Here is a 104220-nt window from a genome sequence, read left to right on the forward strand (position 1 = left end):
AATCCGCCGGATCGGCTAGAAAAGCAGCTCGATCAGCAGCCTCTCTCATTGTCACGCCTTGCTGGGCCCGACTTTCTACGATTCACGAGACACCAGGACCGTTACTCCTCCGCGCGCGTCACCCCTGAAGAAGGTGTCCCGCGGCGACGATCGCGCCGAAGCGACGAACAGACGCGCACACACGCATATATCGAGCGATTAACTAAACGAGACAGCGGTCTCCCCGTATCGAACATTATCTGGCCCATGTCGAAACACCGGTGAGCGATTTCGTCCGTCTTGTTCGTTCCCTCACTCCTTCCATCTCCCTCGCACCCTCGTCACACCTTCTAACCCCGTCCTGCTCGCTCGCTCACGCGCGCGCGCGCGCGCGCACCTCGGCGCAATGCCCACCGGTCGTCCTTGTCGCACACTTCCCCTCTTCCTCCAACCCCGCCCCCCTCTTCGCCGCACCTTCTATCACTCGGTCTTCCTCTCTGTGGTTCCCTCCCCCGTCGGTGTCCTTTCCTCTTTCATTCACTCTCTCGCTCCGCCGCGAGCCCACACGGGCCTTTTCTCTCTCTCTCTCTCTCTCTCTCTCTCTCTCTCTCCCTCTCTCCCTACATTCCCTCTCTCCTTCTCGCTCGCGCTCCGGCGTCGCGCATGGCTTGTATAATTTTCATATAGTTCCCTCTCGCGCGCGCTCCCAGCCGTCGGCCGGCGAGCGAGCCGCCGGCTCTCTCTCGCGCCCGTGGCGGTGCGGATGAAGGAGAGCGGCGCCCTTTGAAGTCCAGTTGGGAGCCAATTACACGAGTCACACAGGGCCGCACGCACCGCGCGGCACGGCGCGGCCGCGCGGCACCAAAAATATTATCGCGCCCTCGCGCGCGCGCGCGCGCGCTCCGGGATCGATTAAAGCTGAGAATTATAGTCGTAGGCGCGCGGAACGCGCGCCGTGGGATGACGCGAGGGTGAAGGGAAGGTAGAGGGGGAAGGGATTAGACGGTGAAATTAATCTCGACGATCGAGCCGCGCGACGCGTCGAATTTCCCCGGCGCGATTCGCCGTTGCCGCCAGCAGGAAGCCCGCGGGAAATTGATCGGCGATTGTTTCAGCACGTGGTCTTCCGCGAGCGGCGCAGTGGCGTCATCTGACGGCAAGCTGCGCGCGCGCACGCGCGTTTTTCAATTGCACTCGACAGCGACGCGCGAACTCGTGTATCGTTAGTGCGCGGCAATAACGCGTGCAAATCGAGCTGGGTGAAAGGGCGGTGAGGGAGGGCAGGGAGAAAGAACCGCGAGATAGCGGCGGAAAAACGTGTTGCTACTTGCGTAATGAATCCAACTTATCGTTCGCGATCTGAGTAACTCGTTAACGCTTATTAGACACGTAAGTGCTTATTAATACGACGGTAATGCGAAGGCATCGAAAGCGCCGCCAGGAGGGCCGCGCAGCACCGTACGCATTTTGATACGAATCGTTAGCCGTGACTAAACGAGTAATTATCTTGTCCGACTTTTTACGCCGCGCGAATCGATCATACGCGCCGATATGGCGCGTCCGTCGTTCAGAAATCGCGCGCGCGCTCATATCGGCCCCGCGAGTGCATAATAATTCACTTGATTTATTCCGGTCTCCGGTAAATTGGAAATCTCCCCGGCGCTGCGAAATACGGGCTGGAGACGTGACGCACTTCTCTCTACCCCTTCCCTCCCCCTCGCTCTCTTCTCCTCGCCCGTTTAATAATCCGACACTGTCCACCGCGCGAACATGCACGGGGTGTGCCATTTTTCTCGCTGAAGAGAGGAACATGCACGGGCCGAGTTTTGCCTTCCTCCGCTGGAAGAGAGAAGACGGCGAGTTCTCCGTTGGCTCGCGTACTAAAATTGCGATCGTCGCGAATCGAAGAGCGACGGCTACCAATCAACGAGCGCGATCGATTCACGCCGATACGGACGTGACAGAGCGCCGAGGGCGATTAAAGTTCTTATAATAAGACAGTTCGCCGCCATTTATGGGCTAGTAATGTTGGCAACACAAATTTTATGAAAGATAGGTGAACCTATTGTGTTTTACATACCTCAATGTATTATAATGTATTATAATATATATATATATATATAATTATATGTCGCATATATCAAATTATATACATACTGTTACTACGGCGGATCTATTCTTTTTAAAAGAACTTTCTGCACTGGTGCACATTAGTGTAATTAAATATGATTCGCCACATGTAATAAGGCACCAATCAAAAATCATCATCACGATGTCACAACGCTTATTATAGGAACTCTAACACCCGATTTCTTCATACCTTCCAATAGCTATCTTCCAGATAAAGATGTCTGTCAAATAACTAAAAATTTGTTTTCCTCACTAAAATCTCTGGTTACGTATCTAACAGATAGTTATCCTTCATACTACTAACTTTCAACACAAAATGTACTAGAAATTTATCATAAATTACCATATTCTGCCAGCGACATATTCTTCTCCGGGACAGTTCTACGGCCAACTAACCAACATATTCTTTTCAAGTGAGGTTATATTTTGCAAAAATAATATTTTAAGCATATTTTCCCCGGATTAGCTGTTTTGAAAAATATCGAAAAACAATTATCCGGCTGAATGAAGAAGGAAAAAAGGGAAGCAAATTTTATAAAAATTGAAGCTGTTTTGTTAATCGACATTACATTAAAATATAAATATATTGTTAAAAATAAAAGAACCGATGCAACAATATGGAAAGATAAAAATGAAGCTTGGGAAAAAATGTGCGACGAAATTAACGCTGTTTCGGAAAATTTTCCTCGTCTTTTTTCTACAAATTCATCATCATCATCATCATCATCATCATCATCATCAGGTTTAAAAATATTAATATCCACGAGCAACAAATCCATTATTATGTTTATGTTCTCATAAAAACAGCAACGATTACATATTCTTGTAAATTTTAGGTTATGTCAGGGCACTGAAATCAATGTCTACCAGATATCCGCTTCAGGTAGAGAATAAATTTATCTGACACAAACTTCTTAAAGGTGAAGATAACCGATTCAGGGAAATATCTCATGGATAAAGTTACCGACAACTTATCTAGAGATGAAAAAATAGGGCATAAGGGCGACGAGCGGCCCGCGCCATTCCGGCTCCGCGGGATCCAAAATCAATCCCGCCGGTGAATCATGGCGCGTTGCGTTTGTCGCGTCGCTCCAACCATGCACGCGCCCCAGCCATGTCCGCGACGCGGTGCTTGGTACGGCGCACCATAGCAAACGGTGCCCACGAACACCCACATGTTCCCGTAGCCGCGCGGCAGCGAGCGAAGGAGAGACTTCGATGGGCAGCGGGGAAATGAGGCGAGCGGGGTGGCGGCGAGGCGGGCGGGCAGGCGGGCGAGGAGCGGGAACGAGGCAGGGTGTGCATAGTGTCGGTCGTAAAGTTGCAAAAGCTCGCGTGCTGAAACGCAACCTCGGCCAACGCGGGCAGACCGACGAGAGTGGCAAAGCCCGGGTTTCATCGTCGTTTCAAATAGCCGGCCGGCCTGTCACGAACGAGATCTCCTCGTGACGAAGTTCGCGGCTGTTTGACCCTCTGCCCGCACAGCGAGTGGCGTGCAGCGCGCGCGCGCGCTTAACGAGAAGTGGAATTTCCGCACGCGGAAAAGTCCGGCCAATTCGTGATTTAATGGCCGGCCGGTGATTTCGCGAGCAACGCGCGTTTCACGCGCGATGACCGATCGCTGGCTCCATTTGGCTCCCCCCTCCCTCCTTGCTCTGTTTCTCGCTAAACGGACACTTATTTTCCGCCACGCCTCATTCTACGTCGCGAATTAATTACTTCCGTCATGCGACGCTCGAACGTGTCTCTCTCTCTCTCTCTCTCTCTCTCTCTCTCTCTCTCTCTCTTTCTCTCTCGTCGCCTCGCACACGGCGAATATCTCATACTTTCATACTCGAAATAAGAACTCAGCGTAAACACATCGACGACTCGTTGGCGCTGTGGCACGAGACCACCCTGCGCGGCCGTTGGCCTGCGCCGGCCGTTGCGGATACCGCGAGTGCACCTCGAATCCTCCCTCTTCGGGTAGAGATCCGGCGGAAAGCGGGCGAGAGCAGGAGAGAGTGTAAGGAAGATAGGATTTGCGGTGGAAGAATGGGCCAGGTGGCGTAAGAAATTAGTGCTGGCCAACCACGGCCAGGCCGTTCTCGCCCTCGAGGTCCCTAATAGCCTCCCGCTATGGATGCTATTGACGACGCCCGGCTCTCTCTCTCTCTCTCTCTCTCTCTCTCTCTCTCTCTCTCTCTCTCTCTGCCACCCCTGCGCAGTTCCCCTGCCGCTCCCTCCTCGTTGCATTACCCTCGGCATCTATAGCTCAATTTGCCGACACCTCGCTAAGTATAGGTTGGGTGGGTGGTCCTTCCTCGGGCCCACGGGACCCACGAGCGGACGAGTGGGCCTGACCCGTTCGGGACGATAGGTGAGAGACAGAGCGCGAGAGGGTGAGAGGTCCGTGGAGAGGAAGCGCACTCGGGGGGATCGCGCCTCATATATCTATCGGCCATGAGACAATGGGGCCTTCGATCGCGCGAGCGCGCAGGAAACGGGCCCGTCCCACCCACCCATCGCTTCGACTTGCTCGCGCGCGAGCGTATTTACGCATCGGATGCGCCGAATCCAGTTGTTCGTTTTGCGCGCGATCGGAACCACCTACGCGCAGCGGCTCGCTCGCGGCCAGCTGACGACGGTCAGCCGAAAAAAGCCCGCGCAATGTCCTTGAGTCGCGGAACGCGCAAGAGAGGGAGAGAAAGAGAGAGGGAATCGCTGGCGCTGAAGGGGGTGAGTTTGCGCAAAGACAGATAATTTCGCCGTCACACGAGCGAGAGAGAAGACGAAGAGGCTGAGCGCTTGAGAAGACAAGCAAGTATGTCGCTGTATTCATTGCGGTAAAAAGGGAGAATACTGAGAGAGGGAGGGATACTGAAAGCCCAGCGGATGCTGGAAAGCTCGCTCCGGATAATTTATGACTCGGTAATTCGATCGCGCCGGGTTTCGCGTGCTGAAGAGACCACCACCACTCCGGTGGCCAGGACCACGTTAATTCATGGGAAGACATATACGTGCGCCATACGTGCGCGCCATGGTAGCGCTTTGAAAATCCCCGTGTACTTTCGCCGCAGCAGCAGCAGCGGGCCGGCCGTGTTTGACGCCCGTGATCGCTGTCGTAATGGCGCTCCAGATGGCGGATGGCATTGTCTGGCTGGTGCATTTCGTGAGCAGCGCGGGCCCGGGCTACTCTATGCATCTTTTGAGACGCCGCGCGAGAGGACGGCTCCCCGCAGAATGCGCTTCCGAATGGGGCGAGCGGACGCGAGGAGGACGCGGTGACGTCGAATGAAGACGCGGCAGGCCGACACGTTTAATTGACGCGCCGGCCATTTACATGAGACACGTCCCTGGCGCGTTAACTGTTATTACAAGACGTTAACGTCCCTTTGTCACCCCGTCGAGCCGGCGAGCGCGCCGGACGACGCAATGAATACGCGGATATTATCGGCCGCTGCATCGCAAACCGCCGAAAATCACCTTCGCCTTCCCTTTGTCATGGTAATGACGGCTGGAATAATTTATATAACGCGCGTGTAGAGCCGCTCGCTCGCCCGCGAGAGCCATGTAATCTCGCAGACCACATCGGAGTTATAAAAGTATACTGTATGTAGAACATTCTCTCTCTCTCTCTCTCTCTCTCTCTCTCTCTCTCTCTCTCTCTCTCTCTCTCTCTCTCTCTGTCTCTCTCTCTCTCTCTCTCTCTCTCTCTCTCTCTCTCTCTCTCTCTCTTTCTTTCTCTTTCTCTCTCTCTCTCTCTGCGTGCGGCTCCACGTTCGAGCGTGCAGGGAGTCGCGCGATAAAAGAAGGTAGGAAGATGCGCGTTTTACGAGTTTACGCAATGTAAGTAAAATGTCTTCCTCGCTGCCTCTCCCTCTGTTTAGCGTGCCTAAACAACCTGTCTCGCGGCGCGCGCAATGAACATCTCCTCTATCTTTTATCGCGTAGAACCAAAGAAGCAGAGCCGGCGCGCGATTAGCGAGGATAATGTTGCGGTCTCCCAACCGCAGTACTTTTCCGGCTCGTCATTAATGTTTGTATGATAATGGCGAAGGTGTGGAGAAATGAGAGATACTCGGGGTAATGGCGGGAAGGGGGGGGAGAGGAGAGGGAAGAGAGAAAGACAGAGAGAAGGAAAGAAAGAGCACCAGAACTCGGCGGTAAATCGGGAAGGGAGGACCAAGCGACGACGCGAAAGAGAGGAATACGGCGGAGAAGGAAAGGATCACGAGAGGAAAGAACGAGAAGAGAGAGAGAGAGAGAGAGAGAGAGAGAGAGAGAGGGAGAGAGAGGGTGGCGGCGGAAAAAGGACACGGAACGAGGCGCACGGAGGGGGAGGAAAGCGGTCCTTTTGATGGGGCCTTTGTCGGGTCTCGCGGCGCTTTGCGATTTGCAACTAAAATCGTCGCCCTCTCTCGCTCGCACTCCCTCTCGCTCTCTCCTCGCTCGAGTGATTTGCTGCGAATTTATTAATGCGATGCTCGCATGCGCGCGCGCACGCGAGACGATCGAACGCATTCTCATCGTTTCGGGCTCGATTCCAGCGGAATTCAGCACACGTGCTTATTCAATCGGCCGTCTGAATTTCAAGTCGCGCGCCTTCGCGGTGTCGGTCCTTTTATCGGCCGATTTACGACGCGGCCAGGCCAAATTTGTCGCACGACTATCGATGTGCGTCGCTCAAGCTCCCGCGATCCCCGCGGCTTCCGAGTCGGACGCTCGACATCGTACGTTTATTTGTTTCCGGCTGCAGCTCGCGATATTCCTCGTGACTTCTAGGGTCACTAGATGAGGTCCATATATATTTATTTATTTATTCACTCTGTACTTTTAAGTCCAAATTAATCTGTAACAATGCGTAACAAATGTGGCTCTGTAACTTATGTAAAGAAAAGGGGGAAGAGGGGGAGAAAAGGAGGAAGATAAAAGAAAGAAGATAAAAAAATGTTTTTTCTCCTTTTTTCTCACTTTTTTTCTTTCCTTTTTTCCCTCTTTCTTCCTTCCTTTTTTTCTCTTTTTATTGCATGAAAATCTTCTTATTCGATATACTATTGTCTCAATTATTGTACACCAAAGGGGTCAGACGCGTATATTATTAATAAATAAATAAATTAATTAATTAAATATATATAGTGAATTCGGCACACATGCTCTGTTTCCGGGGACTGGATTGATATGACTTACGTTGATGCAGCATTTAGGTTAGTACAGCACTGAGGCAATGCAATATTCATCCAGTGTAGAAAAAATATAGATTGAGTATTTATTTATCATATTTGCACAACCATTAATCTTTGGCTTTGATTCCTTCATTATACATAATATATCTCCTGTTTTATCGTCGCTACTACTTGTTGCTAATAATTCATTTTTTAACAATAGACTTCTCTTTCGTTATCTACACTTTGTGATACCCTGCCGCTTAAGAGGTCTTGCTTGTTTCTAATTAAACCAGGTTATACTTTACAGTTAAAATAAAATACACATATAACGACATTGAAGGAAAAAGGAACAAAGTTTTAGTGAAGCACTAATATAACTGCACTGCCAAAAAGTCAGTGCAACATTTCTCGCACTCGTTCAGTTCCTTTCGTGTGTCCGAACATAAATTCAGCACTCTACACCGGATCAGTTTTCATTTATTAAATATGAGAATTTGAATGTACTGGGGCAGTGCGCACAATTCGAATGTGCAGCATTGAAATAATTTGCATTTAGTACACACTAGTGCACGCAGCCGAATCGACTATAGGTCTATTCCAAAATTGGTTTCGAAATTTTGGTTTTAGTTGTAAGGTTGGTAAGCCTTAAACTAATTCAGATATGTTCTGTAATTGATCAACTGATCAATAATCAAGATAGTAAGTAATAAAAAATCCATCCATTTCTCTATCTAATATTGCAAAATTAATAGCTAAAATCAAAATTTCCGAAATCGATTTCGGAACAGGCCTTATGCCGTGCAAAATTCATCATTAATGTCGATGAAAAATTCAAAGTAAGGATTTTTGTCGAATCAAACGGTCCAAAAAATCGTCGATATAAATTCGACTTGCAAGAACTCTCTTTTCCTCCAAGGAAAAGTCGATCTAAAAAGATCGATTGTTTTCTATTCCATCTTTTTACAAACCGATTCTTTGTCAATCAATGAAATATCGAGTTTCGATCCATTGATATACTTATTCATTAACGTTGTTTCGTTTAATAAAGAATTCACACTGAAGTTTAGTCGACGTGTACGAAAATCGAGCAGACAGGAATCGACTTTTCGAGGAGAAAGATCGATTTTCCGGAAACCGAATCGAGATCATCTGTCGCTGCTCGCTAGGATTACCGGATGGGCTTCGTTGGAAAAGAGTGTATTAAGCATAGAAAAAGTATAAAAAAGTGTCATCTGAATTTCGAGGAGCAAGAAAAAAGTCACTAGCAAAGGCAAGGGCTCAATAATGTGGAAGAAATTTGTCGTATATGCTTCTTGTCAGCTCATTGCAACATCTTGATGTGACTCATATTTTGCGTTGCCCCGAACAATTTCTTATTTTCCACACAGTAGTCGTCAAATTGTTAGCAATCCAAGTTCCTAAAGTTATACTTTACCATCGATAAGCTTTTCACGGAATTAACAATTAGTCTATTTAAAGAAAAAAAGAGAGTTTAAGCAATATTTATAGTACGATAGTTATAGTACGATACAAATAAAAGACAGGGAGTGCTCCTTTTATCGCTTCAAGATTATATCTGGTAACCGTACTTGCGGATACCGTTGCGAACCGTACTCGATACTGAAACGCGAAAACCGAAGCGTATTCTCGATATCACCTCGAGTACCCGACAAGGCGGAAGGTTTCCGAAGGAACCGCAAAATTTTGCAGGCTCTACGCAGAATCCAGCGTGAAAATTCGCGAGGCGCACCTGGCTGGAAGGTCTCACAAGATTTCCGCAGTCCAGTCCGGAACGGCCGGAGTCCGCCGGAGTCGGCCGGCGGTGCAAGTTTCCTCGAACAATTTCGCGAGGCGTTGCGGCCTGTTGCGGGCCCCGGCCGTATGGTAACAGGCGCAGGAAGATCGGAGAGAACGTAGATCGTCGAACCACATAGTCGAAGAACATGAGCGTGGAAATATGAATAATATAAGCGCGAGAAGGATGGCCAGGCGAGCGAGCGAGCGACGCGGCCAGGAGGGAGAAAAAGAGAGGAGCTGAGAGAGAGAGAGAGAGAGAGAGAGAGAGAGAGAGAGAGAAAGCGAGAGCGAGAGCGAGAGCGAGCGAGAGAGAGAGAGAGCGAGGATGCTGGTAGGCAGCGGCGGCGGAGAAGGAAGAAACGCGAAGGAGCGCGGGTAGGGACCACCCCGTGGCTCGTCGGCTCGTTTGATCTTCTCCCACCCCGGCCGCGGTCCTTTGCCTCCCGCCCCCGGCCCCCGCCGCCGCTGAGCGGGCCCCGCGCGTCTCTCTCTCTCTCGCGCGCGTTCGCCGGCCGTGCTCGTCGTCCTCGCTCTACCCATCCTCTCTCGCTCCTCCTCGCCTCCTCTTCCTCTCCTGCTCGTCTCGTGATCTCTCACCTGCGGAGAAGAGGCGTCCGACACGTCAGAATCACACCTTCTACGACTACCCGCTCACTAATAATCCGAGGCTCCGTGCCGCGGTCCTTTTCTCGGGATCCGTGGAATCCTTCGAGAGCCGATGGACGCCTTTTGTCTCTTGCCGTGAGCGCCGCCGCGCGGCCGCGCGAGTCTTCTGGGTATCGGCGTGCGCAATAAAAGCGAGCGTCGCTAATTCGCCGAGCGCGAGTCTCGGTTCTTGCTCTCTTCTATTAATTTGACTCTCGCTTGTGACACAGCTGAGAATAATTACGAACGGGCGGAACGTCGTTCGCCGCTCGAACGTTAATATGCTTTTGTGAACCTTCATTGTCAGGGCGTGCAATGTTAAGGACGAGGAAAGTCGGACGATGAAATTACAATCGCCGTTGAGAGCGATCGTTCGGGACGGTCGATGCCACCATTCGAGCAGAGACTTGCTCGCCGGTAATTTTAATTTACCGAGGAAGAGTTAATTAATTAATCGCGATCGGTGTGCGAGAATTTCGACACCAGATGAATAATGTCTGCCTCCGCCTCGGCCTCGTCCCTCGACGACGACGACGACGACGACGACGACGACGATGACGACAACGACGAAGAAGATGTCACTGACGTCGAGCGGAAGGAGGGAGGCTGCGGGAGGAGAGCGAAATTTCTCGGAGGGATATCCGAGGCACGAATTCGTATCGGACATCGGCGTGTTGTGTAGCTGGGCGTTATTCGAAGGCGCTACTTAATTATCTCGCAGCCTCTAATCTACCTGAGCCGACATACACACGCCACGCAGCGCGTCTAGCGGACGTTACCTCGGCACCAGGCTGTGCCTAAATCTAAATCTCCCTTAACTGGAGGGCAGGCTGCATAACGATCGTATTCAAAATATTACGCGTTCTGACAGCGGGCCGTATCGACAGTCGCCTAAAGGAGTCCATTTCGAGTCGTTTCTTGCGGCAAGAAGACGTTGCTCATTAAGCGAGTGCGAGCGTACGCGGAGATTTCAGCACGCGACGTTCGCCACCGTTCGTTCGCTCTCACGAGCGAATATCGGCATGCGAGGCTTCGCGGACGCGCTCACACTTGATGATTTAATTAGACTGCGATTCAAGCGGGATTAGGGGACGCGAGGCCTCGGATAAACGGACTGGGGGGATCCAACGACACCCGGCCACTCTCTGCTTCTCTCATTGAGTGAAAATTCGCTCGGTAAGTGGAATGACAGTCGAGTCGCTCCCAAATTAATTTTTTTTCTTTCTCTTTTCTCTCTTTTCTCTCTTTTTTAGTGTATCTCTGTTTTAAGTCGTCGGGTGGACATTTTTATATTATTATATTCTTTTTTTATTATATATTATTTATATATGTTTTTTATATATATTATTTATTATATATTATTTATATATATTTTATTATATATTATATATTATATTATTTTTTAACGATGAGAACGGATATATATTATTCTCGCAGAGCAAACTGGCTCTAGGTCCTCTGATTCCTCAAATATCGTGCAATTGCGGCATTCAGATTTTCTGATAACAAAGTTTTTTGTATCATTTATCAGCCTACATAAAATGATAAAAATTTGCCAATATTGAAGAAAAATTTTCGAAATTGCAAGAAAAATCTAGTTTTTGTCGTAGCAAAGAAGCATTACCTTTAATAAAATTAAATTGTGTACAGGTTATTTTCTCGTTCGAAGTTGAAGAATAACCTAACATCTTTCATTACTTTGTCAAATTCGTTCTAATCAACGAGAACACCCACTCGTATGGATTACGAGTCCATTTCATAGTTTGAATAAAACGTAAACTTGCGACTTCAAACTGCAATATTTCCACCATCGAGAAAAATTCCCCACTCGTTACATGAAATTAGGCTTGTCCCGGAATCGGTTTCGAAGACTTTGGTTTTAGTTATAAGGTTGGTATAGACCTTAAACTAACTTACTATTTCTGTACCTACTAATTTTGTAATAGAGATAGAGAAATGGATAGATTTTTTATTACTTATTATTTTGATTATTGAATCTTTCGATCACAAAGTCGGTCGCATGGATTAACTGATCAATTACGGAACGTATCCAAGTTTAAGGCCTACTAACTTGTAACTAAAACCAAAGTTTTCGAAACCGATTTCAGAACAGACCATTAACGATAAGCGATATCTCGATTCGATTTTCAGAAAATCGATCTTTTAAATCGATTCTTTCTGTGACTTTCTTGACTTTCGTCTACAATTCTTTTATAATTATCTTTTATAATTATTCACAGTCATTCTGTTTACAAACTTAGTTTTAATTATTAATTTTATAACGTTAGATAGAAAAGTGGATAGATTTTTTATTACTTATTATTTTGATTACCGAATCTTTCGATCACAAAGTCGATCACATGGATCAACTGATCCATTATGGAACGTATCTAAGTTCAAAGCCTACCAACCTCATAAACTGAAACCAAAGTTCCGAAACCAATCTCGGAACAGGTCTATTGCATTCCCAGAAATTCGAAGAGAGCACCCAAAATACACAAGCACATCTCGAGAGTTCTCCGAGTCCTCATGAGTCGAGCACTCAGGTCGATCATCGAAATCGATCCGATGACCCGCTCGAGGAGCGCAAAATCGGGCAGGAGCGGCTTCAGAAGGTTCAGTGTCGTATCAAGGGAGAGCGCGATGAGGGGGCGGGAAGGCGCGGAACGCCACCGATAAATTTCTCGTGAAACTGGAATGCCGTGGACCACCTCTACGCTTACGAGTTACAACACCTCTCTCGGCGGCGGCGGCGGCGGCGGCGGCGGCGGCGGCGCGCCGATCGGACAAACTGCCGGACGGCCGGTGATCTATAGTGGTGTCCCGGCACCGCTCGGTACAATAACCGAAGTGAGAGCGAGAGTGTAGAGTATCCGGTGGTCTGTAATCAGGAGCCAAGCCGCTGGCAGACCCTACCTCGGTCCCGAGCCTCCTTACCATTAACCTATCCGGTACCCGTTCCGTTCCGTCAACCTGACGTCATCGTAATTCGTGATCATTCTATACGCACGCATAGCGCCTCGCGAACACCGCCGCGTTTCGCAGTGATCCGCGAAACAAGGTGGAATTAACGAACGAACGAATGCACGCGCGCGGCCCTTTTTGCGCCAAATCGGCCCTTATTAGATTACCGCTTGGGGAACACTCGCGAGCGAGCGAACGAGCGCGCGATCGTCTCGTTAGCAGGCCAGCGCGCCAGCCAGTCGTGATCTTCGACGTGATATCCCGCACGCGTAATTTCACGTGTCATGCGAGCATTTCGGCGTCATTAGTCGTGCGTGCGCTCGCGTTTGTTTCTCCCCGAGCGGCTTTTTCCTCGACAGATTTTTAATCCTTGTTGTTTGGTCGATAAATAACGCGCAACTCGTTGATATCTGAAGAATTCGAAAACACATAGTTTTGCGCGCTTTCGTTTATTTTGTTGGACTTTTCTTGTATATTATTGAAAATAAACTTTTATCCCTTCACGTGAACTGATAAATGACACGGACAATTAATATTGAAAGATCTGTAACATACAACTCGACGATGAACTTGGAAAATTCACTTTTCTCGCTTTGCGCCACTTGACTTCTCTTGAATACCGTCAAAGGCAGATTTTTGTCGCTAGCTGTGGACCAATAAATGACAAAAAATTGATGGAAGGTCTATAACCTACCTAATTCGATATTTGAAAAATTCAAAGACAAAATCTGCCGCGTTTCTGTCGGCCTCGTGTTGTTCGATTTTTCCTAGACATAGTCGCGAGTAGATTTTTCTCTCTTACCGTGGACCAACAAATGAGACGAAAAAATTATTAAAAAATTCGCAATATCGTGATGTTCGATGAGCCAGAGTCTCGGAGAAATCGGCCGCGGGAACAAGTTGCAGCTCGCGCCGAGAGCTCTCCGTCTCGCGTTCCTCCTGCGCGTTCTCCGGTCACCGCGCATTTCCAGCGCGGCTCATACGGTGCGCGGTAGAGTTCGTTAGCGTCCGGCTGTTGAATATCATGGCTTTTTAGCCTGCAGGTGTCATTAGGGCGCGGACGGACGAACGAACGCTGATTGGTCTCGGCCGATCGCCTTCGGGGACACCGGCCCATCAGCTGTCCCATTCGCGCCAACGATGCCGACGACGAACGGCTCTCGCGCGCACGCCTATGCTTCGCGCACCTTCATGCTTCCTTCCATCCATCGTGTTCCATCGCGGCTCTCTCGGCTCTCGCTCTCGCCGAGAGAGCCGCCGCCGTCGTTTCCCAGGCCGAGTTTCATCTGATAACGCGTGTGAAAGAATTAATCACTTAGCGCGCTTCGGTTTCTCGCACTCTCCGTCTGCTTAACCCCGCGTTAGCGGCGGCTATTAATAGCGCAGTAATTAGTCCAGCGCGAGGTAAGCCGCCGTCTCGTTCGCTCTCGGGCTTTTTTCTCTCCCCTGCTTGCTGCTGTTGCTGCTGCTGTTGCGAAACAGCGCTTTCGACAGAAAGACGCGAAGGGGAGAAGCCGTTCGACAAAGCGGCCGCCGCGCGGAGACAACGAACTCGCTCCGCGCGGGACGAGAGACGACGCGACGCACGCGGTCACGCTGTATTACTCTCATTACTGTTATCTCGTCTCATGATCTGATTACTGTTAAAATCATCAAGCACGAAAGAAAGACCGTTATGGCCCAGCCAGTCGGCCGGCCGGCCGGCCGGCCGTCGCCCGTTATCTAACCGAGGCAGCGCGTTTCGCGCAGGATCCCGACCGCGCGAATAATATATCGTCTCGATCCCCCCTCCCCTCCCCCACCTACTCTCTCCGCCAAACACTCCCACATATTAATCTTCCATCGTCGGAGCTACGAGCTCTCGTTAGCTACGCACTCTCGCGCAGCCTAGGTCCACCCAAAAGAAGTTCTCCTGCCGTGTAAATGGACCTCGTTGGCGAAGACGAGATGAAAGAGCGCGCGCAGGTAGAAATCAGCCACGTGAAAGAAGTCAGTCTATGAGGAATCGAAAAAAGGACGACGAGAGCGCGGAATAGAAACGCGCGGGCGGCCGGACTGATGGACGGCGGGCGAGAGAGCATCGTGCTAGGATCTCGCGCTCTCTCGCTCTCTCTCTCTCTCTCTCTCTCTCTCTCTCTTTCTCGGGGATATCGCATTAACGAGGCCCCGCTGATGGGTCGGGGCCTAGATCCGCGTCTAATTACATCGCGCAGAGCGACGGAAACTCGTTTCTCGCGTGCTGAAACGCTTCGAATCGAAATTATGGATCTGCGGCACTCCGAACAGAGCGCGGCTGGCCGGCCTGACTGACGCATGACTGGCTGCGGGTTAAGCGAGTCAACGAGTAAATGAGTCCGAATTACGTGGGCGTGTCAATGCCGGGAAAATGAGCCCTGCGAGCCGTTACGGAGAGAGGTATCTTCTGGCGGGTTATGCAAAACAACGGCCGGCTAATGCGCTCGCACGCGCGCCGGCTCACCTCGGCGATCGGTAGCACACTCGAGGACGCGCGCGCGCGCGCGAGAGAGAGAGAGAGAGAGAGAGAGAGAGAGCGAGCTGGACGACCGGAGGCTTGTTCTGAAATCAGTTTTCAGTAAAGCGAATCACACTCGCAGATTGTCAGTGAACGAATTGCAGATCTTCGGGGAGACGCTGTCGCTTCATCACTCCGTCCGACGTCTCACTGAGTTAAATCGGTAAGAGTAAAGATTCGATCTTCAGAAAAGTCTCGAGCTTTTCCGTAAAAAATTAATTTTTCTCCGCTAGATTTTGGGTCGTACACCCCAGTTGAATTCTTCATTGAATAAAGCAGCATTGGTAAAAAATGTATTAACGGATCAGAAATTGATGATTTTCTATTAGGAAGAATCGGCTTATGCAAGAATCGATTTTTCGAGGAAAAAGGATCGGACTTTCTAGAAATCGAATTGAGGAATCGCTCGTCATTGGTACAAATTCGTTTTTTGCTGCACTGAATTTGACTTTCTGCGTTTGTAAGCAAGGAAGAATTGACGCCTTGCACTCGATGACATTTTCTATGTTCACGCAAGCTGCGTGAACAAAACATTTCGGCGAGATTTTAACCGATCGCAGGCACAATTTATAATAGTGCTGTACTTTGTAACTGAACCACCAGATACAAGTGTACAAATTTTGTGAAAAGTACATTGATTGATTGTAGTAGAGAGAAATTTCCCAAGCGTTTTCATATGGAAACGCATCGATTAGCCACTGCGAGTGGCTTAGAAACTGAACGTCACCGTAGAAAAATTGCGATTTCCGTGCAAAAATCCAGAGACCTCAAGATCGCAATTGTTATTAATCAGCAGACTGTTATCTCAAATTGAAGCGGTATATCGACAAGTACATTACGAATCGATATTTTCGGGCGATTGCCGTTATCTCGTCCCGCGATATCGCGAGCGAACGCTCGTACGGAGAAAGGAAGCAGAGGAGGGAGAGGGAGAGATACTCATGGCGGGATTCAATTAAACGAAATGAAGAGACGAGTTTTTTAATCGGACCGATTGAAAGCTCTCGCTTGCCGAGCCGCGGTGAGTGAAGGGGGGCGGTTTGCCGGCTACCGAGCCCGATAATTAGCTGGAAATTAATATTTCGACAATTCGACGCAATAACATTCATTTCGCGTACAATCTGTCGGTGCGCCGGCGGGCGAGCCCGATTCTGAGCCCGGCCTGTGCCTCGGACGCTTTAAGCGAACGCCGACCCGCGCTGCCGTTTAACAGCGGCCAATATATATCGAAAATAATTAGGATACGATCCCGCGACATTAAACGAACCGTAAATTAATTGGCCACGCCGAGATGCGGCGCGGGGCCACGGGTGCACGATCGCGATAATGGAACTCCACCGGCGAAGAGAGGCCGCCGGCCGCCGGTCAGATCGTCGCGATTAAACGATAATTCGTTAATGTCGCGGCAGGATCTTGTAGAGCCGCGCATGCGCATGAGGAGGCGCTACGCGGACAATGAGCGATATCGCACGCTTCTATAGTCCGGTCGCCTGAATTATCGGCGTATCGGATATATCGAGGAAATTGCCGCTGGTCATCATCGCCATTATGAATTCTTTATTTGGATGCTGCGGCGTCTGAATTACAGGCCGGTGCGGGCTACCTTGCTTACCGCTTCATATATATGGGCCCCATCGATAGCAGCGATGGCTATGAGCCGCCTCGCGTTCGCGTTCAAGCTTGTCGGCGCGTGACTTTGCGAACGTTCGCGATGTCGCCTGTCGATCGCGCGATCTTCCCGTCCGAATCCGCCCCTCTTCGCGAAATCTCGCCGCTTTCGGTGTTTCCCCGACGTCGCGCGACCTCTTTAGGCGCTCCGTCGCTTCGTCCCGCCCTCCTTCCGCGGCCTCTCGAGCCCTTCGCTCGAGCCTTCGATGCGAGCTCGTATCGATCAGACCGAACGTAATGAGCGCGATAAACACTCGATTTCTCCAAGTAGCGGACATTTCGGAAATTTCGCACAAATCCCCGATACGGATCTCGCGGTCGGAGGGCCTCGGAGGGGCCCAAAGGTTTGCGCTTGAGACCTGAGGCGGCATAAATAAAGCAGCCAATCGCATATCAGCGCAACGAGTCTCTGTCTCTCTCCTTCTCTTTCTCTCGCGGCTCGCGATACATCGGCAGATAGCGCGACGTTAGCACTCCGCTTCCGGTCGCTGGAGTGCCTGATGCTAAACGGAACCGTTTGATAGCGTGGCCCCGTTAATGAGTCTATCATTAGCCTGTCGTCATTATCTCTGATATAAAACGCGTGCGAGCTATAGATTAATCGAGTGGAATCTAGGATGTTTATAGTGGATGCGATTACGGCCGATAACTGTATGCTGATTACACGTCTCTTTTCCCTCCCTCCCTCCCCCCTTTCTCTCGGGTATGCCTCGCGCTTTCAACGTTTCTAATGAGACCCCGCCGGCTTCCGTGGCACGTGTAATCGCGTGTGTAGGTAGGTGTCTTTCCCGGCGAGCCCCCAGAAGGCTCGCGAGTGCCGATCCGTCGGCCGTTCTCGCGCCGGCAGAAGCGCGCTTATGTCCGCGCGGTTATGACGAGTGCCAGACTAGGCGTGCGCAAACGGATACAACGGGGGAAAAGGCGAAATGACTTCATCTTAATAAATTACGTCGCCGGGTAAACGACTCGCGCGCGAGTGCGGCTTCAAAAAGGTTCCCAGAAGGGCCGCGCGGTGAGCGCGCTATTTTTGGAGAATAATTCCTTTTCATCTCTACGCGCGCGCGCCGCCGCCGCCGTCACCGCCGACGCAGCTCGAGGCTTCTTCCGCCGCACGCGGGATTACGCAAGGCGCTGTAAAATGTAAATCCGCCACACCGTCGAACGTCGGCCGAGCCCCTCGTCGTTGACTTTTCTAGCGCGCTGCGATGTTTGGCGCGCGTGCGCGACCAAGACTGTCGTCTTCCTTCTGATAAACGACGTGTGAACTGCGGAGTCGGATCTGATCGTGAGAATATCGAGGTGAGAAAGAGAATCGAAACGTAACGCCAAATGCGAAGAGATGGAAGACTCGAAAGAGGATCGTAAACATGTGTTCGCTCTTATCTCGATGGAAGATTACGTAGATGGTCAACCAGATACCACTTCTGGCATCGACTTACTTTTACACGAATTTATATCATCTTCATCTTAAAGTGAACAAGTTTCCTTTTGACTGAAATTCAACAAGTTAACAATCTTTACGACGTTTCTCGAAATGACGTTCACGGGGAATTTAGTCTGCATTATTGCAAATGTAAGATATTGAAATATCTGTTTCAACATCCTTTGCGTTAATATTGCGCGTATCAGCCGCCACTGAGACACAAGGTCCTTTTTCGAAAAACTTTTCGCACTAGTGTGCACTATTGCAACGAGTGTACGCTAAAATGTTCTTTTTGTCAGAAATGAAAAAAAATATAGTTGTTTCATTTTAACTTATTGCGCTAGTTCAGCAGTGCAGCTGTAAATAACAGACCCAAAGTCTTGAGATAGTACTTATGTAAGAGAGAGAGAGAGATCCACGATCTTTTGTGCAGCTTGGTTAAGCAGTGATTCTCAAATTCACAATTGCACGGATTACCCTCACTAGAAAAAAAAACTGTCACTAGAAGAAAAACTGTCGAAACCGTTTTGCTTTCCAGTGTACAGCCACTTCAGTACAGTTTTACACCAAAACCTAACCTAACCTAACCGTAAAAGTAAACATATAACACACAGTCCTACGTAATGCGCCAAGTTGCCTACTGCACTATGGCGTTCTTTTGTCCTTAGGACCATCGCATACAAAATGATATAGATGCATATGCATAGCGTAAGATCATATGGATCTAGGAATCAGTTATGTTATGCTCTGTAAATCAACGTGACAACTTTTTCCTAGATGTTGATTGGTCGAAGTGAGCTTACGCCACGCATATGCATCTATGTCATTGTGTGCCATGGGCCTTACTTGCACTTCTGCACTTCAGTTCAGTACTAGTGCATTTTTCGTACTTCAAAAGAGAACAAACCTTGAGATCGCACTTGGATTCATCCATAATCAGCACAAAGTGCGAAGAATAGAATTTATTGCCAGATGTCCTCCTTTGAGAAGGATTGTTCTTCTTTCTACCCAAAACTTTCATACCTTGTCGAGGACGTTATTTGTCTTTCCTTATCGTATCGAAGGAGTTTTTCTCCTTGTCAGATTCTCACTATAGTGACTTGTCATAGTCACGATCTAGTAACATTTTTGTCAATATACTTTTATCAATGATATGTATATAATATATGTAGTTAAAAATTGACGTTCGGAAAAACAACAGGCATTCCACCTGACGACCTTTCTCTTTTTTGCTCATCAAAATTTTCGACCGTCCTTTTCCATCAACTTACAAATCTGGCAGCCTTAGCCAAGAGGAATTGGCGTATCTCGTGCTATCTTTGTCTGGCAAGACTCATCCAAGCGCAATACCAATCGTGGGAAAATTGAAAGGAGAGATGACGAGACGAAGAAGTCGCTTGTGACAGTTGCTTCGTTTCAATAATGTTTCCATTTATTTAGCTTCGCTATACACTGTATACTAAGTCGGTTTACACACGCGCCTCGCTATCACTTTACGAACCGCCATTACGTAGATGTACATCTTATAATCGCTCTCCCTAAATTCACTAATTAAACTCATAATCAGGTATATTGCAGTGTCCCATCTATCGTTTACGAGATTTCATTGTTTTTTTTCTTTTTTCTTTTCCTTTAATTCTAATCTTGTATAACGGCTCTATATCATGTCTATGCGTAATATTATCGAGGAAACGGTATATATATATACATTGTATATACACGACGGCGACGAGGACGCGTCGCCGTTTATAATTTATCAGGGATAATGTTCGCTTAATAATTTATTATCGACGGTTTTTCAATCGGCCCTCTTCATGGTCCGCGCGCTCCTTCTCTCTCGCGCGTCCGCGATTTTATATAATAAATACATTATGATACAATGTTGCGCTGCGCGCAGACTACGATGCGCTTTCGTTCCCACCTAAAGCCGCGACTGCACCACACACGAAAATGCCACTTTCGGGTCTGACAAGTGCGACGAAAATTTCCCTCCGAATGCGATCGCGTTCCACCTTTCGTTACTCGGTACTTGAGAAAGTCAGTTCGATTTTTAGCCGAATTTTTTTTTAGTTGATAATAACGTCACCGTCATATCCGATCAAAGTTTCGCCGTTTCTCGGGTAATTGTTCGACTACACGTGGGATGTACGATAAATCTTCGCAAGCCTTCGATAAATCTTACAGATCCGTGCTCATAGAACCGTGCTCATTGAACCAACAAGTTCGAATGAGACAACTTTGCAGGTAGAATCCTCGACGTGAGGCTGCGGATATTGCGATAGGCAATAAAATATTAACACATCTCGCGGTCGAGATTAACACGTCCTAATGGTAAACAACTGGTGAATGAAAACTCGCGAAAACGTTTGACACGCAGAAAGACCGCGAAGAACCAAGATTTAAATCAGCAGCGGATCAGTGGGTAAAGTTATCGAGCGACTGCCGAAGGATATCGAGCGATCAACGAAAGAAGAAAAAGGGACTCTTGATCGGAGAATGTTCCTTGCGCCTTTCCTATGGAAGAGCAGGAAATGCGTGGAAATGCGTCGGAAAGAGTACCGAGCGACGCATCGAAAGAAACATATCGCGCGAGCCAGTGTTTCGGCCATTTTCGGCTTGCGGCAATTGACCTTCGCGTGTGGCTCCCGCACGAGGAAAATCGTTGCTTGCAAAAATTCGTCGGGCTTTTAGATGTACTTATTTAATTAGCAGTGAGTAAAACCACACACATATTCATTTTCTTTCAGATATAACTGTCTGATCCCATTTCCAAAAACGATACATCTTTTGAGACAATTATCGATCCATTTTCGCACTTTCTCGACATTAACAAATCGTATACCGGAAAAGTCGCGTTGCATCGATCTGAATAAATGAAATCAAATATGGCGAATAAGCATTTTCTTTCCGCAGCAGTCTTTTTTGGTTAAAACAAAAAAGCCTATAATGGCGTAGGTACACATTTTATCAGGTTTTTACCGTTTTTACCTATAATGAAAATGAGGTTATGTCGTTGCTTTAGACGCCGTGGATAAATTTTAAAATCATGAGCCAGTACCTTCTTGAATTGATAAAGCTCCGTGAAAACACAAAACTGTCAACCCGCAGTAACCTCCACTTATCCGCAATCCGACGAACTTTTGCAAGCACCTAACAACACACATGTGACACATCCGTTACATCCGATTGCTCCGCCACCGTCGAGCCTCGATTGCACGCAGAAAGAAAGTCTTAAGGCTAAGTCGCTCTCGGGCGTCCTACGACTTCTCGTCCATGGAGTTTGGCAATGGTCGTTTCTTCAGGATCCCCAGATCCTGCACATTCTCCAGGAAGGTCTTGTGATGCTGCGCGACCAGCAGCGGGTTTACAGTTTGCACGTCTTTCTTCAGCTCCTCCATGTCCCTTTTGAGCTTCGCCCTCCTGTTCTGGAACCACGTGATCACCTGGGCATTGCTCAGGCCGAGCTGCGCAGCGATCTCGTCCCTGTCGGCCGGGCTCAAGTACTTCTGGTAGAGGAATCGTTTCTCCAGCTCGAAGATCTGCTGATTCGTGAACGCGGTCCGGCTTTTGCGTTTCTTCTTCGGCTGTTGCCGGTTGTTGAACAGGTTCAAATGGTTGGCTTGTTCTGCAACAGAAAATGCACGGTTACCGGTTAATCGTACGTTCGACTTTTCTTTCTCTTTCTCCTAGAGAGGGGGGGGGAGGAAGCGCGCGTGAAGTCGATCAATATTGCGCACGGGATGAAATTTGTCGTATGCCAAATCACTCCCAAAGCCTCCTCGGCCATTGTTCCTTGGCCAGCCAAGGCCGAAGGACCTCGGCGGATTCGCGCGGCTCTGCAGAATTAATTTTATTTAACTGCACGCGTGTCACACGTGCGCGCACAGTCGCGAGGAAAGCTCCACTGGGTTAATACAGGAAACAATAACCCGCGCAACGCTAAGAAGAAGCGAGAGAGAAACGATGCGTAATGACAGCAATCGTTAAGAGAGCGCTTTACGACGGAGAGCAATCTTATCGGCGATCCCGTTTCTCGCGAAAGATCCGACCGCGATTCGGCTTTCGCGGTAGCGTGGCACCGCATCGCCGGTTATTACGCACGCCCGCTAATGAATGAGCGAAGACGCGTGCAAGAGAGATAGAAACAGAGACAGAGGCAGACAGAGAGTGTGAGAGAGAGAGAGAGAGGGGCCGCAAACGGATCGTCGATATGGTGGCAATTAAATCCCCCCGATAACAAGACCGTCGTCCGGTGAGCGTGTCTCTCTCCCTCCTCCCTCCCTCCCTCCCTCCCTTTCTCTTTCTTTCTTTCGGAAGCACGATGCGGTAATTAGCCGCCGATATACGAATAACTTACATATTAAGATTTTATCGTCCACGTCGCTCTCTCGTGTAATTTCGCTCGCGCGAGCTCACGCAGCGGAAAAGGCTCTCTCGCGGAAATGCGTCGAGAGAGGAGAGGGAATCGAAAGACGAAACGAAGCCATTCTTATCGGCTTCGCCACTCACTTAACGCGCGTTACGCGCAGTTAATCCCAGGGATAAACAGCGACAGCGCGATAAGAATGGATATCACCAGAGGTTCTATCGTCCCCCTTTCCTCGCGTTTCTCCCATTGCTCCATAGTGTAGATTCGCAGAGCCACGAGACTAAACGCAAGGGGGAAGGTGGGTGATATGCGTGCAGCGGTAATTGGAACAAGGTAATCTCTGATCAATTTCGCGAAATTGCCGATAACCGCAGAATGCGGAGAGAGAGAAGTGCGCGCGGCTGTGCAGCATTTAACGGCGTGTACGGTTGTCTCTTCAAGGCGCAGACGTGTTAGACTTTACTGGAGAGATCTTCTAGTCAAAGTCCCGACATTACCGACTTTTTCCTAAAGTCACTAAAGTGATAAAAAATGGCGTCTACTCGCTGTATCCAGATAACCTCCACGATAAGAGATCTTTACCGAAGGTGCGCCCCGAAATCAGTTTCGAAAACTTTGATTTTGATTGTAAGGTTGGTAGACCTTAAACTAACCTATATACGTTCCGTAATTGATCAGCTGATCCATGCGATCAACTGTACGATCAGGAGATTCGATAATCAAGATAGTAAATAACAAAAATACTCATCCATTTCTCTCTATCTAATATTACAAAATTAGTAGTTAAAACCAAAGTTGTAAACAGAAATAGTATATGGCTGTGAACGTTCAAGTATAATCAGCCGAATTAATTGCGGAACGTATGCAGGTTAGTTCAAGACCTATTAACTTTATAACTAAAATTGAAATTTCCGAAACCGATTTCAGAACGCAAGGCGAGTCGATACATTCCTTCGCTCAACAGACTTGGGAAAAGTGGATTCGTAGTCGAGGTACACAACTTCTGAGACACCGTGTACACGGGGGCATCTCGCAGCACAGCGAGGTTTCATAATCTCGAGGGACGACTAGCTGGGACATGCAAAACGAATCGAAGCTTTCTCAGGTGACCGCCGGAATTGTGAGACTCTGGAGAGCCCCTCCAAAAGGGCTACAAATTAAACGTATTTTCGAGACACGGAAGGACTCTCTCTTTCTCTCTCTCTCTCTCTCTCTCTCTCTCTCTCTCTCTATCTCCTCTCCATAAAAGTATTACGCATTCGTTACGGTGCCCCGACCACGGGATTCCGAGAGCCATAATCACGATAGGTCCCGCTGATCTAGCCAGGGCTGTATTTCAAAACGCTTCTAGCGGATGCGTCGTGTTCGGAGAGTTAAATCCCGGAGCGAGCCGTGCTTGGAATAAAAAAAAAAAACGTGCGTAAATATAAATAATCCGTGTTCGCGCGAGACTGCCACACCGCCACGCGCTGAGGAATGAGACGCGAAATAAACATGTCGATCGATCGATCAATATTTTCCGAGCGTAACGCACGTAGCCGGATCGAGAAAGCCGGCGCTCCCTCAATCAAGCGATACCGCCCAACGGAGATTTGAATTTTAGATCGCCGGGAGATAGCGCGAGTTGCGGGCGCATTTCAGTGCGTTGTTATTAATTTCCTCGTGCGCGGCGCTGCGGTCTGCGCGAGAACGGATCGCAGCCTTAAAGAGACCTGACTCGCGCCGTATCTTATCATGCTCGTTGCGAGCGCCCATTAATGCGGCAATTTTCTTAAATCGGCCTGTTATTATAAATTAATTGCCGGTTTAAGAAACAGCCGGTTAAAGCAATCACCTGCGTCGCGTCGCGTCGCGTCTTATCGGCCGCTGTTCAATGAAAGTGCCTCATGACAGCCGAGCTTTTTTTTTTCCTTTTATGCTCGCCGCGCCATTTATTTGTCGAGTCCCGAGAACATGCCGGAGGAGGACTCATTTATTTAAATCGCGTCTCGCGTAATATGCCTCCGAAGGCGCACGTGGTTCTTTTATCATCGGACATGTCGGGAGAAATTCTCTCGCGCTAGAGGCGTATCTTGTAAAGCTTCAAGATTATACAAAATGACAGGGATCGAGGTTAGAAATTAGAAATTGGATCAGCCCTGGAATCACGGAGCAGAGCCAAACCGAGAAGCATCAGGATGAAGAATCTCGTGAAGAAACTTGCAATACCACCATGTGTCTCCGAGATCGTCGAATCGCGGAGATCTTGCAGGACTTATCCCGCCGATGCGAGGCTCGAAGACGAGAAGGATGTTGTAAAAATTATTATACGTATTACGTTAACATCAAAATTAATTCTCTCAATTTTGATTCGACGCTAACCTCAATCCCTGTAATTTTGTATAATCTTGAAGCTTTACAAGATACGCCTCTAGCGCGAGAGAACTGAGAATTTTAGGCACTATGTTTATAAGAATTTTCTTTGTTTTAATAAGAAGAATGTAACTGCATATAATGAACCCAACCTTCCCAAAAACTAAAAAATCCAACCAAAACATTTTTGTCTCAATATTGAAAATTCTTTCAACTCCTTTATGTAAAAAATGTTTCAATTTTTTTTATATTAACATTAAATTGCAGCTTCAGTTATATGAACATAAAAATCATCTATTCTGAATAGATTTAAATATTCAACTACGCAAACGCATATGAATATGCGAACATTTTATCGAGAAGGACAAATACTAACATTTGTCGCATCGATTCTACCGACTAATGCATCGAACCATCATTCGATCCGCTCAAAGTAGCCGAAAATCATCGCCGCGCGTCGTATCTCATTAGCGGGCCGTAATGCCGGATACCGTTTTACAATTTTCGTGACGAGGGAAATCTCATGAATTAACGTCGTTAGCCGACAACCGGGGCGCTTCTGTGCGTCCTCCTTCTCCTTTATCGCGCATCGTGTTCACCGGGCCGGCATACGCGCGATGGCCGTTTTCGCAATGGCGTTAGCCATTAGGAAATAATCGAACCGAATGACGAAAAAGAGAGGCGGGCGCGATGAGTCGTGGACAAAGTAGCCGAGGAGTCGCCGCAGGATCAAAGGCCGCCGCCATCGGTCACACCTGCGCAACTCGACGGTACAGTCCGCTTTGAAAAGTCCCGCCGACCGATGCGAGCGACTCGTGTACTTATAAGGCGATCGGACATCGGACGTCCCGCTTTTGGCGGGACAGTCCGGTTTTAAAACAATAGCTCGCGTGCGCACGAGCGTGTGCCTCTCTCGTGATCCCAAAGACGGTGACTTAACATTTTATTCGCGCGCGACGGACAAACGCACGCTCGCCATTTGTCGGACGGCCACGATGATTGGACACGTGCATTTAGCGCTAAATATACGCCGAAAATGCGCTGTCGCGTCCCATGACTCGCGACTCGCGGATTGTCCCACTTTTCTAACGATAAGTCGGGCATTCGTGGGTCAGAATTCCGGATAGCCCCCACCACGCATTTCATGAAATTTATAGATTATATAGATGAGAAACCTCGTAAGAATTTCGTGCGAAACCCTTTCCCCTACCGCAGAAATTAAAAAGCTCAATATTTGGAAAAAATAGAAAATATTAGAGAAGCTGAACAAAATGTTACGATAACGAATAGGGTCTACTCCGAAACTTGTAACGCGACAAAAGAATAGAAGTTCAAAACAAGCCTAACCTAACTTAACTTAACCTCATCTTTTTTCTTTAATTATTTTTACTCGACAATTTTTTTTATTTTTCCAAAAGGAATAGAACCTTCAGATGATACCATTTCGCTTAACCTAACCCCTAACCTAACATAACCTAATTTAAATAAACCTAATTTAATATCACAAGAAACTAGAATTTAGATAAATTAAAATCGGTTCACATTGCAATATAGTTTAAATTCAAGTTAGGAAAATCATATGAATCTTTAATTATTATTGTTGCTTCAAATGCTGGTTACATCTAAAATCTAAAAAAATAAATTTTTCGATTTCTTGTTTTGTCTTTGTTGATAATATTTTAACAAATTAATGTTTACGTTGCTCAAATACACTAATAAAATAAAAAGGAACGTACTTCAGGAAAGTACTGTTGAATTTTATCTGTTTTTCACACATGAAAATCTCAATAAGCGTTTATTTAGCCACATGACAAAAATATAAATATTTAAAAAACTATTCGTTTCCGCATATTCGCACTTATAACATTCGACTATATTTAGTACGTATCACATGCCTGCAAAAGTTGATCAAATTCGTAAAAAATAGGAGCTATTCGGAATTTGAGCCCATTCGTGTTTACACAGGCGAGCGCCGATTAATCCGGCCGTCGGGAAACGTCGAGGCACCTGTCGAGAGGAGACTCGTCGCTCAGGGCTCGGATTTGACTCGCGCACTCATCGCTTTACGAGATACGCTCTCGCGGACTGTTTCTCTTGCCGTATCGGAAACATCCGGCCGAGTTGACGAGAGCGCATAGTCGTTAGCCGTCAGGAACGCTAAAAACGCAAGCAAGACGAGTGAGAAGTGAACGTGGCATCATAATTGCGCGACTCACTGAGATTCTATTTGTCGGCCGATCAATTTCATCGTGTTTACGAACTGAGATCAATGTTACATCGAGAGAAACGATTATCGAGATTAATAAGGAGCTTACGAGGAAATGAATTTCAGACCGACGCGGCCTTCGGAGAAGAAAACGGTAATTGAACGCTCGGAGACCAATCAAAATCACATGCGCGATACGCGTCGCGCTTCGCGTAATAACGTACCGCAGCTTGTAATGATGATTTTAATCTAGCAGTTTCCAATCGGTTAGCAATCGATATATGAGGTACTAATTAGAATTTTCTCTTATTTACGGTCGATTCGTCGAATGCTGTCGTTTGGATTTATTGCGCGGCTCGTGTTATCTCGCATCGAGCCGCCGACGGAGATTGTCTCGCGTTTCGAAACGTGCGTATTTGCGATACGCATCGTGTTTTACACAATAACGGCTCGATGATGTTAATCTACTAGTTTTTATTCGTTATCGATCGGTATTTAAGTCTCTGGGCGAATTCGTCGCTCACAGATTCACGACTCGCTTCGTTTTCATCCGTCATCTCGTTACTCGCGACGCGACCCAACTGCTATGCGATCCTCCCCTTCGACGAAACGAGATCCGAGAACACGTTGACAGGTAAAATCGTAGACGCGAACGACTTCTGTACGACAAGGACATGGAGAGAGGGACGACGACGAAACGGTACACGAACGAACGAACGAACGAACGAGCGGACGAATGGACGGACGGAAGAAGCGGTGCGCGCCGAGATATTAGTTTCTGCGGTCGACTCTCCGCAGAGATTTAATTCGTTTGATGTTCACGAATTCGCCGCTTCGGCAACCCTTTCGCAACTGGCGTCTGTCCGCGGCGAGACGGCTCCGCCGGCTCTTTACTTCCCCGCAACTTTCCAACGTTCGGTCTCTCCGCGAATCCGCGTCCGCGATGTCCATCTTTTCCCAATGTATCTTCTCCACCAACACATTTTCGCCAACCCTCTCGACCGAGCACGGTAAGGTTCGTCCTCCGAAGTCCAGTTCCACTTAAATGATCTCGACTCGATCTTCAGAAAATCAATCTTTCCATGTCGACTTTTCTCTGCTCGATTTTTCTATAAATCGACTCTTCCAATAGAGAATCGATTCTTGATCTGATGATAGTCCTCGCATTCCGAAATCGGCTTTAGAAACTTTGGTTTTTTTCGTGGCGTTAGGGAATTCGCCTTAACAGGCGCCTGGAGTCAATATTGAGAGAGAGAGAGAGGGAACTTTGGTTTTAGTTATAAAGTTGGTAGACCTTAAACTAACTTAGGTATGTTCGTAATTGATCAGCTGATCACGTTTGGACGTTCATAGTCATCTACTATTTCTGTTTAGAAACTGACTTCAGAAAATAACTTTAGCTACTAATTTTGTAATATCAGATAGAGAAGTGGATAGATTTTTTATTACTTATTATCTTGATTACCAATCTCCCGATTGTAAAATCGATCGCATAAATCAGCTGATTAATCACGGAACGTATCTAAGGCCGTATTCATAATCGGCATATTTATAATCAGGTCTTATAATTAATGCCGTCTGAAGTTCACCTTCAGATACTACGTAGATAATAAAATAATTTGTACAACATTTGAAGTTGAACTTAAGATGGATCTTAAATATAAGATCCGACTATGAATACCGATCTAAGTTAGTTTAAGGTCTACCAACCTTATAACTACCTTATAACCTGAAATTTCCAAAACCGATTTTGGAACGAAATCAAATCGACATCGCCTATCAACACTTTTATTCGGACCAAAATATTCGTCGCATGCGCCGGCGGAGGGAGATCAGTGTAACGAGCCGTTACTCGTCGAGTTTTGCTTTGTTCCGTTCGAGGTAACCGCGTGATTTCCTCAATTATGAACTACTCTTGAGATGCAAGTCGAGCTCGCTGCCGTACGCATTGTTGTAAGGTTGCCAGATCTGTAAGTTGATAGAGAAAGACGGCCGAAAATTTTGATGAGCAAAACAATAAAAATGTAATGCGTCTGTCACCTTTTCGAACGTCGATTTTCAACTGCATGTATTATATATTTCATCTAGGTATTGTATATGTATATATTATTTATAAAAGTATATTAATAAAAATGTTACTAGATAGTAACTGTGACAAGTCGGCATATCTAACGAGGGAAAAACTCCTTCAATGCAGTGGAGAAGGGCAAATAGCGTCTTTACCAAGATACAACAATTTTGGCAAATTTTGGCTAGAAAAAAGGACGATCCTTCCCAGAGGGGAATATCTGGCAATCCTAGTGACTTTTGTTTTCCGCGCTATACGCTGTCACATATGAGCGTACGATCGGGACCGATGCGTCGCGATTGGGAACATTGGGTGCGTTCACGACTCTCAACGGTTGTGCAACTGTTGAGTAATTTCATCTTGAACGCTACTGAGCGAAATGCGCTCACTCGCAACATGCTGAATGAGTGGTCACCATTTTTCTCATCATAAATATTCGTCGCTACCTTTACTGGTTAGTCTCCGATCCAACATGGCGCAGCCCATGAATAAAGAAAATAACAAAGAAAATAGTCATATAAATCCAAATATATATAGCGGGGAATGTCAAGGATGGTGTAGAATACATTGTAACAGACACATATGAATTATATTTATAAAAATACTTAATAATTACAAGACACATAAGCATGTAGACGGGCCGTAATATTTAGTACTTTAGTAGCATTTAGTAATATTTATCTGACATTTTTTCCGCGCAACATAATCGCGCAGAACAGTGTTGCGTTTAGTGTACATTTCTACTTCACACTCATCGCTCACTCATCGAATGCTCAACTATTGTGCAACTGTTGAGCTTCATGAACGCACCCAGTGTATCGATATTGCCCAGCATGTCCGCGAGCTCCAATTGGAGTGAGCTCGGTCGAAAGGCTGAGCTCGGTCGAAGACTGTAATGGCGTGCGCGCGCACGTATGTGTGTGTGTGTGTGTATGTGTGTGGTTAGGGAATCGTATAGGAATAAAGTCCCGATAAAGGACAGCCGACGCGACCACCTGCCGCGCGTGAAGCACCATATCCGCGTATGACATCTACTAGGGTCACAGATGGCGGCGAAATTCGCTTGATTAATGTGCTGACTTGGCCGAAAATTTGCTTTAATTAGCCGGTGTACTTTCGTATCTGTGCTTTATCTTCCGCCGAGAGCCCGATTTAACAAACCGCTCTCATAATGAATCGCAATAATTAATAACAGATTGACCCTTTCATCGCAGCGACGATCGCGTCGGTTTTCGAAAGTGGGCCACACGCTCGTAAACTATATCCGAACTAATTGCCCGAGGCACATAAACCCCGAAGCGACGATTAATTAATTTTCTCCTCTTCCAGGTATTGGGTGATACTCTTCTTGCGATGTGTAACGGTAAGCTATTTGTTTATTCCTGCGAAAGCGTGTTTCGCGTAATGAGAAATATGATTTGCAGTCTTCTCTCGTGGAGGGATTTTTTCAGATAAAAGGAATTCGAACTACGAGTGGCGAAAAGGGGATTTGAGAGATTTCACTTAAAAGTCATCATCAAAGAAAATCATGTAAATGCCATATCATGAGTGAAATTTTATCCCAATATATATTTTTTTTATTTCAAAAATCACAACAATCAAACAAGTGTAATTAAATGTAATTATTATTATCGAATATTGGATGAAAAGTAGAGAAGTTATTGTTTGCAGCGGATAATTTAATAGGATCAAAACGAAACTCGCACAAGGGGTGAAATTTCACCCATGGTAGTCTTTAAGGGTTAAATTTCGAGAAATGTTTCCCCCTCTGCGATTTGATTCTCTCGTCGCAAATTAAGAGCTGGCTATTCGTCGCGAGTTACGGGCTGAATAACGAGTGTAGTGACCCAACAAATTTGACACGAACGAAGATTGCGTATTACGGAAGGGCGCGGAGGGTGGCCGAAGCTTAATTTATCGTCACGCGACGACAGGGAGCGACGGAAGGCAAATAGTCTCGGGAGCAAGCGACACGGCTTTGAGGCTGCACGACATGTCGCGCGAGGACGAACGCGAAATCGACGAGGAGAGCAGCCATCTTGGTTACGCTCGAGCAGGACTCACTCGAGTAGAATAGTAACGGAGTTAAGAGGCGCGACGATCTTGAAACAATCTAACTGGCGTCTCATCGAGTAGATTGTTCGACAACAGTTTCTTGTTAGCTGAATTTTACGGTCAAACTGCAAACGGCCGATGACATAACGACGAAGAAACCGTCGCACCGTTAACGAGTTTCGCTTGCGTTTTTGGCGCGTCCATCAGAACCGCAACGAGCGACATCCGCGGCGAGTAATTTGTTCAACAATTCAGCATCCCTTGGCGCATATTTTCGAGCAGCGGAAAAATCGCCGACTGAAAAATCAGGTTTGAAAAAGAATGTTTGGTCAAATGAATGAATTTCCTGGTGAAACTGAACGACTCGGAAATACCGGTTCGAGCTATCAGAATTCAGTCGATATGATCGAGATTTCCGGTGAAATTGACCAAAAATCTGCTCCCTTCAGTCGTAATTTCGAAATCGTTCATATTTCACCGCGAAATTCGTACCGCGTTCAACCAGATTTTCTCCGTGCGGGTAAAAAGGAGCGATAACCGTCACTATAACCGGTACGTCCGAGTAACCGTGCGATGTGAAATACTCCATCTTGAAGGAAGCCTGCGCGCGAGCGCAGAAATCCTCGCGGAGATTATTACCTAAAGGAGATTTCGCCTGCCGACGTCGTTACAAGATCGACAAACATCCCGCGGTGCTGAAGCAGTTAATTGTAAATTGCCGTTGCTGATACCACCACCACCACAACTATTATTAGGCAAGAAGCGTCGATCGGGCAAGTCGAGCGCTCGTTTCGGCCGGCCGACGCGCGTACCCGATGACGTATACACCGCTATCGCGTAAAGGAAGAACGAAATGGGTTAACGACCGTGAGCGATGCATCACTTGAATTCTCTCGTCCGTAAGTATATTAGCGGCGTAACAGGTTCCCATCGCGCCGTTTCTTGCCATTGTGGATAACCAGTCTCTCGTGATTTTGACGTCTTTATCGACGCACCGGCGGCGAGTAAAAAATCGACTCGTTACACACTGTCCCGGCCTTGCCTTTTAACGGTACTCCTACACCACGCACTTTTTACAAGTGACATTACACGCCGCTGGGGCGACCTTCGCCGCCGCGCCAGCGGCGGCCGAGAAGCTCTACGAGTGGAATTTGCTTTTGTTGTTTGACTCTTCCTCCCCCCTCCTCTTTGTTCTTTTTCGAAGAACTTTTAAACTAGCGCACACTAGCGCAATAATTAGAACGAGAGAAAATATGTCTGTTTCACTCCAACTTACTTGCACTCAGTTCAGAAATCCTTAAAAAAGGAACAGATCTTAGGTTTGTTCTTCTTTAAGGCACAAAAACTGCACTAGTATTGAAGTGAATCGAAGTGAACTGAATTAGGGCAGGTGAGTACAGTGTAGTTCACATCAGTGCAAAAGTGCAAGTAAGGATAAAAGAACGCTACTGCAATAGGCAGCAACCTGGCGCATTACGTAGAATTGTGTGTTGCATGTTTGTACTTTTATGGTTAGGTTAGGTTGAGTTTCGGTGCAAAACTGCACTGAACTGACGCACCAACTCAAGACTTGGGGAAACAAGTGCAGTGGACTGTTGCATTTCGAAGAAGCGATGTTGATGTCGTACCTAACAAAAAGAACGCTTTAGTATATATTCGTTGCACTAGTGCACACTGGTGCAAAAAGTTCTTTAAAAAAAACAATCCTATTATCGATTTAATTCCCGACACGTCTTGTCTTGACTATCAGCAAAGACGGACTGACAGTTGTTAGACGTAAATTTGTTTTCTGCCAATTTCAAATCGAGAAATTAAACGTCGAGCTCCTCTCCTCCTCCTTTCTCCCGGAGGAAAATATGTTGCTCCGGCTGGCCTAACTGATGCACAAGTGGTCACGCATAAGTGCGGGTGTTCAAACAATCCCATAATTGTCGAACGCCGAGCTGATATGCGTACATAAAGTACTTGAAGCGCGGCTACCGATCGAGTGTCCGCTAACGCATCGGCCTGATTTTCGGAGCGCAACGGAAACGCTAGTCAAGCGATCGCACGTCGCGGCCGAGGGCAATTTCAGCCCCGGAACAGGCCCACGCGCAGGCGCAGTTGGCAACGAACGGAACCATGCAAATCCAACAAACGTATCGCGAGCAAAGTTCACCAAAGAGCAATTGTGAATTCGCAACATAGGATCGGCAAATTTGTAAGTTGGCAGAGAAAGGCGGCTGAAAATGTTGATGAGCAAGAGAGAAGAAGAGGTCGTCGAATGGAATGCGTCTGTCATCATTCTGAACGTCAATTTTCATCCAAACTATCTAGCGACAAAAATGTCACTAGATAGTGACTATGACAAGCCACTATAGCAGCACATCTGATAAGCAAAAAAAAGAGGTCCATTGATGCAACAAGAAAGGACAAGTAGCGTCCTTGGCTGGACGTGAAAATTTTGGCTGGAGAAAAGGATCGATCCTTGCCAAAGGAGGACATCTGGCGAACCTACCACAGCACCGGCCACCTCGGTGTCTCGTTAGAAGACGAGAATACATCTCGGCGAATTGTCACGCGACGAACGAGATCCTCGGAGGAGACTGGAGCGCGTCCGCGACGGGGGTGGGTTAAATCAGGCAGCTCAGCCAGCGAGATTGAATCGCGAGAATATACTATAACGGTCGAGACAGAGGCAAGCCGCCGCTCGTGCCGCACGTCCGTCCCGCGGTATTTCGCTAATAGGTCGTCCGCCCGCTACAAGCGGCCGTTCGAAGAATATACGAAGAGACACGCAAAAAGAGGCGGTACTGCGACACCGTGGAGCAATTTGGAAGTGTCTTCCGTCGCTCGCCGGTCATTTGTCTCCCGACAGCATCTCCAGAGGAGTCTCTTCTCCCCCCCTCTCTCTCTCTCTCTCTCCCCCCACTTCTCTTTTTCTCTCTGTCTCTCTCTTTCTCTCTCTCCCTTCCTGTCTTGCTTTCCGTCTGTTCGTCGCTTTCTCTCTTTCTTCCTCTCCTAGTGCCGTTCTCTGTCTCTCTCTGTCTCTCCTTCTCTCTTCCTCTATCCAGCTCTTTCCCCGCTGCTCCCTTTCTCTCGCTCCTACGTCGGCTCGCCACGGCCCTTAACCCGAGGGGCTTTGCCCACATGTCAACGATATATTTTCTGCCGGCCCACAAATCGTTTAGCGGGTAATTTTGAAATTGGAACACTTATTTAGTCGTTTAGACCCAAGGGCATAACCGCAGCGCCCGGACTTCGAGATTTATCGTTTGATTTTTCGCCGGTTTGTAAGCGCGACCTGCCACTCTCGCTTTCCTGCTGCTTCGCCCCTAACTTATGTCTCCGGGTCGGAGTGTACGAGCGACATAGTTACGGCGCCGTTCATCTCGCGCTTTCTTATCGCGCGAACAGCAACGGGACCGTTAATCCGCGAATCGACGAGCCGTCGTTCGCGCGCGAAAAAGAGAGAGAGAGAAAGAGAGAGAGAGAGCTGTAAGGACGTACTCGATCAAAACGGCCGGGAATCGGGATTCACGCAGATTTACGCCTGGCAGACGAGCGCGCATCCGCATGCTGAGAAAATCTGATATTCGAAGCCGATACTCGAGGCTTTCGCGGCGTGGGCAAACACTCGATTTGATTCCCGGCCTGGAATTTATCGCGGATTTGTTTCCGACAGCAGTCCTGTCCGCTTCTTCGGCGATGGGAACGACCTGGAAAAATAACGCCGACCGCTCGCGCTGGAGATCGATCGACGACGGTGCACACGTGACCAACTCTGCCCGTTCGTGCAATTATTCGCGGTGGAACAACATATCGCGATGGACGGGCGCTCGTTTCTTCTTGCGGAGAAGGAAGATACGCCAAGCGCGTTGTTGCACAATGCGCCGCGGAGAGCCGACACGCGCACACGTGTTAAACGAAAATATCGGGGTGTAAGAATCAAGTAGAACCGCCCCCTTGGACGAATTTTCGTGTTCTGGCTTTCTCGAGTGAGCTTACGAAAAGCTCTCGAGTCTAATTAAAATGATGCCGCGTACACCGCAATTAGTGTCGTAGCAGATATTTTCAGCAGCAAATTAATCTGCGATCGTATGGTTTATATGGTAATGAACGAATATTTGTCCTAACTTAACTTGTATGGTAACTAATGAATATTTAACCTAATCTAACTTGTGACTCAACCCACCGCAATATAGTTGCTCTGTCCTTCAGTTTAGAGCCCGGTAAAGCAGCGACATGTCTTCGCACGTTTTAAAATGGTCATAAACACATGACCGCAATATATTAAATTGTGTAATATCATCAGCGACTTTTTTTATGTAACATAAGGTTATTAAATTTCTTCGAGATCATTTGGAATATTTTTGCTAAAATTCATGTTAATACAAGGTGGATAATTTTTGTTCGCTTCGTTCGCTTTCTTTGTTTCCTTTCCTCGTCCGTATTTCCTTTGATCAGAGACAGATTTGTGTCGTCCAGCGCACGGCGGAGAGATTTCGAATAAAATTGCTCGAAGGAGTGAGATGTTGAGAGCGAGGCGCGCGGAATGGCTGTTCTCTCGCGTGCAGAAAAATCGCGCCGCTATATCGAAGCGCAACGGATGCCGCCTTGGAGAATCATCGTTTAACGGAGGAACGAAATCCCGAGAGACTCGTTTTGACGTGTAGCGTGAAATACGGTAACTCGACCGCCACGTGAGAGGATCCCGTTGGGAATACGGCGTGTCGCCTCGCGCCATGAGGTTGAGCTCGTAAAGGCACGTACGGAAGAAGAGGGACACGCAGGGGCGCGGAGTGAAAAAAATGCTCACTGCCTCCTAATTGCACAAGTGACGACGCCGTGACTAATGACCGGGAGACGACGTCCTTTGCTGGTAACCGCGACGATACGCTGTTTGTCCCTCCACGAGAAACAGACAGAGCGAGGGAAAGAGAGAGAGAGAGAGAGAGAGAGAGAGAGAGAGAGAGAGAGGTGCGGACATGAGTCGTTTAAATACCTGGAAGAAAAGGCACTTCCTCGGAGAGATCAGGCCGAAATTTTTCTCCCGTCCTCATCGCGCTGTTCGGGAGCCGAAAGACGCGTCCAATTTAAAAAAGACCGGCTATTTTTAGTCGCTCTTTAATTCGCACTATCGTCGAATCGTCGCAGCTCCTCGTTTCTGCCAATTGACTCACTTCGAGGGACAATGAGGGGATTAATCAACAGTTTCTTCCGCGCGAAGCTGCTTTTATTCTCAGCTCCCAGCGGCACCTCGAGCGGCACCTTCGAGATTGACTCATATCTGCAAAAAGCTCAAATAGCTGTCGTCCCGTCGTCGTATATCGCACACACGTGTGTTACATCGGTTCGCGCGTGGAACAGCCAAGTCCGCGCTTTACAATGCAATCGCTGGCTCGCGTTGTTCGTCTCCTTAGAGGCAAATAACGAGTGCGAGGTAGCACTGGTCTCTCGGTTAACCCACGCGCAAAATGCAGTTTGCACGAAGAACGCCCGAGCATCAGTCTAAATTGAAAATGCCAGCGCACTAAAGTTTAATAAGGTCCGCGCGCGCGCGTGCGAGAGAGAGAGAGAGAGAGGGGGGAGAGCGGTTCCACAAATTTCGCGGAACGACGACGTAACACGCGACGTAACGCGTCGCTTTGGGACGTCTCTTTTGCATCTCTTGAAATAACAGCAGCTTCAAGGATCGTTTGGCCGCGGCGCTCTGATCCTATTAGCTCAGACTTCTTTCTCAGATTTTCATCTCTCTCCCTCTCTTTCTCTCTCTCTTTCTCTATCTCTCTCTCCTTCTTTCCCCGCGAATATTTCTTCTTCTTCTTCTTCTTCTTCCTCTTCTTCCTCTTCGCCTCCTCCTTCGCGCCCTTCAGCGTCTCTCGCGTCTATTTTCGGCGCCTGTCGTCCTTTAACTCGCGCTCCGAGGCTTTGAAATCGTCGAAAGACAGGCGGTCGATTCACGTGCCGTTGATTAGCGTAATTACGAGAGAAATTCCTCGGCCCGACGACCGGATTGTCACGCTACCTCCCTTTTCCCGTCCTTTTTTCTTTTCCCGGGACCAACGCTCCTGCAAGGCCCTCCGCCATTAACCTTATTACCGCCGCGGATGCACAATGTTCCGAGGGCTCTCATCGCGCGTTTAAGGCTGACGGCGTTTTCCCAACCTTGAATCTAATCTCGCGGCGAGATCGCGTTAATGCAAACACGCAGGCGGAGATTAACCGCGCGTATCGCAAATCTCGTTAGGAACAATGTACGTTAGTTTTATTTTCGAGAGCCCATGCTCTCGCGATAAGGCAACGAGTCTGCGGGTCTTCTTCAATTTTTCTTGATTATCTCGCGACGACGAGCGTGATTCGCAGGTGAGGACGAGCCGATGCTCTTCAATAGCCGGGATAGAAAAAAGCTCTCCCCCGGAGAGAGAGAGAGAGAGAGAGAGAGAGAGAGAGAGAGAGAGAGAGAGAGAGAGATCGAGTGTACGATAAAAATACGCTACGGGGGTCGATACGCTCGAAAAGCGTTTTAAAACGACGCCGAATTCGGACACGGACAATCGCGTGCCTCGGGCGCGTTATTCGCGCGGGCGAGCGAGAATTCGGTTGGAAAATGTCGAGACAAAGTACAGGTAGAGTTACGGTCAGTTGAGGCTGCTAGAGGCAACGGCGCGTCCGGTATTTTTGCAATAAACGATAAGCGTCGCTTTCATCGGACCACGTGGCGCAAACCGGGAGATACACTTCCAGTGTGTATATAGCCGATATACCGTGTGTGTCCGGTGTAACGGAGGCTTCTTTCCGAAGCATTACTCGCGTAATTAGACCGTGAGCAGAGTAGATGTATTCTTTTAAGAATATACGTGCTCTTTCTGAACTGGTAAAGAGTACTCTCTACTACTTATGTATCGTATCACCCTATATATCACGGTAAATGTAGTAAATTAGTAATTATCCATAACTGCCGACATGTTTGGTAAATGTGGTCAATTTCGTTCAATTTGTCACATTTACAATTTTGAAGAATATGTTTTCTTAATATATTAATTTCTTTAAATATATGAATTCTTTATAAATGTTAGTAGTGTTAGCAATATCTACACTTGCACTAAACGAATGAATGACTTTTATGAATGTTAGTAACGTTAGTGGTGTATAAATACTACTGACGTTACTAACATTCATAAAATTCATTCAGTCGTTTGTATGCAAGATATCCGGGATCTGTTGGAAACGAAAAATTGTGAATCAAAAAATTGTAATCAGATCAAACTGAGAAAAAAAGTCAAATAACATTTTGCAAAAATCATAAAATAGTTAAGTTATTAATGATTGAAAATGATTACATCTAGAATTTTAATTGAATACTAGAATTTTAATGGATAACTTGAAAATTTGAGTATTTGTTTGCAAAATGGTAAAGGATTTTTTTATTCAGAAAAATCTGATCTACAATTATAATTGTGCCTAGCAATAAATATAAATATATTTAACTTTAAACTCTGAATCTTGAACCTGTCGCTAGGTTAATCATATAATTGTAGATCAGGTTATTCTGAACAAAAAAGTCCTTTACCATTTTATAGGTAAGTACGCAAATTTTTAAGTTATCAATTAAAAGGGCCTCTAGATGTGGCCATTTTCAATCATTAATAACTTAATAACTATTGCAACTTTTGCAAAATGATATTTGACTTTTTTTCTTAGTTTGATCTGATTAATCTTCACAATTTTTCGTTTTCAAAAGATCCCGGACACCTTGTATATAGATATTGTTAACACTACTAACGTTATATATATTGTTACCAATAGTTACCAATTTATTACATTTACTGCGACGTATATACTTTTTTTTCTAATTGTCTGCTCTTTTTAACTGCACTGCTGAACTGGTGTAATAAGTTAAAATAAGATAATAATAACTTTTCTTACCCTAACTTATTGCATCAGTTCAGCAGCGCAGCTAAAAAGAATAGACCATAAATAGACCAACTCCGTGAGAAGTTTATTGATGGTAAAATATAACTTAAAAACTTTTGATTGCTAACTACTTAACGAATACTGTGTGAGAAATAAGAAATTGTTAGCCAATGTTCGGAGCAGCGCAAAATATAAATCGGATCAAAACGATGCAACGAGCAACGTATAAATACGTATAAACGTGATAAAAGGCATAATTTTGTAACCTAATCCGCGGTAACTTGTCTATTGATATTATTGTATTTGGCGCCAAAAATGACTGTTTTTCTTGTCCCTCGAAATTTGGATGATACATTTTTTCCTGCCCGATGTACTCCTTTTCCATCTGATAACTCTAGTTGAAAGTAGCGACGGGCCACCCCAATTCGATTTTCGGAAAATCGATCTTTAGAGAAATCGATCCCTTTTTGTTCGATTTTTGTACGAGTCGATTAAAATGTTGATCCCAATGTGAATTTTTCATTAAATGAAACAACGTCGATGAATAAATATATCAACGGAGTGAAGATCGATTCTTCGTTGAAAGAAGAATCGGTTTGTACAAAAATCGAACAGAAAAGAATTGATCCTTTTAGGTTAATTATTTGGGGGAAGGAAAAGGGACTCTCAGCTTCGCGGCTCGAATAGATATCGACGACGACTTTTCGGGCCGTTCACGAAGATCTTTGTTTTGAATTCTTCATTGACATTAATTCGCACAGCATAATAATCGATATCTGTATATCGATTTGATATCTGGAAAATATCATTTAAATGTCGACCGATTATTAATCATCCGCACTCTAAATCTAAGCGTGTTATTTTGGCGACAGTTCTTTCCGCACGTTCCTTTAAATCACACATCATTTAATCTCTCTCTAAATCACGTCGTTTAACACGTTTAAGTTGACTTGCAGCGTAATATGTTGAAACATTAAATGACGCGACTCGAAGCGGCAAGACGAGCTGCAGTTAAATGTATTGCTTTTAGTCGCTCATGCGTGTAATCGGCCGAAGCTTTCTTCACACGTTTCTTGTCGTCTTAAATCACGTCGTTTAATGCCTTGAAACGTCACTCGATACGTTTCAATAAAATGACGTGATCTAAAGCGACAAGAAACAAGTGTAAAAACGCCTCTCGCAGCCAATCGCACGCTTATGCATGTATAAATAACTCGGGTCTGCAGTGTAGTCGGTATCGCGTCCAAGTCGAGTCGATATGTGGACGTATCGATTCGACTTGAGTACGATGTAAGCCGAATAACGACCAGGTCGTCGTAAATTTACATAATATCAGGCGGATATCGCGTTAGAGACGTCAAATCGACCGTCGATTTCCACCCGACGATTTCAACCCGACATGATTTCGAGCCGCTTCTTCATCGACTTTATTTCCGTCGGCCGGCGGATTGAACGTGAAAGCGCGTGAAATAATTCCGAGGTAGAAGCGGCCACGGAGGAACAGGAGAAAAAATTCACTGATGCGCTCAGCGGAGCGTCGCTTCCGACGAGCGAAGATTCCATGCGATGTTGAGCTTACGAGCTATGAAGCTATGCTATGAAGCCGTATCAGAGGTAACGAGTATGAAGGCGATGGAGAGCAAGTTCGGTCGCAAGCCAACTCGCTCGATCGGCGCAATCAACACGCCTGATCCGCTGCAACGCTGCGGACCGTTGCACACCGTGAAACAAATGTCGGCCGATGAGGGAGTGTAAATAAAGGCAAACACCCTGACACGCCGCGCGGTGCGCACTTCAGGCACACCCTGTACACGCGCGGCGAACGGGGTCGCCCTGGTAAATCCACATCAGGGGTGAATAAGTCGGCGGCTCGGGTCGTATAAGTCCGAGCGAGGAAGACGAAGGAGAGAGCCAACTGTTCGCGTCTTCATCAACGACACCGAGGTGGGGGACCACCCATCAGGAGCAATATCGTTTCATCAGCCGCTAATATCACCGCTTCGAGTGGTTCAACACCTTGTAACGCCAGGTGGAACGTTAGTGGCGCCGCAGGAAGTCCTAATGAAGACAAATCTCACCCAAAATGGCGGCCGAACTTATTTCCTGCTCCGCCTCCTTCTCTCTCTCTCTCTCTCTCTCTCTCTCTCTCTCTTTCTCTCTCTTTCTCTCTCCCTTCCCCCCTTCTGTCCTTCTCCTGCGGCCGACGTTACTCTTTGCCCGCCGCGCGACCCTCTTTTCCCCTTTGCGAATCAATTTGGCGGCGGCGTCCTTTCCTTCCTACTTCTCCGTGAGAGCTATGGGTTAAGACGAGGATTTCGAGCGATTGTAGAGTTCCAATATCACCGAAATCTCCGGAACGCGAAAACGTGCCGCGAGGCTTTCCTCCCGTTGGCACGCGAAAGAAAAACGGATGGAGTTCGATATGTGTTTCGTTTGGGCCGGTTCTTTGACACACTTCTTTGAAATCGAAAGCCGTTCTGCTCGATAATCTACATGCTATTCGTCGTTAAAATGTTATGTTTTTTTCTAATACGCCCTTAAGAAAACATTCGACCTTCACGCTATGAAATATTTAAATCTGCGCGGAGAAAAATGTCTGGTTGAACGAAGCGATTTTTTGAAATATAAGCAATTCAGAATTCCAAATGAAAAAAAAGAAAAAAAAAAAAGAAACAGAATTCTATTCAAGTCAACCAGAAATCTCGATCATTTAGACTGAATTCTGATAGCTCAAACTTTTGCATCATTTACCAAAAGATTGCATCATTCGCCACCAAAGTCTTTTCACATTTGCCTCGGACGAATGTTGGGAACGCTAATATTTTTATTCCTGCAGTCCTGGAGTCAATCCGTACGGTATTGAGGTAAAATAATACGGTGTTAAGGAACGGTATAAAATAAATGGCGACTATCAGAGCTGAACCGCGGATGTCAGCGTGCAATTTTACGAAATATTTTGTCGGAAGGATAAAACGCGAAGGAGCCAGAGAACACGTGGTATTTTTTACATAAAAATCCGAAATTTCATTCCCTCGTCGATACCTTAATCTCGCTCATTCTCGATCGAACGATGCCACATATGAAGCTGATATCGCGAATAATGTCGCCTCACAGCCGAGCGGCGATGTTAAAAACGCTCCATCTCTCCATTGATCGATGCCAATAGGAAGTTACGTGTAGCGCGAGAAATATTTTGTGCGCGGCGAATGCCACAACGTAAGATGTCCGCTCGCAACGTCAGGTAATTATACTACCAAGTGCGTATTTGCATATGTAAGCGAGAACGCTATACACGCGCACAGTTCGGAGACGATAGCCGGCCAGATCGACGTGCTACAAAGCCATCTGTTTATCGATCGCACATCCGCGTTAGAGACAGCACGTTAAAGACAGCGCGGAAATAAGGCTCGGCTCGCGGATAAAGAATCGTAGATGCCTTTGCACCGAATGAACCTACCGCGAATCACACCGGTCGGATATATCCCAGTTTGCGTCACGTATCCGCATTACAAAGAGCCGGTGTAACAAACTGTGTGTATTAGGTGTATGCAAAACTTTTAGTTTTTTCCCTCAGCCTTCTAACCTAATTACTTTAAATATCTTCCCGCCATTTTGTGTCTTTCAGGTTAGTATCGAACTTTCTAAAATCAGTCATTCATTCAGTGGTTTGTTCCTTTTAGCTGCGTTGCTGAACTAGTGCAATAAGTTAGGGTGAGACAACTATATTCTTTTTTTCACTCTAACTTATTGCACCAGTTCAGCAATGCAGCTAAAAAGAACAGACCCATGATTCAATGCACATAATCTTTCAAAACCCAGCAAATACATAAAAGGACCTTTTATAAATATCTGGTTTTGCAACTGATGTGAAAAGCTGTCCGGGGTTTACTCACGAATGTATGTATTCAGGATTATCATGTATAACCCAGTTTTCATAGTCAGTAACATTTTTTTCGACAAAAATCTTTTCTGCGCTGTCTGAAAAGTCACGAAACGCGCGTACTTGACCGACGAAAGAATGGTGTCTTGCGATTATTTATGCAGCATCCATTTTCCGAACTTCTGAATTTTTCCTACTTCATGTAGTTGCCTTGAAATTGTTGCTTGGTCAAGTCCGAGCTGTTTTGCAAGTTCTACTTACGGTTTTGACGGGTTTTCATTCAACAACACTTCCAAATGGCGACCTCAAGCTTTCGTGGCATTCCAGAGCGCGGACGATTATTCACATCAAAATTATCGTCTTCAAGGCAACAAAACCAATATTTGCACATATTGTAAGATACGATATTTTCCCAAAGAATAGAGCAAATAAATTCACATGCCTAGCAGCATTTCTTCTTTGCTGGAATTCATATTGAATGCAGTGTCGAATATAAAATTTTTCGTAGCTCATTGTACTGACTATTATTTTTAAGATTATATGCACCAATGAATCATAATGAAAGGCGTTTTAGAAAGTCCAATACCAACCTTATGTGAAAAACACAAAACGACAGGAAAATATTTCAATTTAAAATAATTATATTAGAGGGCTGAAAAAAAGACTGAAACGTTTGCATGCAAATATATTTGTGCAGCTAATGGGAGCGGGACTCTCTCACTCTCTCTGGGGTTTCAATCAGGACGGTGGAAATTTATAGAAAAAAAAGAGAAAATTATGGCGTGAGGGTTCGGATTGGTTTAGGTTATGACAATTAAAAGGTGTTTTCATGTAATATCCGGCAAGATGAAAATGTCGATGTAACATCCTTGCTCTTAAAAAAAAATTCTCTTGATATGAAGGATTTGATAAAAACTAAATGATTTATTGACACCGACGCTATATTGACGACAGATTTATATGATATGTTTTTACATAACAAATTATGTGTGACACATACACACATTCTCTCTCTCTCTCTCTCTCTCTCTCTCTCTGTCCCTGCAAGATTTCCCATAAACTTGTCGATTCGGACACCACGATTAAAATGGATAATACGAAGAAGCGGAAGGAAGTAATACAGAAATATTAAAAAATAAATTATTGTGCCTTAAAGTGACATTCTTTCTCTCTTCCTTTCCTTTCCCCGAACTTGATGAGCCAGCTTTTCGAACGCTATAATTCGACGGCGGGGCAAACTCAGGGAGGGTGGCGACTGATTCGCTCGAGCAACACGAATCTCAACAACGGGAAGTGTCCGTTTTCGGGCACTTGGTTCTCGGTACACACGTGTCCGTCCGGAAATAGTTTCGATTCCCTCTGGTGTAATATTCCGAGCAGAATCCCCAGGGCCCATGGGCGTCGAATATCACACTTCGACGTTAGCGCGGCGCGCGGGACGGCGTGTCCTCCTCGGAAAACAATTTCCCTCATCGCGGCCTACTTCGAATCACGTCCAGGACTAACTGCCTCCGCGCCTTCGTGGAAAACTCTGGCTTCGCGTCGAGTGACCGTTCGGCGGTCACGCCGACCTTGGGACCAACGCGAGGTGCGGAGCTCGCTTGAGACACGCTTGAGACCGCGGCGATACGTCGCCACTGATAGAAACGTCAGAGAAACGCCGGACGGCTGACGACGTGGAAGGGCTCGAGTGCTGAAAAGGGTGGCGTCACGTCGCGAATGCATGCCGCCAGAAGACGGATGATGGAGCGGTCCTGCGAGGGTTGACGGTTGTCGGAAAGACCTGGTGGCGCGCGCGCGCGCGCGCGAGAGAAAGAGAGAGAGAGAGAGCGCGCGATGTGTTAATTACGGGAAATTATAGGAAATTATTTGAATTCTTTATTTTAATTATATACAAAACGGATGGACACACAGAGCGTCCCTGTGTGCGTAAGTGGGGGAGGAAAACGCTTATGTGGTCGGGTTGAAAATAGCATCACTAGCAACGTCATCGACTTCTTCAAATGAATCTTAGCGGCTGCGGTAACTGTGATTTCGTTTCTCTTATACAGGGTGTCCAATTTTGAAGCTTCCACTAGAATACTTCTAGGAAAGCATTTAAGAAAAAAATATCTCGGACAAAAGTTGCTTGGTTTGAAAGGAGACATAAGAGATAACATTTTGCCGATGAGGCCTCCGAGCGTTCGCCAGCAGCGCCGCTGCTGATTTCTCAGAATCAGGAGTTTTACAGCGCGGTAAATCAGGCAACATGGAGCCACCGAAAACGCGCGACGAAGGCCGCCGGTGTCTCGCATCATCTCGATCATCGCGCGCGACCGAGATGTCGGCCGCGATGATCGGCCGCGGCCGACCGCTCGTTAACTGTGACATAAAATTAATAAACTCATAAACAACGACTTCTCGCGATAAATTGAGCAGCGGCGAGTCGAGATTATCGTGCGATTGTTGCGCGCTCCTGAAGTTCAGGGTTCAAGGCCGCCCGCAACTGCGACGACAATTACAATACATTGGCTCTTTAATATGAGAGGCTCGTTTTACGAGACACTAATGGCGCCACATTGGTCGTAAAGGCGATCGGGGCTCTCGCTCCCTCCCTCTCTCTCTCTCTCTCTCTCTCTCTCGTTTTTTCCTCTCCCGTTTCCGGCGCGCGTAAATGTCGCTCAGCCGCGGCTGAAAAACATCGCGGCGCGAATGAAAAAGCCGTGCCACGTGTAGCGCACAATTAGCATTTATAACGCGGTAATGGCGCAGCGCGGAGTTATTGTTGCGACGCTGCGCGCTCGCGCGCGCCGGGGCTGACCCGGCGCGATGAAACTGATGATGATGCTGAATAATCGCGGGCGTTGAATAGACTTTTTTCAGGAGGACGCGAGGGGCCTTTTTGCCTGCCGCGGCGCGGCGCGGCGCGCCGGCAGGAGCGCGCGACAGGTCGGCTGCCGCGCACGGCGCGCAGTTAGCCGAGTCCTTTCGCGTATTATTCGACGCGCCTGCGAATGCGCGTTAATGCGGATGATTCTCTGGATTACGAGAATTACGGAGTCATCGGCTTTGGGAATCCCCTTAGTTGCTCTTCGTCTCCTGCGCGCGCGACTGAATGCGCGGAGCATCGTGCGACGTCTTAGCACATTGACTGCCTCTCGCGTCGGTTTCCATCGATTTTATAGAGGCTTGATTGATGATCGAGTTAGTCATTGTGCTAATTATTAATAATCGATGAACTTCCGGAAATTTTCTTTCTTAGACGATGCAACTAGAAGCAACTTTTGTTCAACATAGTTTTTACGATCAACGAACCTTTCTCTCGCTTGATCGCGTTGGATCGCTTGGTTATCAATTATTAATTTAATAATTATTATTATTATTAATTAATCAAATCGTGGAATTCCAAAACTCAAAAACCATACAATTTATTATATAATTGACAACTTTCAATAAATTCATATGTAAATTAATAAGTCTTTCTTAATTAATGAAATTAATAAAGGAAGATTAGCAAAAATTCTTTTTTGTATTAATATATTAGAGCATCAAGTATAATAAATAATGCGTAAGTGGAAGTTCTCGCTTGTAACCTTACGACACGGGTAACTGGAAAGATTATATTTTCTTGTTTGTACATCGCAACTAGAAATATTTTTCAACGTAGCCTTTACGACGCGATCTCACTTCTTGTACAGAAGTTTATAATTGATAGTCGAGTTATTGATTGTTAATTATTAATTATTAATTATGGATAAATTTCCGGAAACCACCTACGCCTGATGATTGCTATAAATTTAACACCGAAAGTTTTGCCGAATTTTTCTAACTCGAATAATCGCTTATGTGTATCGCTATTAATATATTATTTCTCCAGATTTATTTACACGCGATTATATGATAACAATGAATATTTATTTTACTCTAACCTGAGCTAAATTGCGATATGGTTACTTTGTCTTTTAGCTCGAAACGTTTATGGGAAAAAATTAAGGTTAGGTTGGCTTGATAAATATACATGTGATCACAACACGTAGACTAAGCTGAAAAATAACGTTATTTAACGTTATTTAAATTTAGTTTTTATTTAACGTTATTTAAATTCTTAAATTTAATCTTTCCTGGCGTACATTTTTGTCGGTAAAAATCCATTCGTTTGAAATGTTGTTACCAAAATTCACTGCACGAGAGCATGAATGATTTCCGAGGGCTCACTACTAATTATTAATTTTTTACCACCTTAAACACAATTACATATTTGCTCGAAGCATAATTATTAAAATACGACGAAAAAATGTAGTTCCGGATGCTTGCAGCTTTGAACTCGTGTTGTTGGCCGTACAAACGACTTTCAGGGGACCGTCGCGGGCAACTTTTCCCAGCGCAATCAATCATATTTTATACGCGACTCGATGAGACGCGATAGTATTTCAGTGACCATCGCTTGTTAAGCACGATTCAATCAGTCGATCTCTGTTTTGAGTAAAAATCTCCTGTCCCCCCCCCTCCACCTCCCGGTCGCACATGAACGCAATTACTCGCTGATTAATTGCTGCGGCGCAACAACGCGCGCACAAACGCAATGCGGAACGGAATCCGGCTCGCATTGGAGACTCGCGTCTAATTGCAACGAAGAACGCGGATTTTTCGGTGCGCCATCGCGGCCGACCAATTAGAACGGGCGGCGCCGCGATTAATGAGCCGGCGAGTTTCTCGCTCTTTAATCGGCTCCGTCGGCGCGCACCGTCGGCTCGTTAACGCGTCGTCTAACGCGTAAAAACGAGACTCGAGGTGGAATTTCTCGGCGACTCAGCGACGATTCGTCGATGTCGCGCGGCCACGGCGAATCAAAACGCGTCACCTGCGCCACATGAATTTTTTTCTCGACGGCGAATAACGTTATCACGAGACACTAGATTGCCCGATGGAGCAATTCTGACCGCTTATGACTTTCTCTAAGAATGTTTCTTTGTCATCGCCGTTTCAGTTTCTCGCAAATGCGCTCGGGAAAAGATCTCTCGCGACTTTGAATTATTTTTCAAGCGGAACGCGCTGAGATAGTGACGGAAGAGATCGACAGAGTTGCGAAAAATCATTTTTATAATATTATATCGGTTATTACGTTGTAACAATTATTTTTTACAATATAATTATCGATTTATCTTGGATGTCCAAGGGAGTCTCTTTTTGATTCTTTGATTTAATCGTCAATGTTATAAGTGCAATGTATAAACTAATATTTCAGATATTAGTCCTTTTTGTTCAAATTAAGTTTATCTTTTATCTCTGTTCATTTCGCCAGATTCTTTGCATTAATTACAGAGGACAAGCAAGTAATAATTACGATGTATTTTAGTGTGGGAAATTATAAGTTTCGTAAGTTGTGGGGATTATTCTGATCTACGTGGAAATCTCATCCAAATATTCTCGCTGATTTGGCTATTATTAAATCGTAACTGTAAGTTTGAAAACGAAACACGTAGCATCTAAAATGGCGCGATGTTTCATTTTGGAATTTACTTTATCTGTAATATTTTACCTGTAATATCTTTATTTGTAATATTTTTATTGTTGTATTCACAATATTTGTGATTCACATGTGAGTTTATACAATAGTAAGAAACCTTATTATTTACACAAACACATATGCTCATTTTTATAATCTATTTCGTTTTATAATAATTTTTTACAGTATCATAAACAGTGTGATACGTACACTTTTATGCTAAATATCTTTATATTTCGCAAATTATATTTCTAGCATATCCATAGAGTCACCGTTAATACTAGAAGCTAGGAATAAAAAGTGATTTTAAAACTAAAAAGAATCAAAATGGCTCTCTCTCTCGGGCATTCCAGTATATTAAACCTTAAAAGCTATTATTAAAAAAAATCTTTGTTCTCTTGGGTGAAATTTCACCCCCGGGAATTATATATTGTTTTATTTCAAAAGAATCAAACAAAAACGAAATCAAATGTTTTATTATTATTGAATATTAGACGAAAAATAGAGAAGTTCTTGTTGGCAGCGGCTAATCAAACATTTAACAAAATCAAAACAAATTTCACATGGGGGGGGGTGAAATGTCAGCCATAGTAGCCTTAAAGGGTTAACACGGGGTTATCACAGTCACCAGCAATGGCGGGTCGCGCCGATTTCGCAAACAAAGGCTCCGTCGTCGTCGTCGGGTTGCGCAAGGAGCAACGAGAGCGACCGGATCCCCGGCAACGCTTCCTCGTAGAGCCTCTCTCTCTCTCTCTCTCCGTCCCGCCGGCGGTAATCGCGCGCGCTCGACTGCCTAATCGATCGCCGCAAAATCGGTAGTGCGAGGCTCGCGCGCGCAAGAAGCCCGCGCTCGGCAGCGCGTCTCATTTACTTGTAAAATAATAAGGGTTACCGCTTAATGCTGGAACAGTTGCGGCGTCGCGCAGCGCTGCGCTTTAATGGCTCGGCAAGAAGCCGCCGGAACGCAGGTAGGCAGGCAGCCTGTGAATTCTGTGTCCGATCAGCGTGAAATAACCGACCGGGCCAGAATCGGCGTGCGTAGAGCATAATGCACGGTAGCGCGCGCGCGTAGCCTTCCTGCCTTCGTACCGGCGATAAGCAGGTACGGGACAAGCCGAGAGAGGCGGGCAGGAGGCAAGGAGCTCCATCGATTTCACTGTTACGTGCCGTTAATAGTATCGACGACAGCCGTTTCATCGAGCCCGATTCGAAAGCGAGAGGCGTGCACGTGTGTGATACGGCGAATATACGACATTCCCTCCCCTGTCGCGTCGGCTTTTCCCTGACGCGATGTCAACCCCTGGCCGATTTTCTTTTCTCGGCTTTTCTCGGCTTTTCTCGGCTCTCCCTCGCCGGCCGTTCGCCTTTCTCAGCCTCAAGCCTGACGAGCTCCAGAAGAATCAACGGCGAATCTCCGAGGATAACACCGCACAGGCTGTTATCTTATTTTCTTACACTACAAATGGCCGCTCACTGCGGTTTTCTCCATGTCGGAGCTTGAGGGTTCTACTTCTGCGTATTAAATGTTGCGTTTAATCTACCCTCGTATTTTTTTTCTCTTATTAGCAGGATGATTTAGTTTTGAGAGTCCTTTTTCTCAAAGATTGATTTACTTGAACAAGATAACGAACGAATACCTCGATCAAAATATTTTCCTCGTTTTCTACAACTTTTTCCCATATTTCTGGCAGGAGATGGATTCCGCGGCGATGAAAAGATTCTTCTTTGGAGTTGATCTAATTTTCAATAAATTTTCGTACTTCTTCAATGTTACGAAAGCGTGTATCCTTTACAGCATGTTGACGGGATATGCGGAATTGACGTAGAACCAAAATTCCAATCCGGAAAGATTTGCGCAACCTCGCGGCTTTATAAAAGGTTACTCGGACAAACGCGGATTTCAGCCAGATATTACGTTTCACTCCTCGCCCTCCCTCCGACACGACAGCGGAAAAATAATACAAACGAAAAATGCGGCCCACAAACGAGAGTTCTGCCCCGCTCGAATTTTATTTCTCCCTTTAATAAGCGGAAACTTATTACTTTGGCCGCGAAAAATTTCGCAGAAATGTATCGCGTGACGAACGTCGACAGCGGCGGAATTGCTCGCCGCGGAAAAGAAGGAAGAACATATCGATAGACAAGCGAGGCGAGGAGGAGAGAGAGAGAGAGAGAGAGAGAGAGAGAGGGAGAGAAAGACAGAGAGAGAGAGAGGGGGAGAGAGAGAGGAGAAACTTAAAACCTGCTCGACAACATGATTAGCGCGCGAACTTCTATACCCGTACTACGAGACGAAGGCGGAACATACGCCTTCGACATACCGGGTGTCTTCTTCGTACGTGCACGCGCGCTTCCTCCAAATCGCCGATACTCTCGATTCACAGACAGCGGTGATTTATTTCGCGCTGTCAATCTCGCCGGCCTCGAGCGAGAACTTCCCACCCAAACGTTTGATAAAAATCGCCCGAAGAAGAAGAAGAAGAAGAAGAAGAAGAAGAAGAAGAAGAAGAAAACGAAGGAAGAGAGGCACTCTTTCACGAGCGTGATTTATATTCAATGATCGGCGAATTCGCGGTCTCGCACGGAGAGCGCCTAAGGAGCGTAAAAAACAGAGCTCGTCGTTATTAATCTCGTAAAGATTTATCCCGTTAGGCCGCTCTCTTGCGTGCCGCCGGCTCGTCATTCTTTGGACGTTTTAATGAAACGGTGTTACGATATTAACTACATTTAGCCGCGGAGAACACACGCAGCCTCCGCCGGCCGCGCGTCTGATGAGTAATGCGAGCGACATCCGTGCAGGACACGCGCATCGATTTCCTTTCACTGCCACTCCCGGATCTGTTATTGCTCGCACCAGATATTCATCATTAACGTCACCCGATGATGCGGAGACGCGAGGTCGCCGCAAAGGTGACGGTTAAATACGCGGAAATTAATTGCGTCGGCACAATGACATTGCAGTTTCCCGGACGACGTTGAAACACGTCTTCTGGTTTAACGGCATCCGAGAAAAATCTCGGGATTTCCATCTTTTTTTATTTGCCTGCTTCTTCTTCTCTTTTTTTATTTTTAATTTTTTCTTCGCCACTTGCGGTAAAACAAGTATTTTCGTAGTGCCTGTCTTGCTTCACCTTGCTCGTTTGAAAATCACCAAAGCGAGGAAAATGATGAGAAAAGGGCGGTAACACGGAAAGAAGAAGAAGAAGAAGAAGAAGTTAATGGCTAGACAAGAGAGCTCGTGAGATTCCATCCGACGTTCGTCGCGCTTCGTCGAGAGAAAAGAAAAAGAAACAATGAAGAGGCGTTTCTTGATCGCGTTCTTAATTTCCTGTCTGATTGTTGCCAATCGGCCGCTTGCCTCTTTGTGCCGCGCCGAACCTCTCCTCCCGATCGGATCTCCTCGAAATAATTAGGGTGGGCCAAGTAAAAACTGTATGCCCGTTCACACCTAACCTCTAAAAAAGCGCGTATCGAGCGAGCGGAATTTTTTATCGCGGAACGCGTTTTCACGACGCGTGCTTTCTCCCACGATTATTGTATAAACAATGCTTGAGAATCTCAAGGTCCTTGGCCAGGACCATCGATAATATTAATTTTCGTTTAATCAAATCACGTGTGGAATTTCAAAATTCGCAGACTATAAAATTTATAATTAATAAATTTCAATTAATTTATAAAGAAGTATATAAAATAATTAGTACGTTTTACTTAACGGAAGAAGCTTCACAAATTCTTGTGCGTTAATATAAGAGCGTAAAGTAATAAATAATACGCGTAAGAAGCAGATCGCTTGTAATCTTCTTACGATACGCGTGACTTGCGCGAGATGTTTTTCTTTTTTAGGCAACGCAACTAGAAATTAGTTTGTTTATCATAGTTTTTATGATCGCTCAACGAAAGAATTATTAATTAATCAAATCGTGGAATTCCAAAACTCAAAAACCATACAATTTATTATATAATTGACAGCTTTCAATAAATTCATAAATAAATTAATAAGGTTTTTTTAATTAAAGAAGTCAATAAAAAGAGATTAGCAAATTTTTTGTATTAATATAAAAGTCTTAAACAATAAATAATACGCGTAAGGAGTAAATCGCTTGTAACTTTTTTATGATACGGCGATTTACCTGAAATTTTTCGAAGCCGCAACTGGAAATACTTTTCAACATATCTTTTACGATCGCGTCGCTGAATGGACGATCCTTTTTCCCTTCCAAAACCTTTTGATCTGTCGCTTGATCGCGTTGGCTTGCTTAGTTACCAATAATATTATTAATAATTAATATTAAATAATAAAATCTTGGATTCCAAAACTCAGAAAAATCACAGAATTTATAATTAATAACTTTCAACAAATTCATAAATAAATCAACCAATTTTTCTTAATTACTAATAAAATACTAATAAAAAAATTAGCAGTTGGTTGCGTATTAATGTAGAAGAATCTTAAGTAATAAACAATATGTAAGAGACAGTTTTCGCGTGACTTGCCCGAGGTTTCTATTTTTCCGACGGCGCAATTAGAAATATTGTTCAACGTAGCTCTTACGACGTACGATCGCGTCGCTCAACGGCCGGTCCTTCCTCCCTTTGAAACCCTTTTGCTCCTCTCGCTTGGTCCTCTATTTAGTGTCGTCAGAGCATGGAAGCGCGCTCGACGACGCGCAACAAACGGCGCCGTCTAATTAGCAGCCGTCTAATCCCTCTCATAGTCGTGTAAATTCGCAGCGAGTCTAATCGTCGGCGGCGATGCCGCAACGTCGTTCGGAACGTCGCGACTCGCGGGGACTTCGCGAATGGCACGCGCTCGATTTGAATGGAGCGGTGCGGCCCCGTTTCAACTTTGTCCGCCGGCGGCTCGGTGGCGCGCGATGAAGGGCCGCAAGGAAGGGTCAGCGTATTTCGCGCGAATATAAATTAAACGCTCGATAAAGCGGCCGAATAAATCCCCGATTTCCGCGCGCGCTCGCGGTTAATGGCACGGTGAAATAGCGCGGAAGAGAGCTGCCTCCGTCGCTGCCTTATATTCCCTTTTTCGGAATGCGACGCGAACGCTCTTCAGCCTCCGGCGTTCGATAAGCGCAGTTGAGGCACAACCTCCTCTGAGGTGAACCCTTCTCTCTCCGTCATTTCTCCCGTCGTCCGATCGAATGAAACCACGGAACTAAATTGATAGATTTTCATTAATGGGACTACTTGAGCAACATTAGCAAAAAGAGTGGTGTGGGTTTTGAGTGATAAATAATATGTCGGAGGCAGATCGCGCTTCTTACGATTGACAGGTGACTTTTCTGGCGCGAGATTTTTTTTCTTTTTTTCTTAAGCAACGCGATTCCCGCACCCTCGGAATTTGTAGGGACCGAAATTTCTCCCGAAGCGAGCGAAAACTGCTACTCGCGGATTCTGAGCTTCGAGCGAAAGTATTCAGACTCGAGTGGTGTCTCCCCGAACGAGGAAGTTTCAAATTCCCTGAGGAAGCTCCCGGAGAGATTTCGAAGCAGCACGATTTGGCGCGTTTTCGATTTTTCTTCCCGACTCTTCTTCCGCTGGGAAAATTCGCTCTCCCGCACGCGAGAGTGCGCAATCTCGCAGGAATCCGCGGCGCGTCTCTCTCTCTCTCTCTCTCGGCGGCGCATAGAGAGCAAGAGGCGCTCCCGCGTGAGCGCATTAACGGTGCATTCGCCGCACAATAGCCGACGTGATATCACGATGCACGGTGCAGTTAGAAGGATCATCTAGCCGCGATCGATTCCGCGGCAGATGCGCGCGAGATGTGCGCGCCAACGTGGCGTTAAATTGGAGCCATCGCCGGTATCATCCTCGTCGTCATTACTGACGCATTGTTTCGCCGCGATTCATTCCAATGGCCGCTCGGCCATTACACGGCGAAGAAATCGCCGTCCTACGCCTATGTATGAATAGAAATTTCGCGACTTCGCGCCCCGCGAATTACGGGCCGCGCGACAGCTCGACGCGCACGCGATTGGACGGCGGGATTATTATTGTGCCGCTAATATAATATGGTAAGGGCTCTTCTTCACAAGGGCCATTTGTCTCCGAACGTATTTTTACTCCCGCTCGCACGGTGTGGCGGCTGATAGTGACAGCGATGGATTAATAGACCGTTTTCTTCTCGTATTTTCGGTAATCTCGAGAGGTCCGTATCGATTTTTCTGCTGTCGTTACCGCGCGAACGGCGCTTAAATAATTAAAACGTCATCGAGTGAAAATGGTCGACGTGCGATCTCGTGTTTGAGACGAATTCTAATCAGTTGCGCACTTGCTACACTTTTATCTCACGCCCTTTGAGCTTTTTAAGAATAACAATAAATCGAATGGATGTTATATAACTAAATGCTCATGTGATAGGATAAAAATTTTTGCAAAGAAAATATATCGATGCTTAAACATATGTTTTTCATATAATGGACTTTTATATTAGAATCAAGGAATTAAATTCGTATTAGGAGCGTAATTTAGTTTTGAGAGTGATTTTTTCTCAAAAACTAATTTATTTAAACGAGATAATGAACGAATATCTTAATCAAAATGTTTCCCTTCGTTTTCTGCAACTTTCACCCATCTTTCTAGCAAGAGATGGATTCCGCGACGATAAAAAATAATAATAATGTTTGCAGATTTACATTCCCAAGCTTTTTTGGTTGTCCCGAGCAATCTTTATCGTTAACATTGAAATCACCACTTTTGAGTTGTCTAAACCGATATTTACATATCTTAATTGATGGAGCAATATCACTATAAATTTCTATCGCAATTCTATGACCTTTAGTCATCGTTTTCTTCTGATTAAGAAACGAAAGCAACGCACGTCGAAAATGCTCTTTAAAAAGCTCTATTTTTAAGATGATATTAACACGATATTTACTGCGTCTATTAGTAAATGACTAAATATCATGGATTAATATTGAAGCATTCGGAAACAGTAATTGGAATGTTTTCGACAAAACTGACATTAGTGCCATCTCTTGCAAAACCCTCAAAACAAAACACACTCGTAATCTTTCAGATATCATTTTGATTGAAAATAACCTCATTATTTTTATCATTCAAAAGAACTTAATTGACCTTACAAATAATCCGCTATTTTTTATTATAAGCGTCAATAGCCGTCAAATTATTTATTTTATAAAAAGCGCCAATATTCATGGAAATGAATGCTTGCAAATTGCAATGAAAACATTAAGACGCAAAAGAACCTTTGTACGTCCTACGTTGAAAATCAGATTGTTCTTCAATTAAGGAACCGTGTAAAGCTTTTTGATTAAACTAAAAAAAATATATATATAGATGTAATGGCAGCGGAGAGAATAAGAGTCGAATCGTAGAAAATTCAAAATCAACAAAGCGACGCAATCGTTGGGATCGCGCCCAGGCAAAGATACTTCCTCCGTGTTTACGTTCGCGGAGCATTCCGCGCCGCTTGGAGGGCCGCCGGCAATCGGGGAGCTCGGAGGATCGTCCTTACGCATCGTTGTGCGTTTTGTCAGCCGCGGAATCCCGCAATTGATCAATTCCGCCGATCGCCAGCGCGCAGGATAATCGCACGCGCCGCGCGCGTCAGACGCCACCACCTGTGCGCACCGTGGCTAAACGGATCTCGCTTTCGCCTGCAGCCGCTTCCCGGGCTTTCCAGTAGATTAAATCCCGATCGCGTAATTGGATGTTCGACGACGAGGAAGCAGATGCCCGCCGCGCCTACGAGAGATGCCGGCCCGGCCGCGTCTAATCGCGACGCGATGCGACGCGACGCGACGCAAATGCGTAGATCGCGCGCCCTTCGTTTTCTCATCTCCTATTCCATGTTCCTGTTTATTTGCTTTCATCTTTTTCGATCGTTTATGGGACTCGCCCAAATTTTCCCTCCGCTGTGGCGCGAGCGCCGCAAATTTCTCATTTTTACACGCACGTTGGCGTGCAAACGGCAGAAGCTTCCTTTACACGTCCTTCTTTGTCTTCGTCTTAAGCCACGTCATTTAATATGTTTAGACGTCATTCAAAGCGTGGATGACGTGATTTAAGGTGGCAACGAGCCTGTGAAGGAAACGCTTCAGCCAATCACACACTTGTGCATGTATAAATAACATCCTCGGGTTTGTAATGCACTTGTCATCGAGACGTCATGAGAGGTAGAAACTGCCTACATGTGCAGTCGGATCCGTAAAAAGCGCAATTTCCATCAGGTGTGCACGGTTGGCGAGCAAAACGATGAAGGAGGAGGGGCAGGGGTGGGGAGGGAAGATGTCGACACCGATAGGAAAGTTGTCACGAGTTGGACGCACCTGTCGAATCCAATTAAAGTCTCCCGACCTTGGATAATCCCCAGGAAAAGTCGGGCCGCTCCGCGACGCGGGATCAGAAAGAATCAATTCCTCGCAATTTGCTCGGGACTAATTACAGAAAACGACGCGAGATTTCATCTCATTACGAGTGACTGCGAGAAACGGGATTAACCGAGCGAAAGTGCAGCGGAATTACGTGGGCCGCCACCCCGCCCCTTCTTCCGACCGATTGAGCTCCATTCACGCCTTCAAAAACGCCGGAAAAATTTACTAATCGACGTTACAGCAGGTGCCCGTTTCCGCCGGGATGGCCGCATTATGACTTGTCATGCAGCAGGCGCGCGTGTCCAATTTCATTGGGCTCGCGCTCATCGACGTCGCGAAGAGATCTGCCATGAGGAGAAGGGAAACGATAATTTCGAGCGAACTTTAAGGCGATTCTCATATAACATCGGATATATACGGATCTTCTCAGCGACGACACAAATTGTCGTTTGGGTTAAACGTTTTTTTCTGAAACTTTAAGAGGAATCTACTTTATGGAGATCTTTCTCGTCGGGAAAAGACTAGAATTTTGCTCCTCCTTTAACCCTTTGAAACATATATGTTTCCCCACGCGCAATTATCGTCGAGCTCCCCTAATAAAGGATTTTTCAATCCGCTGAATATGAATCTGAGGTCGGAAATTAGAATTTTTCCAAATTCAAGATGGCGGATCGGAATGCTCAAAATTAGACTAATCTACATCAAATTGTGTACCCGAAGGTTTTTGAGTTCACTGATTATGAATCTGAAGTTGAAATCGAGAAATTCAAGATGGCAGACCCAATGTGGCGGATCAAATTGTGAAAATTAGACCGATTCGCATCATAATGTATATCAGAGGATTTCTGGGGCCGCCGATTACGAATCTGAAGTCGAAATTGAGAAACTCAAGATCATATCAAAATTTGATCCGCCATATTGGGTCCACCATCTTGAGTTTCTCAATTTCGACTTCAGAGTCGTAATTAGCAATCCCGAAAACCCCCAGATACACAATTTGATGCGAATCGGTTTAATTTTCATAATTTGATCCGCCATCGTGAATTTTGGAAAACTTACAATTCTGATTTCATATTCGTAATCAGCGACCTCGAAAACCTCCGAAAAAGGAATTTGAAGACATATTATCGGAGCGAAATCCTTTAGGTTACGATAGATTTTATGCAATCTATGTTTTTTTCAGAATTGGAACCGCTTTATTAGTACAAACTTTGAGAATTTTGCAATTTCGACTTCATTTTCGGAATCAGCGATGTCCGAAACCTTAGGGTACATATTATCAGAAAAATAAGAAGTGAAGAAATATTTCTTTATTCAGTTCGACGAGGTGTGATTTATATGTCACACCATGCTTTAAAGGGTTAACGTAATTTCTCAAATTTTCAGCAACAATACAGGATGTTCTTTCAATAAAATATTTTCCTTTCGTTTGAGAAATCAACATTACGATCTGTCTTGAGGAGGAAATTGGAAGAATTTCAGTCGTCCTTTACTCGTACTCAAATTCTCAGCTAAGGTAAATGTCCCAGTAACCGGACGTGTAAGCGTAGGTCGTCACAAGAAAAAAACAATATATAATATTAAAAACAGTTTTGATATAAATATTTACATTTATTCAAAAACTTAGGATTTCCCTTAAGTAGAAAAAAATTATTTAAATTAAGGTATATATCTATTATTAATGAAATATTTATACAAGTAATGAAGCGCATTAATGTACCAGTGATCGGATAGTTGAAATAAGTTATGGCCCAATGTTCGGATATATTTGTCTCAGTGTCTGACCGCAATTAGAAAATTAGTATGAGCTAACGGGAAATAATATAAATATAGATGCTATCTTTTAATGAATTTATTAACGAGTGACCAGTATTTTGCCAAACCATAGGTACATACTTATTTAATTAATTTTTATTTTAACACAAACATATCAAATTGGGTATATTTTTTTTCAATTAATCGTCAAATATTGGAATTTCTTTTACAATAATTATTACTTTCATTCATTATTGTTAAAATAAATAATAAATCTTTTCTTTCAAAGTGATTGAATACTGGGACGTGTCTGGAACGTTTACCTTATTTCTCTTCCGATTAAGTGTTTTTCTCTCAAACCCCGTGACAAGTCCGCGAGGGCCGTCGGCAACCCGTCAATGCGGATATCAAACGACCACCCGACGCATTTCCTGGGAGAGAGAAAAATATCGTGGCCGCGCGAGAACAAAGTTTACCATCGCGAGAGTTACTCGCCGCAGCGCCGGCAATTTATACACGCCGAAATGACGTTCTACATTTTTCGTCGCCGGCACAGCCGGTAAGACGAGAATATTTTCCACGTCGGCTCCACAAATCTCTCGTCATGGCGGCGGAATGGCCAGAAGGGTGTGTGCGCGACTTCATTCCTGCGGGCTTGCATGGAATGTTAGTTGAAACGTGGCCGCGTGAAATACACACGTGCGGAAAACCGTAAAACGCGACTCTTGTAGATGCGCGCGCGTTTGCGTCGTCGTCGCTTTTCCCGACATGCGCGCGCGCGCGCGCGATCTCTCTTCTGCTCGTAAAGATCCAATTTGCGGAGCGCGCGAGCTCGCGCTCGCGGTATAAAGCGGCCCTCTGCAATTTTCGTTTGTTTTCAGCGCTTTTAATTTAAATCTGCGCGTTAATGGCGGCCGCGAGTCGCCCGTGTGTGCGCGCGCGTGGGTGTGTTACCGCGAGATGCCGGAATCCGCGGCATCCTTATATGCAAAACGAATATAAACCATGCGACTAGGACAGTTCTTCTCGAAAATTCACACGAGATGTATCTCTTTTACCGTCGCAGCGAATAAAATTATTGGCGAAAACGTCATTTACTCTTTTCTATTTTCTGCCAGTCCGGAAATGGCATCTCCCGTAGAAATTTTGCAAGTTGCTCCCGAAATTGATCATCCAATTGCGACGCCATTTGGAAATCGAATCAAAATTATTATGGAAACCTTTTCTGCAGTTGGCAACATCAACATACTTTTACAGCGTCAAATGAGGAATCTCAATTTTAAAGCAACCATTGCATTCGATGGAACAAAAGAGAACAGAAAACAAAATTCTAATGTGAAACAATTCATTCAGTGCGTCTTAACAGCGCCATAACGTATCTTTTCGATTGAATAATTCTTCTCTCCTAAACTTCGCGACAAGTCCACAAATCTGTCGGCAGCCGTCTCGGTGCAGGTAACAAACGGTCACCCGGTACATTTCTTGCAATCAGACTTGAAAAATGTTTTATGCAGGATCAAACGCGCGTATCCTGTGCCCCCGGAGATCCAACGCAATCTCTTAAACGCGCGCAAGGAAGAACTCACCGTCGTCGAGACGGACCTAACCTCGCGAAACGCGAGATGACGCTGTCGCGCGTTCGCTCCGCCACGGAGTGGAGAAGTATCAGTTCGGACTTCGGACAGGAGTTCTCATTACGCGCTGAGACGCGACGCGACGCGAACGCGTCGAAAGGGCGCCCCTCTTGCTAGTCTATTTCCAACGCCGCCGTCGTTCTATTTCGTGTGGCGCATTTATCTTTCTCTATTTCTCTCGGCGCGTCAGCCGCCGAGAAGCAGATGACAGAATCCGACGTGTAAGTATGCATAAAGCGGCACGGGTGATTAGCTAATGACTCCTTTAATGACTGGAACAACGCCAGCGCACGCGGCACATTCGCGGACGTCGACGACACTAACGACACGTCGATAAAAGATTTCCTTGTTCCGCGCGACGCGTCGCGGAATTACAATCAGCGGTGAGAGCTCGTCTCTCGTAGCCGAAATCGTCGCCATTCCGCCGATCAGCGCCCGGCCGGGCGTTATTCGCGGATTTTGGCAGAAGTGCTTCAAATGGTGTCAAACGAATGTCCTCAAGTGGATTTCCACCGATAACAATGTCTCATGTCAAAAAAATAATTAAATAAAATTATATATTATGTAAATCGCTGTTTGTAGTGCACTACTTCATCAGAGATGTTTCTAGGTTAGATTAGATTAGGTTACGTTAGGTTATGAAATTTCTGCCGGAATTTGTCTGGCAATTCGCGAAGTCGGAAGGTTTCCGGAAGTTCATCTGAGATTACAAAGTGCCGTTCCCGGAGAGGCTCGCTTTTTGCCAGCGTTCGTTAGCGCGCTTTCAGCGGAAAGCAGCGCGGCCCCTCTCACATCTAATTGGATTTGTCACGAAGCGAGTGCGCGCGACGATATTAAGTAAATACCGGGCCACTCGCGAGCTTCGTTGTCGAGTAACGAGGAGATGACACATTTAACGTTGGACTACGTCCAGCGTTCGCGGCATTGCGAGTCGCCGATGTCGCCAGGCCAGAGGATTTGGCCTGCGACTTACGCCCCGACAGATTGCAATCGTTAACATTGCGCGCGACTGCATTAGCCAGATATTAATATGACGGCTGTCCACTGGTATGCCCTTAATGCGTCCCGAAATGTGAAGACGTTCAGCGACTGTTAGATTGCTGTTGGTTGGCCGGCACGAACAAGTTGGCAGACACGACAGTTGCTGAGGAATCGCGGCGAGGAGTTGACGATTGGATCGCAAAATAGACTCGTCCGATGTACGAGGCTTGTTGCGAGACGAGTGACAAAAATGCATCTGCGACTTCTAGATGCGTGGGAGGCATCAGGTGGAAAAAATGAAGAAAGATTAAGACGACATCTGTCGATTTCTTGAAGGACATAGCGATTCGAGCCGAGTCAGTCGAATTAGCTGATGGGCGATCTCGATTCGATTTTCAGAAGATCGATCTTCTCTGCCAAAAATCGATTCTTTCCTGTTCGATTTTCGTACAAATCGATTAGTTCAAATGTTGGACTCTTCGTTAGATAAAACAACATTGATGAATGAGTATAATACCGACGGATCGAAAATCGATTCTCTGCTGAAAAAAATCGATTCGTGCAAAATTCGAGGAAAAGGATCAATTTTCGAAAGTCGGTCAGAGTTCTTCTATGCTGAATATTTTCACTCGAAATTGAATTGCGTGTAATTACGAGCGACTTTGAGAAACTTTTCTCTCACTTTATGTGATGTTTTGCTCAAAACAATGTTGCGGATATCCAAAGGATATCGAATACCCCACTGGCTCGACTGCGAAAGAATTGCCGGGTCGAGGACTAATTTACCACGTAGAGGAGAAAAGTCCGTTGAATACGCGCGTCGAATCTCGTTAGGATTGAAAAATCGAGATGACTGCGATAGGTCATTAACGATCGTCCGCGCGCGCGTGCGCGCGCGCGCGCAGTCGTCTCGTCGGCTAGATCGGTCGTTCGATCGGCGATCGTTCGCTCGCACGCTGCTTTATTTGCATCATTGACGTCTAAATTGGACGCGTGAATGGAGGTCGCCCGCGGCGAGCGGGCTCTAACGGCATCGGGCCTATAAGAGAAGCAACACGAGACCAGAACTCGAGATAAGCCCTCAAACGTGCCGCCCCGTGCGAGTATCTGCCCGTGATTCGAAGCAGAAGTCTCGCTCGTTGCAGAAGATGCTTGTGCTTATCTGCCCTGTGCGTTCCTTGCCGCGACAAAAATGGCCGTGGGGATTTTCCCCGGTAAAGAATTTCCGCCCACGTTGTCCTCCTCGCTCAGCCATGTCGAACCGTGACACCGATACGTGCCCAGTGCTATGCTTAGATGATTTCGGAATTAGCTGGCCAGAGGTAAGACGAAATATAACGATTCCTCCCGGCACTTTGTCCTGATTACGGAGATGAATCCCGCTGCGATCTCAGCATCAATCAGGGCTGTCGCCTCTCCGGCTTTCGCCCGGAGTTTCCGGAAAGGGTTTCCGGAAGGGGAAATCTCCAGGCCAATTCTTTTACAGTAATATTGGCGAATTCAGAGTAAAGTACGTTACTGAAAAATTCCACAAGTAACACTAAATATACTTTTAAGGAAAAACAGCAAATATAGACATTTCGGTTTTGTTAGAAGATAAGTAAGTGCGATCGAGTGCAGCTATGAGTGCAATGTCTTAATAATAACAACGAATGAAAGATACTTCAAGTTTGATGCCTTATTGTTATTACATTGTTATATATAATTGTTATTACATTGTTAAACATAACCTTCTTTTTTTAGAGAGAGATTTCACCTCGTTGATCTCTGGGCGCGCAAATTGAAGTGACAACCCTGATCTCAATGCCGTCTGATAAATACAATACTAACACGGACGTCTACGACGTAGGAATGAACATTTTAGAATTGCACGCACTTGCAGCGAAAACTAAGTAATCTGTGAACAGCTTAGATAATTTTGCAACAATAACGCTTTTCCCAATGTAAGATGCTGAAGACAATCTATTTGTATTGTTGCGCTCACGCTCGCACTCGCGCTTGCACTCAGGTAAATGAAAACACTCGCCTAAGAATAACAAGCTTTACTATTACAGCGTAGCTCACTCAAGCTTTAAACAAGAATAATTCTCTGATCTACAGTTCTCGCGTCTGTCTACGATGATAGCTTGCCAGAGACTCTCTGTCAGCTGTTGTTGTTTTCTTCTTATCGATTTCCGTCGTCCAGACAATCTTCGTTCAGTTGTCAAAATCAGCATCAGATGCCTAAGGCTCACGGACAAAGGACGCTGCCACAAACCTTGTGGCTCGGACACAACAGTATTATCTGGATAGAGATAAATCAGAATCTTATCTGATGCTGGAATCTTATCTGGAGAATCTATCCAATTGTGTCTAGATAACATCAAATGCTGGATACGACCGTCGCCAACGGCGACAAGTAGAAACCCAACTCGGGTGAAAGCGTGCGAAACGCGATGAGAGAACCCTTTCGCTTCGGAAAGCGCTTCTTCTCGAAACAGAATTGGCGCATCAGCTTTAAGCTCGACAATTGTACGCGAATCGCGACGACGGGAACCATTGAATAAAGAACATAAGAAAGGAGCATTTTGCGATATATCCCGGGATATCAACAATCGAATTGAACGTAAATATAACATATAGCTATGAGGTTATCGGAAGAGCAAAACATTGGCGGTATAACTTGAATACTTGGAAGTGTAATATAAAAGAAAGCATAAAAACGTTTTCGAGATATGCGTATTATGCAGTTATTAATATTGTAGTCAAGTTCATAATAAAACAAAGATAAACATATGATTTAACTATCAATTAACTTATCAAGAAGTTGAAGCAACCGGTCCTCAGTCTTATTTCAATCTTCTCAACTTTCTCTCTTTCTCTCTCTCTCTCTCTCTCTCTCTCTCTCTCTCTCCCCTCCCCCTATGGACAGTCGATTCGACTTGTAATTATCGATACTCGTTTTCGGTATAATGGCATTACATTCGTCGCACCCTTCCCCACGTATTTTGCCGATATGCTCCTTCCTTATGTTCTTTATTCAATGGCGGGAACCGAGACGTGGGGTGAAAAATATACGGCAAAGAAGATCTGCGCACGAAGTGGAGATCGAAGAATCACCGGTGGACGCATGCGCGTCAGCCAGTCTCGGCCAACGGCGCGTAAATCGTCGCGTTAAATCCCGCGCATGAACACGCGGCTGAGTTCGCGCTGATCGCGACAGGCCGAAAGCCGCCGCCTGTTATTTCAGCGTCTACCAACGACCCCGGGGTTGCTTTCTCGCTCCGTCAACAGATTGCAGACTTAATCGGCCGTGAAAAGAGCAAATCGTCTCGCGCGATTATCCGGGCGCATTGTCCCCCCTCCCGCGCGCGCGCGCTCACAGCGTCCCTGCGCGGGGCTCGGCCCTTCTCACCCCCGGCGGAAAATGCGAAGTCCTTCGACGAGGGGCGAGATATTAGCACGGTGAGGTGTAACCGATTCGTAATGCTCGCGGGATTCACGACGTGAGCCGGCGAGCGGCAAGAGAAGGAAGAGAGGCAGGGAGAGGGCGACTGAGAGTTACAGAGGGCGCTCGCGCGTCCGCTATGCGAGCGCGCAAGGGTGGCATTTAATTATCCTCTGAGAATTCAGCAATTTTCCGTTTTGTCGCGTACGTAGTGCTAGTCACCTCGCCGCCTCGCTAGACCGTTCCGCGTTGAGGAAGTTTTCCGCGTTTCCAGCAGCGAGCGCCGCGTTTTACGACGCCAACGTTAGCAGTTCAAGGGGAGCCTGGCGTTTCGGAAATTACCCCGGCGATCGAGGAGTCCTCAGGCAGTGAGCGCTTCTCTCAAGAAAATCCTGCGGAAAAATCGCGATGTATCCGGTCGACCTGCGCCAACTAATTTTGCCCACGTGGGCGTATCTCTACTTTTACAGTCGGTTAATATTCCTCGCTTTCATTTCTCTCGTCTCCTTTCTTCCTCCCGCTCTTCCTCTGGCCCCCTTCCCCTCCGTTTCTCGACGTAAACGGTAATTACTGGGCGGCGTGACAAGAAAAAGGTAGAGAAGAAACAAAAGAGGAAGAGCAAAACGCGCCTGGTCGAGCGTGCGTCGACGCGTTTACACGCAAAGACGCGTGCACGCCGTTTAATTATTCGCCGGGAATCCGGCAATTTTCCGTTTTATCGCTCTCTCACTTTTCAACCCCCGGCCGAGAAGAGGGTTCCTCGAGCTGGCCGGGCCGCCGTGGCGGATATATGGGCGGCCATAGCTCGAAGGCTGATCCGCGCCGCTCGTCGTAACTTACAAGTGCCTATTCCTTCGCCCGGCGCTCGCGGTAGCCGCCGCGTCGCCATTCGCCGTGGAGGAAAAACGCTTTCCCATCGGAGGTGACAAAGGGAAGCTCACTTGGTCGCATGAAATAAATGGACCGATTTATGAGCCACGGCTGGAGCGTCGGCTAATCAAGTTCCAGCTGCGTCGATGGGCACCTCGCGATAAAAACGCCGTGTAGAATCAATCCTTCCATCGGCGACGAATTTCCCTCGATTTTCGCGGATGAAATTCTGCAGCTAAACTCCTCGTCAGAACGTGAAATGTTTCGCACCGAGATAACCGGGCTTTAGGTTTCGTTTCTTAGGCCCAGTTCCACAACTTACTGTAAACGGAGCTTAACTCGTTAATCCTAGTTTAGAGAAAAAGTTGCGTTCCACAATTGCCATAAAGCACGGTTAATGTCGATTTCCCGTAGTTAAAGTTAAACCCTCAACTTTGGGCGTTGAATTTAAACGAAGTTTAACACTCATCAATTTGAGGCTGCGTTCCGATATTCACCGTCAGTACTGAATATACTCTATATATAATATATACGTGATACGAGTTATAGATTTTCAGTACTAGTAGTGGATATCGGAACGCAGCTTATGAAACAAAATTTGTTACCATCCCGTTTTTGAGGTTATGTTAATGCAATATCACGATTTTTTTAATATACTCGAAGAATTAAAGGAAAATAATATACACAAAATAAAGAATAAATATATGAAATATGGTTTTAGAATACATATTATCTTCATCTGAAGATGAAGATTTTGAAAATTTCATTTATCGACAACCGAGAATTATAAGAGAGAAATTATATATTGAAGAATTTGACGACGTCGATTTTCATGCACGATTTCCGAGTTTATCCAAAGAATCTATTAGTGCAATTCCAGCAGAAATCGAGCGACTTGTTTTCGTCCTTCCTCTCGTTCTACTTCCAAGCATTTATTATTAATCAATCACAATCCATGTTTGACAAGAAGGAGACATCTTTGCGACTTTCTTCGTACTATAGGTTGACATAAACTACGGTTATAAATGCGACGTGGAACGCAACGTAAGTTTAACCATAACGTTAAATGTAATAGCCACTCAGCTAAGCTTGGTTCAAACTCGGATTTATGGAACTGGGCCTTAATCGATTGTTGCAACAAGCGCCATCTTGGCTGAATGCACTGAGGGAGAAAGATAGTTATATAAATATTATGTTATTATTTTATGTCATTATCGCTAACATTACAGTAACACCCGCTATAAAAATAGTTCCCTTGATTGGAATTCTTTCGCTGGGCGATTATAGTTACAAATATCAGACATTTTCGTCTGCGCTTACGATTTCTTTTTACCCTCAGTGTGACAGTTTTAAGCGATCCATTGCGTCAACGATACTTGAAAGAAACCGTTAATCGTAAGAGAAGTCTTTATACCTTATTGATAATTCTTGTTCATTCGACGTTACGTAACGTTATTTGTGAATGTCCTGCAATTATTTGCACAGCCTACTTTTGTATTCTTTTTCTTTCTGCAGAGCTTCTACCGTAAACGAATATGGCTAAACTCCCGAAAATTACTCACGCCTTATTGCTATAAATTTCAAGCCAAACTGTTCGAATAACATTATGCCGCCATTAAACTATTTTTCTGGAGATTTATTTATGCACTGCGATTATATGTTTGTACAATAGCAAGTAAATTTCTGTTCTAACCTAATTTAATCCATTGCAGTGTAGTTGCTCTATCCTTCAATTTAAAACATTTACGCAAAAAGAAATGAGTTAACTATAAGTAAACAAATATATAAATACAATATCTCAATAACGTATAACGTTATTTAAATGTTTTTGACATTAAACTTATCGGTGAAAATCCATTTAAAAACATTCATTTGGGATCATTCAGAGTATTTTCACCGAAATTCCTGGCGATATTGTGTGCGGATGGTTAAACAAATAAATATAAATAAAATAAGATCCTTATTTCACACACAATCGTCTTTGGAACTACGACCTTTCCCACATTAAAAAGGAAAGAGAAAACAATCGTTCATTTTTGAAGCATCAACGACAGGTGAAAAAGAAAGGTTCCCCGAGAGGCTTCGAAAAATCACTCGGTCCAAATTTATCATCGCTATTGTTTTCCGCGCAAACTCCCAAGAGCAGTTCGGACAATCGTCCTAGCGGGTTTCAACTTCACGTACGTAACGGTAAACGCAACATTGTAGCACTCATTCATCGGGCATCCTATTGCATTGTCTATAGCGTGAAACTGCCCCAACGACGGCGAGAGACGTCATCGTTCGCGGTTTCTCGACTATATACGATCGCGAGGTGCCTCCTTCCAGATGTTTTATTAATCCTGAACCCGCCAGCGACATTAAAGACTCGTGTTATTACGCGTTCCCAAGCCGTCGAAACGTTCCGCTGCGGAGAAAGCGCAGACGGCCGTCTCGAGCTGCCATTTTCGCATTTCGAAACGAAGCTTTTTCGCGTGCGTGCGCGGCATTATTTCGGAAATCATATAGATATGCCGCCGTGCTGCTCGAATATTGCGGTCATGCGAGTTCGTCGCGAAACCGATAAGAACCGGAAACGCTCGCACTACCCAAGCCGCGCGAAAGACGCAACGTTGTCGAATACGAAGTTAGTGAGACCGCGAGGACGACCTCGCACATCCATGTACATCACCGTATCCCAAGTTTCTCGCGTCCATATAGTCCTGGCTTTCCTGCCCAATGACCGCGGTGTATTCGCCCCATCCCTTATCCTCACCCTCGTAATGCCGGCGGGCGGAGCGAGCAGCTCTCTCTCTCTCTCTCTTTCCAGCGGTGATCAACCATTTGTCACCAGGCCGCTGGATTTCCCATTTTCCGCCCGATTTCCCAGCAACGACAGTGATATCCCCCTCTAAACACAGCCCACCCACGTCGCCAGCGCTGCCGCCGCCGCCGCCGCCGCACCTACCCTCGCCTTTCCGCATCGGTGCGAGACGGAAGAACGAGGAGGTGGTGCTACCGCCGCGACACCGAGCCAACGCCAGGACTGCCCTCGCAGAGGGCACGGCGTCCTCGACAGGATGCGGAATACGTTCGGAGTTTATGAGCTGTTCGTCGAGAGGTATAAAAAGTCACGGTCATGTCGGGGCGTTGGAACGGACATGTCGCTTCTCGAAAGATTTGAGGGATCTTTGGTGTTTTGAATTTCAAGATTTTTAAGCACCTTGACTTTTGATCCGATATATTCTCTCGTCGTCGTTCGAAAGAAATAAAATTATAAACTCGTCTGGACAATAAGCTTCTAGTCTTTGATATTTGATTATAGGAAATAAAAATTAAGAATTAATTCGAGATCGATTTCACAGGGTCTTCTAATCGTTAATCCCTCACTGAAAACATGGAAGGATTCTTTTTTAATTTTCATCGCCTTTAGACCAGCCAAAGTATGAAACATGCATTTTCATAACGCTGTAATTACGCATTTGGTTCCTTCGACAGTTATTTCTCAAATGTAGGAATATAAAAATTATAATATTGAAATACAATAAATTTCATTGAAATGCACTCGAAAAGTTAACTATGATGAATCAACCTCGCCGAGTTACGTTCAGACAGTCATGGCTCGGCTCTCAGACGTGCGAAAGAAAGCGTACATAAAAAATTACATATCTCTCATGTTCTGCAGCTCTACATTATATTTAAAGCATCATCGGAATCGATTAGAGACACTTACGCTCGTTTCCTCGTCAAACCATATTATCAATGTTGCGACGGTAGCCACGTACACGAACGAAAGCGTACACCTTGTATAAAGACAGCCCTGGGCGATCCCGAGGATCATCAGCGCGGACGGTGATGTGCCACCACCGTTATCCGTTACTCAAAAGATATCTGCCGCCGAGCTCACCGAATAGCGGCAGCAGCAGCGGCGGCGATAGCGGCGGGGGCGGGGGAAAAGGAGGGGGAGACGTTGCCGACGATCGCACGGGCGACGCTATTGGGGAAAAGCTCATTTTCGCTGTTAGCACCGGCGCGCCCGGATGCTCGTTTGTTTTCCACGCCAACGCCATTGTCATCGCCACCGGGCGGGAAATCGATAGCGGGCTTTTAAACGCCTTTCGTCCATCGACGAGTAAAGAGGGTATATAGAACGTGGAGGACTCTTTGTCAGTGTGACGAGAGGAGGCGGGTGGGGGAGTCCGAAGAATTTTCGCGGACGTAAATCTGTATGTTGCAAGGATTTCTCGCTACATTGTCTCCCCCCTCTCTCTCTCTCTCTCCTTCTCTCTCTCTCTCTCTCCTTCTCTCTCTCTCTCTCTCTCCTTCTCTCTCTCTCTCTCTCTCTCTCTCTCTCTCTCTCTCTCTCTCTCTCTCTCTCTCTCCGTTGATTTCGAGGTAACGGTTGCAGTCGCAGTTTTGTCTTCGATGACTTGGAAAAATTGGCTTCCAGTGGATTCCGTCTCGGAACTCAAATCTGCGGAACGATTCAACATTCTCGATAACTCGAGGAAAAAATTTGGTGTTCGGATTGATAGCGATAATTTCTTCGGGAAATTGTTCCACTGTTCGAATTTCGATACTCCTGTCTCCTTCATTTTTTCTTCTTTCTCTTCTGGGACGATTCATGCCTGCTAACCGAACAATTATTATTTCCCTAGAGAACTGTTCTGAAATCGGTTCCGGGTACTTTGATTTTAGTTATAAAGTTGGCAGGCCTTAAACTAACTTGCATACGTTCCGTAATTGATCAGCTGATCACGCTTAGACGCCCACGACTATATACTATTTCTGTTTACAAACTTCCAATTTCAGTTACCAATTTTGTAATATTAAACAGAGAAATGGATAGATTTTTTATTATCTTGATTATCGAATCTTTCAATCGTAAAGTCGCTCACGCGAATCAGCTGATCAATTACAGAACGTATCTAAGTTAGCTTTTAAAGCCTACCAACCTTATAACTAAAACCAAAGTTTCCGACTTCGGAACCGATTTCGCAACAGGCCTTAGGGCGCATTCACACCTTGGCAGAAAAGCAGAAAGCAGAACAACAGAAGCCAAGACAGAGTAGACAGAGACAGAATGACAGATGCTGAGAGAGACAGACTATCAGCGCGATTTCTAACTGAATGCTGCCTTTCTGTTTCCTACTTTTCTGTCAAGGTGTCAATCCGCCTTTAGGTGATGCGATTCATCGTTTGTTGCGTGAACAAATCGGCATCGAGCCCGATTACATGCCCGATGTATCTCTGTTATCGACGTGTGAACGATACGAACCTACACCTCTCTACGTGAAACAACGTCAGAGTCAACAAAAAAAGAAAGAGAGAAGAAACGAGAAAACAGACACGCGCGCTCAAAACGGCCAAGTCCCGCCAAGCGTTGTCATAGGCGCGCGAGTCTCTCTCGCATTCCCCGATTTTATTAAGCGGGACGCATAATGGCGCGGCTATTACCTCGTATGATAATATAATATTCCGGAAGAGGCTCTGATAACGATCGTGACGCGCCATTCGCGTAATGAGGATCGCGTGTGCCCTTCGCACAGGCTAGGTACTCGAATGTCGGCAGAATGTTTTCCTTGCGCAACACCCGCTCCCGTCCCTCGCTCGTCTCTACTTTCCTCGTCCCGCTCCCCCCCCTCTCTCTCTCTCTCTCTCTCACCGGTAATATCTTGAAACATCCGCTCTTTAAGGGTGAAACATGATACCTGCCGCTCGTTCGATACCTCGTTATTATAATGTGGCTAACACTCGTTAACCTTTACGGGGGAACTCTAGTTCGCGCTGGTAACAGTATCCAGGCCCGAGTTAACCGACGTTTTCGCCCCCGTTCGTATCCATACGAATCGTATCAGACCACCGCGCAACAATAAAGCCGACGCACTCGAACTCGTCAACGATTGGCGTTCCCGGCGCTCGCAGCAATTGTCGATCGACATTTCATTGCGGATTTTTCCCGACCGAATGGTCCGCTTATGAAAAGACCAATTTCACTAATTGTCGCGTCGCTCGCTGTTGTTACCTGGCCACCTACTCTCGCCGAGTTGTCGCTCGGCCGTTTTAATTGTAGCCACTCGACGCCCTCCCTCGCGCCCTCGGCTCGACCACGAGTGTAACTCATAAATCACGTCAAATTATGAATTGAATTTCGCGCGACGTCGCCGCTTAAGACGCGTCACACTAAACTGCAACATCATAAATCGTTTCTTTTGCCGGCCACATCGCCGGCCGCGCGATGATGAAGCTACCAAGAGCCTACGTAGAGTAAGCGAGGCTACGTATAGCCGCCGTTGCATAAGACGTGTCTCGCGAATTATGCGTTATTTATTTGAGCGTCGCTTTGTCCACCGAGCGAGGGGAAGGGGGCGAGCGGGATGAGCAGCGTCGAGCCCGCAAGAGAAACTTGCGCATGACGAGCTACCGAAACAGAAGCAAAGTCAACAGAGGACGACTTCTCCTCGTTGACGAACTTCTCACTTTTGGGCTGAAAAGGGTGTTGCGGTCCCTTCGACAGTAATTTTTCAAGAACGTAAAAGTATGAAGGTTACAATATTGAAGCACCATAAAATTTTCGTCTGGAATGTTTTCTCATGTGTTTTATTACTTAGAAATATCCTACAATCGATTTCACCGAACTTGAGCTACACTTGAAAAGTTCAGATCAAAGCGTATATAAAAAATACATATTTTTTACGTTTAGCTACTCTACGACGTGTCATCGAGACCGACGAAGGACACTTGAAGGACCCGCTTCCTTGCCTAGTAAAATCTCCATCTAAAACCTAACCTAAAAATCTATCCTTGCCTAGAATTAAAGGGGAATCGGGGCATAGCTCGGACTGTGAGCGAGAGAGCTTCCTTCTTCGGACCTTCAGACTTGCCTCGATTGAAAATGCGGCGACCATATTAACCGCGACACGTATCGATGCAATCGCGGCCGAGCAATTCAGCAGCTATGTCTTATTTATCTCACTCGTGCCGTGCCACGTGAGGCCGTGGCTCACGTTCGATTGCTGAATCGAGCGTGTAGCGGTAAGTAGATTGGTTAATATGTAGTGGTGGTAATTGTGAGTAATTGTAGAAGTAAGTAGTAAGTGGATTGGTTAATATATGCAAGCACGATATATAGTCGCGTGCTGTAAAGACGACGTTAGAGCCGCAGGAAAGTGTGAATTTCTCCTGAAGCAGCTACGCGTGCTCCTGCTTCGTTTTACATGGGAAACACTCGCGCGTGTCCATCTTCGCAAAGTACGCCGGGTGAATAATCGCGGAAAGAAACTATTAAATGCTTGCGAAAGTTCGTCGGACCGCAAACAAGCGGAAATTACTGCGAATTTACAGTCTTGTCTCTGTACGGAGCTTTATGAATTTAAAAAGGTGCTTATGCATGTTTACGCATGACCTTAAAATTGATCTTAAGTAGCAACATAACCTCATTTTTATCGCAGGTAAAAGTGGAACCTGCAATAAAGTACATCTATGTCATTGCATGCTTTTTTGTTTTAACAAAAAAAAGACTGCTGCGGAAGTAAAACGCTTGCTTGTTAACGGCGAGAAACGCGTAAAATGTGTTATTTCTCGACATAAAAATAACACACTTGGATTTGCAGGCACATGCCACTGGACTCCGAGATGAATGTTATTCAATTTCCTGACCACTCGATGGTTAAAAAAAGGAAGAGACACAGCAAGCTGTATGTGAGTTGCGCCAAGTTACAGGAAAATACTCGCGTGCCTCATAAGATCATAAGGTCTCACTCATAAGGTCTCACATTACGCACAATTCGCAGGAACTCTCCAAAGTCCACATGTCTCGCACAGAGCGTCCCGCAACACGCTCGTATATTTCTCCGTGACGCAAACGACTGCTTTCCTTTAAATATTCAACGCTAACCGCGCGACTTCGCAATCCTTAGTGTATCGAGCCGCAGTCATTAACCGCGGTCTTTCGTCTGGTCATTAAGAATACAGCGGTTCGAGCGCATTCTACAGCGATGCGTATGGACATTTGCTTGCGTCTCATCGTCATCGCATAGCTCACTTTCGTCTAATTACAAACTTCCATGCTCGCTTTTATTTATATATTATTTAACGTTGAACTACGTAATGATCCCGCCGGCCGAGCTACGGCGCTCTTCTCACATGCTTGAGATCTTACAAATTCATACACAGGCTCATACCGAGAAAGAGAGAGAGAGAGAGAGAGAGAGAGATTTATTATGCATGTAAATAAGGTAAATTAATTAATACAAAGTGCAAAATTTATGTCCCAAGTGGATGACAAGAGTCAGTTCCTCATATCGTAAATTCAGATTTCACTTTTTATAATATGTATAACTATAAATATTAAAGTGTTGGAGGAGAGATATTTAAGATCAATAAAGTTCACCAGTTCGCTAGTAATGACTCATATATGAGTGAAAAAAAGTGCCATAATCGGCAATGACTCACATATAAGCACCACGAATAGCTCTGCCAATTTTCAACGGATTTGTATCAAACTTGATATACTCATGTTTTTGGATTATTAACTATAAATCCAGAACTAAATTTGAGAAATTCATAATGGCGGATCCAATATGGTGGCGCTTAAATTTTGTTAGTGTTTGAAAAACATTTATTCAGTTGATATCCCCATTTTATTTTGTATGAGATCTTCTTTATCGAAAGTTTTTTGGATCTAGATTCGAAATTTCAAAATTCAAAATTCAATGTAAATTCAAAATTCATGGCAGATCCAGTATGGCGACTCCAAGTGACTAGTTCTGTCATTCCATTATGGAGAATCCCATTATTTTTTGCTACTGATGAATTCAGTTGAAATTTTAAAATCTAAATTGGCGGATCCAATATGGCGATTTCTAGTGACCAACGGTATTTCAATATGGATATTTTTACCTCCATTAGAAGATGAGATATGTTGAAGGAAATTACTTCTTTGCCGAATGACTCTGATGAAAGCTTTGGATTTATGACAATCATTATCTGAGACCAAAAAACATACCGAGTTTGATACGTATTCATAATGGAATATCAAAATTAGCTACTTGAAGCCACCATATTGGATCTGCCATTTTGAATTTTGAAATTTCGGCCTTGGATTCGTCACCAGCGACCCCCCTCCCCCGCTTCAAAAAAACCCTTATAGATAAGCTTCCATATAAAATTATTCGCTCTCACCAGTTTTGACACAAAACGTTCATTTCAGGTTCACAAATGAACTGATTAAAGAGAATTCCTCAAGCATGAAACAACGTCATCAGAGCGTTCAATGGAAGAATGGGTTAAAAATGAGAACCCGTCTTTAATCTTTAGTTGGAAAATAAATCTGAAAACTCTTTGAAGACGCAAATGCTGCTCATGCGGTGATGTTAGCGAAGACCGCGCGGCAATAATTAACATGCGAGTAAAGCACCGCTGCGACAAGCCTTTCTCTCAAAGTTATAACAAGTAAATCCCCACATAATTTAAGCCAATATAAAACGGAGCTCGTTTCACTCTACGACGTTTGTTACCTGCCTCTCCCACGGTGACGGTGTCCGTTAAATAAACGCTTAGGAATTAAATTCCAATGAAGGAGGTAATTTTTTAGAGACAGACAGACACAGAGAGAGGGAATGTGTGAAGAGCGTAAAGGGACATATCGATCCTGTGATCATTAGCACATTGGACATGAGAAGTCTGCTCGATACGCGGCCAGTCAGAACGGCCATGTTTGCGCTAGATTAATGTCTCGCGGACATGAACCGCGCGCGTTTCACATTCTTTAATTAGACAGGCCGGCGAGTTAAGGTCGCGCGAGTCACAGAGTGCGTTCGCGCAGCTCGGCAGCCGGCGCGGCGGATCGGACGCGTTTAATCTCGCAATCTTTTTACAATGTGTTGGGCGACGCGAGCGTGTGTGAAACGTGCGAAACCCAGCAGATCGAACTCGCACACCGCGTCGCCGCTCGTTACGATTTTAATTAGCGGCGAGTGGAGCGTCGGCGGGGCCGAGTTGAGAGAATTGGACGGCCGGCCGCGCCTTGCTCCTGCGAGAGGCGACGACGTCGGAGCTTCCGCGAGGACGACGACATCCGGCACGTCCCGACCGATTTGCGCCGCTTTCGTCAATCTCAACGTCAAACTTATCAACGTCGAACGGGATCTTTCCTGTTCCATCCGCGAGCCGTTGCTCACGTAGATCTGCTTCCTGTGCCCGCGGGGGTGAAAAAATCGGTTGAATATGACGTGTGATAATGTGCAAATTATAAACCCGTGTAAAAGTTTCTGTCAGGCTCTTCGCAGGCACAGCATAAATTTTAATTAGAGAAAACCCCCAAATTTTTTATTAATAACTTTGGTCGTTCTGCTCTTATCAAGCAGAAAACCCCACTTTTATACCATTTAACTATTTCGTTCGATAGAACAAACAGTACAAAGAAAAAAATATCGAGGAGGCCCCCCTTTTGAATATTGTATTAAAGTTTTATATCCGAAGTAAAATATATGTGTCAATTTACTGGAGATATTTATAATTTATTTGAAAAAGAGGATAAGCAAAATATTTTAAATGGTTAGAATATATACTCCCTATTTGAGTATTTATATTTGCAATGTAAGTATAAATATTCATAATGTTTCGAGTATTTTACTCAGCTTAATTGCAAATAGCAAAAAAAAGGAAAAGCAGGATTTGTTTGGGCTTTTCTATTTAGAATCACAGCTCTAACCTAAATCTTTGTAAGATCCAATCGGGATTCGTTCAGAATATTCTTCATGCTGGACGCGTTTTCGGAATATCCGTTTCTCTCATACGAGCCGGATTCAGTTTTATAACAACAGGTAATTTTGTTCCCTCCGATCAAAACACGTTTGGCTCGTTCGTCGTCGCCCAATTTCATCGATTTTCTTTTTCTTTCTTGCTCCGAGACGTGCAGGACGAAACGATATCAGCGAGAAATTAAAAAAATGAACGCTGTTACTTTCCTGCCTTTTTATCACCATAATACGCTAATTTTGACGAACATTCCGCCTTCACCGACGAGACTCGAAAAGCCCTCACGCGTCCATCCACCAACGAATTCGGACGTGGCAGCGGTGGGAGGGGGGGAGGAGAAGAGAGGAAGGAATGGGACAAATCCTTATCGCTTCCATGTCGTGCGCGTAATTCGCGCGCCGTTCTCCAACTAATAATGTTAAGAGCATATGTTGCACCGTCACCGAGGTTTAAGGTCGCGCGTAATGGCAGTCATTATGGAATGCTCGCGGGTAATATCAAACGAGATGATTCTCCAGCGGACATCTGCCGCCGCGCCGAGAGTCAACACGGCCGCCGAGCGACGCTAAGTGAGTCTCGCTGTTTTTTTCCTTTTCCCTCGGAATCACTGCGGCAGTAATTAGCGTCTATCAATTACGAATCACCAGATTGCACGGTGTGCCGCGCCGCATCGTCGAATGCTTTCCGGTACTCTGATGCTTCGTTTACTGCCGCTCTTCGGCGACCGAGAGCAGTTTTCGCCTCGTTTTCCGCAGAAAAATGGCGAATTTTTCTGCGTCGAGGCCTATGAGTCGACTTCCGCTTTCTCATTAACGACCACAATCTCCAGATGCTCGGTGCACAAAAATCAAAGTCACATGTCTTTGTGGCCATAAAGTTCAAGTTAAAGGTCTTTTTCTTACATAATTACCCTAGTAGCGCATATTGTTGGGTAGCAATATTGGCTATAAATTGGACCCCCAATATTGGCCAATGTAACCCCAATGTAAGTTAATATTGGTATAACAATGCTATGCAATATTGGTGATATATTGTAATTTAATATCTAACCAATATTGGCTGTATATTGGGATACACTGGGCCAATGTAACCCCAATTTATGTCACCGTAGCCAATGTAACACCAATGTAATGCCAATGAAGTGTGCTACTAGGGTAAGGACACGCTCCCGGTTTCATGCTTCTGTCAAACGCGGCAGTGATGGAACAGCCGAAGGATCCGAAGTGTTCGTGCTCGTGGAAGAGCGTTTTTCTCGATCATCGATGGGACAAATCTCAGCCGAATCGCAATTCCGAAAACCCAGTCGTGTAGGTCGCCGTCGCGGCCGCCATTGTATCGCCGGAGGATCGTGCGAACGGGTGCTAATTTCGCCGTTCGCGGAACGGTCGCGGTCTTGACGTCGCGTGGAATAATATGCGCATCGCGATCGCTCGCGATTAGTGGAAAAAGAGAAGAAGAAACCGATGTGAGACCGCGGGAGGAGGAAGAAGAACGACCGCCGTCGGGGAGGTGCGCGCTCGGCCCACGAGCAGGGCCCGACGGGGAGAAGAGGAGGAAGAAGAGTTGCCAATATGAATGAAAGGAGAAAACGAAGCCGCGCGGGATAGAGTCATAAAGGCCTTTACTGCTCGCGTCAGACCGCGCGGCTCGCGAGCCGCTCATTGTTTCGAATTCGAGACTTCCGTTCGGTCGGGCCTGGCCAACCAGAGATCCCACCTATTAACTGAGAAGATACACGCAAGTGCGACGATGTATGCACGCGTATCCATAAACGGTTCTCCCCTCCCTCCCTCTCTCTCCCTCCCTCCCTCCCTCTCTCTCTCTCTCTCTCTCTCTCTCTCTCTCTCTCTTTCTCTCTGTCTATCCGCGCGCTGAATGGGGTTGCTTCGAGGAAATCGGCGCGCGGCCGTTTGAAAAGAAATTTTTGTCTCTATTATGAGACACGCGCAAATTGCGGACGGACGCCACCGCCGCTACGGCAAATTAGCCCGTCCGAATTTCTCCTCATCTCCCCCCTCTGCGCGCCCACCGCTCTATCTCCCTATGCATATGTGTATCCCTTGCGGCCTAATGAAATAACGTGCGCGCGTGTATCTTATTTTATCAAAATTAGGCGCGCGTCGTGGCAAAGGGGAGGTGAGGTGAGGTTAGGTTATACATGGAAAGGAATCCCCGAGGCCCAACGCGCGCGAGTGTGCCCGATGTTTCTCGTGTGCCTTGCGATAGCAAATTCTCTGAGGAGAAATCCACATGCGCGAGGATAATAAATTGCGGAAACGATCAAGCCGGATTCACGAGTCGTGATGATCAGACTGACATCGATGATGGTCTTTCGATAAAGGTTGAATTCTTTATCGATATCAACGCTGCATCGGCGATGACTCGCTTCAACATCGTGTCGATATTTACATGTCGGTTTCACATCTAGATGTTACATAGGCATCGACTAATTATTGATGATCCGGTCGGTCCTAGCAGGTTTATTCTTTTTCGAAGAACTTTTTGCACTAACAGCACAAGTGTATATAAATTAAAGGCCTGTTCGGAAATCGGTTTCGGAAACTTTGATTTTCGTTATAAGGTTAGTAGGCCTTAAAATAACTTAGATACGTTCCGTAATTGATCAACTGATCACGCTTGGACCCCAAGCAAAACAGAAAATCATAATGACGTCAAAATGATGAGAAAAACTCATTTTTCATCATGATTCAGTAATTTCCTCGTCATGTTGATGTCATCATAATGTTCTACTTAAGATATCATAGCCATATACTATTTCTGTTTACAAATTTGGTTTTATCTATTAATTTTGCGATATTATAAAGAAATAGATAGACTTTTTATTACATTATCTTGACAATTGATTTAGGTGATTAATTACAAAACATATCCAAGTTCGCTTAAGACTCCACGACCAAAAGTAAAGTTTTCAAAACCAATTTCGGAACAGGCTTTAAAGCGTTCTTTTTATCAAAAATGACATCGACATCGCTGTTCTTTTTCGAAGTGCAACAAGGTTTGTTCGTATCATTTGCACTTTTAACATTTTTATATCTAATGCCTGTTGCACACCGGACGCGATAAATGATATCCAATGAGAGCTCTTCTAAAGAAGACCAGTATGTAACAAGCGTAAGGTATAAAAGTGTTAAAAGTGCAAGCAACGCAAACAGACCTACAGTGGTCAGTTGCAGTTTTGCGCCGAAACCTAACCTAACCTAATCATAAAAGTAAACATGTAACGCATAATCTTACGTAACGCGCCAGGTTGTTTACTGCACTAAGGTGTTATTCTTACTTGCACTTCTGCGTTGACGCGAACTACTCTGTACTCATCTTCCTAGTTCAGTTCAGTTCAGTTCAGTTCAATTCAATTCGGTACAATGCAGTAGAAATAGAACAAATTTTAATGATGAGCGATCTCGATTCGATCTTCAAAAAGTCGATCCTTTTTCTCTAGAAATCAATTGTTTAAATCAATTTTTGTACAGGTCATTTCTTTTCAATAGAAAATCGAGTTTCGATCCATCGATGCACTTGTTCATCAATATTGTTTCGTTTAATGAAGAATTCGACCATGTCACGTTCGCCAGAGATCGATTTGTACCAAAATCGAACGAAGAGGATTTATTTTCCTAAATTCGAATTGAGATTGGCCATTACTAGTCAATATATGGATATATCGATTCGATTTGAATATAAGCTGGATAACGTCGGCTGGCTCGTCGATATCTACATGAAAATCTCCCAGACATCGTAGTGAAATGTTGAAAACATTAAATCACTCGTTGATTCTGACCTAATCCCGATATGATCTCGAGCGGCTTCTCCGTCGACTTACGGAGCCCGGGGACTTTCGGGGAAATCGAAATCAATTTGCCGCCGTCACCGAGAACTTTATTCGAAGCGTAGGAAGACCGATCTCTCTTCCTCTCTTCCTCTCGCGTCGCGCTCCGTTCGTTTTCATATGCAAATCGATTCGGCGAGGTAGCCATCTCCTCGCTCGATAGCATCGGGCCGGCGCGCGAAGCTTTATTACGCCGCTAATTAGTCGGGGCGCGGACGGAAGGTGCTAAGTGAAACAAAAGGCCCCAGTTGAATCGCAAAGGTCACTTCGGATCGGAAAGAAACGGCCGATTTTTCTTTCCGCCGGCTGCTATCGCCCGCCGTCATCTGCTGCTACTTCCTGCCTTTGGCTTTCCGTTAGAAATTAGAGGAGAACTTCGCACTTGACGAACCTGACGTTACAACGACCACGCTCTCGATGGCACGCTGCTGGCGATTAGTCCGGCGATTTTGTAGTGGGAAAGTCGAGGGGAAGCCATAAGCCGTAATCACACTAGCGATTGCCGATCGGATTACGATTGCGATTGGCGATTTATAATTATCCAATCACATTTACGATTGTGGTTAGCAATTGTAGCCACTAACTACATATACTTTTGTATCCGGAAAGGAAAGATTCAACAAAAGGTTCAGCATCGAATCAAAATGGCAAGGAACAATTATCAATATTGGAAATGTATGCAGAAACGAAAATTGTCCGCTGTGATATTTCTAACGTTCGCTGAATATAGTGACAAAGATACTGACATCTCACCTAACCTCACACCCGGTTATCCTCCGAAATTTTGCGTGGATCATGATATTTTGACTCTCGATATCATCGGAAACCCGTCTTTTTCTCGAGCAACAATGAGAATCTGCGATCTTCTGTAGAATGAATTTCTTCCGCGTCACGTGCAATTTACCGCGATTGTTTGGTGATTTTGAGGATATAATGAGAAATTGACAAAAGCAGGAGCGAATACATAACTGGAGAAATAGACACAATTGGAAGTAGACACTAATCGCGATTAGAAATAGACGCAAAAGAGCCACAAAAGCGGCGCTCGCGATCGGCCGGGATCAAATGAGGTGAAACGCGGTAAGAAACGGCTCTCTCTCCCCCCTCCTCTCTCTCTCTCTCTCTCTCTCTCTCTCTCTCGCTCTTCCTTCACGCTACGTTTTTTCGCACTGGCTCTCTCCCCGCCTACCCTCCTCGCTCCTCTCCTTCCCTCTTTCTCGGGCCCTCTCGCTTCCACCCCTCCCCCCCCCCTTTTCTCGGTCGTCACATCTTCGTGCCGGACTCTCCGGCCGATTGTGTCGGTGCATCGATGTGTCCAGGCGGCGGGATCCGGCAAAGAGGATGCCGCTCCCGCGGGCGTCTCTCACAATCAGACGGGGCTGCCGAAAAATACGTGACACGCGAAAATCAATTTCAACGGCGGTTGGCTCCGACGGGGTTAGCCGTAAAAGCCATTGTATCGGTGCCCCGGCGAGACGGAGACGGAGGAAGACGGACGTCCTTTCTTCTGGCCGCGCGAGAGGACCCGAGAGAAGGAGAGCAAGAGAGAGAGAGAGAGAGAGAGAGAGAGAGAGAGAGAGAGAGAGAGAGAGAGGGGGACAGACAGAGATGGTCGCTATATATGCAATTCTGTCGAGCGTGCGAATTTCCTGTGGTTGCGGATTGGGTGTTAAACGATGTTTTATGCGGCGATTTGCGGCTTCTCAGCAATGCGACCGAGCGAAATTACGCCCGTGTCGATTCTTAAATAAATGACGCCGCGTGCGCGCGCGCGCGCGCGTCGCCCGGAGGACAAAAAGCCGGCAGGACGTCCCTGAGAGTCCAGCATGCCGGGGTTGTCCGACTTTCTGTTATTAAGCTGAACGTTTTAATCGCCGGAATCGCTCGCGAATCCGCTCGGGCCACACACGTCCGTTCCGCGATCGACGAAATTTCAAATCGAAATCTCGAACTTCGCGTCTCCAGCAGCCTGGACTTTCCAAGTGACGAGAGCTCTCCTCGTGGCAGCCTTCATGGAAGAGACATCAGCGGCGTGTCCGAACGTGTCAATAAAGAGCGGCGAGATTTACGCGTAGACGCGCGCACGTGCTGCTTGTCGCCGTCCCCCGACATGCACCGTTCCTCGAGCGTGTAATCTGCCTCGAATTTATTTCTATTTGGTCTCGAGGGTCGCCGATGATTCGACCTCGCCGCTGAGAAAGCCTTCGAACGTCCCGCAAGGGAGCGATCGCGCTCGTGGCGCATTATTCGCCGACGAAGGTAGCACGCTGGGACGATCAAGCCGACGTTGTTTGTACAAAGCACGCTCCATGGAAATGGCAAAAGCGACATTATACGCTTTATGATCTGTATGTTTCGTCGAATGTGGGAAGTTTCGTTCAAGATGATGAGTGACAGCTGAGCCGCTACAAGTCCGCTGACTTCTCACTTGTCCGGAGTAAACTCTTCACTCTGAAGCGTCGTCTACAATGGCAGTAAGCAGCGAGAAGCGAGCGTAAATAGTAAGAAATGGACCAACCACAGTTGATTATTTTTGTCATAATCTACTGTGATTGGTTTATTTCTTACCGCTTACGCTTACTTCTTACTGCTTACTGCCATTGTAGACGACGCTTGAATCGCCGAGTGAATATTTCCGAGATTCAAGCAGTCTGCTGTCACTGAAACGAAGAGTGAAAAATTCAGTCAATCGACAAAAATTGTCCAATCGACCGGAATATTTAGTCGTATGAGTGAAGTATTCACTTTCTAAAATCTAATTAACCGTCTATTAATTAACGCCATTTAACTTTGAAGTCACATACTGAGGTATCAATATTCTTAACTTAAATTATATAGAATATTTAAAAAAAGGATTTAGGACTTTAAGAGCACCAAGAGCGAGTAAGTCACTTGCTTTAATTAAAATAAATAATTGTTTATAACTCCGACAATATTAATGCTTCGACCCATGTTGATAGGACTCTTTTCCTCCATTCTGTGAGTGTTGTCTGGTTTTAACCTTTCGCACTCGAAATGCCAACATAGCTGGCATGAACATTTATTTATTTCGACAACTCGGGATGCCAGCTGTGCTGGCATGAAAAAAATTTAGACAGAGCAATAAAATAATAAAATGCGGCGATGACGCTAAAGGAAGTAAAGAGCCTTTTCTGTAATTTTTCTAGAAATTCAGAAATTATATTTATAATTATTATCGAGTTAGTGGAAGGAAATGTTTTTTGAATGCTAAGGGTTAAAATCCTAAATTATTTTTTTTAAACACCCTATATATGCAGATATTTCATTCTGCAAAGTTACAAACCGTTTTTTCAGAACGAAATCTTTGAAAATTTTAAATTAACTGTTAATTTATATCTATGAAAGTTAATATTTGCTGGTTTCACGTACATAATTTTTTATATTTACGAAAACAATTGAATTACAGAGGATTAAATATTCACTCTTGTGATTGCAAGTTGCAGTGTTACCGCCGTCATTTCCTTTTCAATTAGACTTGCCTGCGAGAAACTTAGAAAGCAAAAAAGGAACATACAAGTTACATGTATATATGCACATTACGAATATTTTCACAGGAAATTGAAGCAATCCGCTGTTGCCGGGACGGAAAGCGAAAAATTCAATCAACTGTCCAATCGGGCGAAATATTTATCCGTATGAGTCGAGTAATCACGTTCTACCGTTCGAATTACCATTTAAATGAAACACTCACTTTCGCGCTCTCGAGCGCTTCGAGTGACTTTCCGCTCATTTTCAGCGAGACTTTGCGCTGCGAAAAATGTAGAAAATAGAAGGGAAAAAAAAGAACAAACACGTCCCCAAATGGATGTGCATTACTCGGACGAAAACCCAACGCACACGTCGAGTTCTCTCCTCTCGGGGAGAAACGGCGGAGAAATCCGCAGATGAGGCACATGAAAGCCGCGAGTTTCTCGCATATATCGCAAGGACACGCGTGCGCGCGAGAAAGAGGACGTCGCGATGAGCGCGCGGAAGGGTGCAAGCACAAGGGGAGGCTCAGCGAGGATGATGTCCGGGGACGAAGGGGCGCGGGGAGCGCGGGGGGGGGGGAGAGACGGGCGCGATCCACGGACAAACTGAGACGGATCGGTCGCATAAATCTCCCGGCTCGGTCCAATATAAATCCGAAGGAAGCGGCGTCGACGCCACCGGCGGACATAAATACGACTTAGCGCGCGCGCGTGCGATCTCCGGCAGCTAATTGAGAATTATTTCCCCGCGATAGTGACTGCGAGAGATCCCGCCGTTCGCAGCTACCCGGCTAATTTTCCCGCAAGTTATACGGCGGTGGCAAGGGGCGAGCGGCGGGGGACGAGAGAAACCCAATTGAAAGCGACGCTTCGATTGAATTCACGAGGTATCGCGCGGGACGATAATTTATATCGAGAAGGAGAGAAGGGACGGGAGGGAGAAGGGGAGAGGAAAGCGACTCTCGAGGTTTCCCCGTTACAGGCTCCTTGTCTTTTCTGGAAGCGCGAGTGACCCTCGCATACCTTATCCGTGCGGATTCCCCGGCGAATTCGGGATATCGTCGGAGTTTTCGCGTTTGATATTTCGGGACGAGTTCAAATCGGGAAAGCAGAAAAGTGCAGATTGCGTCGCGCGACTGGCGCAATCGGCACGTCGGCCGCACGAAAACGAACCCGACGCTGAAAGAAGACAGAGGCGCCTTCGGAGAGGACGCCTGTCCTCGTTGCAGGAACGCCTTACGAGTCGCAGCGCCTCGAGAAAGAGAGAGAGAGAGAGAGAGAGAGAGAGAGAAAGAGAGAGAGAGAGAGAGAGAGCGGGCGCGATGTAATTGGACCTCTCGTTCGGTCTGTCGAGGCAAAGGAAGTGGAGTCGAGGTCGAGAACGGTCTCGAGGGCGGCTCAATCGCTCGTTCGAGGCCCGAGCCTTCGGCTCTTTAAGACCCGAAAGAGCTGCGCGCACTTGTTTGAAAACCGAATGGTCACTTAGCGCAGCGGGACGCTCACCCGATAAAAAGTCCTGACGGCATCCGGAGTCAAGGAGCGATAGGGGGCGGAGAGGACTGGTGTTTTGTTTGTTCGGCAAACTGTCACAACAACTTGGACCCGCCGGAGGACCTGCTCCGCCGACGACCGTCGTCTCCTAGTCGTCGTCGCCGTCGTCGTCGTCGACTCCCTTTCTCGGGCAGCTGGAAACTCGAGTGTCACCGCGACTCGTGTCGCCGTGCTCGAATGTGACTAATGCGCGTGTTTTGTCGGGGAAACCGGAGAAACGACGGCGGATGCAGTCAATATCGCCGTGATTACCAAATTGCGCCTCTTGCGACCACGAGTTCATCCATTTTCCAACGTCTCGTTGAAAACGGTACTTGTTAAGAGCGACTTTTCTCCTTCAAAATCTTCTTGAAAAACCGATAGATCTCACATTGAAAAGTCGGATATGGAGAAAGAATAGGAGCTGATGATAGAAATTGGCGAGAAACTCCAGACACTCCAGCGTCGAAATTTTAGGTTATTCAAGGAAATAATAGATAACATAATATATACATCATCTTAAGTAAAATTTGTGTTGCCTTTCATTGTTCTTTCCCACGATGTCTATTAGTTATCTATTACTCATCTTATCCATCTATTATTTATCTTACGCATCTTTTCCACGATATCTATTAATTATTAGGAGTGAGATTCAGTCTGGTAGATTTTGCAAGAGATGGCACTAATGTCAATTTTGTCGAGGACATTCCAATCATAGCTATTGTTTCTTAATGCTTTAACATTAAGGAATCTTATCAAATATTGTGAGAAATGCACAATCTTCTATATTTTTAATGGATTTCAATAAACACTGGTTGGAATGAAGACAAACTTACTGAAAGAAGATTATTTTTATGAGAAAGATTCGCTAAGAAGGAAAATAGGTTCCACATCAATTATCGGAAAGTGCCATTGCGAACCGGTTGAACATTTCACTTCGTTGATCGCCAGACAAGAAATGAAGAGTTTTATTAAATATCGAGTTGTTAGCAGGGATGAAAAATAGATCTACTTCGATAATCCCAAACGAAAAGAATCATGGGTTGATCCGGGTCAACCAGCAACATCCACTTCGAGGCGCAATATTCACAGTTCAAAGGTATTGCTGTGTATTTGATGGGATCAAGAAGGTGTTGTGTATTTAAATCCGAATGAACCTGTCACCGCTGATCGTTATCGACAACAATTATACAAATTGAAGCGAGCATTGAACCAAAACGATCACTAATTGCGAGTAAACGGCGCAAAGTGATCCTTCTTCACGACAATGCTCGACCTCATGTTGCATTGTCAGTGAAACAAATGTTATTAAAGTTGGAATGGCAAGTCGTACCGCCGTATTCTCCAGACGTTACTCCATCTGATTATCACTTGTTCCGGCTGATGCAACATGCTTTGGAGAAGATACGTACTTTCATAACTTCGAACAAGTGTGAAAATTTGTTAAAAACGCGACGATAAAAAGATTCTTCTTTGGAGCTGATCCAAAGAAGAATCTTTTTATCGTCGCGAAATCCATCTCTTGCCAGAAAGATGGGAAAAAGTTGTAGAAAACGAAGGAAAATATTTTGATTAAAGTATTCGTTCATTATTTCGTTTAAGTAAATCAGTTTTTGAGAAAAGAACCTCCAAAACTCCAAATCACTAATCGCTCCTAATATCTCAATCTGGACACGTGTCATTGTTCATTACCTCAAGAATTAGCTGTTATCATAAGGGAGGGGGAAGAAGAAGTAGATATTTTGATATGAATTTCAAGGGATGATTAAATACTATAAAATAACAGACAACGTTAATAAATATCGCGATGTAGAGAATATTAAATCAATTAATAAGCAACATAACGTACTTTAAGGCGTGTCTGGAGGTCACGCGGGAGGTCACCTCGGGATTAATAACTTACGTGCAAAGGAAGAAGCCGGATGGTCATAAACGCGTCTCGACACGCCGATAAACGAATTGTGACTTCGGTTTTCCCGGCTTTCCCGAACCGTTCGGTCGAATCGTTCCTAATGCACGTGTTACGAATTATTCGGAGCAACGAGGATCATTTTGAGCACCCTCGGATCCCAAGGGTGTCTGCCGTCTTTTAGTTCCAACGGAGGAATGTACAGTTTCGAGCCTGCCTACTCTTGATATGCCCGCTCCTTTATCTTTTCATGCAACTAACCTAACTTGCTTCTCGTTTCGGTGCCAGCGGAGCTTGCGAGTGCACGCTGGGCGCGGTTCTCGAGAGGTGCCGATTAGGTGGATGCGGGTGCTGTACCGGAGGATCCGGTTCAGGCCGAAGGTAGGTTCATAAACTTTCCGCACTTTTCCATCGAACTCCGTGCAATTGCGAACTGGAACATAGTTGTCCGAGTAATAACCGTTGAGTTACAACGACTGCAAAAGGTTAACGCGCTCCAATCCGCTCTATCGCTCGCCATGCCTTTGAGCGCTATATCCAATCGGCGACGCTGTATTTTTTGTTGCAGAGCTGCAGCGGAACGAGACCGATCTTGAGTTTCCGGTACCGCGGTGGGTGAGCAACGCAGATTTACGGTGGTGGGTCTCTTCGACAGATGATCCCAACCCTTAAAAATCACCGTCGAAGAAAATCATGTTAATGCTGTCACGGATGGACTTTCATTCCAGTATATATTTTTGTTATTTTAGTAATAAAAAAAATAAACAAATGCAATCGAGTGTTTTATTGTCATTGAATATCAAATGAACAGTAGAAAAGTTATTTGCAGCGGACAGTTTAACATTTAATAAGAACGAAACAAAATTCGCGTGGAGTGGAATTTCAGCCGCGGTAGTCTTTAAGAGTTAATATGAAATTAATGCGGCTCTTACTTTGTTCGTAGGTCTTTGCACGCTGAGAGAAGAGAACTGTTGATTTTGCTAGGAATATCAGTTCCGGCGCTAACCATATTTTTTTGTCGCCTTTGCGCGAAACAATAGCGCTAATGTGTACATGAGGTTATTAGCGATAACGACGTAACAGCGCTCACTGCAAAAACGAGTTTCCCAGTTTTATGCTTTATTACGCGATTACCGTCACAAATATCGAATATTTTTCTTTCAATATACGATTTTTATGCCATCTAAATTTTTTTGTACCAATGCGTATCACGAAAATCGTAGCGGAAATTTCCAAAACGTTTTACACGTCTCGAATTGTGGCGTCGCGTCTCCGAAACAAAACGCGGAAAAATGCAACATGCCTCATTATGTATCGTTCATAAAAAATTATTATCTGTTAAACTTTATTTTTCTGTACGTCTTTATGTTTCTTTACATCATCATCGGTTAAAAATTATTATTCACACGAAACTGAAATCATTTGCCTCACTATTATTTGAATCACAATGCCTCATTATGTTGTCTGTCTAAAATTATTACCATTGAATTTTATTTTTTTATGCATCTATCTTTCTTTGCGTTATCTATCAAAAATTATTGTTCACGTGAAACTAGGATTATTTTTCAACAATTACTCACGAGACAGGACGTTTTCTTTCTTCTCTCCGTTGTTAACGTGATTTGAATATCGCTGAGTCTTTTTCACTTTCCGTCACATCGCCCACGAAATAATCGCGGTCGCGAGTAGCGAGCAAAGAAAATAGTTTTTTTCACCAATATTTGAATAAAATTAAAATATTCGGAATAACAATACAAGTGCACCACTACGTGGACTGGACCCAGACGTGAACGTGAAATTGGACAGCCGGACATCGTGGGCGAATCAACGCGCGCTGGTGAGCGACCAATCACAAGGCTACTTCGGGACGTAAATCGCAGTGATCGCCGGCGAGAGAAGGCTCGTCAAAAGCTGCGTGCTCATGACGCTTCGAAAGGAGGAGAAAAAGGACAATTGGGGATTAATAGCGCGCAGTAGCATCTGGTAGCGTTACATTTCGGGCGGACTGGCCCAATTTCAGGATACCCGAAGAAGGACGTTTACTTGGCGGACGGCAAGATCGTTCGTGAGATTTACGAGATCTCAGTAAGAAACGGACCAGCGTGAGGGACCTTCGGCTACATTCCGCTCGAGTCCCGGCGAAAATCAGCGGCGGCTCGATCTCGAGCTCTCACTCTCGCGCATATTCTTCGATTTTTTTCGCGGCGGGGACTTCTAACAACTTCTAGAAACGACGCTGAGACGCCGACCAGCGAGCTGTTTATGACGCACACGCGCGCGCGCGAAGCGACGGTAGTGATGGTCGACTTTGCAGCTTTTACGACGTACATAGATAGTGCTCGCAATAAGCACCTAGCCAAGTTGTGCAGTAAACTCGGGCAGGTAGATAAAAAGCCTAGCTTTGGCCGGGATTGGAAGTGCGAGTCGCGCTGAAAAGCGTTTATCGTCCTTGTCCCGTTATTCTTACGCACGTCCCCGCAAATGGCGCGCGAAAAGTGCCTCGCGCTCGATACGATCGCTGATGTATGCGAAGTCAAGTTGAACGTGTGCATCTTTAAAGCCGCGTGCAAGTTCGACCCGGGCGCGACATGGGCTGGGGAAACGTAAAGACGCCGCGAGCGTAATGGAAATTGAAACTACCCGCAGCAAGCGGCGGTCGAATCCCGAGCGAAATCCAAGCGGCTCTGCCGAACGATGTTTGTGTTACATCGACTTTGTCGACGATACCGAAGAGATGTCGAAATTAATGAAGGGAGAAAATCCACGCGACTGCCTCTTGCTGAAGAAAGAAAAATCACTCTTGTAGCGTTTCGTCTAATAAAAAAATTCATACACGTAACGTAAGGCTCACTAAGAAAATTGTAAAAGAGAATATTGTTGAAAATAATTTTTTTCAACAATATAAATATTCTAATGACAATATCTGAAAAGATATATAGTCTTTCAATGATATTTATATACAATCATTGTACATAATTTTTTATGTATATGTAATAACAATCTCTCGAGTGAGACGTGAGGCCCACCGAAAAGATTGTCCTAACCTCGAATATTGCTAAATGTCACTGTTGAAAAATATGTATATATATATAACAATCGAATGGACAATTCACAAGTTGATAATTGAATTGATATCGATGATTGATACCGTTCGATTTGAGAAAAGTTGGGTTAAGTCCTTTATTGATATCGCACGACGAATTATTCTGTCGACGTGTGATCAATATTTAGATAGATATATTTAGATATCGACTAGATGTCTGTCGGTTATCGATGATCTAGTCGATATAAGAACGAGATTACCTAACGACTAGATTACCGACATCTGCGCAAAATTTCGCAGACGCCACGCTGAAATGCTAGAAATATCGAATGGATCGTCGGGTTCCACAAGACTTAAACTTGATTCCGACACGATTGCAAGCGGATTCTTTATCGACCTCTGAGTCCGAGAAGGTCCGCTGAAAGGCGACGTAGCGCCAAACGGTGAAGAAACTTCATAGAAACGTCACGAGTTCCTCCAAAATCCACCTCGCACTCTTCTTCTCGCGGCGGCGTGAGAATCACTCAAAGTAGCGAGCGTCCGCGCCACTGTCGATCGATCGATCGCTCGCTCGCCCGAGAAACGGGCCTTGCGGCCCGCACCGGAGGGCACAGAGCGTCCCAAGATCTCATAACGACCGCGAGCCCGGCAAATCGATGCCCCCGCCACGGTGGTTCCCGTTCGAGGCATCATCGATGCCGAGTTACGGAGACGAGCTCGGCGGAGGCGGCTCGGCGAACGGCCAGAGGAAAGGGAGGCAGATGACGGAGCCGGGCTGGGGAGAAATAAGAATGCCGCGTAAGTATAGAGAGCATAATAATCAGAAGTAAATTGCGAATACGTGAGGCTACCGTATTGTAGGGGATCCCGCCGACGAGAGGCATCCACGAGTTCCGCCGTTCCCGCCGCTGCGGGCCCTCCGCCGGGCCCTCAGCCCCGTTTTCGCGCGTGCGTGTGAGGGATACACACGTACGCCGCGATCGCCTAACCTACCGGTAATCTAATTTGAATCTCGGGGCCTCGGCCGGGTAATGGAACACGTATCGAATAATATTACGAGCGATTCGATTCGATATCATTTGTAATTCCGGAGTCCGCGGAGACCGCAAAGCGCGGGGGCCCACAATCGGGGCCCGCTGCGTCGTGCGAACAACTCATTTTATCGCGTACGCCGGGATAGCGGCACACATACACGCGCGCGCACGCACGCATACAGACACATATATATCGGCCGATAAGTGAGAGAGAAGCGAAAAGAGAAAGAGTACACGCTAGACTTTGGGACCTCGTTGGAGCGTGATCGGTATGTACAGTAGATGAGATCCTGCGGCCAACACATCCTGCGCGCTACAAGAAATTCCAGAGTCGCGCACGCGCTACTGGTCGAGAGAGGCGAGAGCGAGAGAACAGGTGGCGGAGCGGCCGAAATGTACTCGGCCAGCGTTCGATTAGAAAATTGAGCCACGCTGAAACTAATCTCAACCTGTCAACCGCCACAACTTCCATCGATTCCTCCAATGCTCAACTCGAGAGAACGCGGTAAAAAAATGCAATCCTTTGGTTTGGCTGTACATTTATTTCGTTATAGGTTAGTTTGCGTTTCGCATCAGTTGGCCGCCATGACAGCGAACGTTTCAACAAACAAGTCGCACCCCGCGGTAGCGGCCAGATTTTCGAAATGGCTTCACCTCCGCTCCCGGTAGAACTGAAATTTCTCAATCGTCCTATGCAGAGGACGCGATCGCGCGAGAGGAAAGAGAAAAAAGAAAGAAAGCAGCGCGCTATTTGCGCGTCTTCGGAGCGAACGGAACGAGAACTGTGCATTGCTGTTTTTCGCCGGACTCATTTGCGTGTAGCTTTCTCAGCCGGCCGGACGACAGCCGGCCGAGCCAATCGGTCGCTTCGAAATGTAGCAATCAGCGTCGCGGCTTAATTCCCAAGTGCCTTGGCGATTTCGCACGGCTTTCTTGTTTCACGTGTTAACGGTCGGCCAGTCAGCGCGCTCTCGCGGCGCTTTCGAGAGAAGACGAGACGGGACGGGCGTCTCGCGGAAAAAACATAATTAGAACACATGATTCCAGGCGGCGGCGGCGGCGGCGTCGCTGCCATTAGAAAATCAGGCGAATTTAGTATCATCTCATTACTTAGCGACGCGACGTTAACTCGTTTCGCACAGAAATTCCACGGGCGTAGATGTTGCCTGTTACACTTTTACGCGTCTACCCGCGGCCAAATATACCGCCGAGCGGCGGCGGGGAATTCCGTGATTTTCCGTATAACAAAGGCAAATCCGTTCAATTAGCGTCGGCCTCACGCGTCCGAGCTCTAGAGCCGCTAGAGAATGGCCGGTCCGGCCGCCCTTGTCGAAAAAGAACGCGGATCATAGGTCTGCCCGAGCCGAAACTGACGCCTGTCCCGCGATAACACCCTTTTTCCCGGGCAAAAAGCACGCAGGCAAAAAGGACGCACCCGTCGTAAATTGCGTAACCCTCGAAGCGCGTCTCGGCCATCGGCTTCCTCCTCGAGGAGCTCGCCGGTGGAACATGAAAAACAAGTGGAGGCCGAGGACGAAGAAGACGAAGAAGAAGAAGGGCAGGCGGCGGCGGCGGCGGCGGCGGCGGCGGCGGCGGCGGCGGCGGTGGCGGCGGCGGCGACGATGGCGGCGGAAAAGAGAAGAGCCTCTGAACAATGAAAGAGACCTCTCTTTTGTTGAAATTTTTCGCATATTGCCGGCACCGTCGGAAGTCCCGCGGCCCGCGTTTTCTGGATCACGCTATATGCAAATGAGACATATGCTCTCGCCGAGCCACGTAATAAATTACTCGCGTATAGGTAGGCCTAAAATTACGTACCCTGTCCTGCCACGCATGCATCGCGCCGCAGCCCGCCTCTCCTCTCCTCTCCTCGCCACGACTCGCTCGCACGTAACACGTGTTACGGATGCGTGTACGTGTGTGGGATCCGCGTGTCTGGCGTCTTATGGGATAATACGCGCTTTTTACCGGCCGATCAGGGTGACGGTGAGGCGTCCTTTCGTCGCAGCGCGCGACGTCCTAAGGAGGCGACCCGGCGACGATCGCTACGGCCTGGTGCAAAGGGGACGAGGGAAAAGCGCGGACGCACGCGATGACGAGCGAGCGAGCGAGCGAGCGTGCCGGAAATTGAGCGATTTCCTCGGAAAAGCAGCAGAGGAGCCGCCGAGATGCTGCGAGAGCTTCTCCAAGGAGAAGCGTTGAGATCGCGTTCGGCGCATCCGATATTTCTTTAATTATCCAAAAATTGACTCCATTGCAGGTGAAACAAGTAAATCTTCCTCTGCTGGAAGGTCCGATAAAAATTACGATAATTTGTTAATAATGAGATCTCTTTTCCCTGTTTATTCGTAATAATAATAATATCGCAACTCGACATGTCGAGTAAACGGAATCAAGTCTTAAGGATACGTGATAAATTCTGTCGCAAGAGCTGCGATCTCGAGTCAAGTCGAGTAAAACTCGAAACGAATACATCAACAATCCGAATTTGAGTTTTAAAATGTAATCGAAGATAAAAGATTAACAAACCAATATTTTTTCAATTATTAAAAGATTGATTCAACTATATAAAACAAGTAAACGTCTTTCTGTTCTGAAAAGTTCGAGAAAACGTTTCGTTAATAATGAGATATCTTTTTCCTATTTATTCTGAATAATAATAATAATAATAATAATATCGCGACATATCGAGTAAACAAAATCAAGTCTCAAGACTACGTAATAAATTTTATCGCAGAAGCTGTCGATCTCGAATCAAATTGAGTGAAACTCGAAAGGAATATCAACAACCCAACGTGGAATAATCGAAGGTAAAAGATTAACGAAACCAATATTTTTTCAACTATCAAAAAATTGGCTCAACTACATGAAACACGTAAACGTCTCTCCACTGAAAAGTTGGAGAAAAATTCAGGGACAAATGCGATCGTCTCTCTAAAGAAGATTTCTTTAAAGTGGAATGTTGGACATGAAATTTGACTGATAAAATTCAATCAAATAGCTATAAAGCGAGCCTAAAATTGAATTTACTACTTTTCGTCTCATTAACGTACAATTTTTCTATCGCAATGTTTTCCACGCTTAATCGCGAGACGGCGACGCTTCCGAACGAGGTAACGGCTCTCGTAGGCGCTCTCATTTGTCGTTTTCTCCTGTACAAGCCACTGAATGTCAAATTGTATCGACGTGCTCGTCCCGCGCGGCCGCGCAAACATGTGTTGAGCGTTTCCGCTCAGCCTTGGCTTCCGGGCCGAGCGCTCGTGTGTTCCTCGAGGACGAAGATGGATGGATGGGTGGATGGATAAACGCGCTCATAATCACTCCAAGGCCAAAACCCCGAAAATTCTTTCATCCCAAATCTTCCGTCCGAGAAGAGGAAGAGCGAGAGAAACGCGATTGCACAACACGGCGAGCTTAAAAACAACGGAAATATGTATATGACGGAAAAATAAATAGAGCTTTCATCTAGCGGAAATTTGGCGTGGGACCTGCGTGAGTTCGCGCGATTGACCCAACGCAACGCAACGCTTTCCGTATCTAACGGCAAGAACGGGAAGCAAAGAGAGGGATCGGCAGTTAAAATAAACGTAGCCCTTCTCGAGATTGGATTTTCAGGCGATAATTGGAAGAAGCGTCTCCGCGCGCACTTGTGCAAACACCAATCGGTCTTCAGGCTGCCATGAGCGCGTTGGTTGTCTCTGGTCTCCTCGGGTCTGATTAACCTGTCGCCGGTAAGGAAAATCCGGAAGGACCAGGCGGAAACCTAACCTAGGTAGACAAAATGCCGGTTCCTTTGTCGTCGTCCTTGTCGTCGGGGAAACTCGTAAAGATGCGCTCTTCGACGAAGATCCGAGATTTCGGCGTAGAAAAAATACGTCCCAGGACGAAGTTCGCCGCGTCAGCGCGCATGGTACAGTGATTACCGCGAGATTAGATTTCCTTTGACTGCGGCGGCGACGAAGGGTGAAAGGGTCCTTGTGCGTATATCGGGATATTCTTGTGCGGGTCATCAGGATATAAGCAGCCGGTTGCGCTCTATTTCAGGCAATCGGCCATTGTTTGCTGGGAGTTTGGAAAATTGCTTTATGACACGCGTATGACAGGCCGTCTGCTCCTCGAGGAAAAAGAGAGTTACGACGTGCCGAAAGGACGACTCGAGCTAGAGAGTTACGGCGACGTGTTTTGCGGGACAAAGAGGCGGAAAAAGAATGGCAAGTTTCTCTCCGCCTTGGAGATGATTCCTTTTTTGTTTTCGAAACGTTCGCAAGCGTACGGAGGAGCCGGCGCCGATTGAGAAAAGGAAACGATGGGTTAATTAAGAAATATAAAATCTTGCGGCAGAAAAATTGCATGTCAGGGAGGTAAAAAATAGTGAGACTCCATTTGAGAGTCGCGTGTTTAGGCTAGCTATTTTAATTAATTTTATCAATCAGAGGTCAGATTTCCGTTTAAAATTTTGTTCAAATTTTGTTCTAATTTTTTTTCGAACCTTCCAGAGCAGAAGAATGTTCACTTGTTTTACGTAGTTGAGTCAATTTTTTGGTAGTTGGAAAAATGGTTTCGTTAATCTTTTGCCTTCGATAACATTTCAAGACTCAAATTTTTATCCCGGGTTGTTGATATATTCGAGTTTTGAGCCGGCACCGATTGAGAAAAGGAAACGATGGGTTAATTAAGAAATAGAAAATCTTGCAGCAGAAAAATTGCATGCCAGGGAGGTAAAAAATAGTGAGACTCCATTTGAGAGTCGCGTGTTTAGGCTAGCTATTTTAATTAATTTTATCAATCAGAGGTCAGATTTCCGTTTAAAATTTTGTTCAAATTTTGTTCTAATTTTTTTTCGAACCTTTCAGAGCAGAAGAATGTTCACTTGTTTTACGTAGTTGAGTCAATTTTTTGGTAGTTGGAAAAATGGTTTCGTTAATCTTTTGCCTTCGATAACATTTCAAGACTCAAATTTTTATCTCGGGTTGTTGATATATTCGAGTTTTGAGTTTCGAGTTTACTCAATTCGACTCGAGATCGACAGCTTCTGCAATTTATTACGTAATCTTGAGACTTGATTCTATTTACTCGATATATCGCGATATTATTATTATTATTATGATTACGAATAAACAGCAAAAGATGTGTCATTATTAACATAAACTGATTGGCCGCAGTTACAAAATAAAGAGAAGCAATAAACAAAGCAACGAAAAATAATGTAGAACGATATCACTTTAGTAAGTAATTTTAACTACTGTATGAGATACGTTAAAAAAATCAATTACGTCTGAATATTCAATTGCCAGCGCGTGTAAACAATCTGCCAATTGATATAAAGTATGCGGTGATAAATCGCTGTCGTGTAGTATACGATAATGTGAAATTGGAAACATCAGATACATCGGACACTTTCTGAAGGTTCTTCCGGGAGAACATTAATTCCAACTCAGACCAAGTAAAACAGAAAATTCAAAGCATCCCGTCGAAACATTACGAAGAAGGATGAGATAAAAAATAATTCCCTCATCTTTTCATGACGATCATATGCTAAAATTTCGAATGCCGATAATCGTGGCGACAGATCGATAGGTCAAGAACGAGATGATGCTGAATTCGTTCGATCAGAGTACATCGACACACCTCCGACCAATCGATCTTGCCACGTAGAATACAAATTATGCGCTTAAGTTAATTTGATAAGGAACTGAATTATGTCGGCTTAGCGTCGCCGTTCATTCGATAACGCGCACTGCGAGAAAAGAACAATCAACGTTGCTAAAACTACCACTTATCTTCTCTCTGGCCTCAGCTACATCTTCTTGTTGTTCTAATAGAAACGTAGCGCTTGCAAGTACACATGTGATTATTATCACCAACATTATAACATTATAACACTTGCCGCGAAAATAGTTCCCTTGACCATAATTCTTCAGCTACGCGATTACAGCCGCGAATACCAAACACCTTCCTCTCAATGCGACTACGGAGATCGTCCCGTTTCTGCACAGTCGAGAAAGAGACAGACAGACAAAGAGAGAGAGAGAGAGAGAGATCAGTTGCGTCGCGCGGCTGAAGCACTGACCAAGCACGTACGTTGTATTGTATAAAAATGAAATATTAACAAGCGAAAACATTAATACGAAAAATAGACGTATAAAAAAGGAATAAAAAGATACAAATTATGAAAATTATTCTGCTTAAACTAACTCGCCCGATTCTCAGACAAAACAGGCAGCGATTTTCTTCGAAACCAAGGGCGGAACAGATCTGATATCATAGGAGAGGGGGGGGGAGAGAGAGAGAGAGAGAGAGAGAGAGAGAGAGAGAGAGAGAGAGAGAGAGCATCACAAAAGCCTTCAAGGACGCGTGGACTCGCGATTGTCGCTCTCCCGAATCATCCCGAGACTGAAAGAACGCCGCGGCATCGCGCGCAAACGTGACGCGCTCACGCGCCGCGCGAAAAGCGAACGAACGGCGATCGATATCTGCGTAATGATAAATTACGCACTGGGGCTCGGCCAGCGCGCGCAGCGCGACGCGACGTGACGCGACGCCGGCCAGCGTACTTATCCATTAAACTCGTCGCGTAATCGCGCACTTGTCCCTCGGACGCCATCAATCGTCAAGGCGCGCGGCAACCTTGTTGCACCTCCTCCGAGAGGCCTAATACTCGCGCCGGCGAACCGGGGCGTCGGCGTCGCACACCTAATAATATCGCTCGCGCGAACTCGCCCGTCGTCGTCGTCGTCGTCGTCGTCGTCGTCGTCGTCGTCGTCCCGAGGAAGCGCGACGCGCCGATGCGGCGATGACGGGCGCGCGCTGAGGTAACGAAGAAAGAAAAAGGCCATCCCGTTTAATTACAGTGCACCTCGGCACGCGGCCGCGTTACGGGCGCCGCTAATATTAGTAGCTTTCGTAGAAACGCATTTCTCCAAAGCAATTAACGCCGGCCGGAGCCGGCTTCCCCGTGCTCGCGTTTATAAACCGGCGAATCGCGCCCGGGCGATACGGATAGACCTTCCGCGCAGCGTTCTCCTTCCGCTCGAGCTCGACGCCGTCGGCTTCATCGGCGGCCGCGATGCGCAGAGAGAGAAAGAGAGAGATACTTGGCGGACAATTGTTTCGCAATTACAAAATATTTCCGGACTCGTGGCGCGCGAGCCGTTATTATCGGCGTCGGGGAGGTGTGTCGCACGTCGGAGAATTCTCAAGCAGAACGGAAGAAACGGCCAACAGCCGTTCAACAATTCCTCCCCTCTCTCTCTCTCTCTCTCTCTCTCGTTCTCGCTCCCCCTTGCTCCTCCGCGGCACGTCGCCCCGGGACATCGCAGATGCGTGATCCACCAGCGAGGAATCAATAGAAAGCTAAAGATCGCCGGCAACACGTGGATTCTCAGGTCTTTAACCGTGATCTCTCGACGGACACTTATCGCTTGACATTTCCGTCATGCGAAAACTCGCGGAGCGTACAATTGCGAGGAAAGGGGCACGCTGCCCCCTCCCCTCCCTTTCCATTGTGATGCATGCGTGTGTGTGACACATCTCGTCGCAACGCCCGCCGCTCATTAACTAGAGCGACGCGAGCGCGCGCAGCCATGAAGGATTTTTTTCAATTATACGCTCAACAAATAAACACGCGCGCCGCTTGACCCGATATCGCGATCAGCGCGCTGCGTCGGCATTATGCATTATGCATCGGATAATTAATTACGCGCGCGCGCGCGCGCGCGCGTCTCATTGTCGGGCAAACGAGCCCGACGCGGAGCAATCCTGAGCGACCGCGATTCAAGTTGTCGACGTCGAGCGTGCGCGTCCATCAGCCGAAATCCCGGAGAGAGGATCCGCGCGATAACGCGTTGACCTCTGTCCTCCCTCCCCCCGCCGCGGGATCGACGGCGACTCGTATTATTTTCGGCAGCTGACGCGCCGTAGAATTCGAGACGAGAGAGATCCTCGTCGCTGACGACGAAGGAGCGAGATCAAGCCCGCGCGCTTCCTGGCTCTCTCCTGCCGCGGAACATCGATCAAAATTAAAGGCCGCATTCATCGGAGATACTTAGGCTCTCCAATTACGAGCGCGAGGCAATCCGTCTTTGATTCGCGCACGCGCACGCCGCGAATGGAATCTCGAGCGATTTCGGAATCGCATTTCGATCGGGATTGTTTGTTTGCGTTTCTCCCCGAAGGGCGATTCTGCTCGAACCTGAAGCGAGCCGAAAACGCACGCAGGTTTCCTCTTTCAGGCTTTCCTCCTTTACAGCCGGAGGAAAAAATTGAAGAGAGGGAAACTGACGACGCGGAAATGTTTTCTCGACAGAAGTGTGCTTCCCGCGGGAAACTGTTAGGTAACCAAAGAAGCTCGTGCAGTTTTATGTAAGAAAAATTAAATAGGGGCAGAAATTCTCAGGAAAAATGTTCTAATCGATGCATGAATAAATAATCGATAACTCTTCGTTATCAATAATGGGGTTCTTCCTGAACTCCTATTATTCTGAACGTGCCGCGTCCTCGAGTGACTTGTCGCCGGAAGAAAATTTTTTAGACTACTTGTGTGCAGTCTGTACTTTCAGCATATATTTTCTAACGCTACGTATATATTTTATGACATGCTTCTGCAGCTTTCGACCCAACTTTGAATTTATAAAGTAAACGCGCTCGAATTACACTCGATTCAATTTTAAAAGAGTGAATGATCACAAATCGGGAAACCATGCCTTGACAAAGTTCATCAATTAACCAATTAACGGAAATCTGTGCTACATGACAAGCATGAACACGACGAGATTCGACAACTCATCGCATCGAACTTAAACCTCGCAAATTCTTTTTGGTTATCTAATAAGGTAAACGTCCCAATGACCGGACACGTCCCAATATCCGACCACTTTGAAAAAAATTGTTTGCTATTTATTTTACCAATAATAAATGAAGGTAAAAATTATTGTAAAAAAAGTCCAATATTTGACGGTTAGTTGGAAAAAATATACCCAATTTGATATTTTTATGTTGAATAAAAATTAATTAAGTATACACTTATGGTTTAGCAAAATAATGGTTAATAGTTAATAAATTCATTAAGAGATAGCATCTACATTTATATTATTTCCATTACCATATACTAATTTTCTAATTGCGGTTCTAATCAGACACTGGGACAGATTATATCCAAACATTGGGCCATAATCTATTTCAACTGTCCGGTCACTAGTACATTAATGCGCTTCATTACTTATGTAAATATTTCATTAATAATAGACATATATATATATATTGGTTTAGATAATTTTTCTCTACTTAAGGGAATCTTAAGTTTTCGAATAAATGTAAATATTTATATCAAAATTATTCTTAATATTGTATATCTTTTGTGACGACCTACGCTTAAACATCCGGTTACTGCGACATTTATTTTAGTTGCTGGATAAAATTCTGAGCGAAATATACTCAAATGTTGGCGACAGATGTAGGGATCGTGAAAGACTGTTTACACCAGCGGCGAATTGCTGATAAACGACAATTGCAATTGTCACCCACAACATCCTCCGGTCTGGAGCGTTAAGTGATGGCTTGCAAAAATAATATTTCCACAGTCGGTGACAAGATTATTAACTCATTGACAAGATTATTGACTTTTGTCGCCAACACTCGTCTGGCGCAAAGTGCCGAAAACGCGAATATCGTTAACAACGTTTCTTCCTACGAGATCAACAAGTTGACAACCAATTATGATTAACCTGTTTCGATAACCTGTCGCGAGTTGTCGTTTCCAGCAATTTCGAATCGCTTACTTTACAATTGTTGACAATAATGCTACAAGCGCGCGTTATTAGCCATTGCTCGTGTAAACCGGGTTTTATGATGGTCTTCCACGTTATGCTGAATACATTTTCCTCCACCTTGCGAGGACACCACCTCGCAAGTTGCAAGGTCGAGTAAGATACGAGAGAGACGCACTGCAGTTTAACGAATTTCATCGATGAACTGATGCATTCTCTATTTCAACAGCGCGATATTGTAGACAAGCGCGCAAGTAGACTCGTAGAAACGGAAGAAGCTACTCCTAACGTCACGGTGCTTGCAAAACAAGACACGAATAAAAATAGTGAGAGCCGTATGGAAAGGTGGTAGGTAAACCTTCGAAACTGGAACTGTTTCGTTGGGAGAAAGGTCCCTTCCGCAGCGAACCGAGCTAACCTTGCGCGGCCCTTTTACAGGTGGAACGACGATTACGGCCGGCCGGCCGGCCGGCCAATGTAATACTGATTATATCACGGCGCAGTTACATCGCGCCACATCTTAATATTTATATTCGCGAAATTGGCGTTTTTAGAAAAAGCCGTAAACGCCGAGATTAGCCGGCAGCGACGAAATGTCTGCGCGAAAGGCGATAAAATGAGAAAAGTAGGGTTGCCGCCGCAGCGCCTTCCTCGAAACTGTTAATCGCTCGCCGGTTGGGTAACTTTGCCGTCGCTCGGCTCGGCTCGCGCGGCGGCCTGTGCCGCGCAAAGGGAAGAGTTCGCGCCGCGCAAAAACATGAGGTTCACCGCGGCTGTCGGAGGTGCAACGCATTGGAAACGTACTTTCAACGAGCCACTCTTCTTTTCTACCCAGCAATCCGGACCGATGATTGAGATAACGAGCGATTGCTGCAAATATTACCGCGGAATTAACCTCCACCGCTTGCTTCATTCGACCCTTTTCGGCGCGATTATCGGCTCCCTAATGATCGTCTAAGCATCGGATCCCTCGAACCAAACGAATCCCTCCTACGTGTTAACGGAATGATGCGTTAGATGCAAAACGGGACGCTGAAACATTCCCGGCTCGAGTCGTCTGCGTCGACAAGGGAGACAGCTGCCTTGGCAAAAATGTCATCAGTCGTCAGTCAAGTCGCAGTAAATTACATCGCAGCTGAACCTCCCTGCACCGTAATGTAAACAACAACCTCTCCGCGTAGCGGATAGCGACGCGATATCGAGAAGCTAGCGTCGGTTCTCGCTTGCGATTCTTCTTTCGCAAGAGAGACTCCTCTCGGGAAGCCCAAAGAAAAGAACCCATAGCGCTTACCTTGGCTGTGTTCGCCCGCGTCGAAGGTCTTGCTGGTCATCTGGAAGAGCGCGTCCAAGGGACTGCCTTGGCCGGTGGTCCTCTTGCCGTTCTGCCCAGCGTGCGAGCCATGTTGCTGCTGTTGCTGCTGCTGCTGCTGCTGCTGCGATGACTTCCGCTTGAACTGCTGTTGCGACTGTTGAGGCTGCTGCAGCGCCGGGTGATGGAGGCCGGGGTGAATGCCGTGGTGGAGCGTAGCGTGATGGTGGTGATGATGGGCCAAGGGGTCCGGGCTGCCCGAGTCCGACACGGAGCTCCTGCCGGACGACGAGGAGCTGCTGAGGGGAGGCTCGCTGATGGAGCTAGACATGGACGCCAAGGACATGCCCATGAGCGAGAGGTCCCGCGGCCCGGCCGAGTGGTGGTGATGGTGCAGGTGGTGCGGATGGTGCTGCTGCTGGTGATGATGGTGATGGTGGTGGTGCAGGTGGTGGCGGTGCTGGTGAGCGAGGCCAGAGTCCACTGTATCCCAGGGCCGGACGATCTTCGCCTTGGGCCGATGCGACAAGATGTCGAGGATGCTGAAGGACTTGACGCCGCGGTCATTGGACTCGCGTTCCCGCTCATCCTCCTCGTCCGAGTGCTGCATCTGCACCATCTTCAAACGTTTGAGCGGCTTGAAGTAGTCGTCCGTGGTGGCGGCAGCAGCCGCTGTGCCGTTGCTGCCGGTCCTGCTGTCGACGTCTTCGTCCTCCTCCTCGTCGTCGTCGTCCTCATCTTCGTCCCTCAACGTCGTGACCGAGTCACCGCTCTCGCGAGTCCTGGCCGTTCGGCCGTTCGACATCCTGTAGTCGCCGTTGCGACTGTAACTCTCCTCATCCTCCGTGAGCGCATCGCGAGGATAAGACCTCCTCGGGCTCAAGCGCTCCGCGTAGTCCTCCCTCGAAGATGCCATCAGCTCATCCTCCGTGTTGCCAGCCGCAGTTGCCACCATGACCAGCGGCAATGGGCTGGGGCAACCTACAGAGATCTCGTCGTCGTCGTCCTGCACATCTCCCCGGCTCGGCGAACCTCGGCACGACGTCCGTCGGTGCGCCGGCGAGCTGCTCATACAGCCGGGCGTCGCCCCGCTGGAAGATACCGTCGTCGACGGCGACATCGTGTAAGATTCAGTCATCTCCGTCGTGCACATGCCGCGCGGGCAAACCTGCGACTCGACTGCGCAGCGCGCGATGCCTCTACCTGCTTCTTCTCGCCAGCCAGGTTCTTCGGACCCTTAGACGCACATCCTTGAGACACGGTCGTGCACTTTCACGCTGCACTTTTCACGGGGCTATCGCGCGACAACGTGGCTCTCTCGTCCTCATTGGCCCGAGGATCCAGCAACGCGACCGCCAAGTCCTTAATCTCTCTCTCTCTCTCTCTCTCTCTCTCTCTCTCTCTCTCTCTCTCTCTCTCTCTCTCCCTCCCTCCCTTCCCCTCTCTTCCTCTCACTCTCTCTGTCTGTCCGTCTCTTACGACCACTATCGAGGACTCGTCATCGCGACGCGCGCGGACTCTCCATCGTCGTGGCCGAGGCAGTCGCGCAATCGACTTCAGGACTCGACCGCCCCCTGCCGCCGAAACATCCCCCCGGCCCAGTGTCTTCCGTCGGAACGCGAGCCCTCACCCCAGCACTGTCACCTTGGTCCGGTCCGCGCGAAGAAACTTCATGACGAGTGAGTTTCGCGGCAGCCCTCGGCCGTGCCAGCCTCCTCGGCAACCTGTTCGCGCTCGGAGACACGCAGTGTCCCACAAAAGAGAGTCCCTTACGTTACTTCTCACTGAAACACCAGCACACAGCTGCGCGTCCCGGCAGTCCGCGGCGAACGAAATACGCGAGGCGCGAGAAACGTCAATACGTCGGCGTTTAACAAGCTCCGGGAGGCAGCCGGGTGCCTCCTCTCAGGCCAGTCCAAGCCGGTGACTCCAAATGATACG

The 104220-nt window shown here is 46.2% G+C and overlaps 1 protein-coding gene across 1 annotated transcript; it reads right to left on the bottom strand.

The window, feature by feature from the left end:
* Window positions 1-19696: 19696 nt before the first annotated feature.
* LOC105182470 (brain-specific homeobox protein) lies at window positions 19697-103646 on the bottom strand. Its single transcript, XM_011139901.3, has 2 exons — window positions 102262-103646; window positions 19697-21911 (listed from the first exon to the last, which is right to left on the bottom strand). The coding sequence occupies exons 1-2, from the start codon at window positions 103430-103432 to the stop codon at window positions 21544-21546; spliced, it is 1539 nt and encodes a 512-aa protein (XP_011138203.1). The 5' UTR covers window positions 103433-103646; the 3' UTR covers window positions 19697-21543.
* Between the last annotated feature and the right edge of the window lie 574 nt (window positions 103647-104220).

This window comes from Harpegnathos saltator, unplaced genomic scaffold, assembly GCF_003227715.2.
Source record: "Harpegnathos saltator strain DR-91 unplaced genomic scaffold, Hsal_v8.6 scaffold182, whole genome shotgun sequence".
NCBI lineage: Eukaryota > Metazoa > Arthropoda > Insecta > Hymenoptera > Formicidae > Harpegnathos > Harpegnathos saltator.

Coding starts and splice junctions, on each gene's coding strand:
- LOC105182470 (XM_011139901.3), bottom strand. CDS start 103,432: ATGTGCACGACGGAGATGACTGAATCTTACACGATGTCGCCGTCGACG. Junction 21,912..102,261: donor CGCGGGCGAACACAGCCAAG/GTAAGCGCTATG, acceptor TTTCTGTTGCAG/AACAAGCCAACCATTTGAAC.